Source organism: Odocoileus virginianus, chromosome X, assembly GCF_023699985.2.
Source record: "Odocoileus virginianus isolate 20LAN1187 ecotype Illinois chromosome X, Ovbor_1.2, whole genome shotgun sequence".
Taxonomy (NCBI): domain Eukaryota; kingdom Metazoa; phylum Chordata; class Mammalia; order Artiodactyla; family Cervidae; genus Odocoileus; species Odocoileus virginianus.
Genome location: NC_069708.1, coordinates 21985376 through 22107271, shown reverse-complemented (window position 1 = coordinate 22107271; position 121896 = coordinate 21985376). Strand labels below are relative to the sequence as shown.

General features: G+C 47.6%; 6 protein-coding genes, 1 long non-coding RNA gene, 1 other non-coding gene and 1 pseudogene across 26 annotated transcripts; 7 read left to right on the top strand and 2 right to left on the bottom strand.

The window, feature by feature from the left end:
- Positions 1-1356: 1356 nt before the first annotated feature.
- Positions 1357-3808, bottom strand: NDUFB11 (NADH:ubiquinone oxidoreductase subunit B11). The gene is made up of 3 exons (XM_020896626.2): positions 3330-3808; positions 1734-1864; positions 1357-1579 (listed from the first exon to the last, which is right to left on the bottom strand). The coding sequence occupies exons 1-3, from the start codon at positions 3534-3536 to the stop codon at positions 1453-1455; spliced, it is 465 nt and encodes a 154-aa protein (XP_020752285.1). The 5' UTR covers positions 3537-3808; the 3' UTR covers positions 1357-1452.
- A 156-nt stretch (positions 3809-3964) lies between these two features.
- On the top strand, positions 3965-29921 carry RBM10 (RNA binding motif protein 10). 9 transcript variants are annotated; one of them, XM_020896616.2, is made up of 24 exons: positions 3965-4379; positions 6231-6372; positions 14761-14944; positions 16426-16656; positions 18447-18516; positions 20376-20449; positions 21824-21910; positions 23986-24046; positions 24187-24366; positions 24729-24889; positions 25053-25150; positions 25237-25324; positions 26004-26118; positions 26219-26358; positions 26451-26568; positions 26659-26750; positions 26838-27002; positions 27924-28073; positions 28383-28448; positions 28526-28714; positions 28794-28868; positions 29177-29283; positions 29359-29488; positions 29575-29921. In XM_020896616.2, exons 1-24 carry the CDS (start codon positions 4310-4312, stop codon positions 29698-29700), a joined length of 2919 nt encoding a protein of 972 aa, XP_020752275.2. In that variant the 5' UTR covers positions 3965-4309; the 3' UTR covers positions 29701-29921. The 9 variants fall into 9 exon arrangements, with proteins under 9 accessions (XP_020752275.2, XP_020752271.2, XP_020752273.2 ...); XM_020896612.2 differs by having other exon boundaries at positions 3967-4379; positions 25932-26118; XM_020896614.2 differs by having other exon boundaries at positions 3968-4379; positions 24729-24886; positions 25932-26118.
- On the top strand, positions 6500-14405 carry LOC139033139 (uncharacterized). Its single transcript, XR_011485758.1, has 2 exons — positions 6500-12490; positions 13602-14405. It is a non-coding gene; the product is annotated as an uncharacterized lncRNA (long non-coding RNA).
- Positions 29922-31608: 1687 nt separating the features above from the next.
- On the top strand, positions 31609-32117 carry LOC110139055 (dynein light chain 1, cytoplasmic-like). The gene has a single exon (XM_020896608.2). The coding sequence runs from the start codon at positions 31674-31676 to the stop codon at positions 31929-31931; it is 258 nt and encodes an 85-aa protein (XP_020752267.1). The 5' UTR covers positions 31609-31673; the 3' UTR covers positions 31932-32117.
- A 179-nt stretch (positions 32118-32296) lies between these two features.
- On the top strand, positions 32297-32404 carry LOC139033237 (U6 spliceosomal RNA). Its single transcript, XR_011485859.1, has one exon. It is a non-coding gene; the product is annotated as a U6 spliceosomal RNA (small nuclear RNA).
- Positions 32405-45644: 13240 nt separating this feature from the next.
- UBA1 (ubiquitin like modifier activating enzyme 1) lies at positions 45645-59603 on the top strand. Its single transcript, XM_020896628.2, has 25 exons — positions 45645-45761; positions 45891-45949; positions 46050-46218; positions 46307-46441; positions 47393-47499; positions 47761-47851; positions 47959-48091; positions 48587-48684; positions 48789-48935; positions 49067-49243; positions 49371-49475; positions 49563-49643; positions 49996-50151; positions 51799-51964; positions 52138-52334; positions 54372-54436; positions 54681-54876; positions 55606-55680; positions 55800-55989; positions 57161-57249; positions 57541-57633; positions 57762-57953; positions 58853-58954; positions 59050-59150; positions 59271-59603. Exons 1-25 carry the CDS (start codon positions 45645-45647, stop codon positions 59404-59406), a joined length of 3177 nt encoding a protein of 1058 aa, XP_020752287.2. The 3' UTR covers positions 59407-59603.
- Positions 59604-62698: 3095 nt separating this feature from the next.
- On the top strand, positions 62699-74341 carry CDK16 (cyclin dependent kinase 16). 4 transcript variants are annotated; one of them, XM_020896642.2, is made up of 16 exons: positions 62699-63108; positions 68171-68378; positions 68984-69117; positions 69220-69345; positions 69432-69488; positions 69587-69701; positions 70383-70477; positions 70575-70637; positions 70891-71014; positions 71216-71336; positions 71446-71543; positions 71628-71733; positions 71815-71857; positions 72005-72095; positions 72885-72962; positions 73382-74341. In XM_020896642.2, the coding sequence occupies exons 2-16, from the start codon at positions 68177-68179 to the stop codon at positions 73420-73422; spliced, it is 1494 nt and encodes a 497-aa protein (XP_020752301.1). In that variant the 5' UTR covers positions 62699-63108; positions 68171-68176; the 3' UTR covers positions 73423-74341. The 4 variants fall into 4 exon arrangements, with proteins under 4 accessions (XP_020752301.1, XP_020752302.1, XP_020752306.1 ...); XM_020896643.2 differs by lacking the exon at positions 62699-63108 and adding an exon at positions 63160-63552; XM_020896647.2 differs by lacking the exons at positions 62699-63108; positions 73382-74341 and adding an exon at positions 73063-73322.
- Positions 74342-77272: 2931 nt separating this feature from the next.
- USP11 (ubiquitin specific peptidase 11) lies at positions 77273-92327 on the top strand. Of its 8 annotated transcripts, none has more exons than XM_070462098.1 (21): positions 77273-77467; positions 84006-84115; positions 84290-84420; positions 84759-84876; positions 85016-85167; positions 85286-85347; positions 85468-85567; positions 85927-86100; positions 86190-86348; positions 86741-86965; positions 87106-87189; positions 87308-87402; positions 88166-88372; positions 89030-89082; positions 89296-89556; positions 89632-89702; positions 90041-90153; positions 91101-91250; positions 91356-91527; positions 91644-91732; positions 91809-91897. In XM_070462098.1, exons 1-20 carry the CDS (start codon positions 77316-77318, stop codon positions 91713-91715), a joined length of 2661 nt encoding a protein of 886 aa, XP_070318199.1. In that variant the 5' UTR covers positions 77273-77315; the 3' UTR covers positions 91716-91732; positions 91809-91897. The 8 variants fall into 8 exon arrangements, with proteins under 8 accessions (XP_070318199.1, XP_070318194.1, XP_070318197.1 ...); XM_070462093.1 differs by having other exon boundaries at positions 77275-77467; positions 91356-91471; positions 91809-92327; XM_070462096.1 differs by having other exon boundaries at positions 77276-77467; positions 85016-85161; positions 89296-89541; positions 91356-91471; positions 91809-92327.
- A 3326-nt stretch (positions 92328-95653) lies between these two features.
- On the bottom strand, positions 95654-96185 carry LOC110139056 (glutathione peroxidase 7-like; annotated as a pseudogene).
- Between the last annotated feature and the right edge of the window lie 25711 nt (positions 96186-121896).

Genomic DNA, 121896 nt, shown 5'->3' with positions numbered 1-121896 from the left:
TGAACTGTGGTTTTCTCAGAGTATATGTCCAGTAGTGGGAGTGCTCCCTTTACACACTAGTACTGTCTGCTCTGGAGCTGTCCTCAAGTTGGGAGACTGGCCCCACAGGGGAGCACTCAGGGAATGACACTGCTCACTTCCAGGAAGGCTCAAATGGACATTGCTCTCACCTTAGCCACATACAAGTGAACTAAGACTCCTCTCGACTCAAAAGTTAGGGATACGCATCACCTGTAGTGGAGGGTTCATTAGGCCAGATGTTCTTCCAATAGCCAGTGACTAGGGGCTCTTGTACTTTCCGATGTCCCAGGCAGGGACACTCACAGAGATGGGAGCAATGAGTGTATGATATGGGAATCTGCAAGCTGGAGCTGTGGAAGGGGGCCATGGAGAAGAGGGCAGAGATGCCAGGAGCATGAAGTGGAGTCCAGATGCCGAGTTAACAGGGATCTTAGGAGATATTCCCCAGAAAGAAATAAAGAGAGCAAGTGTCCAACTCTATCCTCCAGATCCAGAGACAGAGAGAGTCTGAGAATGAGTTCCTGATGCAAGCAGATGGCCTACTCCCAGAAAAAAAGAATGTTTGGGGGAAAGGCGGTGGGGAGAGACTTCCTGCTCAAAAGAGAGACAGAGAAAGACAGAAACAGATAAGGGGGCAGGGAGAGAAATAGACACACATGCACAGACAAGAGAGATGTGCATCCTGAGTCAGAGAACACTCAGATTGGGACACAGGGGAAGAGAGAGGTATCCAGATTCACCAAGACACAAGGCAGAGGTAAAAACTCAAGCACTGAGAAAAACAGAGAAGAAGGTAGGGAGGGAGACAAACACTCATCCTCAGCAACAGAAAATCCCAGCTCTGAGCCACCACCCTCAATCCCTGGTCACCCTGGCCCTTCTTCCAACATATGCAGTCCCAGTGTGGTAGCTTTTTTTCTAAAGATGGCTGCTGTCCATTTCTTCTCATGTGCTACACCTTGATGCAGAGGAGGCCTGAGCCGCCATACAAAAAACCCAGGCTATTCTGCTGGAGAGAGAAGCCACATAGAAGACTCAAGTACCAAACATAGAAATAAAGAAGCCATCTTGGGTGTTCAACCCAGTTGAGCCTTCCTATGATTCCAGACCCAGCCACCATCTGACTGCAACCACCCAAGTCTTCAAGAAGGACCACCTCGTTGAGCCCAGTCAACCATAGGACCATGAAACATAATATTAAATTGTTTTAAGCCACTAAGTTTTAGGGTGTTTGTCACATGGCAACAGACAACCAGAATACCCAGAAAAGGCACCCCTACTCCGACGCCCCCACTCCCGCATCCCTCTCACAACAGAAGCCACACCAGCCAGTCATACTTTCAGTCCCTTTAATTAGGGGCTCTGAGGAGAAGGCAGAATGGCAGGCAGGGTAGAGAAGGTGGTGCTTCTTATGCCTCTTTTGGCAACCAGTTAGTCCTCATCCTCTGGCAGCTGGATCTTGCTGGGGTCAAAGCAGTTGGATTCCATGATGGGGAGGCCATGGGCCTCTCGGTATTTCACAAGCCTCTCAGCTTCCCGGCGGGCCCATTCCTGCATCCTGGAGGCAGCAGCATGGGGGAAGACATGAGGGAGCCTCAGTGGACATCAATCCCCATCTTAATTCCCCAGGGAATGGACTCCTGGTGGTCTCCTTCAGTCTCCACCCTTGCCTCTATCCCCACCCATCCCACTCTCTTGGACACCCCACGTACCTGTAGTCAGGCAGATAAGCCACAAAGGTGCTGCCAAGGACCAAGACGATGGAGAATCCGAAGAAGAAGACAACCCTCATGTTCCAGACGTCCACAGCAGGGTCCTTGTCATAACCGTGAGAGTCTGGGTTCTACGGCAGAGAGAAGTCAACGAGGGCTTCCTGCTGCTCCACAAAGCCTGATGCTGGTCCTGTATAACTTGGTCTCCAACTTTACCTTGGACCAATCTCTCCTCCCTCCCTTAATTCCTGTCTGTTCTTAGGACTTGTCAAGCTCCTTCCCACCACAGAGCCTTTGAACTTGCTGTTTCTTCTATCTGGATAGCCTTTCCCCCAGATTTAGTCGGGGCTGGATCTGTCTCCTTATTTGGCTCCCTTAGGAGGCACTCCCTAGTCACCTTATCTATTAAGTTGACCTATAGGAAATTGACATTTTTACAGGTCAAAAATGATTGATATTCGCTATTTCCTATGGCTCAACCTCATAACTCCCTACCCCCAAGTCACTCTGCATCCACTCATCTTATTTAACTTTCTTTCAAGCATTTATTAGTTTACCAAAGTAGCATATCCTTCAAATACTCTGATCACATTATATTATTGGTTGCATACCCTATCTTACTGTTTACTAGTATTTTACATGTTTATTTTCTGTATTCTCCACTACCATGTAAGCTCTATGAAAGCAAGGGCTTTACCTGATTTCTATACTGCTGAATTCATAACACCCTGAACTTAGCCTGGCATACAGCAGGCCCTCAATACATAGCTACAGAATGCATGAATGAGTATCCTATATACCCAAGCCCCTCAACAAGAGGTCAGTATGGATGAAGCATCTATTATATGCCAGGTTTTTTCACAAGCACAAGTTGCACAATATCCCAGTGAGGTGGAAAGTGGCAAAAAAAAGAGAACACCTTCTAATGGAGAGTATTTACTAAGTGCCAGCTGCTGTTTTGAGCATTTTGACTCATTTAAATACCGGAGGCACATGTAGTATTTTATTCTTTTAGAAAATGTCCTAATACTTTCCCCATCTTACAAAGAAACTGAAGCATCAAGGGCTTAAGCTACTTGCCCAAGGTCAATGCCTGTATTCCAACTAAGGCATTCTAATTTCAGTCCGCTATCAGATAGCACAGCAAACCTGTTTCTACCACACATTCAGTTATGTGAGCTTAGGCAAGTCACTTAACATCTTCACGCTTCAGTTTCCTCATCTGTAGAATGGGTACACCAAAACCACCTACCTCGAAATATGGTTATTATGAGAACTAAATGAGTTAATGTATGTAAAGTGTTTCAAACACCTGAGCAAGCACCACACCAGTGTTTAGTAACATTGTTGTTACTCTATATTGCTACAAACGTGCTTTGAACATTGCCCACTTCAGGTTTGATGTCTGTCTGCAAAATAAAGCCAATCTCTGACCCTGAACCCATACAAAGGAGGAAACAAGCTAAGCAGAATTTCCAAATCTTCGAAGATTTCGCCAGCTGCGCAATTCCCACCCGACTAAAACCGTCCTCTACGGCGCCCTATCCGCCGGTCCCCGATTGACCCTTCCGGCGTCCCGTTTCCCCTCCCTCTCACCTTCTCATAGAGGTTTTCGTCCTCGGGGTCTGGGTCCTCTTGCCAGCGTATAGTCGGTTCTAACGGCCGCTTTCCCGCCAGAGTGGACGGGGCGATTACAGCCCTGGAGGAGCCGGATTCCCAGCGAACACGGGCAGCCGGGAGCCCTCGCGTCGCCGCTACTGCCAAAAGGCGGCGGCCACACAAACCCAACATCCCAGCCGCCATAACAGATCGTTCTTCAAGTTCTCAGGGTCGGGGACGGAAGTGAGACTCTGCGCAGCTGCAGTTGGCCTGAGGGCGAGAGTTGTCGCTCCGCCCCCGCCACACTAAATAGGTCCTGAATCGGGACTTTGCTTTCGAATGGGCGAGAGGTCCTCTTAGCCTCACTCTGTCATGACCACAGTCAAGCAACCACCTTCTTATCCTCAGTCAGACTATGGAACTTCTGACCGCTAGGCTGTGGAATTTACTTGACGAAAAGAAAGCAATGACACTTGCGTGGATGTCCCTAACCAATCGCGCGGAGAGCTGCCTCGCCCTCCAGCGAAAGGGGCGGAGCTTCCATTTGTCTTTCATCTCCGAAGGAAGCCAAGCTTCTAAAACGCCAGCTTCGTCGGATTGGCCAATAGCTACCGCTTTTCTCGACTTGCAGCCTTTCGCAAGGGAGTGGGGAGGTGGCAATAAGCTTGCCAATCAGAGTAGGCCAGGGATGACCGAGGGCGGACAGCGACCAATAGACGCGGTTGGCCAGAGCGCGCTCCCTTAGTAGGTGGATGGTGGTCGAAGCGCCGGCTCCTTTCTCGTCGTCGCCATTTTGTGCTGGTGATCGCGGCCGGCTGGGAGTAGGTGGCAGTGGGTTTCCCGGGGAGGGCAGCGCGCCTGGCGCTTTTCCCCTCCCCCTCCCCCGCCCTTTCGCCTCCAGCCTCGGATTTGGTAGTTGCACGGACCGGCTCGGGTAGAGCTGGGAGAGTTGGAGGAGGTGGCGGCGGGCCGAGGTGATGTCCGGGAGCCCTCCCTTGACAGTCCGGGCGGAGAAGGTGAGCGTCGACGCTGGTCGTGGGGGCGGAGGTAAGGGGCCGGGGGTGGAGGGGGTTGCCTAGAGGAACCGCGAGGGCGAACTGTGGTCGACGGGTCTGTGCTTCGCGCAGAACCGACCGATGCTTGGCACAGTCTGAGCCTGGGAGAGGGTGTCTTTTTTTGTTGTTTTTTGTTTTTCTCCTTTTGAGAGCAGAGGCGCGTGCGCGATTGGGGCACTGGATGGGTGCACGCGGGTTGGGGGAAGGGAGGGACGGATGGGAGTGGGCTCCTATGGCTCACTGTGTCTGCGAGGCCGAACTTTTTCCGTGGGAGGCCGCTGTCTGCGACTTTTCTTTTTAGCTGAAAAAGTGTGCTCTCTGCTTTCGTGTGTGACTTTGGTACTAACCAACCCATGGGGAAGTGTTCTGTGGCTCTGGTCCTTATTCTTGGGTGGAGGAGAAGGGAGATCGTCGGTCTGACTCCGGTCTCTGTCCTCGGAACCTCTGTCTGTAACTCTGGTCTTTATCCATGGGGAGGGGGTCCTTACCCATAGAAAGTCTTATTAGGGCTGGCCATAATCCATTTACTGGGTGGGGGCGGGAAGTGCAAGAAAGGTGTGTAAGACTTGACTGCTCCTTTTTTGGGGGGGGAGGGGAGGTTCGTATCTGTTACTCTGATGCTTATTCTGTGAAAGGGGGCCTGTGTGATTATGGCCCGTATTTATTGTGGGTTCCTGTCCGTGGTTTTGGCCTGTAGTTCTTTGGGGCTCGAGCCTGTGACTTGGGTCCCTATCTGTTATGAATGCCTTTGCCAGATGTACTGAGGGTTTTGTCTCTGGCTCTCATCCACTGGGTTCCCTGGTTGTGATTCTAAGTCTTACCCATCTGGGAGCAGGTTACTCTCATTCCCTAAGACTTGAGGAAGAAGAGAAAATTGGTGGGAGTGTATACATGGAGGAAAGGTGTGGTGGCAACCTAGTGTTGGGCAGGTGCTGTTAACGCCTGACTTTTGCTTGATTGTTGTTCAGAGGGTGGGGCCTAAAGATTCAGGGATACTTTGTGGTGACCCCTGGCCCGGTCACATGGCTCTTGGCCCTCCTTAGTTCTCACCGCGGCCCTGAGGGTTGCCATGAAGTGACTGCTCTCCCATTCCAGCAGAATAACACGGTGCTTCAAAACAGGCTCCAAAAGGGCTGCTTTTAACCTCTGAATAACTTGGGCCCAGAGCCGTGGGTAGGGAGCTGTCTTGGGGAACCTGGCTGTGCATAAGAGACAGGCTTAGGCCCGAGCCAGTTGCCGAGTGAGGGCCAAAACTGTGTTGGCTCAGAGCCTAGGGAGGCGGCAGCTGTCTCATTGCCAAGTTCGCCCCTTTAACCCTGGAGCCTTTCATGGTCTCCTGCTGTCTCATAGTGGGCAGCAAGTATCTTCTTGGGAGGATGAAATGGCACCTGGCCGCTCATAGAAGGAGCCTGGTGGGTGCCTGGGACTCCTGTCATGAAAACTTGCCTCTGTGCCTACTGTGCCCAATCTCAGACAAGTCATCCAGCACCAAGAGCCCCCCCTGGGCAAGTAGCTCCAGGCTTGAGCTTGTCTACCAGTCTCAGATGGCAAAGCTGTGATCCCAGGATGGGTGGCACCACCAGGTCTCTCTGCCAGATGCTCCGTGCCTGCCGAGGGCCATGCTGTTTCCAGGGCGGCCGGCTCTAGCCTCACGTTTGTAGGGAAGGGAAGCAGCAGGCCAAATAAGGGTTGCCTTCCTGCTCCAATTCTCAGGAGCCCTAGGAATTGGGATACAGCGTTGCTGGGCTTGGGGACAGCAGAGAGCCTTGGCACCAAGCGTTTCTCAAGGAGACCCTCTCTGCCGCAACTGCCCTGACCTCTTTCTTCCTTCTGCTGTCCCAAGAGTCCCTGCAGGAGGCATCACCCAGGCTGGCAGATCATGGTGGCAACACTGGGGGTGGCTGGGAAGTGAAACGCAGCCAGCGGCTGAGGAGGGGCCCCAGCAGCCCTCGCAGGCCCTGTCAGGACATGGAGTATGAAAGACGGTGAGTTCCCCGCTAACCCCCACCCTCTCCCAAGCAGCTTAGGTTTATCCCTGTGTGAGAATCGACCCAGGAAGGTGCTTGGAGGGAGCATCTGGGCAGGAAAAAGCCAAACAGTTCCGCAGATGATTGGTTTCTTTTCAGCAAACATGTACTTGGCACTCAAGAGCCAGGATGTGTACTGGGTTCTGGGAGTGCATTGATAAACGAGACAATTAAGATTGCAGCCTTCTCCTCACTTAGGGTCTCACAAGGGAAACCACACAGTTTCCGGTTGATAGGTGCCACGTGTGGTTGCAGGGCGGGAAGGGATCAAGAGAAAGGGAGGCATGGAGACTGATGCCCAGGTTTGCACTTTGGATGACCCAGGTGGGTATGGATGGTATGGACAGCCATCGCAGGACAGACAAAGATGGGTGACAGGTGGGCAGTTGTTGGGTTGTAAGTGCCTGTGGATTCTCAGGGGAGAGGTGTGGGCTGTAGCTTTGGGTGTGAAGAATGGATCGTGGGTGGTTTGCCTTCAGAGTCAGAAATTTGCCCAGAAAATGTATGGGGCAAACCAGGTCAGATAGTGTTACTCAACCATGGCCTTTTTAAGATCTAGGATTCAGGGACAGGATGGGCTGAAGTTTGTGTGGACACTCTTATCCAGTTATTTTTAAACTCTGGGACTAACCAGAAACAGTTGGGACACTTGGTAAAATACAGAGATCCTAGACCATACCCTTACCATACTGGTGGATCACCTTACTTGATTCTAATGTAAATGATTCATTCCTGACATTTAAAGATTGTATAGAAAAGTAGACCTAACCGTCCCAGAAAGCCTCTATCAAAAGTCAATAGATTTATGAAAAAGTCAAGGAGGAAATAATTTTTTATTGCCTTGCAAAGGGTTTCTGCTACCACCCGCTTTTGAAAAATGTAGAATTATAATGTTTTGGTTTCTGAAAAGTGATGAGCCCGAATTTGAAATGTGGTTATCATCAGGTGTTATTCAGCCTTGACCTTTCAAAATGTCTTGTGAAAGGCATTCGATTTTGGATGGTATTCAGTAGAAGTGCTGTGTGGCAATTTCTGACTTTGAGTAGGTAGCTTACTTGCCTCAGGCTTCATTACGAGGTAAAGCCACTGGCTTTCTTTTGGCTTTTGAAGAACCTCAGGTACAAGGGTTTGAATTAATCATACTTTTCCAGTTCAAGGTACGTTTCTATCACTGGTTGGTACAAGACCGCCTCTTGCCATATTTATTTTTTCCTGTTTTATTTGCAATTCCCATAGCTGTAGGCAGCTGCTCTGTTGTCTTTGAAATGTATCCTTCTAAAATATGTGGTATTGTTTGGAGTGTTTTCAATTTACAGAAATGGCAGAATGCTACAGTCTTCATTCTGTTTCCTGAGCTTTATATTACTCAGCACTGCATTTTAAAGATCTGTCTGTATTGCTACGTGTATGTTAGTGCTTTGCTTCTAATTGGTCCCAAGGACACCATGGGGTGTGTCTGCTGCCTCTTATTTAATAATTCTCTCAAGGGTGGATACCTGTTCTTAATTTTGGTGTGCTGAAATTCATCACTTTTTTTGTCTTAAAATCTGTCCTTTGAAAAATCTTCCCTATTCTTATCTCTGGATCCCTAACTTTATTTACCTTTTGCATTCAGGTCTTTAAATCCATCTAGAGTCCACTTTTAAATATGTTATAATGTAGGTTCTGGTTTTATTTTCCTCCATATAGTGGGCAGTGTTCCTAGTATCACCCCCAAAATAGGTCATTCTTTCTTTATTGATTTGTGGTACCTCATCTCATCTCAAGTTCCCTCATGTACATGAATCTGTCTTGAGTGGTCTGATTTGTTGCATTGGTCTTTTTGCTATTCTTGTACAGAACCTGAGTGTTCTGTGGCCTTATAGAATGTCTTAATAGCGCCTACTCTGCTCTTATTTTTCAAAGTTGACTTAGTCATTTTGTAGCTTTATGTAAAAAGTTATCAAGTCTTTCAAAAAGTTCAAGAACTTTGAGATTGCATTAAATTTATATACTTCAGAAGAATTGTCATCTTTGTAAGTAGTCATCTCATCCTCTTAAACAGGTCATAACGACCTACAAGGTTTGTTTAAAGGACATAAAAATCTGAATAAACCAAAATACAGGTCTTGGGTATTCCTTTTTTCCCCCCCATTGATGTATGGTTGATACACATTATTTCAAGTGAACAGCATAGTGATATATTTTGAGAGGTTACATTCTATTTATAATTATTACAAAATACTGACTGTTGCCCCCTGCTGTCCAATGTATCTTTGTAGCTTATTTATTTTATACATAGTTGTTTGTACCTCTTAATGCTCTCCCCTATCTTGTCCCTCTCCCTTTCCTTTTCTCCACTAGTAAACCACTAGTTCTCTATATCTGTGAATTTATTTGTTTTGTTATATTCACTGGTTTTAATTTTTAGATTCACATATAAGTGATATCACACAGAATTTATCTTTCTCTGTCTTACTTATTTCACTCAGCATTAATACCCTCTAAGTCCATCCATGTTGTTGCAAATGGCAAAAGCCCATTCTTTTGTTTATGGCTGATTAGTATTCCTCTGTGTGTGTGTATAACACATCTTTATCCACTCATTTATTGGTGGACACTTAGGTTGCTTCCGTATCTTGGCAATTGTAAATAATGCTGCTGTGAACATTGGGTTGCATGTATCTTTTTGAATTAGTGTTTGATCTTTTTTTTTTCATATATATACCCAGGAGTGGACTGTTTTTAGTTTTTTGAGAAGCCTTCATACTGTTTTGCACAGTGGCTGCACCAGTTTACATTCCCACCAACAGTGTATGAAGGTCCTCTCTCCACATTCTCAACCAGCATTTGTTGTCTGTGTTCTTTTTGATGATAGTCAGTCTGACAGGTGTGAGGTGGTATCTCACTGTGGTTTTAATTTGCATTTCTCTGATGATTAACGATGTTGAGCATCTTTTCATGTGCCTCTTGGCCATCTGTATGTCATCTTTGGAAAAAAAAGTCTGTTCAGGTCTTCTCTGTCTTTAAATCAAGTTTGTTTTTGTTTGTTTTGATATTGAGTTTATGAGCTATTTATATATTTTGGATATTGATCCCTCATTGGTCGTACTGGTTGCAAATATTTTCTCCTATTCAGTCAGTTGTCTCTGTTTTGTTGATGGTTTTCTTTGCTGTGCAAAAGCTTTTAAATTTAATCTGGTTGTGTATTGTTTGTTAAAGTAATTCAGAGGTGCTTGGGTAGTTTTTATTGGCATCTTTTTTTTTCCCCAAGCTGGTATTTGCTGGGGTAAAGGAACACTGTTGATTTTGGTAAATTACCTTATCTCTGCTCTGTTGTCTTGTTATTTCTACTCAATCATTGTTGATTTTGATTGTCTTTCTAAATCAGTCCAGGCCTGATAGGCAACCTCCTTTGCTTTGGCATCAAGTGTGATGTGTACTGTAGGCTCTTAAGATGTAGTCTTTAATAAGTCAAGAAAATTCTCTAATTTTAGTTTGCTAAGACCGATCAGAAATGAGTATTGAACTTCATAATTACATGCTTTTTTCTCCTTTTGTCTAGCAACTTCATAATTGCATTAAATTGCATCCTTGATATTCTTAAGGTATACCCTCCTTGATCATGGTATGTATATGTATATTTATAACTTCTTATTTTGAAAAAACTTCATGTATTCCCCATCTTGATCCCCCCTCCCACCTCCCTCTCCCAGATTCCTCTGGGTCTTCCCAGTGAATACATGTAAATCCATGGCTGATTCATGTCAATGTATGACAAAAACCACTACAATATTGTAAAGTAATTAGCCTCCAACTAATAAAAATAAATAAAAAAAAAGAAAAATAAACACAGTGGAATATTAGTTAAAAAAAAAAGAAAAAACCTCAGATATAAAAAAAAATTGCAAGTACAATGAACTCCCTTAATCCTCTTCCCAGAAGCACTAACTGTAAATATTTTGTCACATTTGCTTTGCCTACCTACAAGCCTACTCCTTCTTCCCCCCTCCTTCCCCCTCTTTTTTCTCCTCTCCCTTCCCCCTCCCTCTCCCTTTCTATACATAACGCCTTTTTTTTTTAGAATCTTTTGAGTTAGTGGAAGACATGAGCAGTAAATACTATAGAAAATACTACAGTTCCTTCTACTTTCTCTTTCATAACCACAGGATACTTATCAAGAAATTTAACACTGATTCAGTACTTTTGTCTTTTAAGTCTGTTTTCAGATGTCATCAGTTGTTCCAAAAACGTCCTTTCAGGACATTTATAATGCGTTTTAATATTTGATGGGATTCCTCTCCCCATCATTAGTCTTTTTTTTAAACACAATTTTCCTGACTCTTCTAAGTTGTTTCTTGTCCTTTGCTATTATAAACAGTGTCACATTGAATACTATTTCTGTATATGTACTAGTGCTTCAGCACATTAAATTCCCAGAAGGAAAATTGGGGGTTAGAAAGCATATAGATTTTTAGTTTTGCCAGCTGTTGCTAAGTTCCCCTCCATAGGGATCATTTCATTTTCACTCATACCAACAATATGAGAATGCCTATTTCCCATACAGCCCTGCCAACAGTTTTTTTGTCAAACATTTGGACTTTTGAAGATTTGTTGAGTTAAAAACATTTGATCACAAGATCTTCCTTAGGGGAGAATTCCAAATAATATATGTAGATACTCCCCACTCTAGGAGGTAGAGGTTAATTTTTCCTTCTCTTGAGTGTGGGCTGATCTTAGTGACTTGCTTCTACAGAATAGAGTGTAAGGGAAAAAGAAACTTTACAGCAGACCCCACCATAACCAGATGATCGAGTTCAACGTCACCAGTAGTAAGTCATGTTGATAGCATGCACCTGAGATCTAGTGTGATCAGATGGGTGGCTCAGCTCTATTAACTTCGTCTAATAACCAGAACATATCAGATATACCCAAGTTGAGGTACATTCCACAAATTACCTGACCAGCATGCTTCAAAACTCTGTCAAGGTCATTGGAAAAAAAAAAAAAAAAGAGGCAAGACTGAGAAACTTTCACAGGCAAGAGGAAACCAGGGGCATAACTGAATGCAATGTGGTGTCTTGGATTCAATCCTGGAACAGAAAGAGGATAGTAGTGGAAAAATAGTGAAATGCTAATAAAATCTATAGATCAGTTAACTTTTTAGTTTTGACAAATGTACCATGGTTCTCTTAACAGGAGAAACTGTGTGAAGTGTATATGAGAATTCTATTATCTTTGAACTTTTCTATAAATCTAAAATTGTCATTTTTTTAAATAAATTTAACTTTATCATGATTAGAAACTTTGGGACTTCTCTGGTAGTCCAGTGGTTAAGACTCCACACTTCCAGTGCAGGGAACATGAGCTCAGTCCCTGGTCAGGAAACTTAAGATGCCACATGCCTCAGGGCAACTAACTCACACACCTCAACTAGAGACCCCACATGCCACAACTAGGGAAAAGCCTGAGTACTGCAACAACTAAGAGCAAGCACAGCCAAAAAATGAAATACTTTTAAAAAGATTAGAAACTTTTGTACATCATAGAACACTATTCAAAAGGATGAAAAGACATTCTAAAGAGTGGGAGGATGCGTTTGCAAATCATATATCTTATAAGGGATTAACACCCAGAATATATCAGGAACTCCTACAAGAGTAACAGAAAAACCCAATTCAAAAATGGGCAAAAGACTCAAATAGACATTTCTTCAAAGAAGAGGTATAAATGACCAATAAGCACATAAAAAAAGGCAAAGTAACAAGTGTTGATGACAATGTGGATAAATTGGCAACTGCGTCACTGGTAGGAATGTAAAATTGTACAGATGCTATGGAACACTAGCAATTCCTCAAAAAATTAGAGTTATCATGTCCTACTCTTTGCAGCCTCATGGACTGTAGCCTGCCAGGCTCCTCTGTCCATTGAGTTTTCCAGGCAAGAATACAGGAATGGGTTGCCATTTCCTACTTCAGGAAATCTTGCCAACCCAGGGATCGAACTGGTGTCACTTGTGTTTCCTGCATTGGGCTGGCGGATTCTTTATCACTGAGCCACCTGGGAAACCCATAGGATTCAGCAGTTCCACTCCTGGGTATGTACCCTAAAGAACTGAAAATAGACTCAGATACTTGTACACCAGTGTTCATAGTAGCATTATACATAGTATCCAAAATAACCAGTAGGTAAACAAATGTAGCCATAAAAAGAAATGAAATTATGATACATTCTGCACCATGAACCTTGATGGCATTCTGCTGAGATAACCTGCTACATACAAAGGCATAAATATTATATGGTTCCACTTATATGAGGTGCGTAGAATAGGCAAACTTACAGGGGAGAATAGAGGTTGCTAGGTGGGGTGGGAAATGATTATTTAATTAAAGTATGGAGTTTCTGTTTGGGGTGATGAAAAGATTCTGGAACAGGTAGTGGTGGTGATTATACAACATTGTGAGTGTACATTGTGCCACTCACTGAGTTGTACCCTTTAAAATGGTAACATTTTTGTTAATTATGTATATAATTTATCACAAAAAAAGATTTGGGAAAATACACAAAAATAAATTTTAAGTATTACAAAAATGAACTGTCCAGTATAGTTTTAATTTTCATCTTTTGTTGAGTGAGAGCATATTTTCAAATATAAAGCATCTGTACAGTTGACCCTTGAAAAACACAGGTTTGAACTGCACAGGTCTGTTGATATACAGATTCTTTTCAGTAGTAAATACTACAGTGCGCCACAATCCATGGTTGGTTGAATCTGAGCATGTAGAGGAACCACAAATGCAGAGGGTTGGCTATGAATTATACTCGGATTTTCAACAGAACAGAGGGTCAGTGCTTGTTCAGGGGTCAACTGTATTATTTTCTGTAAATCCAGTTCTCTTTTTTTTCCCCTATACCTTCTCCTTGTTTATTGTCTGTCTTGACTTGGCTCATGATGGTTTTTGTTTTTCATTTTTTTCCCAAATAGCTATGTTTTATTTTTATATGGTCAGATCTGATAGCCTTTTCTTGTATAGCTTTTTGATTTGGGTCACAGTTTTCCTCATTTCAAGATTATTAAAAAGCTATCTCGTGTTTTCTTCTTCTTTTCTTCTGTGGTTTCATTTCTTCCATTTAAATCTTTGACCGATTTCAGATGAATCCTGGCTCATATGTGTGACGTATAGTCATAAGATCTTCCATATGTCTAGGTATTTAATCTTTTTGATGCGATTATACTTGGAATCTTCCGATTTCTGAACAGTGGCTCTCTGAATACCAGCAAGGTATTTATTCCTCCATATTAATTTCTGAACACAGCATCTTTCCTGATTTATTTGTAATGATTTTTCCATTGATTCTCTTAGGCAGAGGCAGATACATCCTCATATCATCTACAAGTAATAGTAATTTTACCATCTCCTTTCCAGCTTTTAATCTCTTTTTTCCTTTGTTTACTAGCTAGTTTCTTAGAATAATACTCATGGTGTTGATAATGGACATTCTAGTGTCATTTCTAACCAGGATTACGATCCTGCTAGTAGTCTATATTGGTGTCCAGTTTTTCATGTTTAAGTAGATACAGATTGGTTACATTTAGAATACTGGGAGTTCCCTGCTGGTCCAGTGGTTAGGACAGTGCTCTTTAGAGTCATTATTTTATCAAAAGAGAATTGTTGGGCACCTGCTAAGTATTAGGCACTAAGCTAAGCTTTGGGGAATACAGCAGTGAACCAAACAGGTGTGGTCCCTTCCCCAAACTCATTCTAGTGATTTTTTAAATCACCAAAGAAACACATGTTAAATCAATCTTGAGCTAATTATTTTACAGTTATTTCGGTAGGAGAAATTTTAACAAAACAGCTGCCAGCACTAGCAAGGTGACCACGAAACAGAGAGGCAGAGTGGTGCAGTGCCCAGGGAGCTGGAGGGAAAGAGGTCGGCAGGGACCTCAGCCCACAGGAACCTGCAGGCCTTGTAGGATCTTAGTGAGCGTTTTGGTGTCTTGAGAATAAGAGGGAGCCATCGGAGAAGCACTGTGGTTGGGCTTGATTGGCTTTGCCTTGTGAAACACTCACTTGTGTTGAGGGTGGAGAGAACTGGAGGAGGCCTGGGTGGGGGTGAGGAGACCAGGCAGGGGGCCACACCTGAAGGCCCAATGAGGAAATGGAGAGGTGGGGAAGGGAAGGAGAGAAGTGGGCTGGATTTGAGGGAGAGGTGGTGGCAGCCTGGGGATTAGGGGTTGGCCTTAGGGATCCCTGTGGGGGTGGAGCTGAGGACCTGAAGGGGGGAGTGGGTGGGGTCCCCCTCCCCGCTTGCCTCTTTCAGAAAGAACTGTCCTCTCATCCCTTCCCATCCTTCTTTCCCCAGAGGGGGACGTGGAGATAGGACTGGCCGTTACGGAGCCACCGATCGGTCACAGGATGACGGTGGGGAAAACCGTAGCCGAGATCATGACTACAGAGACATGGACTACCGCTCATATCCCCGCGAGTACGGCAGCCAGGAGGGCAAGCATGACTATGATGATTCATCCGAGGAGCAGAGTGCAGAGGTGAGGGCTGGGGGGCCGGCTCCTGCAGGGCCTCGATCTGGCTGCAGCCCCGCGTGCAGTAGCTCTCCACTCCCATGCCTTCAGACTGTGCTCAAGGGCTTTGCCTCACCTGAAGGGTCTGTCCCCACTCCCTTCTCTGAGGGCTCCTCTCCCAGGTTGGGTCTCCCTAACCTCCATGTGCTTGGCTCTGTACTTCTAAGGGCCCCTGGCCACCACCTCTCTCCCTTCTTCCCTGTTCTTCAGGGTTCACTGCAAGCCCTCTACTGCTTGCTCCCAGCCAGTTTGGGGACCCAACATCTAGGGTCAGGAGGGCACCTGGATGTCACATGGGTATCAGCAAGCAGAGCGGCTCTGGGAGGTTGAGTGTGGGCATTCCCAGTGGTAGCAGAGCCCCTAGACAGAAAGGAAAGCCCCCTCAGGACTCTCCTCTGAGCTCCAGCTAGCCACTTCTATATTGGATAGCTAGCCCTGGCCTAAGGGGGGAGGCATGATGCCCACCATCAGGGAGCCCCCATCTGAGGGGATGAAGCAGCCTTGCCTTATGCGAATCCCAGGTTGTGAGGGTACTCAGGGTCCTGGTCCACATGGGCACAGAGGAGTGGGAAGGTTACCCTTGCAACCCCAGCCCTGGGAAGCAGAATATGGGTGGCCAGCCACCCTCTGGAGGTCCAGCACAAAGACCCCCGTGATGGGCAGTCAGGCTTCCTTGGTGGCAACTGTGAGCTGTGCCTGGATGTGTCCAGAGCACTGGGTGGACCAGGAAGAGTGGAGAGCTGAATTTTCTGGCCCCCGTGAGGGCAGGATGGGCATGGACCCAGGCCTGCCTTGCTTAGTGCTGAGCGAAGGGTTTGGGCAATGCCCAGGAATCCAGTGACCACACCCTGTTAGGAAGGAGCGTGGTGGTGACGGAAGACTGGCCAGGCAGAGGATCAGGGACCAAGGGGCAGCACTGTAGCCCTCACAATCTTTGCCAGCCCTTGTTGGCTGACTCTGGCTGAGGTCTTAAGCAATTCCTAAACCCACAACTTGGTGACAGGGCCCAGGCTGGGAGTCTTAAGGGGCGTGTGGCCTTCTGTGGCACAGGGAGCAATTGTGCTTGTACTAGCTGAGCTGGCGAGGGAGGAGGGGGGAGAAAGAGTGCAGGGTTTAGTGTGCCAACCTCCAGCAGTTTCTTCCCAGGGAGGTCTCAGTGGTGTCTGCTCACCTGTCTGTGGGAGTTCCTCCCCCACACCAACAGTGCCACCTGCTTCTCCCCCACTCCCCATCAAAGCAGCCCCCCAAAGCATCTGGGGGAGAATTTCCAATCCCAGGAGGATTGCAGTTCAGAGCCTGCCCACCTTGCCTGCCCCGAGCCTTTAGCCGGAGCCCGCCCACCCCTGGCTTTCAGAGCCTGCCTGCCTCGGAGAGCCAGCGGCCAGCCCCTAGGCCCACCCTCAGACTGACTGCCCGCCTGGTGTCTCTCGTCTCATTCTGTTGGCCAGGATTCCTACGAGGCCTCCCCGGGCTCCGAGACTCAGCGTAGGCGGCGGCGGCGGCACAGGCACAGCCCTACCGGCCCGCCAGGCTTCCCCCGAGACGGCGACTATCGGGACCAGGACTATCGGACCGAGCAAGGGGAGGAGGAGGAGGAGGAGGAGGAGGAGGAGGAGGAGGAGGAGGCCAGTAACATCGTCATGCTGAGGATGCTGCCACAGGCAGCCACTGAGGATGACGTACGTGCTCCCCATGTCCCCGGGCAGGCGGCAGAGCAGGAGGCCAGGCTGGGTCCCCTTCAGGGCCCTCAGCCCCTCCCTTACCCCCAACCTGCTCGGCACCTTTCAGCCCTTCTCCCCCCAGTCCTGTCCCCCAGCACTGCTCTGCCCCCGGGGCAGGCCCCGTCATCTCCTAATCTGGAAGGGAGGAGCGTGGCACAGGCTGGTTTGGCCAGAGGGCTGTGGCGGTGGGTGTGGGAGGGAACAGAGCATTCCTTCCATGCATTCTGTTGGTGATCCATCCCTTCTGCATATCCTGATCAAAGGCCAGATGCTCACCAGGCCCGCTGCCAGATATTGCTGGTGGCAGAGGCGATATGGAGACCCTGCAGGCCTGGGGAGGCTCTCCATGGGATTTTCTGAGGTTTTATTCTCATTCCCTGCCACCTGCTCTCTTTTGCCAGCAGCCCCAGATCTCCTCACTGGCACAACCACAGAGCCTTAGGTCCTCCTTCCTTCACTGCTGTTGCAGCCCTCCCACCCCATCTGCCTGTGTGACATTCCCTCCCTGTCCATACCAGCTTCCCTTCATGAGCAGGAAAACCCCATGGGGGCCACTAGAATAGCCTCCTCACTACCTTACCCAGTTCTCCTCCTCCTCCTCCTCACGGCCTGTGAAGGCTCCACTCAGCTCTCCCCTGAAACCTGCTGGGTGCCTGTGTTGTCGCAGAGAAAACCCCACCTGTGTGTCTGAGAGCTCTCAGGTCTGGCCCACCTGTCCTGTTCAGGGTCAAGCAGTAGCTGCATGCTCCCATTTGTAGAGGATCTGTCACATGGTGGGCCACATGCATAGCTGCCCTGCAGGGAAGGTCCTCTGTGTTTTTCATCTTACGGAGGAGGAGGCCAGGCCCCTGGCAGCTGGCCCCAGTTCCCACAGCCAGCAAGTGACAGAGCAGAGTTGGGGTCTGAACCTGGGCAGCTGAGCCCCAGAGCCCATGTTCCAGCCATTTCCTGAGCCCTCCCTGAGTATTGTGATCCTGATCTCCATGTATCTCTCTTCTCCATTCTCGTGTGTGCCTGTTATTGACCCTGGTGAGGGCACTGAGGCCCAGAGGCGTTACGGCCACTGGCCCAGAGTGCCCAGCACAGGCATCCAGTTGCTGGCGAGAGGCGCCACTGGCCTCAGGACCCTGCCTCACCTGGTCCAAACCCCAGGTTGCATATGCAGCTTCACCTGGCGTAGGTCATCCAGGAAGCTTTCCATACCCCCACAGCTGTGCCTTTTGGTCTCAACCCCAAGTCCCCACTCTGTTCGTGATCTAGTGCCCATGGCTGGGCTTTGCTCAGACACCAGTCCTTCCCAGTTTGGGGCTTGTGTCATGGGTCTCTCTCGATGCAAGCCAGAGGGCAGTCCGTTCATGAAGGGCCAGGTTTGCATCTCAGCTTTCCTCGCTTTGTGGCTGCAATAGCCCGTTGGCAGACCACTCATGCCCACCGTTCTTGAGCTGCTGGCTCGCTTGCTCTCTCGACATTCTCCGCCCCTGAAGGTCCTTACACTGCCATGCTTAACCTTGCAGCCCACCCCTTCCTTCCTTTGATTCCCTCTGCAAGTCTGGGGCTGAAAGCTGAGACTGGGTACTGGTAGGGGGCCGGGGCTGTGATCACTGGGGGAGAATCCCTGAGAGAGGGAATGGATACAGTGTGCACACAACCCCTGTGACTCCCTTGGGGTCCCAGAGACCTCCAGCCAGCACCTGGTACCCACAGCCCCATTGTGCTGAGCCTGCCCCAATCCATATCACCCCGTACAGATCCGTGGCCAGCTGCAGTCCCATGGCATCCAAGCACGGGAAGTCCGGCTGATGCGGAACAAATCCTCAGGTGAGCTTTCGTTCCAGTACCCTCCCCTTCTGCTGGCCAGCCTCAGCCTCCGAGTCTCCCTCCTGCCTCTGCCTTCTCCCCCACCTTCCCCACCCTGCCTTCCTGCCACAGCTGGGAATGGGCCACTTGGGGGTACCCTCTCTTCTCTCCCCCCTCCTCCTGCCCTCCTCACAGCTTTGGCCAGGAGCCTCTGATGCAGGGCTGTCAGGGAAGGGGTGCAGCTGTGAGCTGCGCTAAGTGCTCCCCGGGGACAGAGCCAGGGCCAGGCTCCAGGGATCGTCCTCTGTGGGACTCTGAGGATCTGAGACGGTAACCCCGTCCCTCTTGTAGACTCCCTTCCTTCCCTCTTCTTCTCCTTCCCCTGCTCCTTGCTCTCCCTGACACTGTTCTGGTAACAGCCTCTGACCAGAAAGTAGGTCCCACCTATGTGTCCCAGGAGGGGAGGCAGAGGATGGCTCTTGTCCAAGAGTGCATCCCAAGGAACAGCCCAGGTTGCTGGCCTCGCTCATTCCCTCCCTCCCTCTTTCAGGCTGCTTGGAGCTGGCCTGAGGTTAGTGGGTGGGGTGGGGTGTCTCTGCAGGATCTCTGGCCCAGGCTACCCAAGTCAGGCCCAGTGGGGCCTCGCTCTGCCTGGGCTTCTCTCTCCATCTTCAGTCTCCTCCCCACTCCTCCATCTCTCTCTCTCTCTCTCTCTCTCTCTCTCTCTCTCTCTCTCTCTCTCTCTCTCTCTGTATGTGTGTGTGTGTGTGTGTATGTGTGTGTGTGTGTGTGTGTGTCTGTCCCTACCTCTCACTCTCTCTGTAATTATACCATTTCATCCTCCTGTGCATCCTAACGGTTATTCTTTTGGAGATCAAGCATGCCCCACCGTGTCTACGCCCTCCCAGTGTGTGCACCTCCAAAGAAGGAGTTGCTTTCCGGCGGCCTCAAGCCCTGGATCCTTCTCCCAGCCCTGGCCAGGCCTGGAGTCTCTCTTGATAGCATGTTGGTCTTGCTCTGCTGCACCCTAGCCAGGCTGGCAGGATTCTGGTCTCCCTGGGGTGGTGTCCCAGGTGCAGCCCCCTCTGCGGCCCCAGGTGTTCCTACCAGGGCCCTACGGATTCTTGAAGGTCTCCTTGGACGACCTGGCCCCCATTCTCCTGCCATCTTGAAGGACCTGGACTGAGGTGGCTATAGTCTTCCCAGCTTGGTCCTGAGGTGGCTCCCTGGGGAGTCCCACCTTCCCTGCATGGTGGTGAGGCTGAGGGGGACATTGTATCTCTGACTCACCCTGATTCCTGATGGTCCTGGAGCCTCCCCAGCCTCACCAAGCAGCCTAGCCCCTCTTCTCTTTTGCTCCTTCCATTACACCCATTGCGGGACCCCTCCTGAGCTGCCCTGGCCTCGTACTGGGCCCCACCATTCCAGTGTTGATTCTGGCCTATGTGAAACCATCAGCCTCCCCCTCTGCCCTCCTTCCTTCTCTGGAGACAGACCTGTCCTTGTACCTTTTCCCTCCCAGCTCCTTCTCTCCGTCTCTGTCACCCCAGGCTGTCTGGGCAGGTGTGCCTGAGCCCCTATCTCTCTGTCTTTCTTCCCAGCTGCCGAGTGTGCATCCCCCGCCCCAAACTCCTCTCCGGCTGTGTTTTCCTGCCTCCCTTCTTCCCTCCTTCCTGCCCCTCCCGACCATCTCCCTGGCCTCCCACACCCTGGTCTTTCTCTCTTTGCTTTTCTCTCTCCCTTTCTTCCTTTTTCCTCTCTCCACTTCCCTCTCTGCCCCCCACCCCCAGTCCTCTCCCCTCGGGTCCCGCCCCCGGGAACGCCGTGTGTCCAAAGCTGTTGACTAACCCACTGCGTCTGTATCTGAATGCTGTCTCCAGGTCAGAGCCGGGGCTTCGCCTTCGTCGAGTTTAGTCACTTGCAGGACGCTACACGATGGATGGAAGCCAATCAGGTTGCTTTGCCGCACTTGAACCCCCCCCCAAACAAATACTACTTTGTAATCGAGCGCTCCCCATCGCCTGATTCTTACGGACACAGTTCCCTGCCCTGTGGTCCTGTGTCCCATCCCCCCCCAACCCCTCTCTGTACCCCTTCCTGACCCTCACTATCTCCTCTTCCTGTCTCTCGATACCCACTGGGCTTCCCATTAAGAGCTCACACTCGCCACTGGCCCCTTCCTGCCAGTCAGGCACTAGCTCTGCCTCTCCTCCTCTCCCAGCTGAGCTTTCAGAGGAAGGGCTGCCTTGGGGGTGGTAGGGGGGTTCTTCCACCCAGGTGCCCACTCCCCGGGGGACCACCCTGCCCTGGGGTGAGGCAGAGCCAGGACTTTGTTTCATGCAGGCACCACTGCAAGTCCAGCCGCTGGGGAAACTTAGTTGTTGGCATACTAACTAGCAAGTCCCATTTTGCCAGCTCTCTCCCTGTGAGCTTGGCCCTGTGATTTCCATAGGACAGGCCAGCAGGGTTCTATTGATCTAAAGTACCAGTCAGGGGTCATAGTTTTCATTCACCAGGACACTTTGGTGCCCCAGTCCTCCCACTGTACCTGGCCTGCCCAGGAGTCTCCACTGGGGACAGGCCTGCCCTCCCAGCAAGGAGTCTTGCTGTCCAGAAGGGAGGGGAGCTCGCTCCCCCAGCCTGGCATGGGCTCCTAACCCAGCAGCTTTGGGACCTTCAGAGACCCAAAGCTTCTGCTCACCCACCCAGAGCCCAGCTCACTGCTATGGGGCGGAGGGAAGGGGAATGGGGCGATGTGGTGCAAGGGGGCTCAGCAGGGGCGGCCCTGGGGCCATCTCTGCTGGTCCACAAGCTAGTGGGCCCAAGGACCCAGCTGGCCACGGGAAGACAGCTTCACTGCAGGACCGTCCATCTTTTAAATATGGCTCTTTCTTTCTCCCCTTCTCCAGCACTAGCGCGCGTGCGCTCTCTCTCTCTTTCTCTCCCCTCCTCTCCCTCCCCCACCCCGTCCCCCCTCATCCCAAGTGTACCCTGTGTAGTGCTGGCCCTGGGTGTGGCCTGGCAGTGTCAGGACTGAGTGGGGGTTTGCCGCACTGTCCGGCAAGCTTCGGGCAGCCGAGCACTGTGTGCCTGGTGGAGTGTGTTCACGTGTGCGTGCCCGGAAAGGCAGCAAACAGCTGCGCCCGAGGGCTGTGGCTCTTTCCCTCCCTCCTTCCCTTCCTTCTTCCCTTGTCAGTTCTCCGACCTCCCTCCGTTCCCTGTCCCTCATCCATCCAGCTGAAGGGCTCGCTCACTCTCTTCTCCTGTGCTGAAACGGTGCGTGGGGCACTGCTGCCCAGGCCTCACTGTGCTCTGCTTTTCCCTGCAGCACTCCCTCAACATCCTGGGCCAGAAGGTGTCCATGCACTACAGCGACCCCAAGCCCAAGATCAATGAAGACTGGCTGTGTAATAAGGTACAGGGGCGGTGGGCAGCAGGTACTGTGGATTGAGACAGCCACGGCAGGGGTGGCGACGTGTCTGTCTCCCTGGGGCCTCCGAGTGGTGTGGGCGTGGAGGAACTGGCTCAGCTCCAGCAGCACCGCTCCTTGCCTCCCCCTCAACCCCCTTCCCCGTCCACCCAGCCAGCTGCCAATTCATACTGAGCTTTCACTCAGTGCCAGGCTCTGCCCTCATGCAGCACGATCTTGCCTGGGCCCCAATAGACGTCACACAGACGTTTATGTGAGTGACTAGTGACGGTGAAGCATAACATGGTGTATGAAATGTGGGCATCAGGGCCAGATTGGCTGAAATTAGACTCCCTCAAAATCTCCCTTGATTTTGGTCAGAGTATTGAACCTCTCTGCCTCACTCTCCCCATCTTGAAAATGCAAATACTAAATACCCAGACGTGGTCAGAAGGATTGAAATGCAGTCATGAGAGGATGCACTCGGAACAGCACCTGTCAGCTGTTGTCTTGAATAACGTGTAGGGTGTTCTGAGAGCTTGTATCAGGTGACCCAACCCCTGACAAAGCCAGGTCCACAGAGACTGACTGTACAAGCTGTAGGTCTTTGCGGTCATGTTCCCTGGGAGGAGGCTGAGGCTCAGAGAGCTGGAACCTCGAACTGTGTTTTATTCTGATCATGGGCTGTGGGTGCCACCATGGGTTCAGATCTCCCCTCAGGCCAACCCCACCTCCTGCAGCCAGCTGGCAGCCCTGAGACCTAAAGGGAGTCCTGAGAGCTTGCAGGGGGCCCCGAGTCTCTCCTCAAGAAGAACTCTGCCCAGTAAAGTGGAGTGGGGCGCGGAGGTGGGGAGTTGGGTGGCACCTCTTTGTTTGAAAATGAAAAGAGTAATACTAGAAGGCAGGTGTCCAACATCTCTGGAGAGAGGGACCAGAGGACTCACTCCATCTCTCCTGTATTTTCAGATACTCCTTGAAACTAGGGCAGTCTGTTCTTTCCTCTCCTTTATCTACCACATCCTATTGCTCTCTGGTCTTGTCACATCCATCACACAAACGCCTTCCATTGCCATTCCCACTGTGCAGGCTGGTCCTCACCCCTCCTCCAGACAGTCGCCATGGTCCCCTCTCTGGTGTTCTGGCCTCTTGCCTGTCTCCCATTCCCTCATCTTTGGCGTTCCTCACACCCACTTCCGACCATGTCCCTCCTCTTCTGCCGAAAACCTGCACATATCTAAACATGAGTGTGATGCTCCTCTGGGATCTAGTGTCACCTTACTTCTCCAGCCTTGGCTTTTGCCTTTCTCCCCACCCTCCTACACCAACTACACAAAATGTCTTGTGTCCTCTGCTAGCAAGCGCTTCCCAGCAAAACCAAACCTCTGGACCTCCCAGGTGAAACAGCCATGTGGACTATACCCAGTTGAGTAAGCTGGGCCTCATGGCCCACTCCTCTCCTGGAGTCCCTGGTGGTGACCATTTCCAGACTGACCTGCTGCCCCTCTGTGCTACATCCGCTCCCTACTGTTAGGCCGCATCCTGCAGAGAGCCTGGCATGGGAACAGTGCTCAGGACTTGACCACGGATCAGAGACAGAAATGTGGTGAAAACTGGGGGTCTTCAGAGGCTGCAATGCCCAAGGCAGATTTATTTCTCAAGAGTGGCAGGATCCAACCTCAAGTTGAAGGGGTGAGGCCTGGAAGGAGAGGGGCTACTGACTTTTTAAGGATAGAAAAGTGATGAAGGTTTCTGAGAAGGAAAGTACGTTCTAGGAAGAGGAACATACTAAAAAGACTTCGGAGGCAGAAGAAGGAGGAGCAGTTGGTAACAGAGGTGGGGGGTGGGTTACCAACTCCTGAGTTGAGGGGCGGCCGCTGAGGAGAAATTTGAAACCATGTAAAGAGTCGTGTGTCTGAGAATGACAGCCATTCCCCAAAGCCCCTTGCTCCCCCCTCCCCCGACCCTGGGACCTTCCTGGGGCATGGTGGGATCCCTGGAAGATTTCTGGATCCACGTTTGGAGGGTGCAACGGAAAGCCCCCACGCCCTGCTGCCTCTGACAGCCTGGCCTGTGCCTCACAGTGTGGTGTCCAGAACTTCAAACGCCGCGAGAAGTGCTTCAAATGTGGGGTGCCCAAGTCAGGTACGGCCTTCCTACCTCTTTCTTCCTTGGGAGGTTGTGGGGAGAGGGGAGAAGGGTGACAGGTCAGAGCTCTGGAAGAAGGGTAACCAGCCTGAGAGCTCCTTCCCGTTTGTCACCGGCCTCTCTCCTGATGCCCCTAGCAGAGGCGGAGCAGAAGCTGCCCCTGGGCGCAAGGTTGGATCAGCAGACGCTGCCGCTGGGGGGTCGGGAGCTAAGCCAGGGCCTGCTGCCCCTGCCACAGCCCTACCAGGCCCAAGGAGTGCTGGCCTCCCAGGCCCTGTCACAGGGCTCGGAGCCAAGCTCAGAGAACGCCAACGACAGTGAGTCCATTGCTCCTTCCTCCCTGCCTTAGGGTGTCTAGGCTGGGCTCCCTGAGGCCAGAGAGACAGTGGTGACCAGGACTTAGTCTTCCTGGGGGTCCACCGGGTTGGGAGTCAGACACATAATGTAGGGAGAGTAGAAGAAGAGCGTTACCAAACTCTACTTGAAGGGTGTGTTGAGACGATTCTCAGCAGGCAGGTGACTGAGCTGGGACTTGGGCTGACAAGCAGAGAGGAAGAGGTGGGAAGAAGCAGCGGATACAAGAACATGGAAGCCAGGGAGAGGAAGCAGTGGAGAGCCAGCAGAGGGCAGGACTGGAGGGGGTTATCGGTGCTCCCTAATGCTGGGTCCCTTCCCACAGCCATCATTTTGCGCAACCTGAACCCGCATAGCACCATGGACTCCATCCTGGGGGCCCTGGCACCCTACGCAGTGCTGTCCTCCTCCAACGTCCGTGTCATCAAGGACAAGCAGACCCAACTGAACCGTGGCTTCGCCTTTATCCAGCTCTCCACCATCGTGGTGAGGGCGGCACAGGGGGGGGCCGGGCAGCCAGGGTCCCGGCCCCCAGGGCAGGGAGGAGGGACCCTGACCCTAGCTCCCCAACCGCGGCCCCAAACCTGGAAATGGGGCAATGGAGCCGGGGGCCTCCCCGGGCCTGACCCTTCTGCCCTGCCCCCCTCAGGAGGCAGCCCAGCTGCTACAGATCCTGCAGGCCTTACACCCACCACTCACCATCGACGGCAAGACCATCAACGTTGAGTTTGCCAAGGGTTCTAAGAGGTCAGGGCCCCACCTGTGTCCCTTCTCAGCCTGCCCCCCAGCTTGGGGCCTCCTGTCTCACTTCCAGTCTCTGACATCCTCCCCAGGGATATGGCCTCCAACGAAGGCAGTCGCATCAATGCTGCCTCTGTGGCCAGCACTGCCATTGCCGCGGCCCAGTGGGCCATCTCACAGGTACTCAGAGGTTCTCCTCCACCCCAGCTCCCCCATACCTGAGCCGCCTCCACCCTCCCACTCCCTCTCTGCAAACAGGAGGGCTGCCTTGCTGTGGCGGCTTCCCGTGGACCAGAAACCCTCTCCTGGTGGTTGCCAGTGTGGGCTGTAGGGGCCTCATGGCAGCTCCCTTCCCCAGCCCCTCCTCCCAGGCTTCCCTTTCCAGGGCCACACAGCTGCTTTTCTCTTCTGTTTGGTGGTCATGTGTCATTGTGAATTGTTTCAACTTTTTTTGATAAAAGGGAACTTAGAAGTGGCTGTAAGAAAATTGGGAGAGGAAAATAGAGGAGGGGAGGATGGTATCTTCCCTGGTCTGACCCCCAACCCATATAACACAAGCGCATCTAGCAGTGTCAGCTCTGGGAGTGTTTTGGCACGTGTCTTTGTTCCAGTCTTGTTTTTGTCACCACCCCGCTCTGCTGTGGCCCGGTGTTCCTTGTCTGAAGGCTGCATGCTTTCTGTCAGCAGACAGACACTAGCTTCACTTGTGGGCAGATGCCTCTTAGCCGGTTCCCCTCCCCTCTTCGCCACCTCCTCTGCTAATGAGCCCCTCCCACCTGCCCCTCAGGCCTCCCAGGGTGGGGAGGGTGCCTGGGCCACCCCCGAGGAGCCAACGGTCGACTACAGCTACTACCAACAGGATGAGGGCTATGGCGGCAGCCAGGGCACAGAGTCCTCTCTCTATGCCCATGGCTACCTCAAGGGCACAAAGGGCCCCGGCATCACCGGAACAAAAGGGGACCCGGCTGGAGCAGGTGAGCCCCAGCGTCTCCCCTAAACCCACAGTGGGGACTGGCACGCCTAGGGTCCTGGGCCCTGCCATTCACATTCTCTCTTCTCCGTTGCCCTTCCCAGGTCCTGAGACCTCCCTGGAGCCTGGGGTGGACTCTGTGTCCCTACAGGCTTTCTCCCGTGCCCAGCCTGGTGCCACTCCTGGTGTCTACCAGCAGTCAGCAGCTGAAGCAAGCGGGAGCCAGGGTGCTGCCAACAGCCAGGTGAGGAAAATCAAGGGGGAGGGTTCTTGGGGGTGACATGGGGTCACTGGCAGACACTGAGCCCTGTTCCCTGTTCTTGCCCCCATGACCAGTCATACACCATAATATCACCCGCTGTGCTCAAGTCAGAGCTCCAGAGTCCCACCCATCCCAGCTCTACCCTGCCACCGGCCACGAGTCCCTCTGCCCAGGAGTCCTACAGCCAGTACCGTGAGTAACCATAGCCTACAGCGAGGGGCGGGGGACCCCTTCACAAAACAGTGAGGTGTGTGACCCCCCCCCCAACTTCTCACTCCCTAGCTGTTCCTGACGTCTCCACCTACCAGTACGATGAGACATCTGGCTACTACTACGACCCCCAAACCGGCCTCTACTATGATCCCAACTCTCAGGTGATGGGGCAGCCTGGGGAGGGGGTGGAGTCTGCAGCCCCATCGTCTCAGTCCTCCCTCACACCCCTTCTCCCCCATCACCCCCAGTACTACTACAATGCCCAGAGCCAGCAGTACCTATACTGGGATGGGGAGAGGCGGACCTACGTTCCTGCCCTGGAGCAGTCAGCTGACGGGCATAAGGAGACAGGGGCACCCTCCAAGGAGGGCAAAGAGAAGAAGGAAAAGCACAAGACCAAGACAGCTCAACAGGTGAACACTGGGAGTCCAGCAGTCACTGTCTGTCCGTTAGGTGTCTTCTGGGCAGTATCTGTGCTTGAGAGAGACCCGGCTCCCAGTCTGGCTCTGCTCTGTGCTGTGTGACCTTGAGCTAGGGCTGTCTCCTTGGTACATGGCGGGGCTGCCCACCTTCCTGATGCGGCCACTGCCATCCAAGTGCAGCCTATCCACTTTCCTGTCTCCTGGTGGGAACCTTTGTGCTGTTGGTGACAGTGTGGGCTGGTCTGGGCACACCTGAAGCCAGGCTAACCCTGCCTAGGGAAACAGAGGCACAAGTCTGCTCCTGTGGGTCCAGAACCCCACCTGATGGTGTGTATTCATTTGTCTGTGTATACACATGCCAGAGAACTTCTTACAGGCTCATCAGGGGGTGGGCAGGAAAACAGCCATCGCAGTGTTCTGTGGTGGTGGGCAGTTGGAGGGAACCTCCATGTCTTGTCTGAGGAAGAGTGTGACGGTCTGGGTGCAACACTTAGAAGCAAGAATTTCGTGTTCCCTTGACAGCCCGGTAAATTCTAAAACTGATGGTGTGCCTGGGTGGGGATTGGGCATTAATACGTAGAATCATACCTGGCATAGAATCATACCTGTTAATTAAAATTGTATGCAGAGCAAGCCATTCTATGCATTTCAGAATGATGAAAACTCACAGTGACCCTAGTAGCATGGACGCCTGTGAGGAGAATAGGGACATAGCCAGGGAGGGGCTTGCTGAGGAGCACCAATGACAGGATGGCAGAGAAATGGGGATTTTAACCTCTGCCTCTCTTTCCTTCCGCTTGAGGCTGCAGGGCAGGAAGGGGTGGGCTGCTACAAGGGCAGTGGTTGGAGTTGGTGACCCCAGCAGTTGGAAGATTCCTAGGAGCCTCAACCCCCCACCACCCTCATCCCTAGATTGCCAAGGACATGGAACGCTGGGCCCGCAGCCTCAACAAACAAAAAGAAAACTTCAAAAACAGCTTCCAGCCCATCAGCAACTTGCGAGATGATGAAAGGCGGGAGTCAGCCACGGCAGATGCAGGCTACGCCATCCTCGAGAAGAAGGTGTGTTGTGGCCGTCCATCTGTGCTCTGTCCCCAGGATTGTCATCCCTTTGGTCCTTCTGTGGAGTCCCTGAATTTCCTTATTCCTCCACCCCTGGTGCTTCAGATGGTAAAGCATCTGCCTGCAACGCAGGAGGCACGGGTTCCATCCCTGGGTCGGGAAGATCCCCTAGAGGAGGGCATGGCAATCCACTCCAGTATTCTTGCCTGGAGAATCCCATGGACAGAGGAGCCTGGCAGGCTACAGTCCATGGCGTTACAAAGAGTCAGACATGACAGAGCAACTAACACTTCCACTTTTCCGCCCCAGGGAGCACTAGCCGAGAGACAGCACACCAGCATGGACCTCCCAAAACTGGCCAGCGATGACCGCCCAGTGAGTGCCTGGGGCAGAAAGAAGGGCGGGGGGCTGTGAACTAGTCAATCCTGACCTCTTGCCTTCCCCTTTTCCAGAGCCCACCTAGGGGGCTGGTGGCAGCCTACAGCGGGGAGAGTGACAGTGAGGAGGAGCAGGAACGCGGGGGCCCAGAGCGGGAGGAGAAGCTCACCGACTGGCAGAAGCTGGCCTGTCTGCTCTGCCGGCGCCAGTTCCCCAGCAAGGAAGCACTCATCCGGCACCAGCAGCTCTCTGGGCTCCACAAGGTGACTGAGGGAAGCCTGGCAGGGAACCCCAGCCTGGCCTGGCCCGACCACTTCACTCTCCTCCTGTCCTCCTTTGCAGCAAAACCTTGAGATTCACCGGCGAGCCCACCTGTCAGAAAATGAGCTGGAGGCACTTGAGAAGAATGACATGGAGGTGAGGTGTGACCCACTCCCCGGCTCCATCCGTTGGTCCCTTGCCAAGCACCCCATCTGTCATGCAGGCAACTGGTGTGGGCAAGTTCCTCAGCTAGTTACAGTCTGGCTGCCATCAGCCACCTCACATCTGTCCCCATGTGCCAGCTTCTTCCCAACTACCCCATGTTGGCGGGCGACTGGCAGCTACAGGACCTCAGACCTGTTGGCCAGATCTCATTCCCTGTGGGCCCCCCCACCCCAGCTGTGCCCATGTTTCCTGTAAAGAGCTGTCAGCCCCTTCATTCTCACACACATACACTGTTGCAGCAAATGAAGTACCGGGACCGCGCAGCTGAACGCAGAGAGAAGTATGGCATCCCTGAGCCACCAGAGCCCAAGAGGAGAAAGTACAGTGGCATGTCCGCGGCCTCCGTGTAAGTGCCCAGGGCCAGGTGGGGGGCATGGGTCCAGCAGATCTGCCGCTCACACTGTGCCCCTGTCCCCTACAGGGACTTTGAGCAGCCCACGCGGGATGGGCTGGGCAGTGACAACATTGGCAGTCGCATGCTCCAAGCCATGGGCTGGAAAGAGGGCAGTGGCCTGGGCCGCAAGAAGCAGGGCATTGTGACTCCCATTGAGGTGAGCCTGCTGGGATCCCATCCCCGTCCTCCAGTGCTCTCCACTGTAGCCTTGGCTGACTAACAGAGTCTGCTTTCCTCACACAGGCCCAGACACGGGTGCGGGGCTCTGGCTTGGGTGCCCGAGGCAGCTCCTATGGGGTCACATCAACTGAGTCCTACAAGGAGACGCTGCACAAGACAATGGTGACGCGCTTCAACGAGGCCCAGTGAGCAGCTGCAAGACCTACTTAAACTTGCCATCAGGTGTCCAGCGTGGGGTGGGGGAAAATGAAATGTTGAGTGGTCAAAGCTAAGCCTTGCACCTGTCTACCAGCCCTACTCCCCAGCCAGAGAAGCTGTGACCAAGTCAAACTTTGAGTTGCAGACTTTTATTGGAAAACTGGGCTGGAATCACTTCCTCGTTTTTGTAATAAAAGCTGAAAAGTCCGCAACTTGTGTCTCTTTCTCATGTCCCAGAGTGGTCTGTGGCCCATGCAGACATGGGACATAAACACAGATAGACAAGGCTTTGTCAGGCTGAGGTGGGTGGCAGTGGTGGCATTCACAATGTTTTTCATGGTAGCTCCCAGCTTGGTGAGGGTTGGGAGCAGGACATGGTGTTCTGGCCTGTGCCCCAACATGCAAGATCCTGGTCACAGCACCTCACCATTTCAGGTCCAGCAGGTTAGACTGTACCAGGAAGTCAAGCACCACCAGGGCACTGTTGGGCTTGTCGCTCGGGATCAGAGATACGACGAGGAACCCCCACCCCCTGGCCTCGCCACCACACAGCTACACTTGCTGTATAGTCATGAGGCTAAACTGTACTTGGCCCTCCCTAGGTCTGGGGACAGTGCTTGAGGGCATTTCTAAGTGAATGATGATGGGCACTCTGGCACCAGCGGGCCCTGTGCTCTCAACAGGCTGATGACCCCAGAGGCATGGAGATAGAGAAGTCAACCTGCCAAACCAGGCCCTAGGGATGCCCCACCATTTGGGCCCACCCTCGTCCCAGTCTTCTCCATGGCTTTTACCACAGTGCCTTACCGCTCCGGTCACGCTAACCAATCTACACCCTGTGATTCACAAATACATGTGTGTGCTCTCAGCACAGGTCTGAGTGCAGCAGAACACAAAGCTGGGCTTTAGGGGGCTGGGCTGTGCAACAGGGCCAGGAACCGCCCCTCCCTGAAACATACAAGCTTGTGAGACAGGAAGGGAGGTGGTGTAGGAAGAGCAATTGACTCAAAGCCCCTCTCCCAGTTAATAGTCTGCATTGAGACATCACCCTGCACCAGTGGCAGGGACAGGTGAGCAACATGGGGCCCCCTAGAAGTGGGATGGTGCTGATCGGGGGGGGGGGGGGGGGGAATGGTGTTGACCCAGTGGGAAAGGAAGAGGAAATAGGAACAGAAAGAGGCCACATGAAAGGGTGGCTTTCAATCTGGAGACACCCCCATGTTCCCTTCCCTGTTGCAGTTCCCCAGAGTGTAACTCCCAGGAATCCCATGTTGAGGAAGCCTCATACATGGCTGGCAATAGTCAGTGGTACAGCCACTCTGGAAATATGGCTGTTTCATACAAAGGTACACATAAGGTTACCCTGTGAACAAGAAATTCCATTCTTAGATGTTTATTCCAAATAAATGTAAACATGTCAACAGAAGGACTTGTTACATGTATTCACAGCAGCTGTGTTCAGAATAACCACAAAATGGGAACAACCCAAACATCCAGCAAGAGGAAAATGGATAAACTATGGTATATTCATAGAATACAACCTGGCAATAAAAAATAACAAAATCACTGATACAAAAATCAACACAAATGAACTACAAATGTTACAAAAATCAACACAAATGAACTACAAATGTTGAGTGAATAAAGACATTAAAGAAGTACATTGTTTACTATTCTGTTTGTATCAAGTTCTCAATCAGCACATTTGTGGTGATAGAGATTTTCTGGATTTACTGGAAAGGGTTGCAAAGCAGCTTTCTAGAAAAATGAAATGTTCTGTATTTTGACTGGGGTACTGGTCACATGGGTGTATAACTATGTATACATTCAATAAGCTGTATAATTAAAATCTGGGAGATGTGCCATGGCTTCAGTAGCGACCACTTCTCTACGCGGGTGTGAGCTTTGCCAGCCCCTCCTGCAGGAGACCGTTGCAGTCGGCCAGCCCCTGCTCCCTGGTAACCATGTGTGACCAAAAGGCTGTAATCAAGAATGCTGGTATGTCGGAGGAGATACAACAGGACTTGGTGGAGTGTGCATTGGAGAAGTATAATATAGAGAAGGACATTGTGGCCCATATCAAGAAGGAGTTTGACAAGTACAACCCCACCTGGCACTGCATCATGGGGAGGAACTTCGGTAGTTATGTGACGCATGAAACCAAACACTTCATCTACTTCTACCTGGGCCAAGTGGCCATTCTTGTGTTCAAATCTGGTTAAAAGCATGGACTGTGCCACACATCCAGTGGTCCATCCAAAAACAAGGACTGCAGCCTAAATTCCAAATACCAGAGATTGAAGTCTTCAGCCTTGCCTAAGGGAACACCTCCATCTTTGAACCTTTATTGTGTTTTGTACAGGGCATTCTCTGTACTAGTTTGTGGTTATAAAGCAATTAGTAAAACAGCTTACATTTGTATTTATTTTCTTAAATAATTAAAATCTGGGCATTTTGTCATATCAATTATACAAGAAGTTGGAAAAAGACCCCCAGAGCAAACCTCAGCAACAGGAAAGGAAATAATAGAAGAGCAGAAATAAATGAAGTAGGGAGGGAAACAACAGGTTAATAAAATCAAGAGTGGGTGCTCGCTTCGGCAGCACATATACTAAAATTGTGAACGATACAGAGAAGATTAGCATGGCCCCTGCACAAGGATGAAGCGTTCCATATTTAAAAAAAATAAAATCAAGAGTGGAATCTTTGAAACAAAAATTAAGAGGAAAAGCAGACCTCTCTCTGGCAAGACTGATCAATTAAGAAAGAAGCAAACAAAACAAACAAAAAAGAAGCAAAAAACCAAATACAAAATACAAACCAGAAGCAAACAAACCAAATACAAAATACAAACCAGAGTGGGGAATTCACTACAGATGCAACAGAGAAAGTGTATTTGAAAATACATTCATAGAGGGATACAAAATGCCAAAACTGTTCCGTGAAGAAACAGATTACTTGAATAGAGCAAAGTAGTAAAGAAGTTGAAATGGTAGTTGAAATCTTCCCTCCCCTCACCAAAAAAAGAACCCAGATGGTTTTTTATAGGTGCAATCTACTAAACTCCCAAGGAATAGTTAATCGCTATCTCATACAAAGTTGTTCTAGATATAAGAGAAAAGAACTAAAGCTGTCTATTTTATGAGACTGGTGTCATCTTGATCCCCAAAACAGATGAGATAATACAAGAAAACATTTCAACCCACTTATACCTGTAGATGTAAAAATCCTTAATAAAATCTTAGCTAAATGAATCCAATAGTATATTTAGCAAATATGTTTTAATCAAATACTCTATCTCAGGAATGCAAAATTGGGTCAACAATAGAAAATATATATATATATATACATATATATATATATCACTACATAAACAGACTAAAAGTAAACAACAACCACAGAAATAGCATTTGATACAGTTCAAGAATCCATAAATCCATACTTACAGAAATTAAAGATAAATACATGGAGAAGAGAAATATCTCCTTTACAGTAGAATGTCAACTAATAATTGGTACAGTAATGATGTTCAGCTAATGTGTTAGATCTCTGGGTGCTAAAGCCAGTGGTTATACTTTGACGTAAACAGGATATTTACATAGATCCAAAGTTTCAAGCCGGAAAATAGTATCTCTACAGTAGAGAAACTTGACAGATACCATCTTAATGAAGGGGAAAAAGTGAACATCCAGTTCAGTCACTCAGTGGTGTCCAACTCTGCAACTCCACGAACTGCAGCACACCAGGCTTCCTTGTCCACCACCAACTCCCGGAGCTTGCTCAAATTCATGTCCATCCAGTCGGTGATGCCATCCAACCATCTCATCCTCTGTCGGCCCCTTCTCCCGCCTTCAAAATTTCCCAGCATCAGGGGCTTTTCCAATGAGTCATTTCTTCACCTCAGGTGGCCAAAATATTGAAGTTTCAGCTTCAGCATCAGTCCTTCCAATGAATATTCAGGACTGATTTCCTTTAGGATTGACTGGTAGGATCTCCTTGCAATACAAGAGTCTTCTTCAACACCACAGTTTAAAAGCATCAGTTCCTCAGCGCTCAGCTTACTTTATGGTCCAACTCTCACATCCATACGTGACTACTGGAAAAACCATAGCTTTGACTATACGGACCTTTGTCCATAAAATAATGTCTCTGCTTTTTAATTTGCTGTCTAGGTTTCTCATAGTTTTTCTCCCAAGGAGCAAGTGTCTTTTAATTTCATGACTGCAGTCACCGTCTATAGTGATTTTGGCGCCCAAGAAAATAAAATTTGTCACTGTTTCTCCATCTGTTTGCCATGAGGTGATGGGACTGGATGCCATGATCTTTATTTTTTGAATGTTGAGTTTTAAGCCAGCTTTTTCACTTTCCTCTTTCACTTTCATCAAGAGGCTCTTTAGTTCTTCTTCATTTTCTGCCATGAGGGTGGTGTCATCTGCATATCTGAGGTTACTGATATTTCTCCTGGTGATCTTGATTCCAGCTTGTGCTTCACCCAGGCCGGCACTTCACATGATGTACCCTGCATATAAGTTAAATAAACAGGGTGACAATATACAGACCTGTCATACTACTTTCCCAATTTTAAGCCAGCCCATTGTCCCATGTCCAGTTCTAACTGTTGCTTCTTGACCTGCATACCGATTTCTCAGGAAGCAAGTAAGGTGGTCTGGTATTCCCGTTCTTTAAGAATATTCCACAGTTTGTTATGATCCACGCAGTCAAAGACTTTGGTGTAGTCAATAAAGCAGTATTAAAATCCTGAGCCGTCAAATGGGATGAAATGAGGAGACAGCTTTGCTTCTGTGATACTCCTAGACAATATGCAGAACCTGAATCTAACCACAAGGAAATGTCAGAGTAAGTCCAACTAAGGGACAGTCTACAAAACTCCTGGCTTATAATCTTCAATAGTGTCAGTGTCATGAAGGTCAAGGGAAGACCAAAGAACTGTTCCAGACTGAAGGAGATATCCCATTTGAATTTTCAAATGTCACTCCTGGCTACCCCATTTAAGGTTCCAAACTCTGTCCTGTCAATATTCCCTATGCCCTATTCCTTGTATTCTTTTTCTCCATAACATTTCTCAATTTCTAATATACTATATGTTTTTTTTCCCCTACATTATTTGTTTCCTTGACTAGAATGAAAGCTGTCATGAGGGAAGGGACTTTGGTGTGTCTTGCTCACCACTGTGCCTGAAATGCCTTGAACGGGGTTTAGCACATACTGGACCTTGGAAGCACGAATAAATATACACACCACAACTTTTCAAATCACTCTCATCCTCAAGACTCCATTTTTCAAGAGGCTAATATATAGTCCCTAAAAATCCATAAGAAATACAACAACCCCATAGAAAATGGATAAAGGATTCAAACAGAAAACTCCCAGAAGAAGGACAAATACCTTTAAGTCTATGAAAAGATGCCCAAGTTCATGCCTAGTAAGAGAAACTCATATTAGAATTACACCAGATTGGCAAACATCCAAAGGTTTGACAGTCTGCTCAGTGAGGCAGTAAAGCAGCTGCTCTCTCGTACGTGGCTGTGGCCGAGTGGATGGTCCTCCTCTCGCCCCCGCTTCTCTCTCTCTCCCTGCCTTCTTACTTTCTCAGGCTTTTGTCGAAGCTGTTCCCTCTGACTACAGTGCCCTTCCCTCTCACTTGGGAAAGTCCAAATCCTGTCTCAATTACTCCTACTGATCCACTTGAAGGCAGTCAATTCTTCAGAGAAGAAGATGGCCCCCAAACCCAACCCCTGCATCTCAGATCTAGTCCCCAAAGTTTTCACTCAACTGACATATACCAGACCTTGGATATCTAACAGGCATTGAAAATGTAACACATTTGAAAACCAACTCCTGATTTTGCCCCATGCCTGCTCCTAATGGAGTATTTCCCCTGACAGTTAAGGACAACACCATCCTTCCAGCAGCTAAGGCTAAAAACCCAGGGGTCAGCCAGGGCTCCTCTCTAGTTTTCATGCCCTGTATCTGATTTCTCAGCAAATCCTAGTGTCTTTACCTTCAAAATCAATTGAAAAATCGATTCCCCACACCCACACCCCCCTTGGCCTGACACTCTCTCATCTCTTCCTGGACTCTAGCAGTAGCTTTCCTGCTGGCTTTTCTGCTTTCTCTCTCTGCCCACACCCCCAACAGTTTTTTCTCCTTCCACACAGAGCAGCCAGACTGTTTATTCTAAAATATAATTTATATAATGTGACTTCCCTACATGGAATCCTTTTATGGCTTCCCACAGGTCTTAGAATAAAAACCTAACCAAACACACAGCCTGACTTACAAGGATTTGCTTGACATGGCCTTGGATCTCATCTCCCAGTGCTCTCCCTTCCTCACTCCTCACCAGCTACACACACTTCAAGAACTTCCAACCTCAATGCTTTGCACCTGACATTCCCTCTATCTTATGCTTCCCCCCATGTTAAATATACATGGTTTGCTTCCTCACTTTTCACAGGTCACCTCCTCAGAGAATTATTCCTTGACTACTCTACATGGGGTATCAGGGAAGATCTCTCAGAGAGAGGCAAATGATAAATCGGAAGGAAAAGATGTAATGGAAGAGTTCTCTTGACCATTGCAAGGGGAGTAGGAGATCAAACCAGTCAATCCTAAAGGAAATCAGTCCTGAATATTCATTGGAAGGACTGATGCTGAAGCTCCAATACTTTGACCACCTGATGCGAAGAACTGACTCATTGGAAAAGACCCTGATGCTGGGAAAGATTGAAGGCAGGAGAAGGGGATGACAGAGGACAAGATGGTTGGATGGTCCCACCAACTCAGTGAATATGAATTGAAAAGCCCTGGGAGATGGAGAAGGACAGAAAAGGCTGGCATGCTGTAGTCCATGGGGTCACAAAGAATCAGACATGACTGAGTGACTGAACTGAACTGAGTCTCTTTGCTGTGTTCCCGGAGCCCTGCACTTAGTATGCACTCAATAGATCTTTATCAGATGAGCAAATTTGAAGGATTTGAGGACAGGATATGTGATACATAATTTGGGATAAGGCGATAAAGGCATTTTGTGTTAAATACCTTGGCTGGAGCAACACCTTCTCAGGAGGGCCTTCCATAACCAGACTATCTAAAAATGCAGTCTTCCCCCACAGATTTCTCTTTGTGCGTGCTAAGTCACTTAAGCTGTGTCAGGCTCTTTGAGGACCCATGGACTGTAGCCCACCAGGCTTCTCTGCCCATGGAATTCTCCAGGCAAGAATACTGGAGTGGGTTGCCATTTCCTACTCCAGGGGATCTTCTAGACCCAGGGATCAAACCTGCGTCTCTTATGTCTACCTGCATTGGCAGGCGGGTTCTTAACCCCTGTCGACACCTGGGAAGCCCGATTTCCCCTTACCTTGTTCTATTTTTCTCTGTAGCAGTAATCACATATACACAACACATATTTACATATTTATTTAATTGTATATTCACATATGAATATAGACTATACACAATGTATCTGATATATTTATTATATATGTAGTTTGTTGTGTTTTTTTTTTTTTTTGGCAGCACTGCTCCCTTGGGGGATCCTAGTTGACCTACAGTGATTGCCCTGAGCCTTGAGCAGTGAGAGCACAGAGTCCTAGCTGCCAGGGAATTCCCTACAGATGTAAATTATTTACATATTGATACTAGTTATCATGTTATGTAAACCATGTAACATTTACAAATATTGACACATTTATTAGATATAATTGTTACATTTATGGGCTGTCTCTCTAACCTGTCAGTTCCCTGAGGGCAAGGAAGATCCCTAGCACATGGCTCACAACTTGAGCTCTATAAATGTCAAATGAATGAACTCCTTTGGTCACCTGAGCCTCAGTTTTTCCATCTGTAGGATGAATGTGCCTTTCCATCTGGAGTTACTCCCATGTTCTGATCCCTTTTCCTACCCACCCCACCCCGCAGAGTACAGCTCCCAGAATTCCACAGCCCAGGTTCACATTTTCCAGTACTCTGGGCGCTCCTGCCCACCACGTGCACCAGGCACCGGCCCAACTGGACTACGACCCCCAGCATGCCTCGCGCGTTCGGGAAGTACCACAACTCATAGGGGTGTCTGGGTCTGACACCGGCTCCAAGAGCGCAGGAGCGGGGGAGGGCTCCCCTCTAGCTTAGCATCTGTGGTACGTCCCAAACCGGGGGCCCTCAAAGGCCCCGCGCTTCCGAGCTCCGCGCAAACTCTGGCTCTTCTACGTCTGAGGTGATTTGCTCTTCCGTTGCCCCGTGGCTTCGGTTCATCTCCAGCAGGAAGGCGAGGCTTCCGCCCGGCACAGGGGGTGAGCTGGATCACGGTCCCCCCAGTCCCCTGAAGAACATTCGAAGGAGGGGGCTCAATTTCAGGGATCCTCAAAGGGGCATATTTGGGAGCTCTGAGCCCGGTGTGGCGTTTAGAGGTGGCCGTTTCTGAGGGGACGCAAGTGGCGTTAGGGACTCTGAGGTGGGACTTTGAAGTCTGTTTTCCGAGCGTCCCTCGGAGGCAGGGTTTATACCCCCTTAGAGACTGGGTTTATGGGGATGTTTGGGGCGACCCTTAGGATTCGTGTGTGAATACTCTTGTCCATGGGGTAGGAGTCGGTGTGATTCCCAAGGGGAGAGGCAAAGTTTGAGGTTCCTGAACTCAAGGTGGAATTTGGGGAGGGCTTGATTCAGGAAGGGTCCTGGTGACGGTGGGAACAGGCGGGACCGACGTGGCATGTGGAGGTATCTAATGGCCTTTGTGACCTCAGCTTCTATTATGATGTCTCACCGCGCTTGGGTATTAAAGGCTGAGAGACCGGACACATTGGGGCCCACATGTTGTTTTAGGAAGAAGAGCCCCCAGCGCAGGCTGTAGAAGGGGCTCTGGAGCCTAGCGTGCTAGGCTCTTTCCGAGGGGACAGAGTGTCACCGGCTTTCCTTTACCATGGCTTTATTCGCTATGCATGAGGAGATAGGCTGTTGAGGAAGACCATTTTGGCCCTTTTCGCACCTGGTTCGTTGAAAGTATCAGCTTGTGAATTATTCACAAGGGGGCGGTTCATTGTGCTTAAGGGGCGTGCTGAAAGGGGCGCCTTGCAGTCTGCCGGGCAAATTTAGATCACACCGATAAAGCGTGAAAAGGTGAGTAGCGACCCGAATTTTCTGTGGCTTGTCTAGGGGTATTGTGCATAATTCATGAGGGGCGTAGCTTTTAGGGCTTCATCGGCACGATCCGCTGTTAGTTTTTCCTTAGAGGTTTCAGGATTTAAGTTTTGCGTCTCCCGAAGGGATGAGGCCTCGCGCATTGTTCATTCTTTGCTGCCTGATAATCCCAGATTATCAACAAAGACTCTAGATTCAAGTCACATCGATCCTTGCCAGCTGTGTGATGTTTGGCAGATCTGTGAACTTGAAAAAATGAGTCTGAGCATAATGGTGATCAGGTTAGTTTGCACTCATTTAGCAGCTTGATTAGACCATTTAATCCCCGCAGCAACCCTGGGAGGTAGGTTATTATCGTCCCACTTTATAGATGAGGAAACTGGGATACCAGGAGGCTAAGTAATTTGCCTAAGGTTACTCACATTTAGTGAGTGGCTGAGCCAGGATTCAAATCCAGTTAGTCTAGTTCCAGAGTCTGTAGTCTTAAATACCATAATGTCTCTCTCCCACCCACCCAATTCACTGGTACTTCTACTACTGTTAGTCATATAACACCAGGTGGCCAGGCACTGTTTTGAGCCCTTTCTACATGGTTATTCATTTAAACTTCATCACAAGGTAGGTTACTATTGTTTTCATTTTATGGGTGGGGAAACAGTGGCCCAGAGAAGTGTCTGGTCTCTGGTCACAAAGCTAGTCATCGATGGGTGGAAGTGATTTTTGTGAGGATTTGAGAACTCAGGAGGTCTCCTTTGACCTGAGACCTGAAGGACAAGAAGTAACTGATTCCCTGTTCTGCATTCCTGACACAAGTGGCACAACACATGGAAAGGACTCACCAAAGGAACCACCACATAGCAGGCGATTGGTTAATGTGATCTATTATTATTATATAGAAATGTAGTGGGTGTTGATTGTGTGCCTGGGGCTTTGGTATACAGTTGTATCTCTGGTGACCTGGTAGTCTGTGCTACCTATTTAACGAACATTGGTGGTCTTAGTGCTCTGTTTTACAGTGTAAATCTGGAAGGGTGTTTCAAGGCATTATTTTTTAGATAATGCCCCAAGTTGGGGGTTTCTCTGGTGTCTGGGTATACCCTTACCCATAACTAATTTTATATCAATACAAAATATTATGTTTACATGTTACCTTTACACTAATATATAATACTTTAAAAATGTAACAGTGCTCTGTGCCAGCAGTGCTCTGAGCTCATTTCATAGTTTATACTCTCTGGTTTTCATAATGACACATTTTGCCTTTATGATATAGGTGGGTTCTACTACCTCCATTCTATGGTTGTAGAAACTGAGGCAACTGCCAAACGCAGGTAGTAAACCTGGATTTGGGTGGACCAAAGCAGCTCTGGTTCACGTGCAGTTAGTAACGGTGGGGAGGAGGCAGCTCCACTTCCCCCCTGGGTTTCCCCTGCGGCTCTGCAGCATCTTTCATTATTCATGAACAGGAAGCGGTGACCATGTTGCCTTGGCTGGAATACCATAATCCTTACTTGCTGGGCAGGGCTGTCTGGAGTATTTCTGTCCATCCAGCCTCATGCATAATTCATGATAACTGGGTGGGACCTTACTTGACCTCTCTGAGTTTCTAGGTTGGGCTGCTGCAGTACCACTATTCATTATTCATGAGCCAGGTGAGAGTGTTTTCTTGTGTTAGCCCTATTTCCCTGTTTACAAGGTATTTGATGCAGCAGTGGGCGGACCTGTCTCTTTTGTCCTTGCCCACCTTATGCATTATTCATGAGATGTGGCCTCAATCTCCTTGGCTTCCAGGCTGCAGCAAGATTATTCATTATTCATGAGCATTGGGGTGTGGCTTCCATGTTTTAACATTGGCTTTCTGGTTGCGGGGTGTTAGTCAACCAGCCACCCGGCCTCATGCATAATTCACGATCAGGAAGTGTGTCTTTGGTGGCCTTTCTGGGTTTCCATGGTAGCCTGGCCGTAACAGGGTATTCATTATTCACATTTCACGGGCGTGCCCTCTATGTCGTTTTACCTGTTTGCCTAGTTAGAGTAACCCCCAGATGGTGCTATTCCCCTTCGAATGAGTTACAAACGGGGACCATCATACATGATTCATTAATGGGCGCGGCCTGCCTACATCCGGGTTTCTGGGGGGTGGGGCCCAAGGTTTTGTTCCGGCCTTGGGCTCCGCGGTCGCCATCTTGTGTCGGCGGCAGCGGAGGTGAAGGAGGTGCAGGAACGAGCAGAACCACTGCGACCCGGGGAGGAGAAGTCGGCGGCGGCGATTCTAGGCGGCCCAGGCGGCGGGGAGGAGGAGGAGAAGGAGGAGGAGGGTGGCGGCTGGGCTTGGCTTCGGCTCCTAGAGGAGTTGGCGGCGGCGCGACCCGGGGAACCGGCATTGGTAACCAACCTTTCTCAGCGCCTTGGCCGGGGCAGGGGTTTCGGGATCGGATGGTGTTGGGCCAAGCTAATGTCGGGGCGGGTGGTGATGATCGGACGGAGGGATCGTTGAAGAGAAGTGGGGGGTACATTTTGGGCGGGGCTGATTTTCCCCATCTGGGATCAGCCCAGTCCCTCGGGCTCCAAAATCTGACCTTAGGCTCAGACCTCCAGAATCTGCTATTAGAGCATTCCTGGGGCTCGGGACCTGGCCCTGTCCTGCATCTCGCATGGCAGATCGGAACTTCCCTCAGTCAGCAATGGAGACTTAAACGGCATTGACATTCCTGGTCAAAGCCTCCTACCAATGTATGTCATTAAAGACCTACCCCCAGAATCTTCCTTCATTCACCCTTCGTTCCTCAGAATTTGTCCTCGCAGCTTCCATGAGGGCCCATACCTCAGGGAGGGTCCATTTGGTTTCATTTAACCTTCTCTAGCATCTTCCTTCAGAACCACCCTCCACACGCACATGCACACGCACAGTCTGCCCTTAGAGCTTTCAAGGAGTCTAGATCCTGTAAAAGGCTATTTGTGCTTGGCCTCCATGTCAGAGACCACTCCTCCACACCCCAGAGGTCTCCCAACCCACCTTGGCTCTAGCATTTTCCCTCCGAAACCTTTCTGGGCCAGCATTTCTATTCAGAGGTCCACTTCAGCATTCACCTTTAGAGACTGCTTTCATTCCTAGAATCTGTCCTTAAAGACTTCCTTTAAGAGAATGCTTCCTTTTTTCTTGTGGTCCCAGTATTCTCTTTAGAGACTATGCTTTGCAGGCCTCAACATCTCCCCCATCAGACACTCCTCAACCCCAGTATCTTCCCTCAGAGCTTCCCAGGGGACCAGACACCAGGGAGGAATTGCTTGGACACATAATCCTCCATTAGAGATCTCTCTGCCAGCCTCTGCCCTTGCAGACCCTAATGGCTCCTAGCCCCTTGCATCAGAGATTTGCCTCTCAAATCCCACCCTTCACTCAACCTCTGCCTTCAAAAGCCAACCAGGGTTCTAGCTTCTCTCACAGGTCACTTAATGTTGCATCAGGCCTAAGAATCTGCCATCAGAGCCTTCCAGGATCCCAGCATCTTCATTCAGGGTTTCAGCTTTGTAGGACCCCAACATCATGGTCAGTTGTCTCTTCCCACAACAGGTCCAGTTGTTCTCCATCAGAGTAGAAAACCTCTACTCAGCAGACTCTCAGAGCCTCCATGGGCTTCCACATGATTGATCAGAGAAACCCTGCTTACTGAAATCTTTAGGGCCAGAACTGTCTGGGCTCAACCTCCCCTTTCCACTCCTCAGAGCAGTTGCAGTGCCTAGCATGTACCAATCAGAGATCAACACGAGGCCTTTGTGCTCCATTAGAAATCCCTCCACAACCCCACCCTGGGCCTCAGCATCCACCCTCCTGGATCTCTGACATCAAGGTCAGAGACACCGTTTCCCCTGCAAGTCCCTGTTAGTTTTGGTCAAAGATTTTGCTCTGCCACCAGTGTAGACCCCCAGGGCCCCAGCATCCTCTTGATGGAGAGCACCCCTGCCCCCAGACCCCATCATCTTCCTGAAACCTACTTGGGCCCCAGAATCACCCATCCATTCCTTGTGTAGCCACTGGGGCCTCCAGTGCAATTTCCCCACCCTTTCCTGAAAGCTTTTCCAAAGACCCGTATTTGAGTCTTAACAACCTTGCCCAGTCACACCCTGGCTGTCCACCACACCACCACCTCCGCCCTGGATTTCTAACATCCTCTTTCCTGTCTCCCTCTGACCCTCCAGAGGCTCAGGCAACCACTTCCTGGTGCTTCTCTTTTATATTCCTAGGGATTTCTCAGTTAATCCCTCTTAGGAGGCTTGACAGGCCCCAGCATCCTGTGCCCTACCTTCTCCCCGTGCTGATGACTTGACCCGGTGGCTGCCTGCTCTCAAGCCTGCTCCAGGGCTCCTACCTCAAACCGTCTCTGGTTTGGGTGGTAGAGAATGCTCAGGCTTCAAAATCAGCAGTTTGGAGATCACAGACAAGTTCTGAAGCTCTCTGAGTCTTGGTTCAGGTTTGCTGAACATTTGGTAGTATATGTGTCCTAATTGGGGCCTGAGTATATGTTGAGAGAGAAAAGGTATTGATTTTATACTTGGGGTGGAGGATCTTTAGATCTGCTCTGGGGTTTCTGCCCCAGACCCCTTTCTGCTTGCCCTGAGACTGGCCTGTTCCCAATCTCTGCAGTTGAAGTCCTCTCTCAGACCATCTGCTGAAACCTGCTTAAACCCTCACTGCCAGCGCTAGGGATCCAGATGTCCAAGTCTAGATAGCAGAGATCTCTCTGGCCCTGGACCATTTCTAATTTCAGGTGCAGGGAGATGGTGTGTGCTCAACAACCAAATCAGTGGCAAGGCAAAGAGATAACTAAGTAATGGAGGCCTCTCTGGAGGTGTCTGGGGAGGAGCTTAAGTCGCTGAGTTCTGACCACAGACTTATGATTTTTTTTAACCTCCCTAGCAGCTCCTTGAGGGTATTTCCATTTGTCCCTGCTTTGCAGAAAAAAAAAAAAATGGGGCTCAAAGGAAATGAGCTCCCTACTCTGTCTTAGGAAGTCAGTCATGGAAAGTGGAATTTGCCTTGGTCTCCCAACAAACTCAACAAGCTTCTTCTACCTAGGTTGGTTTTTTGGCATTCCCAGCAGTTCAGCGGGGTGCCTTGGACTGTAGCCAGCCTCCTGCCTCCTGGGTACCCCTCCCTCACCTCTCATCTGTCAGCTCTGTGGGCTGTGCCCCAAGCTGGGTCCTGACTCTGTTCCCCCAGGAGGCATTTGGCAAACAGTCTAGCACCAGCTGCATGACGCTGGGTAAGTGACTGGAGTTTTCTGAGCCCTTGTTTTCTTATTTGTGGCATAGGTATAAGGTTATTTGGTTTGTGAACATTGTTAGAACTAGACAAAGCCCCTTACCCAGAGATTGATGGGCAGTAAGTTCCTAGTAGATGTTAGGGTGTTCGTGTCATCTTGCTTAGCACTAGCATGTGACAAGTGCTAAGGTGGCCTCTTAGGTACAGTGGGGATACTTGGTGTGATTGGGTGTCAGAAAAGGCTCAGGGTAGGAGAACAGAGGCTTAGCGGTGCACTAGGGGTGAGGGGAAATGATTCAGAGTCCTGTCATCTCCAGTCTCTGGGTCTAGTCACCCCCTCGCTCCAAGATCTCACTTTCGCAGGCTGCATTATTCTGTCTCTGGGACCTAGTCCTCATGAGCTCAGGTTTTTCCATTTGTCTGGCAAGGACACTCAGCCCTGCCTTGCAGGGTCAGGACCATTGAGTGGATGAAGCAACATAAGGTTGGGAGGCAGCCTAGGTTTCTAGGGTCAGCAGATCCTAGTATGATTCCAGCTTGGCCACTCTCTTTGTGGGAACCTCAGTCAAGTCTCCAGAGTCCCTGAGTGGATTTTTTTCTTCCAGTGTGTGTCGGGGGGCGGTCTTACTGCTAGTAGTCCAAACCCCACAGAGGTGCCCTGAGGACAAAGTGAGGCATAGCTCATAAAGTGCTTAGTTTGATATCTGGCACAGGGAGGACTCCTAATAAATATTCATTTATCGTTGTTGACATGTTTAAAGGGGGTGACTCCACACAGGGACAAGGCTTGGGAATTGTGTATTTCCTCTCTATCTCTGTATCTCCTCTCTCTCTCTGCAACTTCTTTTATTGGCTCTGGGTGTTTTCCCCTCCCGGAGCTGGAGGTGGTGGGGAGGGGGTTGGACTTCGTGAAACTCTTTTCTGTGAATCCCCTTGGATGTCCAAGTCATGTTTCCCTCCCTAACCCCTGTTGTTGGGATTAAGGGGGAGGAGAATGGCTCCTTGCTATTGCCTCCCTCCCTGCTCCATGTCAGGCTTTCTGGTCTGTGTTATATCTCATCACTTCAACAACTCCATGGGGTAGGTAAGTGGTATTCTCACCTGTGTTTTCCAGGCAAGGGAACCAAGGCCATAAGGGTTAAATGATATCTGTTGAGGAGTGGCAAGGTCTGACCTGAAGCTACATCCTTCCTCTGACTCCCCCACAAGTACATTCTTGTCACTCCTTTCCCCCCACAGGATTGGAGTCTCTCCCTCATTATGCTGGGCTGGGGAGCAAAGCGAATGGCCTGGTGGTCAGCAGCATGGATTGCAAGCCAGACCACCTGGGTTCAGATCTTAGCTCTGACAGCTATGTGACCCTGGGCAAGTCACCTCACCTCTCTGTACCTGTCTCCTCTTCTGTAAAATGGGGATATTAGCCCTTACATCTTCCCTTTTCCCCCCCAGTCATCACTATCCAGCAGGAACACCCCCATGCCCCAGGCTCACTTCTGATTTCTTTTATGCTCTCCAGATGTCCAGCTCGCCGCTGTCCAAGAAACGTCGCGTGTCCGGGCCTGATCCAAAGCCGGGTTCTAACTGTTCCTCTGCCCACTCCGTATTGTCTGAAGTGCCCTCGGTGCCAACTAACGTGAGTGTGTTCTTCCTAGAGACTGGCAGGTGGGGTGTTGGGTGGGAATGTCTTTTGTATCCCTATCCTGTCTGTCCTGTCCCTCCTCCTGCACATCTCCTTGAGCCTAGTCTTCCCCTCCATTTCTAGGGAATGGCGAAAAATGGCAGTGACGCAGACATAGATGAAGGCCTTTACTCCCGGCAGCTGTGAGTGGGGCCAAAGTTGGACTGTGAGGCGGGAGGGGGCTCTGAGTGGATAGGGTCAGGAGGGCGTGACACTGACCTGTGACACCCTCTAACCTGGCAGGTATGTGTTGGGCCATGAGGCAATGAAGCGGCTTCAGACCTCCAGTGTACTGGTATCAGGCCTTCGGGGCCTGGGCGTGGAGATTGCCAAGAACATCATCCTCGGTGGGGTCAAGGCTGTCACCCTGCATGACCAGGGCACTGCCCAGTGGGCCGACCTCTCCTCCCAGGTTCCTCTTCCTATCCCCCTTTTCTGCCAAGGCCCCAGCCCTCTGGACTACACAGCCAATTCACTTCTTCCTACATTGCCCTTTGCAGTTCTACCTGCAGGAAGAAGACATAGGAAAAAACCGAGCTGAGGTCTCCCAGCCCCGCCTCGCTGAGCTCAACAGCTACGTGCCTGTCAGCGCCTACACTGGGCCCCTTGTGGAGGACTTTCTCAGTGACTTCCAGGTACCATGGGCCATCACCCAGCCTCCTGCCCAGTTCTCTCAGAGCCCAGCTCTGGTTTATTCATTTGATAAACATTTAATGGACTAGCCTGTGTGCCAGGTTTCACGCTAAGGCTGCAGCAAGGGAATATGAGCAGGCTTTAGACCCTGGGCCTGCCTCTTTAGGAGGAATATGTGAGCCAGGAGACGGGAAGGCATAGTGGTTATGTGCACAGGCTGGAGCCAAACTGCCTTGGAACAAGTCTCTCACTGTACTTGCATAACCTCGGGCCGGTCATGGAGTCTCCTGTTCCTGCCTTTGTCTGCAGACATGGGAATGGTAGTAATGCTGACTTGATAAAGGTTTTGTGAGGGCTATGGATTAGCAGCTGGTTGTTGGTTAAATAAAAACTCTGGGCTACAAAGAGGAGTTGTGGGAGCTGAAATTCTGCTCCAGGGTGTCCCTGCGAGCCAGGACACTGCTGCTGAACCCTGCTGTAGCCATGGGAGCTCACCCTGATGGGAATGGGTAGGCGTTCAAGCAGAGAGTAGAGACCCAAGGATCATGGCTGAGCAGGTGTTTTAAGAATTGGGAGCAAGTGGGTGTGGTAGGAGTGAGCTCAGACTTTGGCTGAGGACAAAGTTTTACTTCTGTGCCTCCCAGGGCATGGCAGGGCTGTAAATAGGCAGCAGTGGGTGTTGGCAAATGAAGGAGTCAGCTGTTATCCAGACTCTGTCCTCCCAGTTGCCTCTTTACCTTGCTTGCCATAGTCTAGGGATTCACATTTCCTTTCATTGAGTTTTGCTTGGGCTGAATCTGATACATGGTAGATACTTTGTATTTGTGATAGAGAGCTGAATCAGCAAAGCCTTAAGGACCCCATGAGCCCTCCTACCAGCCTTCCTCCATGAACGCTCCCTTTACCCTTCACCCTGGTGCTGGGCCCTCGCCTGAGCTTCCACCTCTCCACAGGTGGTGGTCCTCACTAACAGCCCCCTGGAGGACCAGCTGCGGGTGGGTGAGTTCTGTCACAGCCATGGCATCAAGCTGGTGGTGGCAGACACCCGGGGCCTGTTCGGGTGAGTGCCCCTGCCCTTTTCCATCCTGACCCCTGCCTTGCCCAAGAAAAGACCCCCAAGGTCTGACTGCCCTCAGCCCCCCTTACGCCCTTGGGTTTTGGATGCTGTGTGTTTACCTTGCCCCATGTAGCATGAGCGCAGTCTGATTCCCAGCAGTGATGGGCTGAATTTGCTCAGCAAATACTCACTGCATCTTGAAGGACACGTGCAGTTTCAGTGCGCGTGGAACTCAGGCTTCAGCCCTATTGCCTCCCTCTACAGGCAGCTCTTCTGTGATTTTGGAGAGGAAATGATCCTCACTGATTCCAATGGGGAGCAGCCGCTCAGTGCTATGGTTTCTATGGTCACCAAGGTGAGGAGGCCAGCCTTGGGTCCTGGCAGGCTGATGGGTGGTCACAGGCCTTCCTGTCTGCTCCCAGTACCCTGGGCCTGCCTTTGAGGTACTCCTCCTTCAACCAGGACAACCCCGGTGTGGTTACCTGTCTGGATGAGGCCCGCCATGGATTTGAGAGTGGTGACTTCGTCTCCTTTTCGGAAGTACAGGGCATGATTGAACTCAATGGAAGTCAGCCCATGGAAATCAAAGTCCTGGGTGAGCTAGGGCCAGGGGGGAACCAGGGGAGATAGGAGGTGTTTCCCTGGGCTCTGCATGAGGGGAGACACATCCTGGGTGTCTGAGATGAACCACAGATAGAGTCTCCTAAGGTCTACCCAGCAGGGTGTGGGGGATAAGTGCTGTCTTGTGTTTGAGCTGTTCGTAGAATAGGCCCCTGATGTCTGCACTAAGGGGAGGCGAGGTCTCTGGTGTTTGAACAAAGATCAGAGGATCCACTTGTGTCTGAGCTGATTCAGACAGGGAGCAGAGAACATCTTCCATTGTAGACATGGGGTTAGAGATGTGGGGTCCCATGGGCGCTGGGTCTGAGGTAGAGGGGAGATGGTTTCTGAAGTTCGAGTGGAACCCAGGATGGAGAGGAGATTACTCCTGATGTCCGAGCTGGGTCAGGAATGGATTTTCCCTCATCTCGTAGGTGGTTGTAGTTTTTAGGGAGAGTGGGTGTCCTGACAGTTTCCCTGTCTACCCTAGGTCCTTACACCTTTAGCATCTGTGACACCTCCAACTTCTCTGACTACATCCGTGGAGGCATCGTCAGCCAGGTCAAAGTACCCAAGAAGATCAGCTTTGTGAGTGTGAGGGGCAGTGGGATGTGGGGGATGTGGGGGCTGGGGCTGGGCATCTCATGATTCTCAATTCTTCTCTTCTGATTCTGATGTCCCGCTTCCCACAGAAATCCTTGCCAGCCTCCCTAGCAGAGCCTGACTTTGTGATGACAGACTTCGCCAAGTATTCCCGCCCTGCCCAGCTACACATTGGCTTCCAGGCCCTGCACCAGTTCTGTGCTCAGCATGGCCGGTCCCCTCGGCCCCACAATGAGGTGGGTGTGGGTGAGCCAAGCCAAGGCAGATGACCTTGGCACTGCAGGCCCACTCTGCCCCTCTGCCTACACCTCTCGCCCCCCACACAGTGACGTAACAGGCATGCTCTTGGTTCCTTTGGCCCCACTAGGAGGATGCAGCAGAGCTGGTGACCATAGCCCAGGCTGTGAACACTCGATCCCTGCCTGCAGTGCAGCAGAACAGCCTGGATGAGGACCTCATCCGGAAGCTAGCATATGTGGCTGCTGGTGACCTGGCTCCCATAAACGCCTTCATTGGTGGCCTTGCTGCCCAGGAGGTCATGAAGGTCAGCATAGGTGGAAAAAGGCAGGGTTGGGGTAGGCCAGGCACCTCTCTGCCTCTTATCACTTGTCCCATCTGCATGAGGCCCCAGGTAAACACTGACTACTTCCCCTCTTCTGCCCATTCTCCAGGCTTGCTCTGGAAAGTTTATGCCCATCATGCAGTGGCTGTACTTTGATGCCCTTGAGTGTCTCCCTGAGGACAAAGAGGCCCTCACGGAGGACAAGTGCCTCCCGGTATGTGAGTAGAGCCCTGGGGCAGGTGACACAGGGGGCATTTCTGGTGAGGCTGCTCTCTGACCTTTGTCCCTTTGCATTCTTCAGCGCCAGAACCGTTATGATGGTCAGGTGGCTGTATTTGGCTCAGAGCTGCAGGAGAGGTTGGGCAAGCAGAAGTACTTCCTGGTGAGTGATCTGCTGGGACACCTGCTTCCTTCATATCCCCTGGCTTCTGGCTACCTGTTATGGGGTCTCTTGCTACCTAAGGGAGTGTCTTTTGTTTCTTGTATCTGTATCACATGACTTTTGCCATTTTTTTATCTTGGGAAAGCCTGGTATGTCCTTCTGTTTCCCCCATCTCTGCCTCCACTCTCAGATGACTAGGTTATTTTCACAGCCCTGGCATTTAAGGATGTGGCACTAGACACCCCTCTCTTTGCTGTCTTCTGGGGAGTGAGAGTACAGAGTGATAAGTGACTTCACACTGACCTGCATCGCCCTGACCCAGACACTCTGTCTCTTCTTGGTTGTCTTCTAGGTGGGTGCAGGGGCCATTGGCTGTGAACTGCTCAAGAACTTTGCCATGATTGGGCTGGGCTGTGCAGAAGATGGCAAAATTGTCGTCACAGACATGGACACCATTGAGAAATCAAATCTGAACAGACAGTTTCTCTTCCGGCCCTGGGATGTCACTGTGAGTGTGGTGGGGGGTGGAGGTGATACTTTGTCGTCTTGTTTTCCTCTTGTCTTTTGTTCCCATTCTTCCTGGAAAGGGGGCATTACTTACTGCCTTTTTCTTTCCTTCAGCTCTCCCTCAGTTTCTGTCACTCGTTCAATGAACACTGAGTACCCTTCCATTGAAGCCACCGTTTTTCATCTCCTGTTTTCTTTTTCCTTGACCTTGTATGAATGCTGGTTGGGACAGTGTTGGGGGTCCCAAGTTCAGTGATTCACTAAGGGGACTCACAGGACTCAGCATATAATCATACTCATGGCTATGATTTCTTCCAGTGAAAGAATGCTTAACAAAATCAGTAAAGAGAAGTTGGCTCATGGGGTGAAGTCTGGGGGAGACCAGGCACAAGTTTCCAAGACACTCTCCCAGTGGAGTTGCACGGGACACGTGTAATTCCCCTAGGTTCGAGTTGCCACAACACATGTGAAATGTTGCCAATCAGCGAAGCTTGTAAGAGACCCAGTAGCCAAGGGTTTTCCTGTGGGCTGGTCATGTAGGCACCCTCTTCTGGGAACATCCCCAAATTCCAGATTCCTAGAAGGAGAGCAGGAGTTTGGCCTAAACCATAGGGGAGCATAAGCAGCCTAGGCACAGTGAACAGCCTTTACCAGGTGGGGAATGGCAAGAACTCTTGAAATCCAGGTTTCCCGACTGCAGCCAAGGCCCAACCTAGCCAGGAGGCTTCTTTCCTAAGGAGAGCACTTGTGCTAGGTTCACTGTTCTCTGCACAGATAGAAGCTAGGCTATACGGGAATCTAGCTAGTCAGCCTTCTGTGGGGAATAGGGTCATTGCCTGGCCAGGATCGACTCCCCTTTTGTTCATTCATTTATTCACCAAGTAGTTATCCAGGGAGGTGCTGTTGTAGGTACTTGCAGTATACCAAGGAAACAAAGATTTGGTGGGGTGGGGACAGAGAGTAAAGAATAAACACAGTACAATAATGAAGTTTATACTCAGCGTTCTTGGTAAGTGCTGTGCAGAGGAAAGAGCAACAGCAAGATGAGGGAAGTGGGCAGACCGGGGAGATCAGTTTGCAGTTTTGATGTGTGGTTGAGGCTCATCTCTGCCAACTTGGAGGGTGTGAGGGAGTAGAGTTCCTCAACCACTCAGGCCAAGATCCTGAGGTGGGAGGGGAGTAGGAGATAAGCTGGCGGAAATGGGGACCAAGTCATCTTACCTTCAGTGGAGGTAGGAGCAAGGGAGGGTTTTCAGCAGAGGAAGGATATGGCCTGACTCGAACTTCTTGTCTGTATGCTAAGATTGTTTTGTTTAGGGGGAATGTTCCCTAGCCTAGGAGCCATTACCTGAAAGAACAATGGATGTTGGGTAGGCAGAAGGACAGATGGCTGGCCTGTTGTCTCCAATCTATGCCTGTCCACTGCTTCCCTTTCCACCGAACCCCTGGCATATCTGTGCCCACCCTAGCCCTGTGGTACTGTCATGAACTGTTTCCTGCCAAATGAGGGAGCTTCCTGAACTCAGGGCCTGGTTCTTTGCAGCATTGAATATGTCAACCTTCAGGAGGACAGCTCTTTAGAGGTTCTCTGGCTGCACACATGAATAACTGAGTTTTGTTCCCCCATTCCCACTCTCACCCCCTCTAGAAATTAAAGTCTGAAACAGCTGCTGCAGCTGTGCGCCAGATGAATCCTCATATCCGAGTGACAAGCCACCAGAACCGTGTAGGTCCTGACACTGAGCGCATCTATGACGATGATTTCTTCCAAAACCTGGATGGTGTAACCAATGCCCTGGATAATGTGGATGCCCGTGAGTTTGGAGGCGGGTGAGGAGGTCAGGGGCCAAGTTGCCAAGTTACGTGTATGTGTGTGCACGTGTGTGTGTGTGTGTGTGTGTGTGTGTGTGTATTTTGGAGGTGTTTGTCTTCCTGCCTCCTAATGTCCCATCTTGCCACTCAAGTTATGTTGTGACCCCACCCCCAGGCATGTACATGGACCGCCGCTGCGTGTACTACCGTAAGCCACTGCTGGAGTCGGGCACACTGGGCACCAAGGGCAACGTGCAGGTGGTGATCCCCTTCCTAACAGAATCTTACAACTCCAGCCAGGACCCGCCTGAAAAGTCCATCCCCATCTGCACACTGAAGAACTTCCCCAATGCCATCGAGCACACCCTGCAGGTGATCAGCATTGGTGGGAGAGAGCAGGGAGAAGGCACCCTGGCCTCATGGCTACCGGTCCCTCTGCTTTTTCTCTAAACCTTTCTCTCTTACTTCCGATCTTGTAGCCTAGATTGCTAGAATGATCCATTTCTTTCTCTCTCTTTTTTGGGAAAATATTCAACATTTAGGGCTTCCCTGATAGATAAAGATAAAGATAGACAGGTAAAGAATTCACCTGCAATGCAGGAGACCCTGGTTCGATTCCTGGGTCAAGAATATCCGCTGGAGAAGGGATAGGGTACCCACTCCAGTATTCTTGGGCTTCCCTTGTGGCTCAGCTGGCAAAGAATCCGCCTGCAATGTGGGAGACCTGGGCTCTATCCCTGGGTTGGGAAGATCCCCTAGAGAAGGGAAAGGCTACCCACTCCAGTATTCTGGCCTGGAGAATTCCATGGACTGTATATTTTGCAGCCTATATTGCTAGAATGATCCATTTATTTCTCTCTTTTGGGAAAAGTTTCAACATTTAGACAACATACAAAGAATAGTACGAGGAACACTCAAATACTCTTAGATTTAACATTTGTTAATGTTTTGCCACATTTTCTTAGATTCATTGTACTGTGGACATCACAGTGCTTCACTCCCTATACTTCTTCAAAGGGAGGCTATATTCCCACACAACAACAGGGTCTCAGCCTCAGCACTGGTGACAGTTGGGGCCCAATATTTCTTTGTCATGGGGGCATCCTAAGCACCATAGGATGTTTAGCACAATTCCTGGCTTCTTTCCACTAGATGCCAATGGCAGCCCCTTCTGTGTGTGACAACTAAAAATGTCTTCAGACATTGCTAGGTGTCCCCTGGGGACAGAATCACTCCCAGGTGAGAACTGCTGCATCTAGCCAAAATACCACCTTCATGTTGAACAATATCAGTGGTAATTCTTACTGTCTCTCCTGGTTACTTATTTGTCTCTAACACTCAGTCCATATTCATGTGTCCCCTGCTGTTGCTCCAAATGGGTTTAACAACTGGTTTTCCAGGATGATTTTGTTGATATGATGCATATACATGTATAATACACAGCAGTACACGTATTATCTGCCTGGAGGTTTTTACAAAATGAACAATATCTAGGTTATCCAGCACCTAGGCCTCAAATTAGAACCTGAGGATAATCATTGTGCTATCAGATGATTTTTACTGCAGTCTTTGAAAGCAGACCATTCAGAATGTTTACCTGAAGTATGGGGTATGGGAACAAAATAGGGAGAGAAAAAAAAAGTTTCCTCCATCACTTTCCCTTTCACCTCTCCAGTTCCAGGCTGGGTGTGTTTATATTTGTGCACCTGCCACAGGGTCACTAGGCCTTGAGTGACCTTGGACTTAGCTTCTCTGTCTCATGAAATGGAGTTGACAGTGGTGTATACCTCACAGGGTTGCTGTAATGCACTTAGCATTCACTATGTATCTGGTGCTATTTTAAATAAGCTGTAAATATATACATACTTGCAACCCCTGAGGTACAGTATCTATTTGGGAAAGACCAGCACAAGGTTACTGTGTATTCCTGAAGTCACAAAGTTAGATACTATGTAACAGCTGGATTTGAACCTAAATCTCACATCTATGTCCTCCAAACCCCCTCAGAGGGCAGAGCCTCTGTCTAGTTTGCTGCTGAATCTTCAGGGCCTGTATAGAAATTGGTTTTGGGTTTGGTCTGAATTTTCTTTTTTCTTTTATTTTTAAATTTTAAAATATACATAACTTTTTTTTTTTTTTTTTACTGAGGCATGACGTATTTCAAGTAAGGTATACAGATCTTAATTTTTTTTCACACATTCACAAGTGTAACCACTGTCCAGGTCAAGTTCATTGGTTTTTCAATTGAGGTATTAGGGGGTCGAGGAGTGGGTAAGTTAGGGGGGCTTACCTTCTCCCAGAGCAGCTGTATTCTTCCCATTGGATTTGTTCACTGATGGTGTTTCTAACACTTCCAGAAGTCCGTTTTGTCCACCATTGCCCCCTGTAATCTGTTTGCTCTGTCTGTAGTGGGCTAGAGATGAGTTTGAAGGCCTCTTCAAGCAGCCGGCTGAAAATGTCAACCAGTACCTCACGTAAGTAACCAAATGCCCCCTTAGCCCACCCCCTGCCCACCAGTCAAGGCATCCTGGCTGCTTTCCTCACTGCTGAGACACCCAGCACAGGCACACTTCTCAAATGAATCTGTGAATGAGGCTTGGGCCTCATTCCATTGAGAGTCAGGATTTTCTTTCTCTGGAGAAAGTGAGGTTGCCCTGGAGCCCACTCCTGAGGCCACTGTGTAATCCTGCCCCTTTGACCCCCCCAAATTCCTGATAGAGACCCCAAGTTTGTGGATCGGACCTTGCGACTGGCAGGGACCCAACCCCTGGAAGTGCTGGAGGCTGTGCAGCGCAGTCTCGTGCTGCAGCGGCCACAGACCTGGGCTGACTGTGTGACCTGGGCCTGCCACCACTGGCACACGCAGTATTCTAACAACATCCGGCAGCTGCTACACAACTTCCCTCCCGATCAGGTAATGCCCACTTGGCCAGGTCCACTTAGCAGAATGTGTTTTTTCCCTAACAGGAGCCTGCTGTGAGTTCTCTGACTCCTCCTGGGGATTAGTCCAGCTGTGGCACATGCCCCAGGGTGTGGGGAGTCTCAGAAAAATGATTAAACTTGACCTGTTTTTGCCATCCCCTTTCCTTCCAGCAAGACACTTTCATTTTTGTTTCCCTTACCTGTGGGGTGGGCTGACTCATCCACCTCCTAGGACTGTAGCGATCATAGAGGAGAAATCTTGGAGTTAAGAGCTCAGGAAATCAGTGGGGGTTCAACTCTCAGCACCATTTGCACTTGGGCAAGTCACGTAGCTTCTCTCTGCACTTCAGTTTCCTTGTCAGTAAAGTAGAGGTGGTAATAATTACCTCATGAGAGTTCTTGTGAGGATTTCTTGGTATTTGTTAATATCAACTCAGTACAGTACCTGGCAGTTCATAAGAGTTTGTTAAGTGGCTGTGTCTTGCACAGAGTGAGTGCCAGGAGTTCTTTGAGCAATGCCCCTAGTTCACCCTGGCATCAGAACTTCCATTCACAGGACCCTTATAGTCTGGGTTGTTCATGATTGACTCCATCCCCTGCCATGCATGCCCAGCCAGGGCTAGTGAATAGGGCACACCCAAGGCCCAGGTGAGAAGTTAGGATTGCTGGAGAGGCCTCCAGTTTTAGATCCTGCTCCTCAAAAATCTCTCCACTTCTTTAGCTTACAAGCTCAGGAGCTCCGTTCTGGTCTGGGCCCAAACGCTGTCCACACCCGCTCACCTTTGATGTTAGCAACGTAAGTCTCCTCCTTGGGGTCTCCTAGGGTCAGGTGGAGAGTGGGTGGGAGGGAAGGAGGCCTAGGCTCCCCAGGTGAGGGCAGACGTGCTCACCCTTCCGGGCCCTGCCTTCTCTTAGCCCCTGCATCTGGACTACGTGATAGCTGCTGCCAACCTGTTTGCCCAGACCTATGGGATGATGGGCTCTCAGGACCGAGCTGCTGTGGCCACGCTCCTACAGTCTGTGCAGGTCCCCGAATTCACCCCCAAGTCTGGAGTCAAGATCCATGTCTCTGACCAGGAGCTGCAGAGCGCCAATGCCTCTGTGGGTGAGGATGTTTGGCCCTTCTGCCAGGAGTTACTGCCCCACTGGTCCTCTGCCCAATGCAGCCTCCTCACCAGTTCTCTGCCCCTCGCACTGCTGTGCAACCCTGTCCTGAGACTTCCTTCTTGATCTGTTTATCTGGAGGGTGTGATTTCCACCAGTGGTCTTGCTCCTTTGGTATCTGTCCCCATCTTCTCACCCCCACGTTCCTCCATGTGTCTTCACCGTGATGTTACCCTCCACATAGTTTTCCTTATCCCCCTCTTCATATTTCCACCCCAGTTCCCTCCCCATCTCTCTCCCCCAGCTCATGCTCTCTATCGGGTGAAGGTCCAAACAGTTGACTCTCTTAGGCCATATAGTGTCTGCAGCTAATGATCTCTGCAGTTGAAGCCCAAAAGCAGCCATACACGATGAATGAATGTGGCTGTTTTTATTTTCTCCCATGTCTCCCATCTTCATCCCAAATATCTACCCCTCATGTTCCTCTCTGTATATTTTTTCTACTTCTGCATTTCACCCATATTTCCTTCATCTTTTTCCTCATATACATGCCCATGTATTTGTATATGTATAAAATATATATAAAACATACACAAGGTACATGTAAAATGTGTATAAACATTTTGTGTGTGTGTGTGTATACACGCAGACACAGTGTATGTAGAGTATATATAGGGTGTATACAGTCTTCTCACCTATCTCACCCTTTATATATTCCCCTATTCTCTACTTTTTTGTATCTTCTGTCCTCCCATCTTAGCACATCTGCATACTTCTCCCAACTTCCTCTCTGTATATCTTCCCCTGCCCTTTTCCCCTGTACCCTCCATGTCTCCCCACCTCTCTGCATCATTCTCCCTGAGATTACAGCTCTCCCATCCTTATCTGTCCATCCCCACTTTCTCCTAATTGTCTTTGTTTCAGTTCCTTAGTCTCTAGAGATACCTCTCTTACCTCTCTTGATATTCCACACTGCACCCCTCCCGACCCATTCTTCTTCAGGTTTGTACTCTGTTGTCCTGCACTGTTTCTTGCCATTGTCCCTCCTCTCTCTCAGGATGTCTTTCCTTTTCAAATCCTTTGTCTCTCTAAACACCTTTTGCCCCACTTGTTTCTATCTCAGACCCTGGCCTTGGATCTAAAGTGTTGACAGTGTCCCTCTCTCCCTGCAGATGACAGCCGTTTGGAAGAGCTCAAGGCTACGCTGCCCAGTCCCGAAAAGCTCCCTGGGTTCAAGATGTACCCTATTGACTTTGAGAAGGTGCTGTGTGGGGGACCCAACAGGCAGTGGGGATGGGCTAAGCATAGGTGGGCTGGACAGAACAGGCTTCTGGGGATCGGGAGGCAGCCCCAGGCCTTTGTGGGATTGGATCATGGGCCTGCTACGTGGCCTTGAAGGAATAGATGTTTCCAAGCCATGCCTTTGTGATCTGAGAGAGCCCAGCAGGTAATTGCAGTGGATACCTGTGGCCCCTGAGGCCAGGAATCCTCTTCCTCTGATTCTCTCCTATTGTCTCCCCGCCCTCCTCCCTTAACCTCTCACTTGTAAAAGGATGATGACACCAACTTCCATATGGATTTCATCGTGGCCGCATCCAACCTCCGGGCAGAGAACTATGACATTCCCCCTGCAGACCGGCATAAGGTGAGGCAGACCCAGACCCAACGTTCCACCCCCTCCCGGGTTGGACTTGCCCACATTTCATCCCTTCTTTAGATTCAGCCTCTTCTACTCTTAACTTCCACCGTCCTTGATCCTTTGCTGCCTCACAGAGCAAGCTGATTGCAGGAAAGATCATCCCAGCCATTGCCACAACCACAGCAGCCGTGGTTGGCCTTGTGTGTTTAGAGCTGTACAAGGTGGTACAGGGGCACCGACAGCTCAACTCCTACAAGAATGGTTTCCTTAACTTGGCCCTGCCCTTTTTTGGCTTCTCCGAGCCCCTCGCAGCACCTCGTCACCAGGTGAGGGTCTACATTAGGAAGTAGGTTTGTAGGATGTTTGTCTGTAGAGCTGACTCTAGTTTGCTTCATAGCCTGTTACCAGGAGAGGGTTTCTGTCAATGTATACCTCTTCATGTACACCCTTGTTCATTTATTCACTTACCATGTTTTTTTTTAAGTACCTTCTATGTGTTAAGTAGGTGTCTGATTCTGACTGTGGAAGCCCTCAGAAAAGATGTTTGAATATTAGATTATGATTAATAAGTGCACAGTAGTAGCACCCAACATTTATTGAGTGCTTACTATGCTCAGTGCTTTCACTTCATTGATGCACTCAAATATTTATTGAGCACCTACTGTGTGCTAGGTACTCTTACAGGTGCTAAGGTTATATTCCTGAAATAGAGTAATACAGTAAACGATTTTGGAACCTCCAAAAAAGAACAAGATAAGGAGAACTTGGGAATACCAGGGGGCAAGGGGATGGATTTAGGATTTTAAATGTGGGATAGTCAGGAATAGCCTTAAGGAGAAGATGACATGTGAGTCCAGACTTGGAGGAGGTGAGAAGACAGGCCAGACCTTGCCAGAAAGGCATTCCAGAGAGAGGGACCAGTGTGTGCAAGGGTACTGAGGTAGGAGTGTGCCTGGCCTGTTTGAGGAAGAAGTCATTCGAGCAGAATGTGGGAGAGGATGAGGTGATAGGAAATGAGCAGAAGATAATAGGATTCCATGATGTAAGGCCTTGTCTCCATTATAAAAGTTTTATTGCTTACTCAAGGCCAGACAAAAGCCACAAGAACATTTTGGACAAAAGAGGCTTGTAGTCTGACTTAGCATGTCTGCATGAGTGAGGGGGAAACTGATGGGGTTTGGTGCCCTGGTGGCCCCCATCCCATAGACTGCTACTTTCCCCACAGTACTATAACCAAGAGTGGACGTTGTGGGATCGCTTTGAGGTACAGGGTTTGCAGCCTAACGGTGAGGAGATGACCCTCAAACAGTTCCTCGACTACTTCAAGGTGAGAGCCCTTTCTGACCTTCACCCCACCTGGGGGGGGGGGAGTGTGCAGGTGACTGTCCTGTCTGTGACACTGCTGTCCTCCCCCTCTTCCAGACGGAACATAAGTTGGAGATCACTATGCTGTCCCAGGGCGTGTCTATGCTCTACTCTTTCTTCATGCCAGCTGCCAAGCTCAAGGAACGATTGGATCAGCCGTGAGTTGGGTGGTGGGGAGCCTCAACTTGCAGCTGTCCCACTGCTGCTCACTGCCCCCAGCTACCTGCCCCTCCTCACTTACCTTTTGCCTCCCTGACCCTCTGCTCCCTCGTCCCCAGGATGACCGAGATTGTAAGCCGTGTGTCGAAACGAAAGCTTGGCCGCCATGTGCGAGCACTGGTGCTTGAACTGTGCTGTAACGATGAGAGCGGCGAGGATGTTGAGGTCCCCTATGTACGATACACCATCCGCTGATCCGTGTCCTCTCCTCTAGACTGACCCCAGCACCCCCTCTCCAGATCCCTTCCATCCCAGGGCTCCCATTTGACCTCTGGCAGTGGCCCAGCTAGCCAGGCTTGGTGTTCCCCTCTTCATCCCCCTACCTGAACTCCTCTTGCCACTGCTTTCTACCTTGTTCGGAACCTGACTCCTAATAAAGAATTGTTAACCCAGATGTGGCATACCCTGCTGGTTCCAGGGAAAGAAGGGACTTCCTGGAGCTGTGTAATTCATGTGGGAACCCAAAGGGCTCAGCCTCACCCCAGCTGCCAGCATCCTAGGCAGAGAAAATGTGGGAATTGTCATGTCTTCCCCACTGTCCTTCCTGCTTAGGAAGAAGCGGCAGCATGGGTGAGGCCATAGAGAGCAGGTATCTAAGTCTGTAACTTCACTGGAGCTGGGTTCCAATTAGCCTTCTCTATCTCTAGCTCCTAACTCCCTGCCTTATTGATTTTGAGAGGTACTAAAGAGTAGTGTTTGAACAAGTCCTTTAACTTCTCTAAACTTGCTCCTCCTCTGTGAAGGAAAACATATGGCAACCAGTCAGCCAGGGCTTGGTCACTGTGGCTTATGTCCTTGGGGAAGATCCCTTCCTACCTGGATTGAAGCACTCAGACCCTGGACAAGCCTTCAGCATCACAGTTCCCAGTGCCAGGAATGCCTTTGGTGCCCTTTGTTCAACTTCCCTACTGAAGGGAGGGCTCAACAGCTCTTCTGGACTGAGGAATGCCAGTGTTTGTGCATACTTTGAAGTTTTGATGAAAATATTTGGCTGAGAACATCTGTGGAGGAAAAGCCTCTTTCCTGTCCCTCAGGTCTGGGCTCCTTGTCATGAGGCTTCTCACCTGTGAGAGCCAGCTGTGGGCTGTTGATTGGTTACAGCAGGCAGTAGGAGGCCCACTACAAACCCCACCAGGACTGCAGAACTTCCCACACTCTGTCTTAGGTCTTGGCTGAGCACATCAGACAGCTGAAAGCACCAGTCTGACTGGTCACGTGGTGCCAGAGGATGCCATTCATAACCACTGTCTTTCACCCAGCCAGACTTCCAGCTTTTTCCTTTTCCATTTAGAAAGTCCTTCACTCAAACCTGAGTATTGGGAATTGCACAACCTGGCCTGAACTTGACCTGACACCCATCACAGCCTGTCTGCACAACTCTTGCCTCCTGGGCCAGCTCCAGACCCCAAGCACAGCATATGCCCTTGCCTACCTCGCTCTGGTTACTTTTCTTGGCCTTTGCTGCTTGGGTGACCTCATCCTTCCATACTTCCCTTCATTCTCCACCAGGACATTAGGGATTGAAGTGCTTTACCTCTGGGATCCGTTTACTGGTCATGCTGGCTGGCTAGATCAAGTGGAGAGGTTTTCCCACTACAGGTACTTTGTCCATTATTGCTGCTCTAGAGTACCCCAAACACTCTGCACCTCTGTCCACTGTTTTTACTATTGCAGCATCTGAGGTTTGCACACGAACTTGATTTCTCTGCTTCTAGTATCCTGGTACCTTTGTGGGTACTCTAGGCCTTTTTCACTGTATCCCCCCTCAGCACAGCTCCTGGATACCCTTGCTACCTAATTCACACAAGGTATGAGAACAGCTTCTTCTTCAAGAGCCCATGATTTCTGGTTGCATCTTTGTTGCCCACACATGCCATTTTACTTCTCTGTCATTTTTGTCTACCATTATAACACCAGCAAGATGGGAGACCAGGGCTCAGTGGGCAAGGTTTCCAGTCACTGCACTGAGCCCTCTGCACCCAGCAGGCACAAAGGACAGGGTAGGGACAAGGTTGTCTCTTGTCGCTGCCTAATACTATTTACCATCAGTCACTCAACAAACATTTGTCAACTGCTTACTGTGAGCCAGGCAGTATTGTAGGCGTTGGAGACAGCAACAGATTAAAATAATCCCTGTCCTGAGGTGGGAGGTGTGTGTGCATGCACATACTGGTGAGACTCAGACAGTAAACACAGTAAGTAAATTGCATGTTAGAAGTTGATCAGTGCAATTCAAAAGGTCTGTAGAGCCAGGTGTGGAGGTCTGCAATGATGGGGTGCAGGCAGGCACTTTTAAATAGGGGAGTCAGAGAAGGCTTTATGAAGAAGGTGACATTAAAACAAGGACTTGAAGAGGATGAGGCATGTGAATATCTGAGGGAAGAGCATTCCAGGCAAAGGGAACAGCAAGTGCAAAGTCCCTGAGACTGGATTGTTCTTTATTCAGGAACAGCTAGGATAATAGTATGGCTGGAGTGGAGTGAGAAGGGCAAGAGATGAGGCCTGGGAAGTGGTAGATCTGAAAATCTGTCCTGAGGTGGACTTTTGTCAAGTATTTCCACTCACGACATGCTCTGGTAAATCCTTGTTTGTATGAACTGGTATGGCCAAAGGTATCATAAAGGGAAGCCCAGAAGAGGTGGGAATATGGCTTTAGACTGTAAAGATGTGCAATGGAGTCTACCTCCATTTGAACTGGGCTTGGCGATACTGTAGGAGTTTTCCAGGCAGAGAGGGGTAAGGGATTAGGTTGGCTTGGCAATGCTTGACACACAACAGGCACCCAATAAATAGAAACCTGGACAGCTCAGGAGGTGGTGCAGGGGGGAGTCATGGGTGGGGCTCTGGCGGACCAGAAGAGGTAGTTGAGAGGTGGCAGTTCAGTTCAGTCACTCAGTCATGTCTGACTATTTGCGACCCCATGGACGGCAGCACGTCAGGCTTCCCTGTCCATCACCAACTCCCGGAGCTTGCTCAAACTCCTGCCCATCGAGTCGGTGAAAGGTGGCAGTAAAACCCAATTTAGGGCATGTCCTCGGGTGAAGGGAAAGAGACGTCCCCTTCCAAGTCAAAGCCGGAACCATGCCAAGTAATGCTCTCGCCCCTTTAAAGGTCCGTTTTTCCCATCAGCTTAGGCTGCACCCTGTGAGCTTCGTTGATGGAGATGGGAGTGGTTAGAGGCGGAATGAAATTCGATTGAGCGATCTTTTGACCAATCACCTTGCGAGGTGTTCGACCTATGGTAAGAGGAGCTCAGAACAAAGAGACCCGCCCCCTCCAAGGCAAAACCAATGAAAACCTGGCGGAGGCGTGGTCAGGACAGCAAAATCACGCCTCTCCAGGCAGGCCACGCCCTTCATTCTTGCTCAGCCTCACCCAAGGGAGCAAATCCGATTGCCTGGGCGACACCTCGAAGGGCGGGGCTGCAAATGTTCACAGTTGGAAGGAGCTCGTGGTCTGGGAGGAAGGCGGGGGAGCTGCTGGGCGGGGCTAGACTCTCTCCTATCTAAGGTGGTAAATGCCAATGATTCTCCAGGCCGCCTCTCCGAGAAAAGTCATCTCGCGAACTTTTAAAATCCCTGCCTCCCGAGACACATCAGGGGACTAGGACTGACTGCTTCATCTGTCTTTTTCCTCCTTGCAAAAGTCCCGTTTTCTATTATGGGGATGTACCAAGTGAGACCGAGTAGGGTGAGCGAGTGGTGACTGGCACGCTGGTCACTGGATGCTGCCCACTTCGGCGTTAGCAAACTTCTAGCAAGATCGCAACTCAGTACCAAATAACCTCTACACTTCCCGCTGGCGCAGTTCCAGGGCCAGCGCCACATTTCCCAGTGGGCGCGCAATGGCCGCGCCCCCTCCCGCTGCGGACGGGTCTTTTGGTACCTGAAGTCCGAGGTGAGTCCCCTCCTTCCCACTTCACCCTTTCCAGCGCGTGCGTGCGCATGCGCGGAGCGCGGCGCGCGCAGCGGTTTGGCCGTTGGCTGTTCGGCCCTGGGATTCGCTGCGTCTCCGTGAGCAGTAGGCTCTGAACCGCGAGCCGCCGTGAGCTCTCGGATTCCAGCCGGCGCCAGCGAGCCCGGGGGCATCGCCCGCAGCGGCCAAGCTCATGGCCGGCTGAGCGGGACGCCGCCTCCGCCTCAGCCACCGCCGCCGCCGCCGCCGCCTCCTCCTCCTCAGCCGGCGGCGGCCCGGGCCCAGCAGCCATGGCCGAAGACTACTGGGACGGGCGCCTGCGGCGAACTGGAGGAGAAGGAGGTCGTGCGGCCTCAGTCCGGGCCGCCGCCCCAGGCGCCACCGCGCCGGCCCCGCGGCACTGAGGTTGCTCGCGCGCCCCCGCCGGTGAGCGCGTTCACGAGGCATGGGGTGGGGGCTGCTCTTCTTCCTACAGAACCAACCCAGACCCCGGGCGGTGCCCAGGGGTCTGGGGTGCACCGCTGGCCTGTGCCCCCTCCCCCAGCGAGTTTCCCAGAATGCACCGGGGCGGGGGGGGGGGGTCATTCAGGGCCTCACTGACCTTGGCCCCGCCCTGGGCCTGGTCTGGGAGCTAGGGATGAGAAGTACTATGGGTGCTAGTGGGGAGTAGGGTGATCGAAGGACCAGGGGGTGTGTAAATGGGTGGCAGAGTGGTGAAAGACTAGAGGTTTGCTAACTGGGGCCTCAGCTGTGAAGGGGTCAGAGCATGTGGTAGTAAACTAGTCTTACCGCTGTGTAAGGTTTTGAGGCTCAGTGTGTGCTAGCAGAGGGGCGGTGCTGGGCCCAAGGATGAATAACAAGGAAGAGGACGTCAGAGGAGTGCTGAGATATGCAAATGGGGTTATAGCTGTAGAAGGGCCCTGTGGGTGTTGCTGGTGGATAAGGTGGTAGAGGTGCCAGAAGGTTCGCTGGTGGGATTGGAGCTCTGAGGTCCTGTGTGTGGTAAGGGAGTCACGATGGTGTTAACACTGTGTATTTGTCCATGAGGGACTGCAGGGTTTGAGGATACAGTGTGCTCATAGAGGACAGGGTCCAGTGTTGAGAGGGTGCCAGTGGGGGTCGTAGCTCTCAAGGGTATGTGCATATGGTAATAAAGGTCTGGACAGTATAAGGCCCAGTATATTAATGAGGGCAAACCGGTGGAAGACCTGAGCCACGTACTAATGGGTATTAGAATTGTGGATATATGTCTGTGGGGAGTGGGGATTGGTGGTGAGGGAAGAATCTTAGCATTGTAAGAGGTTCATTGTATTAAGGATCAAAGTGGTGTGAGAAGAGTATGTATCCATGAGGTCAGAGGATGTAAGATTGTGTGTATGTGTTAGACACTCAGTCGTGGCCGACTCTTTGCGACCCCTTGGATTGTAGCTCGCCAGGCTCCTTTGTCCATGGGGATTCTCAAGGATTCTCAAGTATTATTCTGGGGTGGGTTGCCATGCCCTTTTCCAGGGGATCTTCCCAACCCAGGGATCGAACCTGGGTCTCCCACATAGAAGGCAGATTCTTAACCGTCTGAGCCACCAGGACGCCCTACAAAGAAGCAGGGTAATATATGAAGTTCTAGTGACTGCTCATGTGGGTTTAGTGACAGAGGTATGTAAATGTGTGTCAGTGTGGGGAGAATCAGTGCAGTATGAGTTCTGGAATATGCTAGTGAGTGTTGGAATATGCTAGTGAGTGTCAGAATATTGGAAAGATAGTGTGTACCTGAGTGCCTGAGATTTGTTGAGGTTCCAGGGAGTGCTAATGGAGGATAGAGCTATGGAGAAGATCTTGTGTGCAATAAAGAAGATGAGGGCTGTGAAGGGATCCAGTTGTCAACCAACGGGATTATAGCTGTGGAGGAGTTGAAGCAAAGAGAAATAAAAGAATATGTGATGGTCTAGGTGTGCTAAAGTGGATTAGAGCCATGGAGGGCTGAAGTGTGCTACTGGGGTTCTGGGCTGGATGAAGATCTGTGTGTGCTAATGAGGGTCAGGCCATTATAGAACAGCGTGTTTGTGTGTCCCTGGAGAATGGGGCTGAGTATGGGTTCAGGGTGTGCTAATGGGAAGGCACTGTGAGGTCCGGTGTGTGTTAATAGGGGTCAGGGTGAAGTGAAGGTCCAGCCTGTGCTGATGGGAAGTGGGGGGACAGGGTAGTGGGAGGACCAGAAGACAACATTAATAATGATCACAGCTGTAGAGAGGTCTGAGTGTGGGCAAAAACAGGTTCAGGGATCTGCAAGATTCACTTTGTGTTAATGGGATTCAGGGCAGTGTGAAGGTCCAGTGAGTGCTAATATAGGTTACTCTGTACAGCTGTAGAGGGTCCCAAGTGCATGTAAATAGGGATCATAATCTTGCTGGGGGAACAATGAGTGCTGTGGAGAAGCTTACAGGCAGCATGTGGTGCTAAGAGTTAACTTAGAGGAGCCGACTGGATGCTAACAGAGTTCAGTGTTCTGTTGAGGCTTTGTATGCTAATAGAGTCAAAGATAAATAGGGACATTGCAGTGCTGTTGGCAGTTAAAATGCAGAGAAGCCTTCCTGAGGGTCCAGTGTGTACTGAAGGAAGCAAGACACTGTGAGAGTCCAGTGTGTGCTTATGGGATGTGCCTGAACAGAATGAGGATGGTATGTTCCTATGGGAGTTACTAGAATGTGATAATTGTGTCCTCAGGGGCTGGTGTAATGTGAGGTGGTAAGTATCCTTGGGTATGAAAATATTTTGAGGATGGAAACATCTCCTTGGGGAGTCAAAAAGAACATGTGCCCTTTTTTGAGTGTGGTTGTGTATGTAGTTTCTTGCTTCCTCATTCACTATTCTAAAATCTAAAAATCTGAGAAAACTAAGATGATATTTGAAAGTTTTACTGCATGTTAATGTTCCAGTGTCTCTGCTCACAGGACCCTGTGAAGGGTCCCCCTGCTGGGGGCATTGTATGAAACAGGTTTTGTACCCCCATCTTCCTAAAATCTCCCCAAAACTAAGCCCTGGAACATGTCCAGCCCTTGGAGTTTCCACTTAGAGGTCATGGACCCATGGCTCCTTCTGACTCCTTCTCATCCTCCATCCAGCCCTACTTGCAATACACACCCCCCTAGATCCCCTATTCCCTTCCACAACAGGCAAAACAATTGGGTATCCATGCCGTATGGACAGACACAAGAGCATTTGGGGACTGGCCATTCTTCACCTTCCTCAGCCTCAGGTCTAGTGTTCACCAGGATTTTTTTTTCTCTTGTTATCCCAGGTTGGACTTCAGTCCTCTTTATTGAGGTCTTTTCTGCTAGGCTGGCCCCTCTACCCTTCTGGGGGTGATGAATTCAGGCAGGCAGAAGTGGGGTGTGGGGACCACTGGGGTGAGCACCTGATTTCACGGTAACAGATGATTCAGTTATCTCCTCAAATCCAGCCCCAGCCCCAGCCTCCTATCTAGCTCTGCTTCCCTTGGGCCCAGGGCCATCTTAGGCCCTGCTGTGAGTCCAGATGGTCCCTGGGCCAGGTCTTTCCCCCTCCTTGCTGGCCCAGAGCCCAGGAGGAAGCAGAAGAAGGCCGGCCTAAGCCTTTTGGTGGCCCCGTTCCTGCCAGCAGCCCCATCTAGGTCATCATCTTGCCAATGCCAGTGTCCCTGGGCCACCTTGTCTGGGGTTGTTAATGAGTAGCAGGGACTCACCCTGACAAATGTTGGTCCTAGGTCTTTAGCTCCTGATTCATTAATTTCTGCCATGAGCACTTTTTGAGCACCTACTCTGTATCAGTCACTGTTCCAGGTCCTCAGGATATAGCTGTGACCTAAACAGACATCCGTCTATCCTGGCAGAGCTGATCTTCTAGTTATGGTGGTGAGGAGACAGTAAAGAATAAAGAAACCAATAAGTAAATGGTGTCATTTCTGAGGAGATGATAAGTGCTGAGGGCACAATTGACAAGGTGAGGGAGCTCAGGATGGTTCAGATTTTAAATAGGGTTATTCTTGGTTATCTGTTAAAAAAAATGATATTTGAGCAGTGGCCTAGAGGGGGTGAGCTACTTTAAAATCTAGAGAAAGAGTATTCTAGTACCGGGAAGAACTGTTGCAAAGGCCCTGAGGAGGGACTTTTGGGTGTGGTTGCAGAACAGCAACGAGCAGTGAGGTGAGGCCAGAAGGGTAGTAGTGTGAGTGGGGTAAGACCTTGAGGGCCACAGGAAGGAGTGAGACGTTTATTTGGGGTGATAAGGGACACATGGTACATTCTCAGCTAGACAAGAAATGTGACCTGGCTTGTAAAAATCTCTGGGACCCTGTGGTCCAAACCTGATTGAACCTTTCCAGCAACTCTCAGGATAGCTGGTATACTTTGAGATTCCCACCCCCCACAACCCCACCCAGTGGTTGGGTCTGGGCAGGAAACCTCTCCCTCTCCCCGCACCCCTCATCGGGGTAGCCCAGTGGGGTAGTCCACTAGTCACCTTGACGATGGTTGCTGGGGGAGGCGAGAGGGACCTTGTGGCCACAGGGAGCATTCTGCCTTTGCAGTTGGGGGTGATGTGGGGCTGGTGCCAGCGGAACATGCCATTGTATGGACATCCCTGGGGCCGTGTCAGTGGTCTCAGGGTCCTGAGAGAGTCCCCCACCTCACCAGTGGCTGGGTCCATCAGTGCCGCTGCACCTGAGAATGCCTGCTGTAGAGCCCTCTGCTCCCACAGTGAGGCTGCCCCCAAAGAGGCCAACACTTCATCAGTTGTGCCCTTTCCCTCAGCCAGCCACCCAAGCCTTAGTACCCAGGTGGGCTCTTAGGAGCAGGGTCTCCTGGGGCTGGTTGGTGTAGGTGGCAGGCACTGACCAAGATCTCCATCCATGCCAGGTTTCCAGGAATCCTGTGTGATTCCAGGGTTCCACAGTGTTTGGGTGAGCACTGCCACAGGTTCCTGTCAGTGCACCTCACTGGGTTTTAGGGGGCCCATGGGGGTCAGGCAACTGCTAGGGTGGGACCCATTCCCATCCCTACCCCCTGCTCAGGTCGCCATGGATCGGATGAAGAAGATCAAACGGCAGCTGTCAATGACACTCCGAGGGGGCCGAGGTATAGATAAGACCAATGGTGCCCCTGAACAGATAGGCCTGGATGAGAGTGGCGGGGGCGGCGGCAGTGACCTTGGAGAGGCCCCCACACGTGCTGCCCCTGGGGAACCTCGCTCTGTGCGGGGCCCACTCAGCTCTGCACCAGGTGGGTCCAGACCATTCCCGCTCCTAGCCTGGTCCCCAGGGGTGCTGCCTGCCAACCAATTTTTTCTTAGACTTGTACTATTTTCACTTTCCTTTCTCCATTTTCTCCCCCACCTCTACCATCCTTGCTCAACACCCTCTCTCTGTTGTCCATCTGTGCCCCTTTCCTTGGCTTTGTGCCCAGGTCTCAGGGGGAGGAAGGGTACCCTGCCTGCTACAGCTGCCCCAAGCCTCCCTCTGCCCTTCTGCGCTCTGTGACAGCCCCTTCAGGCCTCCTGGCACCTGCCTGCCCCAGGCCTGCCTTCCCAGGGCATTCGGCTACTTCTGCCGCTGCCTGCCCACTGGCCCTGGGCAAGCCACAGTCTCAGCTCGCCGCTGACACGGGGTGCTCCACTAGGTGACTATTGCCCCCCCTGCCCAATTCAACCTGTTTTGACCTGTGTGAACCTCCCGGGGCCTTCCCACCCTCTTCCCTGAGGAACTCCAGGCTGCTCTGGAGTCCATGTGCGTACATGTGTGATGAGGGAATGTGTTATGAGGGTGGGGAGATTTGTCCTGGGGCTCCTGAGCCCACCTGGTGTGCCCTCCCCCTGTCCCCACTACCAGAGATTGTGCATGAGGACTTGAAGATGGGGTCTGACGGAGAAAGTGACCAGGCTTCAGCCACGTCCTCCGATGAGGTGCAGTCACCAGTGAGGGTGCGCATGCGCAACCATCCCCCACGCAAGATCTCCACTGAGGTGCTTAACTCCCTGTCTGGGCAGTGGCGGGGCTGGAAAAAGAGGGTTGGATCTGGATATTATAGCTGATGGTCCTGTTTTTTCCCCCATCTTGCCTGCTAGGACATCAACAAGCGCCTATCACTACCAGCCGACATCCGGCTGCCTGAGGGCTACCTTGAGAAGCTGACCCTCAACAGCCCCATCTTTGACAAGCCCCTCAGCCGCCGTCTCCGCCGCGTCAGCCTGGTGAGCATCTTCTGTTCCTGTCCTCCTTTTCCTCCTCCCAGTCCCTTCCGCTGAGCCTACTTCAGTCTGCATCCTTTACCTGACAGTCTGAGATCGGCTTTGGGAAACTGGAGACCTACATCAAGCTGGACAAGCTGGGAGAGGTGAGAGACAGCCAGGAGACCCATGGTAAGGCTGGGGTTCAGTGGGAACTCCCTGTAACCTCATAGCTTCTCTCCTGTCACTCTTCCTCACATTCCAGGGTACCTATGCCACTGTCTACAAAGGCAAAAGCAAGCTCACAGACAACCTTGTGGCACTCAAGGAGATCAGACTGGAACACGAAGAGGGGGCACCCTGCACCGCCATCCGGGAAGGTACAGGTCCCACCCCATCTGTTGCAGGCTTCCCAGGCTCTCCCCATGGTGTGTATGTGCACATACACTCCCATAGTGAGGACAGGATTGGGGGTTCTGGGACTTCTCTCGTGGTGCTCTGGGCTTCATGAAAAAGTGCTCATCACCCACATATCCAGATAATAAATTAGGGTAACCAGGAGTCTTCCTTTGTTGAGAAGAGGCAGATAATTGTTTACTTTGATTCTGGGAATATCCTTGAAGTGCTCATCAGTTTACTTGACACAATAGTTTCTAGTCAGAAAATCACATGGAATGAGTCTGAACTGTATAGAAATTGAATGTACAAACTCATTTTTACATGAAGCTGCGGGTCTGTATACTGAGGGTTGGAATAAGGGCCCTTTCCAAAACCAAAAACTGGTTGTGAAGATCTAGTGTCATGTAAGCCTAAGGCTGCGATCCAAGGTTCTGGCTCTGTACTCTTCTTTGAGCCTTAGTTTCCATGTCTGGAACTTGGGGACACACCTTCTTCCTGATAGCAGGTGGGTTGGAGCTGGGTTAGAGTGGACTGTGAGCCACCATCCCAAACCACACAGGGAAAGGAGGAAACCCTGGGCTTGACCCCATCTAGTCTTCCTCGCCTCTGTCCTGAGCATGGGCCTTGACTCTTCCCCTGTCCCAACTCCCTGCTTCCTGCAGTGTCCCTGCTCAAAGACCTCAAACACGCCAACATCGTCACACTACACGACATTATTCACACGGAGAAGTCCCTCACCCTTGTCTTTGAGTACCTGGTAAGATTGGGTGGCCATGGGTCCTGGGGGAGGTGGGGAGATGGCCAGGAGCCACAGGATGTGACCCTCTTTCCTCTACCTGCTCTTCTTTCCTCAGGACAAGGACCTGAAGCAGTACCTGGATGACTGTGGGAACATCATCAACATGCACAACGTGAAAGTGGGTGTGGGGCAGGAAGCAGGGGCACAAGGGGGCCCCCCACTCACCCACTCCACCCCCCAAATCTCCCAGAAACAGATGTTTCCCATTTGGCTTTTTTGCTGGGAGCCCTTGAAGGGCATTGGGACCCTATCCTCTATTTGTGAGACAAGGCTCTGGGCTCAGTGCTTGTGTTTGGGAGGGAGAGCAGTGCCTGCTTGGGGTCAGGCTGCTGCTACTCTTTGACCTCTGCCTGCCATTCCTGGGTCCCCAGCTGTTCCTGTTCCAGCTGCTCCGTGGCCTGGCCTACTGCCACCGGCAGAAGGTGCTACACCGAGACCTCAAGCCACAGAACCTACTCATCAATGAGCGAGGAGAGCTCAAGCTGGCCGACTTCGGTACCCCTGGCCTCCCCCTTCATCCCAGTGATCCCCCAACCTTACTCTCCCAGCCCCTCCTTCCCTCTGACCACCTCGTCTCAGTCCCTTCCCTTCAGCCTCTCTAGGCTTCACTTGGGAAGCCCTCAGTCCCAACCACATTCTCCCCCAGACGGCCCATGATCTCCTCAATTCCAGCTGCTCATTATCTCCACCTACCAGGCCTGGCCCGGGCCAAGTCAATTCCAACGAAGACCTACTCCAACGAAGTGGTAACACTGTGGTACCGGCCCCCTGACATCCTGCTCGGGTCCACGGACTACTCCACTCAGATTGACATGTGGTAAGGACAGGCTGAAGTGTGGCAGGGGCCACGCAGTAAAGGGGAGTGGCTTGGTCACAACAGCCAACCAGCTAACTACCTGCCTATTCACTGTGCTCTCCTTGCCCAGGGGTGTGGGCTGCATCTTCTATGAGATGGCCACGGGCCGGCCCCTCTTCCCAGGCTCCACAGTGGAGGAGCAGCTGCACTTCATCTTCCGCATCTTGGGTAAGGAGGCATGAGCCCTAGGAGCTGTGGGGACATGCAGGGAGGCCCTGTGAGATGCTTAGGATAACTCCGCTTCCCCGCCAGGAACCCCAAATGAAGATACATGGCCAGGCATCCTGTCCAATGAAGAGTTCAGGACATACAACTACCCCAAGTACCGAGCTGAGGCCCTTTTGAGCCATGCACCCCGGTGAGGCTGGTGGGTGGGTGGCTGTTAGGGGCCAGAGTACCCAAACTCAGTTTAAAACAGGTCCCCTTGTCCTTGAGGTAGAATTGACAGCGACGGGGCTGACCTCCTCACCAAGCTGCTGCAGGTGAGACCACCTTCCTGGGCCACCCTAGGGGCCTAGTGGATTCCAGGTGTGGGGGAAACAGAGCTACAGGGGCAGGGTCTGGGGTGGGGAGGAAGAGAAGCCTACTTGTTGAAGTGTCAATACTCCCCCACCCCAACACACACTCAGTTTGAAGGTCGCAATCGGATCTCCGCAGAGGATGCCATGAAACATCCATTCTTCCTCAGCCTGGGGGATCGGATCCACAAACTTCCTGACAGTGAGTGGGGCTGGGGAATGGACCAGCTGGTGGGGGGCTTTGTGGAACAGGATTGCTGCAGATAGCTGGGCAGTTGTGTTGAGCTCTAGCTGTGCCATCTCTGATGGGGTGAGGCATATGCCCTTGTTCACATATGTGATATGTTGTATTTTATAAAAAAGTTTTTTAGCTTTCAGTTTCTTTTACCTTTCATGGAAATTTTCAAACATAAAACCTGACAGAACATCCATCACTTTACCTTAAAATCCCATATATTTATATATTAAACCAAGTAATATGGTCTATTATATATTGAACTAAATAATAAGTCCCCAAGTACTCCAACAAGTGATCAATTCATGGCCAGAGTGGTTTTATCTATATTCACTCTGATTATTTTAAATCAAGTCTCAGATCCATCATTCATCTATATACAATTTTAGCATGTACCTCTGAAATATTTTCTTAAGCACAACAATAATACAATGATCACACTAAAAAAAAAAAACAAAAAACATTGGATTAATCTCAGTCACAACCCAAACATCATCCATCATCTAGATTTAACAGGTGGTAATTGCAATACCACTATTACACTTGACAAAACTACTAATTTCTCAGTGTCATGTAATAGTCTACATTCCATTTTCCCTAGTGGTAGCTGGTTTGTGTGTGGGATTATTTGGCTGATGAAAGTCAAGACTCAAAGAAAAGGCAGCTTTTTCTAATTGCCCTGATGGGGCCACACAGGAGGTGGTCCTGGATGGCCTCATGGGTCCTGCCCCACTTCTGTCTCTCCTCCACCCACAGCTACTTCCATATTTGCACTAAAGGAGATCCAGCTACAAAAGGAGGCCAGCATTCGATCTTCGTCAATGCCTGACTCAGGTAAGTGTAGGTGTGACCCTTGCCCTCTTCCCTGCCCCTTGGCCCCCGTCCACTTGCCTGCTTGCTCACCAACAGCCATCCGCTCTGCTTTCCCCTGCAGGCAGGCCAGCTTATCGAGTGGTGGACACCGAATTCTAAGCCACAGACCGAGGCCCCAGCAGGCAGCAGCTGGAGGGATGCCACACCCCTCACAGGGCAGCCCCCAACTGCATCCTCCCTGCTTGCTGCCTGCCTGCCTGCCTGACTCATGCTCCCATGCCCACATGTCCCCTGCTGCCTGTCTGAACACCCGACCATTGGCCTGTTGGCCCACCCATTGGCCTGTCTGCTGGGTGCTAACAAAGCTCTCATCGCTCCTTCTCCTGGTCTGTCTTGTCTTATCTGTCTATATGTGTCTCTTTCTCTCTCTGTCTTGGTAGTTGCCGGTGGACAGCGTGGCCGTGCCAGCCTCCCACACTGAGGCCAGGCCTAGACCCCTCCCCATCATACCCTCCCCCAGGACCACTACCCCATGGCCAACCAGGGGTCTGGAGCTAGCCCAGGCTGGGGATCTCGACTCAGACAAGTCATGGTGATGCCTTGGGTCTGAGGCTCCCCTTCCTGCTTTCCTGCCTCATGTTGTGTGGGCCTTGTTTGTTTGTTTCATTCATTGTTGTTTTTTTTAATTATTTTAAATGAGATTTTCATTTTTTAAATGCAATATCTCTGTATACAGACTGCTGGGCCCCACTCACTGTGTGTGGCCCTCCCACAGTATTTTGTGCAATGAAGCCCTGCTCCCAGCCTTTTCATGGCAGGGACATAGTCCCTATTCAAAACCCTGATCATCACCAGACCCTGGGGTCAGCTAAGGGAAAGCATGCCTTGGCAACTCGCCTTCCAACCCCCACCTGCCATCCCCAGCCGCAGGGGGACTTGGGGACTACTGGAGACTCTCTGGGAGATGGATGAGGTGGGGGGCCCCCACTCTTTCCCTCCTTTAGTCCCATAGCTGGGGCTTCCTTCTCAGGGTCTCCCTAGCCCAGCCCTCCTGCCCCCATCCTGCACGGTGCTGTTGAGTAGGGGCCCTGCCAGGAACTGACCAACTCAGCGGTGGAGCCATAGTGTGCATATGTGCACAAGCAGGGACAGAGGGGCGCATGGGAGGTTGTGCCCAGGCATTACCCCCTATCCTCTGGGGAAAGTGAGACAGGGCAGGGACAGTCTCTGGGGTCAATCCCCAGATGGGTGGTTACCTTCCCTTCCTCCACTCTAAACCCTGGGGCCCTCAAATGGGGTGGGAGGGCAAGGGCAGGGGCCCTCCTAGGGGAGTTGGGAGGGGTGGGTTCCTGAATGCACCATAATCGCTGTATGAAATATTAAAAGTCTAAAGTGAAAAACTTGATTGCAAATCCCTTTGGGGGTGGGCTCAACCCAGGGTGAGTACTGGGACCTTGGAGAATTCACACTTGGTGCCTGTTGTCTAGAAGAGCACTGCTAGTGGGCCAGGGATGTGTCAGGACTATGAAAAAGCATCTGAGGGGTTGCACATAACATGGTGGAACATTGAGTTGAAGCAGGTAGGGCAGGCTGTATAGAGGATGGGCTAAGGATTGAGCAGAGAGGAGTTAGATTTACCCCAGAATATGAGGAAACCAGATAGAAGATAGACTGTTAGGTATGGAGAGGCTGTTTCTTTGAAAGACACTTAGAAGGCCCAATAAAACCAGGATTTGGGGAGATAAGGCAGAGAAACCCAGTATGACTAAGACATGTTTAGCTGGGACCATGAGGCAGGCCAGTTGGAATGTGATATGGTAGATTTTAAACCACAGAGAAGATAGGGGAATCTTTTTAATACTTGGGTCAAATTTAGGACTAGGGCCATTGATGGAAGTTTAGGTTATTGGTATCTAGGAAGTAATGGAAACCATGGACATGTACGAGATGACTGTGGAAAGAATGCAATCGTTTGTGAGAAGTCTATAGGTAGCCTGGGACTCAAGTTGAGGCTCTGATTTCCTCTGTCCTGGGAGTTCTAACCCCTGTCCACCATGTTGAGCAAACCCCTGGATAGATTCCCAGGCAGAAGACGTGGGGTGGACAGGGCCTGGCAAATGCTATAGGCAATACAAGCCTAAGTGGCTGGTTGATGAAGTCCAGCGGCAGCAGTGGACCTCTGCTGTGTCCCTGTAAGCATTCTGGTGATAGTCTACAGCCTTATGGTTCCACGATGACTGTGAAGTCCCCAAAGATGGGAAAGCAAGCAAGGAAAACCATCTTCCCTGTTTCCTTATAATGGCTAAAACTGTTAAGCCCCTCAGCAGACTTTTTGTGCCATCCTTTGGCTAGAATCAGTTGACATGGCCACTTCTGATAGTAAGGAGGTGGGGAAAATGAAGACCTTGCCAAAGGGGACAAGATTGCCAGGCTGGACTTAGGACTAGAACTCACCCAACTGCTCTAGGAACTGGTAGGGTCATTGGTGTGGGCAGAGATTGGTTTCTGGAAAGTGGAGAAAACAAGCCTACAGAGGGAGGCCTCTTGTTGGATTGTAGGAAGGACAAGCTTCAAATTAAATGGGGAGGAGGTGTCTGCAGATGGGCAATGAGAGTCCGTTCAGAGAACCTGACAAGCTTCAGGTAGGCCTGAAGGGCATCTATCTACCATGTGCCAGACCCAACTCGAATGCCACTTTACAGATCCTGAGGTGAAATGGCTGCTCCCTTTCCTCCCTCAAAGATTACACAACTGAGTTGTGACCCCCTCATCTGTGCCAGGTCTGAGCTGGAGGCTGGCATCAGTAATTCACAATTCCTGCCCTAATGAAGTTAACTGAAGATAGAGGTAAATTGTGAGATCATGTGTATTGGTGGCAATGGGGTTTGAAATTGTGCAAAGAAAGGGTATTTTGGACACCTGTGTGTGCATGGGCCTAAATGTGTGAAAAAGCAAGGTATGCATTTGCCTGTGGGAATGGGTAGTGATAGTGAGGGAAATACACTGAAAGAGACCCAGAATCATGAGCCTGTCTTAGGGAGTTTGTGCAATGGTTAGGTGGGGATAGCCAATAGGCAGGTCGATATAAGGGAGCCAAAGAAGGAAATTTTAGTTACCACCAACATAAGGAGGGCTAGGAGCCCCAGCAGAGAAAATGTAGACATAGCCTAGAGCAGCAGTTCTCAGCAGATAATGTCCCCCACCCACAGAGGAAGTTTTGCAACTAGGAGATGCTCCTGGAATCTAGCAGGTAGTGGCCAGCAATGCAGCTAAACATCCTACAATGCTTCCTATAACAAATGTCAATAGTGCCTAAGCTGAAAAAACCCTGATGCAGTTGACTGGTTCTCAAACTTTTGGTCTCAGAATTCCTTCCTATTCTTAAGGCTATCCAAAGAGCTTTTGCTTACGTCATGCAGTCTCTGGAAAATTCCACGGCACACGCAATAGAAAATGACCATGAAAGAGTCTTGTCGTGAATAGTTTTGACTTTGTGAACCCTGAAAGGGTCTCCTGAACGGGTAGAAAGCCAAAAAGGACCCTAGTTTGAAAATCTCTGGCGTGGAATTTAAAGGTGGCACCTCTGGAACTGGAATTCCTGAGTTCAACCACAACTCCACTACTTACTAGTGGGGCGAGGTGAATTAACGTTTCTGGTCCTCAACATCCCCATTGTTTCCCATAGGCAAGCTGCTGCCTAAGACTATTTATGTGCAATAAAACACCGAAACAGTGCCAACTATTATTATCAGTGCTGTAACTCCAATAAATATACCTGGCCTGGGGCTGATTTGCCTTCCACACGTTTGTTAAGAGGATAAATCTAGTTCACGCAAGGAAGAGGCCTGCAGGCCGGGGTAGCGCCCTGGAAGTGATGCCTTCTTTTGCATTAGTTTCTGATAGAGAAGGGTAGTGCAATGAAGGAAGGGCATCCTGATCAGGCTTGCAAAAAGGCCGCTCCCAGGATACAGGCCCGCAGTCCTCAGCAAAGCATGGGACCGAAAGGTCCTGGAAGTTTCCCCTGAGCACGCCCCAGTATGTCCTTTTCCGCCTCGGGGACCACTACCTAGACGTTCCGCACAATCGTTTGTCCTGACTCAACATGGCGTTAGAATCCCACAAAACACCTTGGTCCTTAGTTCCCAACTGGAGGATTTACCCCGCCTATTGGTGGCGGAAATCACCGCCCGCGTGCCTATGCCTGCCCAGCCCTTCGACGAGTCCCATCGCTGGGGGTCCCTTTTCAAGATGGCAGTAGCCCCCTGGCTGTATGGGGGGCTCTGCTTCCGTTTCCGGGACCAAAATCCGGAAGTGGCCATTTAGGGGCCCTTCCTATTCCCAGCTGCGGTGGCCGCTAGGGGAGGGCAAGCGGCTATGGCAGAGGCCGCAGCGAGTCCCGCGGATACTGCTGCGATCGACGACCAAGAGCCACAGCGCGAAGCGGTGCCGGACCTGGAGAGCCAGCGGCGCCAGATCGAGAATGGCGAGAATGGGCGAGGGCGTCCGCTGCAGGTTGGCGAAAGCTGGTAAGGCAGAGCTGCAAGCGGAGCCTCGGCTTGGGGGGACGGTGGGGGACGAGACGGCGGAGGTCCACGTGAGAGCCGCCCTGGGGAGGAGGAATGGCCTCTGTGACTGGGAACGAGAGGGGCGGGGAAGTGCCTAGTCTGGGAAAGAGGTGGAGCCTGTGCGGTGCAGCCTGCTGCCTGATAGCGCGGCGCGATTTGGCGCGGAGGCAGGGGGCGGGTCACGAGAAGGGAAGGCCGGGGCGGCGGGGCCAGGCCAGCGAGGTGGGGAACTTGGGAAGGAGGGGATCTCAGCAACAGAGCTGGGGAGCGTGGTCTGCACGGCGTTCCGAAGCATCTGGGAGCGGGCCGTGACTGCTGCGCGGCACCTGAGAACTAAGTCAATGCCGGTAACGTCAGGCCGAAGAGCGGTTTGGGAGCTGAAGGCGGAGCGGGTGGGGGAAGAGGGAGGGAGTCAGACCCTTCGTGGTGGAGAGAGCTGGAGTCTGGGAACGAGGCTTGTGACGAGGCCGAGGGGTGTGTCCTGAGGCTGTGAAGAGACTGCAGAGGGGAGGTGGTGCCCGTGAAGCAGAAAATGGCGCCTGCGAGTGAGCAAAGCTTGTGAAGCGGCGAGGTTTTTGTTTCTGGCCAAGCTCATCTTCCCAGGACGGGAAAAAGTGCAGGTGATTGGCACGGGAGGGGCCTTCGATGTTACGTTTGTTTTCTGTTTTAGTAGTGGTTTGTTTTGTAATCAAGAAAAAACAGCTATTTTTAAAATATCAATGCGTATCTTGATAAATCGACTTGTTTAATTGATTTCTTTGCTAACCGTTGCTCGAAATGTACTGTTCCTGGGTTCATTTTATTTCTCGCCGAGTTGCATCTCGTTTTTTAAGTTGTGAAATACGTAAGACCTGCAAAGGTAATATGAAACGTTTACGTTGGCCAGGTTGATGGATATTTTATAAAAAATAAACGATCTGTACTCTTCAAAAATTTCAAGGTCGGGAAGAACTGTTCCACATTGAAGAAATTAACGGGACTTAACGAATGCATAACGAAATGCAATGTGTGATCCTAGATTGGATCCCGGAGCAGAAAAATTATTTAAAAATCTTTTCTTTTTCACCTCATAAAGTGAATTTTCTCTTTTACTGTAAAAGATATGAATGGGGAAAATGATAAAATGTTTACCAAAGTCTGTAGACTAGATGTTAGTACTGTTAATTTCTTGGTTTTGATCATTGTAATTGTGAAAGATAATATCTTTGTTTTTAGGAAATTCATTTAGGGTTAAAGAACCGAAATATTTAAGGTTAAAGATCTATTGTGTAAGCAAGCTTACTCTGAAATGGTTGAAAGAATAGCATATATAAAGACGTATTTAAAGAAATAATGACCGAGTGAGTAAAAATTTAAATTTGGAGAATCTTGAATGAAGGGCACGCAGAGATTCTTTGTATTATTTTTACGACTTTTCTGAGTCTATTTCTAAGTTTAAAATTTAAAGAATAATACAAAATTTGTGAATTAACCACCTAGGTTAAGATTCAAACTGTTACCTTAAATTCTGTGCCGCTTCCAGATGAAAATTCCCCTCCCTGCCACAGGAAATTATTACCCTGAATTTTTAATTTCGTTATCAGTTTCCCACCATTGTATGCATCCCTAAAGAGTATTTGTGGTCTAAGCTTTCTTTTTATGGGAGGATATGTGTGAAATCAGACTGGCTGCGTATCAAGTGCCCTGTGCATCACATCAGGTGGGTACTCAGTATCTATATGACGTCATTGGTGACGTTAGCCTTGATCACTTGGTGAATCTATTTGCTGGGTTTCTCCACTGTAATAGTGCTATTTTCCTGTTTCTATACACAGTGATTCTTTTAAAAAATAATTTTATATCCATCCTTTCCTCAGAATGTTCCAACAGTCTTTGCAGTGTAAATGCTAAAATTCTTACAGTGAATTGCAGGGCTTTACAGTTTCCAGGCTGGTGTCTGGCTCTGATCGTTTCTCCCATCTTTCTTCAGATTACCCTCCCCCCCTCATTTTCTCCATCCGGCTATATTGGACTCGGCAGTTCCTCCATCGCCGCAAGCAAGCACTCACCTGAAAGCCTTTAGGATAGGAGTGAGGTTTGCTCCTTTTAGAGGTCTTTAATCTCAGTACTAGCGAAATACATATTCCTGTTACTGGAGAGACAAGTTGAGATTCCCCCAATCGGAAATATGAAACCAGTTTATTTTACTATTGCACTATAGCTCTCCAGCAAGGTAAAGCCTCAGTCCATCTTGAGAGTAAACAACAATAACAGAAATATTGCTATAGCCCATTTGGAGGTGTTCAGAAGGGCTTGCAGGCTTTGGTTCCTGCCCCATCTTACCTTTACAGCCTTGTGACAATAGCCTTTAAAAGTATCCCACCCATACCAGGTTTCCCCTTGGTGTGTTGAAAATGTTTTGGAAGTAGATAGAGGTTGTGGTTGCACAACACTGAATGTATTAAATGCCACTAAATCGTTAATTTTTAAATGGTTAATTTTATGTTATATGAGTAATAAAATTATGTGTCAATAAAAAATTATCCCATCAATGTTGGTTAAGCATTGAAGCCAGTTTAATTTGCTGTCTGTTTTATAGGGGGTCACTGGAGTGATCAGGAATTTTGTGTTCATAAAGCATTTCAAAGTCTCGGACCTACCCCAAATCATATACCTAAATATACACGTTAATATTTGCACTTTCTAGCTTTTGTCAACTGGCAGATCTGGGTGAGGGCATTTATTTGGCTATCTAAACTGATTAATTTCTGGGAGAAGCTTAAATTTTAAAATTCAAATCAATGATATGTATTTTGGCAAATTTTCAAGGTGAACCATCTGAAGTTGTATCTGGGGGTAGCTGAAGGAGCCTCTGGTTGTTTGCAGGGTGTAGATAGTTTCCTAACAAGAGGTAAATAAGCATGAGCCTGTCTTTGTTCAGATCAAGGAAGGTGGGTACCTGGATGCAGTGTTGCAGAATCGATTGTGATGTGTGAAGGGAAAACAATTTCTCACTGGAAGTTAAGAGACTAGACAGTGGCCAAGGCATATTTATCCTGTGTGACAGCTATAGCAGCAATTGACAACCAAATGTGTGAAAATTTCAGTCAGTTTAGTTCTAGGGTCTTCATTAAAGGTTAGTGCTGTGCAGACTTCTCCTAAAGCTGTTACACAGGATAATTATGCCTTGGTCACTGGATCTAATGAAAGAGTGAAATAAATAATAGGCCTCTGACAATTCCCCTGTAATTGAGTCAGCACCCCTAGTATCTGCTCAGATTTTTTATGAACCAAAAAGGGAAAGGGGGTTGTGAGTCTAGAATTCTAGAGGGGGAGATCTTTTGGTAGAAAGTTATTGTACTAGTCTTTGTTGCTTGAACACGAGTATGCTGTTTAGCTTCAAAAGTATGCACTTATTGAAAGGTTTTTATATTAGTATATCTAATTATATATAATTAACCATAACTAAGCTAGGAAGATAAACTTTCTTTTTGGTTTGTCATTTTTAAAAATTTTGAAAAGTTTGAAAAAAATCAAAGAGCTTTTCTAAAATATTTAAGTTAATTAAAATTGGGGGAATTTTAGGTAAACCTAATGCATTCCTTTTGTAGGGTGAAGGAGTAGATCTTTGTGGTATCTCCCAGAGATAGTTTAGGCAGAAAAGAACATTTGAACAATGTTGCTATTTTTACTTTGGCCTGAATTTGAGAAAGACAAAGCAAGAATAGTTTATTGTTTTATATTTATTTCTGTATTTTTGGCTGCATCAGATCTTAGTTGCAGCGTGTGTACTCAGTAGCCTTGCGGCATGTGGGATCTTACAGGGATCGAACCCCCATCCCCTGCATGGTAAGGCAGGTCTCAACCACTGACCAGCAAGGGGATCCCAAGAATAGGTGTGTTTTTTTTAAAACAAGATATAAATCGAAGTGAAGACAGGAAATATTTATAGTCAACCTTGTAAAACATAGTGATAAATAGCAATATTTATTAGGAGCTTAACTTTTCTTAAAAGCAAGAATTCTTTTTAAAAAGTGAGCTAAGAGAGGTCAAAAGGCACCAAGAGTTAACAGTAATTTGGTGACAGAAAAGGAGCTTCCAGTCTGGGCATAAGTTAACGTACTTATTTTCTAGGAAAAAAACCCAATTCTAATTTTCCTCCTTTGGTACATTATTCATGTAACAATTTACAGAAAGGACTTATTTATATCCATTTTTATTTATGCATTTAGGCTTATACAGATAAATAAGTTAATTTAGAACAGTGTAATAGTACATTTATATCTGAATAAGCTAACAACCTTTTAATAAAATGAGTAGGAAATCATATCTTAGTTTATATCCATATTTCTGTTTCTCCATAATTATTATACCTGGTAATGTAATGATTAACCAAAATAACTGATATTTTCCCCAGACACAAGAAATATAGAGGACAGACAATATTTTTTAGTAATTTTTTTCCATAAGTGCAAGTTTCATATCACTTTAACAAATTGGAGGAAACAGAAACATAAGTGACTTTAACAAGATCCGTCTTATTTCTGTATATTAGCAATAAGAAATTAGAAAGTTAAAATTTTAGAGATACATTTATAGTAGCAACCAAAAAAAAAAAAACCATGAGCATGTAGGAGTAAATGTTATGATGTGTGTCCTTTTCCATTAGACAGTGACAACTCTATATGTCATGACTGTCACCTGAGCTGACAGATTATGAGCCATCCCAATTCAGAAATGTTAAAAAAAAATAAAGTGTCTTTGAATTGAAAAAAACATGGTAGTAATATTTTGTGAAAATTTATGTAAAGCTTCAGTCTTTTATGAAGGCTTCAGAAATTCATGTTGTAGCCAGGTGTGGAGGTTTTGTTTACCACTCTAAAAAGTTATTTTAATGTTAATTTTTCTTTAAAATCTGCTTTAAAAAGACCTGTTAAGCTGTGCCTTCTTTTGTGTCAAAGTTCCCATTAACAAGAAACTAGCTTTACTGAGTAAATTCACCTCATAGACCATCCATGGAGGCAGTTAAAACCTTGAAGGTGCAAGTGGTAAAGGGTAAGGTCCGTGACCTAGATGAGGGTCTGTGGCATGAACCACTGGGACAGGGAGGGTGTGTGTGTGTCCCTGGCCTGAGTGAAGTGCGGGATCTGTGGGGGTCACTGCAACCCCCCCCCCCCAAATAAATAAAACAGGCCACAGAAAAGTTTGCCTATTTTGGGTGACATTCCAGGTTAACAAAGAAAAGTGCCATTTTAAAGAATCCAATGTGGGTGGAGAGGGAGGTGGGAGGGGGGATCGGGATGGGGAATACATGTAAATCCATGGCTGATTCATGTCAATGTATGGCAAAAACCGCTACAATATTGTAAAGTAATTAGCCTCCAACTAAGAAAAATAAATGGAAAAAAAATAAAGAATCCAATGTATAGAGTTAAATAGCTAGAAAACTGTTACTATTTTTCATCCATTTTGTAACTTTTTAAAAAGTTTTTATTTGAGGCTGTTAAATACTTTGGATAGCCTTCTATGTATCAAAAATTGCATAGCAGGAACTTCCCTGGCAATCAGGTGGTTAAGACTGTCAGCTTCCACTGCAGGGGGTCATGATTTGATCCCTGGATGGGAACTAAGATCATGCTGTGGGGCATGCCCCCTGCCAAAAAAAATCGTTAGCAACGAGGTGGGGGGAGGGGTGGGAGCTGGAGGGTGGGGATGGGGCATGAGGATTATGTGTACCTGAACTTTTTTGTCTAAGCCCTAGGATTGGAATGATAACAGCTAATGTTTATTTAGCACTTTCTATATATCAGGTATTCTGCAGATTTGAGAATTTGTCATGGCATTCTACAAAGGCAGATTTCAGCAGTCCTAAATGTTTATCCTAGTAGGCATATAGAAGTGTCTCCTTTAAAAGAGGGCAAGTCAAACTGTACTTAAAGATGGTTCAGATGGTAAATTTTATGTTACATGTTTTTCACAGTTTTACACAGAGTAAGCTAGTCACCATACGCTTAGAAATTTATTATAATATCAAAATAAATCCTAAAGACAAAAAAATTATTTTAAAGGTCACAGTGTGCAGTTTTTGAAGGAGAACTTTGTGATTCTTTTAGCATTAAAAATTTTTTTTATTTCTGAGTGGATTTTCCATATTTAATAATCCATTTCTCAGCTGAAGAGTTTTGTATCCTGTACAAACATTGCACATTCAAAAAAATGGCTGAAGTCTTATAACATTAGCTACAAATAACAATTATTTTGAATCTAATTTGATTGTGTTACCCCACAGACTAATACAAGCAAATTATCATTTATTATATAATAAAACCTCATGTTTTCTGGCATCATGGGTATGAGTTTGGTTTTGGTTGTTTTATTTTTTAGCTCTGTGTTAGTTTCAGATGTTCATGAAACTTATCCTTTTGGTAACGTGTGGCTATGTTTAGTCCAATAACCATGGGATGTGGTACCACTCACCGCCAGATAACTGTGTAACACCCCTGTCACCTGTCTGGTCCAGGTTCCTCGTGGGGCAGCACTGGTACAAGCAGTGGGAGGTGTACGTGCAGGGAGGAGATCAGGACTCCAGCACCTTTCCTGGCTGCATCAACAATGCTGAACTTTTTGAAGGTACCAGGCTTCTGCCTCCCCATGTCAGCCGAGCCCTGGACTTCTTGTCATCTCTGTCCCAACAAATGATCATGAGCCCCTTCTCTGTGCTAGGTCATTGGTGAGATGGCCAGACTGACTCATCACTTTCCTTCCCTGATTGTTCCTCTGCCACCTCCCCCCGCCCTCCTGCAGACCAGGTAAACTGGCGCCTCAAGAAGGAATTGGTGGAAGGTGAGGACTATGTGCTGCTCCCAGCGGCTGCTTGGCATTACCTGGTCAACTGGTATGGTCTAGAGCATGGCCAGCCTCCCATTGAACGCAAGGTATAGTGGGTGGCGCGGGTGCTGTGGGGTGGGGTTTGGCTTCTGGTGGGGGGAAGCATAGGAAGAAGGCCTTAAAGGTCCAGGATGGGTCCAGACCTGTGTATTCATGTCCACTGTATCCATACACCTGGCTCTGCCCTTCTTAGGTCATTAGATGGTATCATGCTGTGCCCCCTGCGTTTGCTTGCCTGTGTGTGCTCACCTCACACAGCTTCATACATATGTCTGTGCCATGTGTGTCTGTGGATGCTCCATCCTCTGATTGCAGAGGTCGTCACCCTGTGTCGGTGTGTGCACACGGTGGGTATGCCATTGTGTGTACCCTTCCCTCCTTGCAGGTTGTGGAACTGCCCAGCATCCACAAGGTTGAAGTGTACCCAGTAGAACTGGTGCTCGTCCAGCACAGTGATATGGACACACCTCACACAGCTCAATTCAGCCAGACAGATTCTGTTGGTGAGCCTGAGGGTCATGGGATGGATTGGCATTCCCGGCAACAGTCACGGTTCAGTGACCTAAGGAGTCTGCAGTCAAGAAGCGGGGGATCCTTCAGGGTGCCAGGAAGACCTTGAACGTGCACCATCCCCCTCCACAGACCTAGTTTTGCAAACCGCTCGAGAGCAGTTTCTGGTGAGCCCGCAGGAAGAGACACGGCTGTGGATCAGGAACGCGGAGGGCTCTTTTGAGAGGTTGTGCAACACCCGCGTCACAGTGCTTGACGCCTCTCTCAAGACTGGACAGGTGAAGGTGGGGAGGACGTGTTTGCCCACAGGCCATGCTCAGATTCCAGAGAAGTGAGAGCTTGGTACCCGTGGGCCCTCCATGAATGCCTTCCCTGTTTTTCACTCCTCTTCTTCCAACCCAGCTGGTTGTCATGGAGACCCGAAACAAGGATGGCACTTGGCCCAGTGTGCAGCCACATGTCACGTGAGCCTTTGGGGTTTCCGGTCCAGAGTGGGGTCCCACAGTCAGCAGACTAAGCCCATGAGCACATTCTCCCTGGGCATGGTAGTTCCTCAGCTGATAAAAATTTCTCATCCATCTCAGGAGCAGCACATTGGAGGAGGAAGAGGATTTCCAGGGCCAGCCAGGCATCTGTGGTCTTACCAATCTGGGCAACACATGTTTCATGAACTCGGCCCTGCAGGTTGGACCATGAGGTCTAGGTTTGGTGCAGCATGGGGGTGGATTTGCAAATTGGAAATGGAGGACAGAGTCGGAGGCACTGCAGGGCAAGGGGTCAGTTTGGAAGCTAGGTCCCCACAGTCTGGCTTGATGTGCCCATGTTTCTTTCTGAAATATTTGTGCCTTTCCTCTCCACTTGCTCCCTGCTTTCCCTAGTCTCCTCTCCTTTGTCACCACATTCTTCTTTCTCCTGAAATGCTGATCTCTCCTCCTCTGCCCGTTCCTTTCTTTCCCATTCATCCTCCTCCCCCTTCCTTTCATCCATCCCCACTTTGGTTACCTCTTTTTCCCCTTCACTCACCTGGCTCCTGCCTCCTGCAGTGCCTCAGTAACGTGCCGCAGCTCACCGAGTACTTCCTCAAAAACCAATATGTGGAGGAGCTCAACTTCTGCAACCCACTGGGCATGAAGGGGGAGATTGCACAGGCCTATGCAGACCTGGTGAAACAGGCGTGGTCTGGCCACCACCGCTCCATCGTGCCCCAGATGTTCAAGGTATGGCTCATCCCTGGCTAGCCCCTCTCTGCCCCCCAACCCCCATGCATCGCCTCCCTCATGCCTAGATGTCCCGTCCATCTCCTCAGACCAAGGTCGGCCACTTTGCGTCCCAGTTTCTGGGCTACCAGCAGCATGACTCACAGGAACTGCTGTCGTTCCTCCTGGATGGGCTACACGAGGACCTCAATCGCGTCAAGAAGAAGGAATATGTGGAGCTGTGTGACGCTGCTGGGAGGCCAGATCAGGTGGGTGCTTCCGGAAGACCTGCATCATGAGAGCCTTGTTAAAGCCACTAGGACCTCTGCCACAGGGATTTTCTGTCCTCCCTGGGGTACCCTCACCACTCCCCATTTTTGGTTAAGCTCATCTTCCCTGACCTCAGTCCCATCCTTGTCTTCAGCACATCTCCACATCTGCTCCCACACCCAGTGAGAGTTAACTCCCACCCAGTCTCCTTCCCCAAGTAACCCCCAGCCCTGACAGTGAACAACACAGTCTCCAGGTGGCCCTCACTATAACTCTGTCTCTGGACTTTACCAGTGGCCTTAACCTTTACTCCCATGTGCATCCCGCCTGCAAACCATGGTTTTCCCCAGCCCCCAGCAAGCCTTACCACCCAGCACAACACTGTCAACAGGAGGTTGCTCAGGAAGCCTGGCAGAACCACAAACGGCGGAATGATTCTGTGATCGTGGACACTTTCCATGGCCTCTTCAAGTCCACATTGGTGTGCCCTAATTGTGGCAATGTGTCTGTGACCTTCGACCCCTTCTGCTACCTCAGTGTCCCACTGCCTGTGAGCCATAAGAGGGTCATGGAGGTCTTCTTTGTCTCCATGGACCCCCGCCGCAAGCCGGAGCAGGTATGAGGAGAATGAGGACGGGGGTGTAATGAGGGACCTGTACTCAGAATTGGTTTGATTACTCAGCCATACGTCAGGGTTTCTTGCACTAACTCACTACACATTCTTCTGCTGTTCTGTGGTTACCGTTTCTCCCTCAGCACCGGCTCGTGGTCCCCAAGAAAGGCAAGATCTCGGATCTGTGTGTGGCTCTGGCCAAACACACTGGCATCTCGCCAGAAAGGGTGAGGCTCTGCAGACGGAAGGAAGATGGGATACAGGGGCAAGGAGACCAAGGGAGGCAGAAAGGCCTGTGGGAGACCTTGCAGACTGATCGGTCCCCTCTCCGTAACCCATTCCCAGATGATGGTGGCTGATGTCTTCAGTCACCGCTTCTACAAGATCTACCAGCTGGAGGAGTCCCTGAGCAGCATCTTAGACCGAGATGATATCTTCATGTGAGTCAGAAGACCAGGGGACATGGGGGTTTCTTAGGAACCTCCTTTGTTAACCACCTTCCCTCTCCCTTCCTCAGCCTGATTAACAGGGCACCAGCCTTCTCAGGGCTTCGGCCATGTACCTTAGCAGGGCAGGCTGCTAGGGGCTGTCAGTGAGTGGGGTGAAATCCTTATGCAGGCTGTCCTTGGGTGTTTTCTTCCTTATTATGTAAGGAAGGCTCCTCCTTATTCACCTTGCAGGCCACAAAAACCAAATGATTTTAAGATAAGGAATGCTAAGCTGCTTTCTGAACATAAAAGCATTCAGAACAATTTTGGGACTTCCCTGGCAGTTAGGACTCTGTGCTTCCACTGCAGGGAGCATGGGTTCTATCCCTGATCAGGGAACTAAGGTCCCACATGCGATGTGGTTTGTGGCCAAAAAGAAAAAAGATGTTTGAAATGTTTGGGTAACTGAAATAGAAGGTGCTTTATGAGTAGAAAAGTTCTTTGTAACCAAGCAGTTTTCAAAAAAAAAAAATTTTTAGATTCTTGTGTCATGAAAATTTTGTTGTCAACTCCCTCAGTGCTCTAATAACACCAAAAGACTTTATCTGACATCACATAAACAAGGTGCTGTGTAAATGATCCAAAACCCTGGGTGACTCTTTGGACCCTTTTAAAAATACTTTCAGGCTGTGAGTGGCTGGAGCAACCAGGGCAGAGTCCTTGAATCCCTCTTGGGTATCTTTATCAGACGGGACCTGATGTTCATCTCCCACAGATATGAGGTGTCGGGCAGGACTGCTGTTGGTGAGAACTCCAGAGAGGATGTTGTGCTTCCTATCTACCTGCGGGAGCGCACCCCAGCACGGGACTATGACAGTTCCTATTACGGCTTGATGCTCTTTGGGCACCCGCTCCTGGTGTCGGTGCCCCGGGACCGGCTCTCGTGGGACTCCCTGTATCACATCCTGCTGTACCGCCTCTCGTGAGTCTGCACTTCTGGGTCAGGTGGGGAGGTGGGGTCAGAACTCAGAGCTGAGTGTCTAACCGCTTGGTTGCCACCTCCCATCCAGCTCCCGAAGACAGTTCAAACTTAACATGGCCAGAGAGTAACTTGTAGGTTTTTCTCTTCCTCTGAATTTCTCACTTCGCCACCACCTCGCCTAGGTGCTGGGGATATAGGAGTGAACACGGCAGATAACGTCATCTTGTACTTAATTGTCTTCCTAGGAGAGTCTTGGTTATTTGTGTTTCGATCGATTTTTATTGTGCTTAAAACCCAGAATCCCTCCAGGCAAACAGCAGTGCACTATCTGGCTTCACATCTCCCTCACGTGGCACTTATGCATGCTCCTCAGAGGCCTTCTCTGATGGCAATGTGCAGTTGATCATGTATCTGTATAACAGTGGCTTATCATACTTAAGATCCATACTCCTTAACTGTGGCCCACAAGATCCTCCATTGTCAGGCCATCTCTTCCCATGTTCCTGTGGCATCTCCTGAGACCTTCTGGTTCCTCCTCTACAACTGTGTGTGGGGGGGTTGACCCATGGCTTCCCATCATAAGCAAAGTAGACTTCTGGGCTGTGTCCTTCCCGCCCTTGGGCCCCTCCTTGAGAGTCTCCTCTGCTCTGTTGGCAGACGCTATGTGACCAGACCCAGCTCAGATGATGAGGATGATGGGGATGAGAAAGGTGAGGAAGAGGAAGGAAAGAGAATCTGCAAGGATGAGGGTCTGTACATGGATCCTCAAGGGTGAGGGTCTCCCATGGCCTGAGGGAGGGTCAGTGGGTCAGCGGTGGGTCTGGGGTGGGTCTGACACACACAGGATCCACATGGATATGCATTGCTGCTCAGACCACTAGGGTTCACACATTCCCACCTCTGACATCCTTCCTGCATCCTAGCAGACCTGGAGGATAAGGATAGCCTCCCTAAGCCTGGACATGTGACTGAGGGCAGCTCCCAAGACCCTGGGCTGGAGCAGGCTGGGCCCAGCTCCGGAGTCGTGAGCGGAAGTCGGGCCCCTGTGGACAACTCTCCTGGGCCATCTCACTGGCCCCAGAGGGCACGGCGCAAGCACCTCTTCACCCTGCAGACAGTGAATTCCAATGGGACCAGTGACCGCTCGACCTTCAACGAGGATACCTATGGTGTCTCCTTCAGCTGTGAGCCAGGATTGGGGAGGCGGGAGGGGGTTTTCCTTGGCAGCAGGACCCATGACCACCTCCCCTCACCCCTAGCCCAGCCATACATTGCCATCGACTGGGAACCAGAGATGAAGAAGCGTTACTATGACGAGGTGGAGGCTGAGGTAAAGGAGATCTCGGGGATGGCAGGGAGGGGGGTGCACTTTCAGTTGGCGCCACATACACCCTCTCCTACTTCAGCTGAGCCGTGATCACAGAGCTCCCAGGGCCTCAGATTCTTAACTTCAAAGTCCTTGCCCTTAACCGCTTGGCGTGCATCTTCCACCCCCACTCCTTTTTATCCCCCAAGGGAATGGCTGCTCACTCCAGTGTTCTTGCCTGAAGAATTCCAGGGACAGAGGAGCCTGGCAGGCTACAGTCCATGGGGTCACAAAGAATCCAACACAACTGAGTGACTTTCACTTGTCATCCTCATACCTGGCCATCCATTCCCCCAACCTAGGGCTATGTGAAGCATGACTGTGTCGGATACGTGCTGAAGAAGGCACCAGTGCGTCTGCAGGAATGCATTGAGCTCTTCACCACCGTTGAGACCCTGGAGAAGGAAAACCCCTGGTAAGGGACCAGAATGGGGCCTCTGGGGTGCTATCGGGTGGGACCACCTCCGCCCAGCCCCTGTTAGCACTAAATACACCTCCTTCCCCCACCCGCTCATTCAATCGCCTCCTGCCACTCTGGCCACCAACACCCCAAGCCTATTCCCACCTCAGAGCCTTTGCCCGAGCTGTTCCTTCTCCCAAAATTATCCTTCCTCCAGTTATCTACAGGACTTGACCTCCTTCATTCTGCTCAAGTCTCTCTTTAAATGTCACCTTATCAGAGAGGCCTTCTCTTACTCTTCTGTTAAAAACTGCTCCTCCTCCAGCCATCAGCTCCCTTCATTCCTTCCATGTGCTATTTTTGTCCTAGCCTAGAATTTCTTTCTTGCTCCCTTGATGTCACATCTTAGATTCTTCTTTTACATCGTTTTTTGTCTTTCCTGTTAGAGTGAGCCCCTTGAGAGTGAAAACATTTTAAGTTCACTGTGTGTCTCTTCTCATTGATTATAATGGTGTGGGCTCTGCAGTAGACACTCATTAGATTATTGGAGAATAAACGAAACAGAAAGAACTGAAAAGATAAAACCAATCTCAAAAATAAGAAGAGCATCTCCACGAAGCAGAAAGGAAACAAATATGAAGTAGTACCAAAAATATCGATGGTAGACTGTCAGCAAATACCTGGCGAGTGAGTGAGTAAAATAGAAGAGAGAAAACGAGAGGGACAGAGGCAGGCTCACAAAGATGACTAGGGTCTGCCAGACCAGAATCCAAACAAAAACACATGCCAGTACAAAAATGCATACGTTGGGCAATTGATAAGTATGTGGCAGGGTTTTAACAAGCATGCTAGAGTAACATAGGAGTAGAAGTAGTGTCTCTGGACCAGATGTGGCCCATCAAAGCTGCATGGCAACAAGAGCTCAGAAAGTGTCTGTGTCCTGACCTGGGCTCCATCACTAGGTACTGCCCCACTTGCAAGCAGCACCAGCTGGCCACCAAGAAGCTGGACCTGTGGATGCTGCCGGAGACACTCATCATCCACCTGAAGCGCTTTTCCTACACCAAGTTCTCCCGAGAAAAGCTGGACACCCTTGTGGAGTTTCCTATCCGGTCTGGGGCCTGGGGAGGCTGCCTGGGGACAAGGGTGGGGTAGGGAGGAAGGCAGGGACTGGGGGAAGGGGGCGCCACTGATATTAACCCTTGCCACACCCACAGGGACCTGGACTTCTCTGAGTTTGTAATCAAGCCTCAGAATGACTCAGCCCCAGAGCTGTACAAATATGATCTCATCGCGGTTTCCAACCATTATGGGGGCCTGCGGGATGGACACTGTATGTACCAGGGGCATACTCATGGCGGGGGCGATGGGGTTGGGATACCCCAGTGGGTAAGTAGATGTGTGAACCAGTAGTGAGGTCATTGGTGTCGGAGGAGTGAGAGAGCCAATGTGGACCCGTCTTAGGGGCAGGAGAGTGGGTGAGGACCGCTTGCCCTCTCTTACAGACACAACATTTGCCTGCAACAAGGACAGCGGCCAGTGGCACTACTTCGATGACAGCAGCGTCTCACCTGTGACGGAGAATCAGATTGAGGTGATACCCGTCCTCCTTCCTCCCCTTCTCCCGACACCTTCTTCCCCAACCCACACTGACTCCTGTCTTCTCACAGTCCAAGGCAGCCTATGTCCTCTTCTACCAACGCCAGGATGTGGTACGCCGTCTGCAAACCCAGGCCAGCTCGTCAAAACCCCCAGCATCCTCTGCCTGCGGTGCCCCACCCAAATCGGAGTTCATGGATGTAAACTGAGGGGCCCTGGCCCTGCCACCGGGAAGGAAGCTGTCCCGGCTCTCTTCCTTCCTCCCTGTTCTCTTAACCCAAGTTAGGTGCCCCACGCCAGGTGTCACAGGCTTAGTTGTGGCTACTGTTCTCCTTGCTGCTACGTTGCGCTCTCCCAGGGAAGACGAGGTCGTGTTTCCTTCCAGCAGTGTGTTCCGTGCCCGTGTTTGCCCTTTAGAGCATTAACTTTCCCTTCTATTCTCTATTTATGATTCTCCCCTTCCTCTTGTCCTCAATCTGGGGTGTTCTCAGGGGGTGGGGGTGGGGTACACCTGAACAGAGTGTATTTTCTTATTGAGACCCTGTACCTTGCTCTGTGTATATATAAAAGTGCCAGTGTGTTCCTTGGCATTGTGGGTTTTTTTTTCCACATCATTAACCAAGCACCAGTACTGTGCCTGTGTGCATAGTGAATGCCAGGTGTGTGATGGCTGCTGCTCTTGAGTGCTCATTGAGCACCATCTGTGTGCCAGGTCCTATTCTAAGTGCTTGTGTAGTGCCATCTGTGCGCCAGACAAAATTCTCAGAACCAACTGCATGCCCAGTGTTTTCCAAAGCATTTTGCAAATATTGACTCATCATAATCCTCACAAGAGTCTCATGCAGGAGTTGTCATTGCCAATTTCAGATGGGGAAACAGATGCAGAGGTCAAGTAATTGCTCGAGTTATGTCCAGAGGTCCAGGCACCTCATCACTTACACTGGAGGTAGTAGTCCCCAAAGGGGACATTTGACCTCTGTGGACCCAGGATGGAAATGGTAGTGGACAGGACCTGTGCTCAGCTGCTGTGGGAAAGGTGTGCCTGGAACAGACGGGCATGTGTGGGGGCAAATGGCTGGGTTCTGGATATAAAGGTACTAACCACACCACCTCACAGGCCACCAGTAGTGTCCTCTGAGGAGGGGGTGCATCTGGCCCAAGCCACCCACAGTGACAGGACAGATGGGCTGTGTCTGTGTTGTCCCTATGGTTAGCCTCCCACCATGACCACAGCTTTCCCACCAGGCAGGGTCCCTCTAGCCTCATCCCACAGAAGAGTGAGATGGAGCACCTCCTGCAGAATGGGTGCAGCATTGTGTGAGCATAAGATGCCACCTAAGCACTGCACAGCCCCCGCCTGAGCCCTCCTGTGGGTGCCAGCTCTCACCTCAGAGAAACTGAGCTCCAATGGGGACAACCGTGGGGCAGAATGGACTGGACTAGTGTGCAATAGTATCTAGACGTAGACAAGCACTCCAACCCTTCACACTGAGGAAGGGAATCCTGATCAGGGTGGCTAAGAGATCATTTCCCCCGCCAAGCCTGCTGCCTTTGCACTGGGCCTGTGAAGCCCCCTCTGAGGGGCACTCAGCCCAGCCTTATCACCCACAAACCTCCAGTCATGCTGTGGATACAGGCGAAATGGAGATAGTTGCTGTGAGGAACTCAGCTCAAACTGACTTAAGCAAAAAATAAAAGTGTTGGATCCAGGAACTCATAAGCTGTCATTTAGTCCTCACAACTGAAACTCCAATATTTTGGCCACCTGACTCACTTGAAAAGACCCTGATGCTGGGAAAGATTGAAGGCAGGAGGAGAAGGGGATGACAGAGGATGAGATGGTTGAATGGCATCACTGACTCAATGGACATGAGTTTGAGTAAACTCCGAGAGTTGGTGATGGACAGGGAGGCCTGGCATGCTGCAGTCCATGGGGTTGCAAAGAGTCGGACACGACTGAGTGACTGAACTGACTGAACTGAAGTTCTCAGGAAGACTATATGGTTTAAGCACTATTACCCCATTTTGCAGATGAAACAGGAGTGAAGAGCTGGTTCAAAATAAGTCCTCATTAGCTATGAATAATCAGTCCTAGACAAAAATCCACCTAGAAGGAATTAACTCAAAATAACTTCCCTGGTTTAGCCAAAGACACCTTGAAAAGACAACATGCTTAAGAGTCAGGAGAAATAAGAGACAATACAGTAACACAGAGACACAATAGAATCCTCAGACATCAGTGTAAAACATGCTTATTCTGGTCATGGAAATAGAGATGATTACATGTGAAAAAGAAATTAAAAACCTTTAAAAGTGAAAATGAAAACGAGTGAAAATAGGTTGAGAAAGAACCAAACAGAAGTGATAGATCTGATCTAGATAATAGCAAAACTTAAGAATTATCTTTTATTTTTTGTCTGGCTACTTACTGTGAAACTGATAAACATCTTTTACTATTGTGATTATGTAGCTGTTATTTGCTTAATACCATTGTATTATGGTTGGTCAACAGAAAATAATAGAATTCTATATTACTAAAACTAGCATTTAGTAGAAAAAGTCAATAGATGAGTTTAGCAACACATCAGACCTAGCTGAGGAAGGATTCTGTGAATTGAATACAGTTTAGGGCATACTAAGAAATGCATCTTCTAGAAGATCTAAGTTAGACTAATACTGCATTTTAATAAGGGTATAAAAATAAAAAATATAAAAGGTACACATTTCAAACAAGAAGGAGGGAAATAGATGAATAATCCAAAAGAAGGCCAGAAGAAAGGAATATGGAACATGGTGGATGGGTAGAAAGCACATAGGCAACCATTTGCAAATAGTCTGCTGTGTTTCCTCCAGTTCAAGGGAGGGGAGTAGGAACCAGGCAGCTGCTTTCAGACCACAACTACCACCATCCTAGGGAGAAGGTGGGATGAGGGTGAGTAAGAATGCAAAACTTTCGCATGATTTTGAAAATGACTTTTTCTTGATTGGACACTTGTTCTGTTGCTGTAAACCTGTGACTTTTCCAGAAGTGCTGATACATTGGCTCTGACAATTCAGCTTGCTTGCTTTTTTCTTTTCAAATTTAATTTTAGGTTTTTATTGGGGAACATAAGCTTGGAGCTTCCTAGTCTGCTATGTTGCTGATGTCACTCCCCTTGTGTATTATAAGTGTGTTTCTTAACACACTTAGGAAGCAATGCAGTTGGATCTTTTTCCATAATCTTACATTGTCTGAGTTTTAATTGAGGTGCTTAGATCACTTAGTTAATGTGATTATCGATAAGTTTTAGTATTTCATCTAGCTATCTGATTATTTTTTGAGGGAGATGCTTTCATTTTTTATTTTGTATCATGTATTATTTTACAATGAATTGCATTACTTTTGTAATTGAAAAAAAAATACATAGGAAAACAGTAACAACAGCAAATGTTTGACCTGGATTCTTAGGGCTAGAAATTCATGTTGGGTTCAAGTTTTTGTTGATCACAACTTATTTTTTGGTTTATATGCAAAAACCGTTTCTTGAATGCCTCCTGGTTAGCTGGCACTGCCATTGGCACTTCAATAGGCTTTTCATCCTCATCCTCACAATAGCCCTGTGAGGTAGGAATTGTTCCCGCTTTATACATAGGAGATTATTGCTTGAAATGCTTCTATTTGCCACATGTTTTCATTGGCTAGAGGTTCTTACTGGCTGGTAAGTCATTGGTCAAGAACTCTCACTGGTTCCTAGAGGTTGCTCTAAGATTCAAATACTCAAACTACTAGAATTTTCCCCTGACAGGAGTGGTGGGTTAGATATCAGGATAAGAGTGGAGGAGAGTCTGTGGTCTCTCCCTTTGTAGCACCATTTGAGTTTGCTCTTGTCACTCATGCATGGCAGGGGGACGGGATGGGGGAGAGGAGGGAAAGTGGTTATAAGTCTTCTTGCTTCTTCAGGATGAGCTTCATCACCAGTGCTGTAACCTGGGGCCTGATCTCCTCCACCGTCATGCTTGGGTCCCAAGCTCCTACCACCTTTCCATCTGGGGCCTCTAGGTACTTCTAGAAGTTCCAGCTGGGCTTCTTGCCAAAAGTCTCCGTCAGGTACTTGAAGGCAGGAGAGACACCAGTGCTGGCGACTGCAATCTTGCTAAACATGGGGAAAGAGACACTGTAGGCGGTGGGGCAAAGCTGTCAATCTTGTTGCTGTCGGGCTCCTGCTGGCCACACTGGTTGCAAGGGAAGGCAAGCACATTGAAGTGCTGGAGCCCCAGGTCCTGCTGTGCTGGTCTATGAAGCCACATTCACTAGCCAGATTCACCACCAGGGACACCTAGCCATTGTACTTCTTCAGCAACACCAACTTGCCTTGGATGTTGATGGCCTTGAGGCTATTGAAGTCCTGCTGCCACTGCGTGCCAGCCATGGATGCCAGGAGCAGCCAGGCCACCAGCGCCACCACCATGACTCGCTCCAGAGCAGGTGGCATGGTGAGGCAGCTATCTGATTCTGTTTGTCCTCTTCCCTCTTGTCATTTTCCCTCTTTTATTGCTTTATTTTGAGTTAGGTTTTTTAAAATGATTTCACTTCATCTCTTTTTTTTTGGCTTATTAGCTCTAACTCTTAGTTTTATTCACTGATTACTTTATGGTTTATAGTGTACATTCTTTTTTTGGCTGTGCCAGATCTTGCTTCATGCAGGCTTTCCCTCCTTGTGGGTGAGTGGGGGCTACTCTAGTTGCATTGCACGGAGGGTGAGTCTTGTCCATGTGGCTTCGTCTTGGCTGGAAGCACAACTGCTGTCCTTCAACTTTATAAAATTTACTGTTTTGGTGATCTTTTTCTCACTTCTTGAGATGAAGACTTAGTTCATTAATTATTATAACGTTTTTGTCTTGATATGTTTATAGAAAAGAAAGTGAAGTCGCTCAGTCGTGTCCAACTCTTTGCGACCCCATGGACTGTAGCCTGCCAGACTCCTACATCCATGGGATTTTCCAGGCAAGAATACTGGAGTGGGTTGCCATTTCCTTCTCTAAGGGGTCTTCCTGACCCAGGGTCAAACCTGGGTCTCCCGCATTGTGGACAGACTCTTTACTGTCTGAGTCACCAGGGAAGCCCTGTTATGTTTATAATCCCAGATAATAAAAGACAGAGAAACATGGATTGTGAAAACACCATGTAAATAGATTATTTTGACACTATTGAATTCTTTAAATAAAAAGTAACACATTTGTGAAATGCTTACAGTTTTTTGGTGCCATCATAGACTCAATCTTGAAAAAAGTTTCCTTAACAACTGGACAAAATGTGTATAAATATGGGTATCTCTGTATTTTAAAAACTTATCATACCTTTAAAAATTGTACACTCTTTATGCGTGGAAAGGAGATAGAAGAGAGAGCAATTTGGAAGTTACAAAAGAAATATGGATGGCAGAAGAAAGCAAGGAGAAGAGGGAACAGAAAATCAGAAAAAAGTAGTACATGGATGAGGTTTATAGAAATGGCATATAACCCTTATGGTTTCTAGATCTTCAGTTGTAGTTTCCATAGATTGCAATGCATGACTGGTCATGGTCCACGTACATTCACCAGCCACCCCATTGAGCTGACCACTGCCTGTGTTAGCTACTCTATAAAATGGTAAAATAAAATAAAATAAAAAACACCAGTATGTAAATACACTATAGAAGAAAACTTAATTGAGAATATAGCTTTCTGTATTTTTAAGAATGAACAATGTCTGAAATCAGGGTTCCAAGGGATCTTCCTTTCTTTTCTTCTATTTCTGTGTAAGATTCCTGTCCTATTCTCTGAGCAACTCTAAAATCTTTTTCTTTCCATATTATAACCTGGCAAATTCTTAGGTTTGGTGTGTGCTGGCAGTTGCAGTCACTAAAGTGCTTTTCTCTTTCTCCTTCCCTCAGTTAATAGGTTTCCTGTGCCCAGTTGGAAATGGGGCAGGTTGGGGAGGACCTTTCCTCTTTCCAAAAGGACACTGTACTGAAAGCAGCAGACTTTGTATCTATTTGGTAACACTACTGCCTTTTCCCAAGCTCTTGTCCCTGTCTCTAGCTTTCAGCTGACCCTTTCTTTTTGTCATGTATGAATAGGGGTATGAGTTTCAGTGAAGGTAAAATATGTGTTTTCACATAAAATATGTTTTTTAATCTATCCTGGAGGCAAAAATACTTCAATAATTATTATAAACTGTGTACTCTTCTAATGTCATAAAAACAATGTATATGAGACTTCAGGAATTACCAAAAAGTTTCTAGATACATTCTCACTTGCTCTCTGCCTGACACTGTGGAATATGGTGTTATAATTGTGATGGAGCTGCCACTGAGGCAGGTATGCATTTTGCCCTTGCGCAAGGTCATATAGCAAAAAAGTGGTATCTTTTAGCCAGGTCTTGTTTTTACAGCCCCACCCTTTCTACTACTGTATTCCTTCTAACGTGTGCTGAAAAGCAATTTTGTTTGTTTGAAGAAAAAGATAGTACTTTCAGTCCTCCTAATGACTTTAATCATGTGTAAGCTTTTTAAAAAATGGAAATGTATTGGGAATTCCCCAGTGGTCCAGTGGTTAGGACTGTGAGCTTCCACTGCAGGGGGCATGGGTTCAGTCCCTGGTTGGGGAGCTAAGATCCCACGTGCTGCATGGCAGGGCCAAAAAAAAAAAGGAAATGTATTCCTATAATTGGAAAGAATGAGCCATGTTAGTAGGGCCAACTCTTTAGAGAGCTGTTAATTATTTTAGACCATCCCTTTCTCTAGCTTTATCTCTTTGCACCCTGCCATGGTGGGGTTAATGCCTCCTGGTTACTAAAGGAGGTTCCGTCATCATAGAGTGGGCAAGGGGGAAATGTTTCAAGTTCAGGGGATTTCCTACTTTCTTGGTGGTTCTGGCATGAGGTTTGATAGCACTTTAACAAAGCTGACTTCCTGTAGGAATCCCCCCACCACCAAATTTCAGCTATTGGTGGTAGCTCTTTGTTTTAACCTAGGATCAAAAAAAGAAGAGATTGGTTGTTTTGTTGCCCAAGCAGAGCCTGAACATTGCCTGCTTTGACTGCTACAGTAATTCATCCATATCTCCATCTCTATCTTTGGCATGTTTTGAGGACTCCCATCATGGAACCACACAGGGCTGCTTCTCCGTTGTCACAGGATACAGAAATACTAGAAGCTTCTGATTGTGCTGTTGTAGTCAGTGGAGTAATTTAATTATAAGAAAACAAGTTAATTTTGTGCTTTTGGAGAATGAAGAGAGTTTATAATAACCATAGTCCAAAGCTTGGGCTTCCCCAGTGGCTCAGTGGTAAAGAAGTCACCTGCCAATGCAGGAGATGTAGGTTTGATCCCTGAGTTGGGACGATCCCCTGGAGAAACAAATGACAACCCACTCTAATATTCTTTTTTTTTTCCACTCCAGTATTCTTGCCTGGGAAATCCCATGGACAGAGGCGCCTGGCGGGCTACAGTCCATGGGATTGAAAAATAGTTGGACATGACTTAGGAACTAAACAACAGCAATAGTCCAAAGCTTTCATCTTTTCTGATGTTAAAACTCAGCAGAAGACTCCAAATGAAATTGTTTTATAGGAGATAGAACAGGGAACCGCCCAAGAGAGTTAGACATATGAAGCAGGCTACTTTTACTAAATATATTGAAATAAATGACAAGGAAATGTATTAAGTGTATATATATTACCTGACTACATTTAAGCCCTAAATCTCTTAGCAAAGAGATCTGAGCAAAGAAATCCCCTAAGGGAAAGTGAGTGCTGAATACAAGTTGGCATGTGTGTAGTGGTATGTGTTCTGAGATCTTTTTTTAAAAGTTTTTTTTTTTTTGCTTTTCCCGGTTTTATTAGGGTATAATTGACATAGAACATTGTATTAGTTTTAGATGTACAATGTGATGATTTGACAAATGTATATATTGTGATATATATTGGGCTTCTCAGGTGGCACTTGTGGTAAAGAATCTCCTTGCCAATGCAGGAGATGTAAGAGATGCAGGTTCAATCACTGGGTTGGAAAGATGCTCTGGAGAAGGAAATGGCAACCCACTCCAGTGTCCTTGCCTGGAGAATCCCATGGACAGAGAAGCCTAGTGGGCTACAGTCCATGGGGTCGCAAAGAGTCAGACATGATGGAAGTGACTTAGCATGTGTATATGCACATGCCCTGAACAGTAGAACAGAACAGTAGAATATATTGTGAAATGATCACCACGGTAAGTCTAGTTACCATCCATGACCAGACAAATCTACTACAATATTGTTGACTATATTCCCTATGTGTACATTATATACATGGGAGTTATTTATCTTATAGCTGGAAGTTTGTGCCTCTTAATCCTCTTCACTTATTTCATCAGCACCCCCAACCCTTTCTCTCTGGCAGCTGCCAGTTTGTTCTGAGATCTTTTTGAAAGAAGGATGTTTGTGCTGTCGTGTCCAACTCTTTGTGACCCCATGGACTGTAGCCCACCAGGCTCCTCTATCTGTGGGATTTCCCAGGCAAGAATACTGGAATGGGTTGCCATTTCCTTCTCCAGGGGATCTTCCCCATCCAAGGATCAAACCTGCATCTCCTGCATTGGCAGGCAGATTTCTTTACCACTGAGCCACCTAGGAAGCCCCTGAAGGAAGGACTGTACATCCAAAATAGACACATAACTCCTGATTTGGGGGGAATGCAATCACTTAAGGGGCTGGCTTATCAAATTCCAACTTAAAAACAAAATAGGTTTTCCACAAATTCTACTTTAAGAAAGTGTTACAGGAAAAGTGGGGGAGGGGGTGAGGATTCCTCTTTAATTTTTTTTGAATGCTGTGATATTTCTTACTTTCCCCATGGTATCCTTCTAACACCCCTCCTCACCCTCTCCCCCACTTTTCCTCCAACACTTTCCTAAAGTAGAATTTGGGAGACTGGGTTTGATCCCTGGGTCGGGAAACCCACTCCAGTATTCTTGCCTGGAGAATTCCATGAACAGAGGAGCCTTGTGGGCCATCGTCCATGCGGTCATAAAGAGTCGGACACAACTGAGCAGCTAACACCTGTTTTTAAGTTGGAATTTTATAATCCAGCCCCTTAGGTGACAGCATTCCTCCCAAATCACAAGTTATATGTCTATTTTGGAAGTACAGTGTTTAAAACTGCAGTGATCACTTCTTAATTTCCCTGAAGGCATAGCATCAAAAAATGATATTTGTACTTTCAAAGCATTATTAGATGATAAAATTAAAGGAATAATTCACACTCCAGAGCTCAGTAATGCCCTCACAATAGTGCTTTCTGTATGATAGATGTCATCACTCTCCAATGTCAAAGGGGTCCTCTTTCATGGGAAGTTAGCATTTTCTGGGAGTATCTTTCATGCCATCTTAATCTTGGGACAAGGAGCACACTCAGAATCTAGTCAGAAGCCTGCTCCTAACTCCCATCTCAGGCTTTGACCTAATTTTCTACAGCTGCAACCGTAGTATGTTGGATAAGACTCTGGGCACAGAGCCTCTTGTTGCTCTGAGTTTTCATGGTTCCAAGAGCACAGATGAAATAACAGCGTAACCTAAATTTTGTGGGAATATGTTGCTTGACTGTGTTTAGCCTGCGTGTGTGTGTGTGCATATGAACATGTGTATCTGAGTATTCTAGGAAGAATATAATTATAGTGGATGCATTCTGAGCAATGAAGAGCAGTAACTGGGAACAGTACGGCTGGCTGTCTCTATGGTAACCTCTGTTAACTGAGTGTATGCATATATTTCCTCACTTTGGTAATTTGTATTTTAAAGTAGAAATAATTTTATGTGCATGATCATGCATTTGTGACCATCAGTTACTTGTGACTGCAGTGATTATTGGCTATTATTTCCTCTCTGGGATCATAAGAGTGGTGGAGGAGGTGGGTAGAGGAGACACAGGGAGAGAGATGACTCATTTTAAGTTTTTTCTGGAAAAAACAGATGATTACATCAGAAAAAGATGATTTTTGTATTTACTGCCCCTCCCCCTCACCCCAAACACCTTTCTCAGTGATGTATAAATGCCTTTCTGCATTGACCTTGTTTTTTGTTAATAATTTTATTTGTTGGTTTATTTATTGGCTGTGCTAGGTCTTTATTGCTGCTCAAGGGCCTCTAGTTGTGGCGAGCAGGGGCTACTCTCTAGTTGTGGTGCTTGGGCTTCTCACTGTGGTGGCTTCTCTTTCTGCAGAGCATGGACTCTAGGGCACAGCTCAGTAGTTGTGGCACTGCGGTAAGTTGTTCCTCAGCATGTGGGATCTTCCTGGACCAGGGATCGAACCCATGTCTCATGCATTGACAGGTGGATTCTTTACCATTGAGCCAGGGAAGCACCCCCAAAATGATACATGTAAATTTATTTACAAAACAGAAACAGACTCACAGACATAGAAAAACAACTTATGGTTACCAAAGGGGAAGGGAGAGAGAGGAGGGATAGATTAAGATGGAGGAGCCTGGTAGGCTACAGTCCATGGGGTCACAAAGAGTCAGACATGACTGAGTGACTTCACTAGTAGGGAACTACAAGGCTTCCCAGGTGGCGCTAGTAGTAAAGAACCTGCCTGTGAATGCAGGAGACATAAGAGACTCAGGTTCAATCCCTGGGTCTGGAAGATCCCCTGGCAGAGGAAATGGCAACCTACTCCAGTGTTCTTGCTGGAGAATCCCATGGACAAAGGAGCCTGGCGGGTTACAGTCCATAGGGTTGCAAAGAGTCGGAAACAACTGAAGTGACTTAGCACGCACATGCACAGGGAACTACTGTCAATATCTTGTAATAGGCTGTAATGGAAAATAACCTGAAAAAATACATAACTGAATCACTTTGCTGTGCATGTGAGACTAACTCAATATTGCAAACCATCAATACTTCGATTTTTAAAAATGCTGTTTTGGGTTTGAATGCCCCATCATAGATTTGTTTTAATCAAGAAACCTTAGGCTTTTCCAGTTTAAACCTCCCATATTTCCCAATTCAAGACAACCAGTCTTCATTAGTCTTAAAAGTTAGCAGAGCTTTCCTCACAGAAAGTTATGGGCACTGGGTGTTCAAAAGCAATGATAACATATTTGAAACTCTCTTCCTTATGTCTTCAGTGTGTCTCTGCCATCTGTCTACTTGCTTTTTCTGTCATTCCTGAAATTCTGACACCATGCTCATGGTCAAAGCCACTCTCCTGGCTATTCAAATTTGCTTCCTGCTTTTCTCATTCCTTTTCTGTTCCTTATGCTGGTACCAAACTCACCTAGTTATTCACAGTAATTCTCTTGGTGAGAATAAATAAGAGGTTTTGATTCTCAAGGCATGTGACCTGATTTTTCTGCTTGTTCTGACATATTTCTCCTTGTCCTTGGCACTCTGTACTTAGACCCAGAGAAGTAACATTTTCTTCTACATTTGTAAAAGTCTCTACTTTTCCCCTCAGATATTTCATCACAGTTGGCTATTTTAACTGATAACATGTAGCATGCAAGACAATGCATTTGTTTTCTTTAGTCCTTGAAAATAATTTTCAGCTTTTGTTATTGTTATATTGTTATTCCCAGATACTTTTTCAGAAATACAGTGTAGAAACTTGCTACTCTTTTAAGTTCATAGTAATTTAAAAAATTAAAAACTTTCTTTTTACCACCTAGAAAATTCTAATGAATCCAACAAAGAGTGTGAAATGGCCAGGGAATAGTTTGTGATTCCCTGAATCACAAGGGTGATTCAGAAAGGGTATCTGTTTCTTAGCAATGTAATAGAACATAAAAACCTGCAACTGAACAGACTTGTGAGATACTTTCTTAATTGTGAGATGACATTTAAATTATATTGATTGTTACTTTTTGCATTCAAATTCTCTGAAAAATTAATAATTCAAGTGTGATATGAAAAGTGGTTGTTGTTGTTTAGTTGCTAAGTCATGTCTGACTCTTTGCGACCCCATGGACTGTAGCCCACCAGTCTCCTCTATCCATGGTGCATCAGCCCTGAGCACCCTGTCTCATATATCAAACCTGGACTGGTGATCTATTTCACATATGATAATATTCATGATTCAATGCTATCCTCTCAAATCATCCCACCCTCGCCTTCTCCCACAGAGTCCAAAAGACTGTTCTATACATCTGTGTCTCTTTTGCTGTCTTGCATATAGGGTCATTGTTACCATCTTTCCAAATTCCATATATATGTGTTAATATACTGTATTGGTGTTTTTCTTTCTGACTTACTTCACTCTGTATAACAGGCTCTGGTTTCATCCACCTCATTAGAACTGATTCAAATGCATTATTTTTAATAGCTGAGTAATATTCCATTGTGTATATGTACCACAGCTTTCTTGTGATCTTTTTAATATGTTGTTGGATTCTGTTGCTAGAATTTTGTTAAGGATTTTTGCATCTATGTTCATCAGTGATATTGTTCTGTAGTTTTCTTTTTTTGTGGCATCTTTGTCTGGTTTTGGTATTAGGGTGATTGTGGCCTCATAAATGAGTTTGGAAGTTTACCTTCCTCTGCAATTTTCTGGAAGATTTTGAGTAGGATAGGTGTTAGCTCTTCTCTAAATTTTTGGTAGAATTCAGCTGTGAAGCCATGTGGTCCTGGGCTTTTGTTTGCTGGAAGATTTCTGATTACAGTTTTGATTTCTGTGCTTGTGATAGGTCTGTTAAGATTTTCTATTTCTTCCTGGTTCAGTTTTGGAAAGTTATACTTTTCTAAGAATTTTTCCATTTCTTCCAAGTTGTCCATTTTATTGGCATATAGTTGCTGATAGTAGTCTCTTATGATCCTTTGTATTTCTGTGTTGTCTGTTGTGATTTCTCCATTTTTGTTTCTAATTTTGTTGATTTGATTCTTCTCCCTTTTTTTTTCTTGACGAGTCTGGCAAATGGTTTGTCTATTTTATTTATCTTCTCAACAAACCAGCTTTTACCTTTGTTGATTTTTGCTATGGTCTCCTTTGTTTCTTTTTAATTTATTTCTGCCCTAATTTTTATGATTTCTTTCCTTCTACTAACCCTGGGGTTCTTCATTTCTTCTTTTTGTAGTTGCTTTAGGTGTAGGTTATTTATACGATTTTTCTCTTGTTTCTTGAGGTAAGCCTGTATTGCTATGAACCTTCCCCTTAGCACTGATTTTACTGAATCCCATAGGTTTGGGGTTGTTGTGTTTTCATTTTCATTCATTTTTATGCATATTTTGATTTCTTTTTTAATTTCTTCTGTGATTTGTTGGTTATTCAGCAGTGTGTTGTTTAGCTTCCATATGTTTGTATTTTTAATAGTTTTTTTCCTGTAGTTGACATCTAATCTTACCACATTGTGATCAGAAAAGATGCTTGGAATGATTTCAATTTTTTGAATTTGCCAAGGCTAGATTTATGGCCGAGGATGTGATCTATCCTGGAGAAGTTTCTATGTGCACTTGAGAAAACAGTGAAATTCATTGTTTAGGGGTGAAATGTCCTATAGGTATCAATTAGGTCTAACTGGTCCATTGTATCATTTAAAGTTTGTGTTTCCTTGCTAATTTTCTGTTTAGCTGACCTATCCATAGGTGTGAGTGGGGTATTAAAGTCTCCCAGTCTTATTGTGTTACTGTTAATTTCCCCTTTCATACTTGTTAGCATTCGTCTTACATATTGCGGTGCTCCTATGTTGGGTGCATATATACTTATAATTATTATATCTTCTTCTTGGATTGATCCTTTGATCATTATGTAGTGTCATCCTTTGTCTCTTTTCCTGGCCTTTATTTCAAAATCTATTTTATCTGATATGAGTATTGCTACTCCTGCTTTCTTTTGGTCTCCATTTGTGTGAAATATCTTTTTCCAGCCCTTCACTTTCAGTCTGTATGTGTCCCTTGTTTTGAGGTGGGTCTCTTGTAGACAGCATATACAGGGGTCTTGTTTTTGTATCCATTCAGCCAGTCTTTGTCTTTTGGTTGGGGCATTCAATCCATTTACATTTAGGGTAATTATTGATAAATATGATCCCATTGTCATTTATTTTATTGTTTTGGGTTAGAGTTTATAAACCTTTTCTGTGTTTCCTGTCTAGAGAAGATCCTTTAGCATTTGTTGGAGAGCTGGTTTGGTGGGGCTGAATTCTCTCAACTTTTGCTTGTCTGTAAAGCTTTTGAATTCTTCATATTTGAATGAGATCCTTGCTGGGTAAAGTAATCTGGGTTGTAGGTTTTTCTCTTTCATCACTTTAAGTATGTCCTGCCATTCCCTTCTGGCCTGAAGAGTTGCTATTGAAAGATCAGCTGTTATCCTTATGGGAATCCCCTTGTGTATTATTTGTTGTTTTTCCCTTGCTGCTTTTAATATTTGTTCTTTGTGTTTGATCTTTGTTAATTTGTTTAATATGTGTCTTGGGGTGTTTTGCCTTGGGTTTATCCTGTTTGGGACTCTCTGGGTTTCTTGGACTTAGGTGGCTATTTCCTTCCCCAATTTTAGGGAAGTTTTCAACTATTATCTCCTCAAGTATTTTCTCATGGCCTTTCTTTTTCTCTTCTTCTTCTGGGACTACTATGATTAAAATGTTGGGGCATTTGACATTGTCCCAGAGGTCTCTGAGGTTGTCCTCATTTCTTTTAATTCTTTTTTCTTTTTCCTCTCTGCTTCGTTTATTTGCACCATTCTATCTTCTGCCTGACTTACCCTATCTTCTGCCTCAGAGTGTTTTTGATCTCATTTATTGCATGATTCATTATTGATTGACTCTTTTTTATTTTTTTAGGTCCTTATTAAACATTTCTTGCATCTTCTCAATCCTTGCCTCTAGGCTATTTGTCTGTAACTCCATTTTGTTTTCAAGATTTTGGTTCATTTTTACTATCATTATTCTGATTTTTTTTCAGGTAGACTCCCTATCCCCTCCTCTTTTGTTTGGTTTGGTGGGCATTTACCATGTTCCTTTACTTGCTGGCTATTTCTCTGCCTTTTCATCTTGTTTAAATTGCTGTGTTTGGGGTGGCCTTTCTATATGCTGGTAGTTTGTGATTCCTCTTTATTGTGGAGGTTCCTTGCTGTGGGTGGGGTTGGACGAGTGGCTTGTCAAGGTTTCCTGGTTAGGGAAGCTTGCATCGGTGTTCTGGTGGGTGGAACTGGATTTCTTCTCTCTGGAGTGCAATGAAGTGTCCAGTAGGGAGTTTTGAGCTGTCTATGGGTTTGGTGTGACTTTTGGCCACCTGCATTTTAATGCTCAGGGTTATGTTCCTGTGTTGTTGGAGAATTAGCTTGGTATGTCTTGGTCGGAAACTTGTTGGCTCTTGGGTGGAGCTTGGTTTCAGTGTAGGTATGGAGGCTTTTGGATGAGCTCTTGTCAATTAATGTTCCCTGGAGTCAGGAGTTTTCTGGTATTCTCAAGTTTTGGATTTAAGCCTCTTGCCTCTGGCTTTCAATCTTATTCTTACAATAGTCTCAAGACTTCTCCATCCATACAGTACCAATGATAAAACATCTAGGTTAATGGTGAAAAGATTCTCCACAGTGAGGGACACCCAGAGAGGTTCACAGAGTTACATGGAGAAGAGAAGAGGGAGGAGGGAGATAGAGGTGGCCAGGAGGAGAAGAGGGGGATTCAAAAGGGGAAAGAGCAATCTAGCCAGTAATCAATTCGCTATGTGCTCTCCACAGTCTGGAACACTCAGAGAGGTTCATGGAGTTACAAGAAGAGAAGAGGGAGGAAGAAGATAGAGGTGACCAGGAGCAGAAGAGGGGAGTCAAAAGGAGAGAGACAGATTTAGCCAGTAATCAGTTCCCTAAGTGTTCTCCACAGCCCAGAACACCCAAAAAGATTCACAGAGTTGGGTAGAGAAGAGATGGGGGAGGGAGGAAATAGAGGTGACCTGCAGGAGAAAAAGGAGAGTCAAAAGGGGGAGAGAGCAATCAAGCCAGTAATCACACTCCTAAGTAAAAATGGGTACTGAAGATTGGATTCTTAAAGGTACAAAATTGATAACAAAAACCAAAAAGCAAAGATTAAAAATCTAGAGTAAAGGTTAAACTCTCAGAAATACAATATTAAAAAAAAATCACAAAAATTAAAAAAATATATATATATGAAATTTACTTTAAAAATAGGGTCTTTTTTTTGCAAGGTTATAAAAATGAAAATTAAAGGAGTAATAAAGAACTTAAATTTTTTTAATTTAATTTAAAAATGATAATAGTAAAATAGGAATTTCTCTGGAGCTGTTGAGGGCAGCATGGGGTCAGCTCAGTTTCAGATAGTTTCTTGTTCCAGCTTATACTTATTCTTACGGTCTATAGGCTCCTTCCAATGTAGTCAGTGCTAACTACAGGGTTTTAATCTGTTGCACCTGTCACTTTCAGAGCAGTTCCCTCTTTGTTTATTTTGGCTTCCTCTATTTGCAAGTCTCTTCAGTGTCTAATTTCCGCCCTGACACAAGGGGTCGAACGTGGTCACTTATTTAGGCTAACTTGTTCAGTGGTGCTGTGGGGAGGGAGGAACACTGCAAGCAAGTATCACTGGCGTGTGTGGGGAGTGCTCACAGTGTCTGGGCCACACTGGGTTTGCTCCCGCTCATAGTGTGTGTGCTTTCCCGGTCTACACTGCTCAGGCTCCAGGTTGCTCTGCAGGGGCACTGTCTAAAATGGGCCCTGGGTTGCATGTACTTCCCAGGTCTAAGCCGCTCAGGTTCAGGTTCTTGGGTACTCCGCAAAGGCACAGACGGTTGAGCCTGCGTCTTGTGCTCTTCCTGGGTCCAAGCAGCTCAGGCGACCAGGTGCTTGGTGAGTGCACTCTCCCAGCTGGGCAGTGCGTCTTATCACCTCCCCGGTCCCAGCCCCTTGGTTTCCTGGTTGCGCCATGAGAGTGCCATTTCAGGTGTGCTGTGTGTCTTCTCTGGGGAGCTGATCTCTGATTGTGACCCTCCTGGCAGATGTCAACCGTCCAGGGTCCCAGATAGACTTGGTTAGTAACTGGAAGCCTGCTCACAATTTGGTGGAGGATGCCATCTCTGGAGTCAAGATTGCCTCTCGCCTTCTAGCTCTGGCTGCTGCCCGCCTGCCTCTCTGCCTCTGATTGGGGGAGGGGCCAGTCCGCAGCCGGCTAGCTCTCCTCTGCTGTTCGCTCAATCCTTTGTTCTGTGAGCTGGCCAGGCTGTTGCGAAAGTTCTCAGTCTCTTTTTTTTCTCTCTAGCTATCCCACAGTTTGGGTTGCTATCTCATGTTAGCTCCCTCAGATTGTATTCAGGCCTGGTCCTCACCCTAAGCATGCATCCCGCGCCTCCCTGTTCAGCCCCTGCTCACTGCTGGTGGACTCGAACGTCTGGGATACCTCTCTGCTGGGAGTCGTGGCTAGGCATGTAATCTGTGGGTTCTTTTTTTTTTTTTCCCTCCCAGTTATGTTGCCCTCCGAGATTCCAAAACTCCCCACAGACCTGCCGGTGAGAGGGTTTCCTGGTGTTTGAAAACTTCTCTTTCATGACTCCCTCCCTGGGATGGGTCTCTGTCCCTAACTCTTTTGTCTCACTTTCTCTTTTGTATTTTGTCCTACGTCCTTTTGAAGAGAATGGGCTGTCTTTCTGGGTGCCTGGTGTCCTCCGCCAGCATTCAGAAGTTGTTTTGTGGAATTTGCTCAGCGTTCAAATGATCTTTTGATGAATTTGTGGGGGAGAAAGTGGTCTCCCCATCCTATTCCTCTGCTATCTTAGGACCGCCCCCTGTTACCTAATATTTTTTTAAGTTTTATTGAAGTATAGTTGATTTACAATGTTGTGTTAGTTTCTGGTGTACAGCAAAGTGATTTAGCTTCATATATATATATATATTCTTTTCATAGTATTTTCCATTATGGTTTATCACAGGACATTGAATATATTTCCCTGTGCTATACAGTAGGACCTTGCTTATCTATTTTTTATATAGTAGTGTGAATATGTTAATCCCAAACTCCTAATTTATCGCTCCCCACCCGATTTCCCCTTAAGTGACCAAAAGTTTGTTTTCTATATCTGTGAGTCTGTTTTGTTAATAAGTTCTTTTGTGTCATATTTTAGATTCCATATATAAGCAATATCATATAATAATTCTTTGTCTTACTTCAGTTAGTATGATAAATCTAAGTCCATACATTCTTTTCTGTTGCTGAGTAATATTCCATTATCTATCTATCTATCTATCTACCACATCTTCTTTATGCATTCATCTGGCAATGGACATTTAGGTCACTTCTGTTACTTGGCTATTTTAAATAGTGCTGTTGTGAACATTGGGGTGCATGTATCTTGAATTATATGCTACAGCTCCCAGTAGAATGATCACACCCACCTGGAAGCCAGATCGCAGCCAGGATCTTGATCCAGAGCCAAGTCAGCGAAATATGTCATTTAATGGAGATGCAACAAGAGGTGTTGGCAACTGCACACACCTTATCTTGGTGGCCAGCAGGAGGTCCAGGGTGATGCAATTGTCCATCCCGAGTCATGCTTCACCGCTTAGACTGGTTCATGTGTGGCAGGCAAGTATAGGCTTGATGTCCATGTCAGAAGTGGAACCCTACTGGGGCATAAACTGTTGCAGAAGTGTATCATTTCTTATGACAGGAATAAACCAATTTTCTGTCCCTTATGGTAAACAAACTCAGCTGAATTAACAGCTCCTGTGAAAAGTGAAAGTGAAGTTGATCAGTCATGTCCGACTCTTTGCAATCCTGTGGACTGTAGCCTGCAAGGCTCCTTTATCCATGGGATTTTCCAGGCAAGAATACTGGAGTGGGTTGCCATTTCCTTCTCCAGGGGATCTTCCCAACCCAAGGATTGAACTCAGTTCTCCCACATTGCAGGCAGACTCTTTACTGTCTGAGCCACCAGGGAATCTTAAATTTTTCTGTAAAAGCAAGCAGAAGTGTTTCTGAAGAGAATGATTAGGCTACCCCAGTCAACTCAGCCCCCTGCCATAGCCTGATTTGGTGTAACTGCTGCTTAGTTGCTTCAGTCATTTCTGACTCTCTGCGATCCTATGGACTGCCGCTTGCCAGGCTCCTCTGTCCATTGGGATTCTCTAGGCAAGAGTACTAGAGTGGGTTGCCATGCCCTCCTCCAGGGGATCTTCCTGACCCAAGGATCGAACCTGAGTCACCTGCATTGCAGGTAGATTCTTTACCCCTGAGCCACCTGGGAAGCACCATCTGGGGTAACCAGATTCTGCTGATATGTTTATTGCAACCTCAGCAACAGCATTTTGTTGCCTTGGGACACGGTTACCACAGCTTTCTGAGATGACAGGACAGGTCAGGGGTCCTGCAGGCAAGAGCCAAGAGAGCCTAATGTTCCCCCATCCATGCCAATCCCTGAGTCTAAGGTGTTTTTTCCCTACCAGCCTAGATTTTCACTCTCATTTTGTGGTCATGTGATGGGTACACCCAGTCTCCAAAGCACTCCCATCTTCTAAGCTCCCCATGTGTTCCCCATACCTTGTGTCTATGCTCATCCTAAGATGGCTCAGTGGTTTCTTCTCTGTATACTTTGTGCCCTTCTAGACTATCTCCCACTCCCAGATGTGTGCACCCCTCCAGGACCAACTTAGAAGTCATCACTTCATACCTATGATTATCATTAACCTGGAGGAAAGAGAAACACCAAGTTAGTGATGCCAGCCTCCCATCTCTTCTCACCTAGTTGCCAAGTCCTGGCTTTGTGCAGGTCAGAGTAGAAGGGAAGAGGCAGAGTGAAAAAGACTACTTGGGTGATTTGGGTCTCTTACAGTCAGTTTGGGCCTCTTCCCTTACCCCTCAACTTCATAATTAAAACATTTTCTCCAAATGGGAAATTCTTCCATGAAGAAGCCTTCGTGTACTGCAATCACCAGGCTTTATTCTGGGGCCCAGTCCTGAACTGTAGCAGTAGGAGCCCACGGTCCTTACCTGGGTAGCATGGTGCTTACCATCTTGTTGATTTATTGATGCAAATCCCAAAAGGATCCTATTCCTTAGGCATCCACTGCATGGGTCAGAAACAGAGCTGTGAGTCTCAAACGATCTGCTGCCATACTGTTTGTCCCCATGGAGGCTGATGATCCAGTCACCTTGATGCCAGGCTACATGTGTCCAGGGCAAGCTCCACACTCTGCAGCTCTGTCTATTGAGTGCGAGTCCCTTCTCCATGCAGTTTTTCTTCTAACCTTTAATTTTGAAATAATAATAAATTCACATAAGCTTGCAAAAACAAGGTACAAAGGGGTTCCTGCAAAGAAAAATGTACAAAGGGGCTTTCCCATAACTATAGTACAATATCAAAATGAGGAAATCGGGATTTCCCTGGTGGTCCAGTGGTTGAGATTCCATCTTCCAATGAAAGGGGCACAGGTTTGATCTCTGGTCAGGGAACAAAGATCCCACATACTGTGGGGCAACTAAGCCTTATCACAACTTGATATCTTGGCTAATTCCAGTTTCAGGTATTATGAATAAAACTGTTAATACTGTTTTGTATACAGGTTTTTGGGTGAACATAAGTTTTCATTTCTTTGGGTAAATACTGAGGAATGCAATGATGGGTCATATACTAATTGCTTGTTTAAGAAACTGCCAAACTCAAATTATTTTCCAAACTAGCTGTCCCATTTAACACACTCTCTAGCAATGTGTAGGTGATCTCTGCATCCTCTCCAGTATTTAGTGTTGTTACAGTTTTTCATTTTAGCCATTTTGATAGTTTCATAAGGATATCTCACTATAGTTTTCATTTATTTCCCTGATGTTTAATGATGCCTAACATCACTATTTGCCATCTGTATATCCTCTCTGGTAAAATGTCTCTTCATGACCTCTGCCCATTTTCTAATTGGATTTTTTGGTTTTCACTGTTGAATTTTGAGAGTTCTTTACATATTTTAGACAAGTCTTTTGTCAGGTATACATTTTGCAATTATTTTCTCCCAGTCTGTAGCTTGTCTTTTCATTCTCTTAATGGAGTCCCTCCCAGGGCAAAAACTTTTAATTTTGCTGAAGCCTGGTTAGTCACATTTCCCTTTTATGGATTGTGTTTTTGGCATCATGTATAAGAATTCTTTGTCTAGCCTGATGTCTGAAGATTTTCTCTTTTGTTTTCTTTTCAAAGTTTTTGAAGTTGTACGTTTTATATTTAAGTCTGTGATCCATTTCAAGTTAATTTTGTGTAAGGTGTGAGATTCCAGATTCCAGGTTTTTTTCCCATTGATGTCCATTTGCTCTAGCATCATTTGTTGAATAGCCTATCCTTCTCTCATTGACTTGCTTTCACTCCCTTGACAAAAATTAGTTGGGTGTATTTGTGTGGGTCTATGTCAGACTCTCCATTCTTTTCCCTTGATCATATGCCTCTGCAAACACCACACTCTCTTAAATCCTATAACTCTATAGTAAACCTTAATATCAGTTGGAGTGGTTCCTCCTGCTTTTTCTCCCAAGATTGTTTAAGCTATTTTAGCATTTGCTTTTCCATATAAATCTTAGAAAAACTTTGTATATATCTATGACATCTTCATAGTAATTGCATTAACTTATAGATCTGTTTGGTAAGAACTGACATTTCTTACCACATTGAATCTTCCAATCCATAACACAAGAAATCTCTTCAGTTATTTAGAGCTCCTCTGGTTTCCATCATCAGTATTTTTTAATTTTTAGAATACAGACTCTGTACATGTTTTGTTAACTATATACCTAAGTATTTCATTTTCTTTGGAGCAATTATAAATGGCATTGTGTTTTTACCTATATTAATATAAATAGTATACAGAAATGCCATTTGTGTGTGCATGTGTGTATTTTTCAATAAAACTTATTTACCAAAAGAGACAGTGGCCTGTATTTGATCATGGGCCATAGGCTTCCCTGGTGGCTCAGGGGTTAACAATCCACCTACAATGCAGGAGACCCAGGTTCGATCCCTGGTTCGGGAAGATCCCCTGGAGAAGGAAATATTAACCCACTCCAGTATTCTTGCCTAGAAAATTCCATGGACAGAGGAGCCTGATGGGCTACAATCCACTGGGTCACAAAGAGTCAGACACAACCTAATGACTAACACTCTTAAGATATATTCAAGTTTCTTCTCAAAGGCAGATTTCCATTATTACTAAAACAAACAAACAAACAAGAACACAATCAGTTGTCTTTTGCACTTAAAAAGCTTTCTAACATTTAATTCTCACTAGTAATATTACAGTTATTTTTAGGCCACAGGCACATATCTCCATGGCTAAGTCACATACATTTTGAATTTCTTCTTTTGAATCCCTTTTATATAATTAATATCTCCTAATCAAGTGAGAAAATCTCTTTGATTTATTTTCCTTGGATGAAATATTTAGACAGATTATGCATGCCCAGAAATGTAAGTAGCTTCTCTGTCTTTGTTACTGTAATATTGTGATTTATAATAAAAAATATATATTTGGTCTTTACCCCCTCTTTCTGTCACAGAGCTACCAAAACTCCTGTAATTTCTTAAATGATGAGAGCACAGGAGAATCTTTTCTTCTAATATTTGGTCTTTCACCCTGTTTCCTGATACTGAGCTCCTAAATCCTTTGGAATTTCTAATGAGGTGACTCTACATAGGCTCCTGGATGGGGGCTGGTCACCAATAAGACTAAGCAGTGATTGAAACTTGGAATTTTCAGCCCTACTTCCCCACCCTCCAGAAAGGGGAGAGGGCTGGAAGTGGAGTTAATAATTGATTGTGCCTACATGAGGAAGCATCCATAAAATCCTAATAGCATGGAGTTCCAGGAGCTTCCGGGTGGGTGAACCATCCACATGCCAGGAGGTGATATACCCCAGCTCCATGGGGATGAAATGCCTGTGCTCAGGACTCTCTCAGATCTTACCCTGTGTGTCTCTTCAGCTGACTGTTTATCTGTATCTTTTATCATATCCTTCATTAAACTGATAAATGTGGATGTTTCCCTGAGTTCTGTGAGCTTTTTTTAGTGAATCCAAGGGAGAAGAGGTCATGGGAATCTCCAATGTGTAGCTGAGTCAGACAGAAGTGGTGGGTAACCTGGGGACCTACTACTTTCGATTGGCATCCAAAGTTGTGGGAGTAGTCTTGTGGGACTGAGCCCTTAACCTGACAGATCCGATGCAATCTCCAGGTAGCTAAGTGTGTCAGAACTGTGTAGTAAGACATGCAACTGGTGTCACAGGGAACTGTTTGGCGGTGGAAAAACCTCCACACATTTAGTGATCAGAATTATCAGAAGTGGGAATTCCCTGACAGTCCACTAGTTAGGACTCTGTGCTTTCACTGCTGAGGGCCCAGTTTCAATCCCTGGTCTGGGAATTAAAATCCTGCAAGCCGTGTGGCACAGTTAAAAAAAAAAAATCAGAAGTGGTGTTCTGTGTGAAAGTAAAGGAGAAAGGTAGGACAATTGAGATTTTTCTTAATGCAGTTGAACACAGCAAGTTTGTTTCCAAGCCTTTTCCATGTATAATCTTCATGTCCCAACATTCACCTTGTTTCTCTTACAGGCTGCTGGTTGCCTGTTCCTTTGGCTAGGGAGAAAAGGTTTTCTTGGATCTTTTCTTGTCTGCACTATTCAGTGTTTTGAAGTTGCTGGTTTTTCCAGTGCCTCGTCTTGGATCTATTACCCAGAAAGAAAACCCAGGGAACTAAGTGCCATGTCATTTCCTCCTTGAGTCCCTAGCCAGTCTGCTGTCTTTTCTCCACCTTTCAGAGTCTTCTAGAGTCTTGTTTATATATGATATCCAGGTTTTTAAGTGTACTTAGAGGTAGAAATAGGGAAAAGTGTGTCTACTCCATCATCTCCAGAAACCAGAAATCTGGCTGTTAGAGTTTGTCAAATGGGGTTTTGGTGGGGTTTTTTTCATCAAGTGATATGATCATCTGATTTTTCTTGGTATAGTGGCTGACATTGGCTGATTTTTGTATATTGAGCCAGCCTTTCATACCTAGAATATATTTCACTTATTTGTGGTATATAATTTGTATGTTGAACCAGTCTTTCATACCTGGAATACATTTCACTTGGTTGTGGTGTATAACTCTTTATAAACCTTGGTAATGTTTTGATTTGTTTTTGTTTTGATTTGATTTTGTTTTAATGTTTTTGATTTGCTAACATTTTGTTGAATTTCTGAGGATAAGTTCAAGAGAGATAGCAATCTGTAGTTTTCTCCTTTTTTTCTGGTTTTGATAGCAAAGTAAAATTGGCCTTATAAAATGAGTTGGGAAGTGTTCTCTTACCTGGAAGAGATTCTGTAAAATTGGTGCTAATTTCTCTTTAAATGTCTGGTAGAATTCTTCAGTGAAAACATCTAGGCCTAGAGAGTTCCTTTTGGGGGGCTAAATATCAATAAAAAATTCAATCTCTTTGATGGCTATAGGACTATTTAGATGAGTTTGGAAGTTTGTGGTTTTGCAGTATTCAGTCTATTTCTTCCAAGTTGTTGAATTTATGAGCCTAAAGTCATTCATAGTTTTATTCTACCTTATAATCCTTTTAACTGTTGCAGTATCTGTAGAGCTATCCTATTTTTTATTCCTGATATTGGTGATGTGTATCTTCTCTTTTTGTTTATCTTTCTCAGTCTTTCTAGAGGTTTTTCAATTTTATTGATCTTTTCAAAGATCTAACTTTCTGTTTCACTGGCTTTTACAGTTTATTTCTGTTTTCAATTTTCTTGATTTTTAAAAATATTTATTTATTTATTTTCTTGGCTGCATTGGGTTTTAGTTGTGCCACACAGGCTCTCTAGTTGTGTCACACGGGCATGGGTTCAGTTACCCTGCAGCATGTGGGATCTTGGTTCCGTGACCAGGGTTTAAACCTGCATCCCCTGCATTATAATGTGAATTCTTAACCACCAGACCATCAGGGAAGTCCCAGATTTTTGCTCTTATTTTCATTATTTCCTACCTGCTGCTTGCTTTGGATCTATTTTGCTCTTCTTTTTCTAGTTTCTTGGGGTAGGAAGTTTGATTATTGATTTGAGAACTTTCCTCCTTTTTAATGCAAGCGTCTAGTGCTGTGGATATCCCTCTCAGCACTGCTTTAGTGCATTGCACAAATGTTGATATGTTTTGTTTTCTCTTTTCTTTCAGTTCTATGTATTTATAAAAGTTTCCTTTTGACTTCCATTTTGACCCATAGATGATTAAGAAGCTTTTTTTAAAAAAATGTTTATTTGACTGCACTTGGTCTTAGTTGTGGCACACAGTAGTTTCGATCTTCTTTGTAGCACATGAGTTCATTAGTTGTGGCATGCAGGAACATTTTTTTGTTGTTGTCGTGGCATGTGGGATCTAGTTCCCTGACTAGGGATCAAACCTGGGCTCCTTGAGTTGGGAGCATGGAGTCTTAGCTACTGGACCACCAAGGAAGTCCCAAGAAGCATGCTTTTAAATAAGAGTTTTAGATGTTTTCCTGTTGTCTCTGTTATTGAGTTCTAGTTTGATTCCACCTTTTTTTTTTTTTTTTTTTTTTGGCTGCGGAACTTGTGGGATCTTACTTTCCTGACCAAGTATTGAACCCCTGGCCCTTTTTAAAATTTGTTGAGATTTGTTTTATGGCTCAGGTAATGGTCCATCTTGGTGAATCTGTTCCATGGGTACTTGAAAAGAATGTGTTTTCTGTTACTATAAATATAAATTAGATCCTGTTAATCAGTGGTGGTGTTCAGTTCTTCTTTATCACTGCTGGAATTTCTCTCCACTAGTTCTATTAATTGCTAATGTCCTCAATTATAACTGTGGATGTATCTATTTCTCCTTTCAGCCCCATCAGCTTTTGCTGTTCATATATCCTGAAGCTATTTTGTTTAGTGCATACACATTCAGGATTGCTATGTCTTTTTGGTGAATTGATTCTTTTATCATTATACAATGTTCCTTTGTCCCTATAAATTTATTTGCTCTCAAGTCTACTTAAAAAAAAGATTGATTTATTAATTTTTAACTCTGCTGAGTCTTCGTTGTTGCACACAGGCTTTCTCTAGTTGTGGTGCCCAGATTTCTCATTGTGGTGGCTTCTCCTGCTGCATAGGGCTCTAGGTGCATGGGCTTCAGTAGTTGTGGTGCATGGGCCCAACTGGTCTGCAGCATGTGAGATCCTCTTGGACCAGGAATCAAACGTGTGTCCCCTGCACTGGCGGGCGGACTTAAACCACTAGACCACCAGAGTAGCCCTCAAGTCTACTTTTTAAAAATGTATGTTTGCATTGCTTATCTTTTTCCTTTTTTCTTGGCTATTCCACAAAGCATGTGGAACGTTAGTTCCCCAACATGCCTCCTGCAGTGTAAACAGAGTCTTAACCACTGAACCACCAGGGAAGTCCCTGAAGTGAGTTTCTCATAGACAGTATATATTTGGGTTGTATTTTCTATCCACTCTGCCAATCTCTGTTTTTAGTTGGTATAGTTGGACCATTTAAACTTAAAGTAATTAGTGAGATATATCTGGGCTTATTTCTACCATTTTATTATTTGTTTTCTATTTGTTCCCTCTGATTCTTATTCTTCTGCTTCTCTCCTCTTGCCTTGCTTTGGGTGCATGAGCATATTATAGAATTTTTTTCTTACATCTGTTGAATTTTTAAAAAAACACATCCATCTCTATTAGGTTTTTGTTTTAATACCATGATCAGTTCCCCTTTCCCCATCTTGTATTGTTTCAGTGATACCATATGGCTGTGGAAGCCAGGTGGGCTCCTGATTGTGTCTTATTCTACAGCTACTGTTTTAGTTGTGGCATTTCACCACTGGAAACATTCCATACAATCAAGAGAACTATTATGTATAGTTAAAACATCTATTATTCCAGTACTTTTAGCAGCATCCATTAGAACCATTTGGGTGTATGTCCATCAAGTAAAACATAACACAATTTGAACAAATATCAACTGTGATGAGGCACCACTGATAACCAGAACAGGTCTGATGTTAATCTATTAGGAGCAGGTGGGCCAATGCCCAGTGTAATGGGGGCTCTTTAATCACCGGACTTTGCCAGAAGTTACAAGTCTGACAAGCATTCCCTGTTTTGTAAAAGATAGTAGGTTTCTAAACTTGGCTTCGAGAGGGAATGAGTGTTGTAAATCCATTTCATGCTCCCAATGCAGGGGGCCCAGGTCAATCCCTGTCAGGGAACAAGATCCCCTGTGCCACAACTAAGAATTCGCATGCCACAGCTAAGACCTAGTGCAGCCAGTAAAGTAAATAAATATTTAAAAAAGAAAAGAAAATGAATGTTTTATTATTTATGTGCCATTCATTATTATGACTTTGGAATTCCCCTAATAAAAACATAGAGGCAAATAGGTAAAATAAGAATTAAAAGCTAGGACTTCCCTGGTGGTGCAGTGGATAAGAATCGGCCTGCCAATGCAGGGAACACAGGTGTTCTCCCTGGTCTGGGAAGAGTCCACATGCCGTGGAGCAACTAAGCTCTTGAGCCACAACTACTGAGCCCATACTCGAGATCTATTGAACTGCAAATGCTGAGCCTGTGTGCTGCAACTACTGAAGCCCATGTGCCTAGAGCCTGTGCTCTGCAACAAGAGAAGCCACCACAATGAGAAGCTTGCACACTACACCAAAAGTAACCCCTGCTCATCGCACTAGAGAAAGCCCTTGTGCAGCAAGGAAGACCCTGGGCAACCGAAAACAGAAGAATTAAAAGCTAAGGACTTTAGTATTATGATAAAAGGATAAGTGTAAGGTAAAGTCTTTATGCCTATGGGTAGAATTATCTTATACATTTAAATGTAAGCAAGGTGAAAAGACAGCCTTCAGAATGGGAGAAAATAATAGCCAACGAAGCAACTGACAAAGAATTAATCTCAAATATATACAAGCAGCTCCTGCAGCTCAATTCCAGAAAACTAAACAACCCAATCAAAAAATGGGCCAAAGAACTAAACAGACATTTCTCCAAAGAAGGCATACAGATGGCTAACAAACACATGAAAAGATGCTCAACATCACTCATTATTAGAGGAATGCAAATCAAAACCACAGTGAGGTACCATCTCACACTGGCCAGAATGGCTGCTATCCAAAAGTCTACAAACAATAAATGCTGGAGAAGGTGTGGAGAAAAGGGAACCCTCTTACACTGTTGGTGGGAATGCAAACTAGTATAGCCACTGTGAACAGTGTTCCTTAAAAAACTGGAAATAGAACTGCCATATCACCCAGCAATCCCACTGCTGGGAATACACACCAAGGAAACCAGAATTGAAAGAGACACGTGTACCCCAGTGTTCATTGCAGCACTGTTTATAATAGCCAGGACATGGAAGCAACCTAGATGCCCATCAGCATAAGGTGTCCAGCAGGATAAGAAAGCTGTGGTACATATACACAATGGAATATTACTCAGCCATTAAAAAGAATACATTTGAGTCAGTTCTAATGAGGTGGATGAAACTGGAGCCTATTATACAGAGTGAAGTAAGTCAGAAAGAAAAACACCAATACAGTATACTAATGCATGTATGTGGAATATAGAAAGATGATAATGATGACCCTATATGTGAGACAGCAAAAGATACACAGATGTATAGAACAGTCTTTTGAACTCTGTGGGAGAAGGCGAGGGTGGGATGTTCTGAGAGAACAGCATTGAAACAAGTAAACTATCAAGGATGAAACAGACCACCAGCCCAGGTTCGATGCATGAGACAGGGTGCTCAGGGCTGATGCACTGGGATGACCCTGAGGGATGGGATGTGGAGGGAGGTGGGAGGGGAGTTCAGGATGGCGAACACATGTGCACCCATGGCTTATTCATGTCAATGTATGGCAAAAAACCACTACAATATTGTAAAGTAATTAGCCTCCAATTAAAATAAATAAATTTAAAAAAAAACAAACAAAGGAAAAAAAATAAAGGTAAGACCACCAAGGCTTTTCGAGGTAAACTGAGTAGCCCAGTATCACAGAGATTTGTACATGAGAAATAAGGCCTTCAAAGCACACTCCAGATTCCATAGTGCATGGTGTTCCTATCTCTACCTGAATTACAGGAACCAGGTCATAGAGGAATGCTATGATCTTGTAACTCCTGTTTGGTTTGCATGTTTGGATTATAAAGTTGATGGTTCTGCTTTTGGTTGATTACTTTTTTCTTTCTGGGTTTCATCATCTGGAGGCTTTCTGACAGATAAAACTTGAGATGACAATAAAGTAAAGATCATTGTTTTGCAAAAAATAAAAATAAATAAATAAATGTAAAGGTCCTTTGTACTCTGACATTTATCTTTTGTACAGTTGCTGCATATTCATAGTCACTTTTTGTAAACCCTTGAGTGGTGTAAATAAAACAGCCTTCTGTTTCCAGAGACATATTTAAATCAATATTACTATCAAACATCTACATTTCTTCTAATACGTGATTACCTGTTTATTTCTCATATTCTTCTATGTTGGGTAAATTCTCTGTCCCCTCAGGCTTTAGATTAAACTGAATTAAAAAAAAAACCTTTGTGCTGCTGGTAATATTTTCATAAAGTAAAATTTTCTTATAAGTATACACTGAAAAGTAGAGGAAAGATAAAAGGTAAGGGAGTAACTGGAAGTATAAAAGAAGAAAAAAGGTAAAAGGAAAAAAAGAAGAAAAATGTTTAATTTTTTTATATAGTAGGGAGGAATATGCCAATTTTTTAGGCTTTACTATTTTTAAAAATTGTTAGAATAACTAATCTCTAAAAATCTTAACCTTTGCAACTGCCAGTAATTGAAATCACCTTAAAAAATTACAAGATTCAGGAAGGAAAATTATACTTCTTTATTGAAAGTTTCATTCCCAGCTAATAGAGTTTCTTATTAAAAAATCTTATTAAACACTGGAGACCTTTCAAGAGATAATATGCTTGATGTGCATTCACTATAGACATTTTTCTTTTGGCTCTTTGATGCTATTAATATAGCATTCCAAAACATTTTTTAAAATGACACCTTGTGCATGCAATGGAGTTATTAAAATTATATAAAGAAACAATAATGTAGATGCAAACTATTATATACAGAATGAATAAACAGCAAGGTCCTATTGTATAGCCCAGGGAACTATATTTAATATCCTGTGATTAAACCATAATGGAAAGGAATGTATACATATATTTAACTGAATCACTTTGCAGTATAAGCAGAAATTAACACA

Excerpts from the sequence above, each read along its gene's own strand:
- USP11 (XM_070462093.1), top strand. The coding sequence starts at position 77,316 with ATGGCAGAGGCCGCAGCGAGTCCCGCGGATACTGCTGCGATCGACGAC. Across the intron at positions 86,101-86,189 it reads TCGTGCCCCAGATGTTCAAG|ACCAAGGTCGGCCACTTTGC; the intron begins GTATGGCTCATC and ends CCATCTCCTCAG. Across the intron at positions 88,373-89,029 it reads ATCCTGCTGTACCGCCTCTC|ACGCTATGTGACCAGACCCA; the intron begins GTGAGTCTGCAC and ends CTCTGTTGGCAG.
- NDUFB11 (XM_020896626.2), bottom strand. The coding sequence starts at position 3,536 with ATGGCGGCTGGGATGTTGGGTTTGTGTGGCCGCCGCCTTTTGGCAGTA. Across the intron at positions 1,865-3,329 it reads ACGAAAACCTCTATGAGAAG|AACCCAGACTCTCACGGTTA; the intron begins GTGAGAGGGAGG and ends TCTCTGCCGTAG. Across the intron at positions 1,580-1,733 it reads GCTTATCTGCCTGACTACAG|GATGCAGGAATGGGCCCGCC; the intron begins GTACGTGGGGTG and ends TGCTGCCTCCAG.
- LOC110139055 (XM_020896608.2), top strand. The coding sequence starts at position 31,674 with ATGTGTGACCAAAAGGCTGTAATCAAGAATGCTGGTATGTCGGAGGAG.
- RBM10 (XM_020896612.2), top strand. The coding sequence starts at position 4,310 with ATGTCCGGGAGCCCTCCCTTGACAGTCCGGGCGGAGAAGGTGAGCGTC. Across the intron at positions 24,890-25,052 it reads TCCAGCTCTCCACCATCGTG|GAGGCAGCCCAGCTGCTACA; the intron begins GTGAGGGCGGCA and ends TGCCCCCCTCAG. Across the intron at positions 27,003-27,923 it reads AGACCAAGACAGCTCAACAG|ATTGCCAAGGACATGGAACG; the intron begins GTGAACACTGGG and ends CCTCATCCCTAG.
- UBA1 (XM_020896628.2), top strand. The coding sequence starts at position 45,645 with ATGTCCAGCTCGCCGCTGTCCAAGAAACGTCGCGTGTCCGGGCCTGAT. Across the intron at positions 46,219-46,306 it reads GGGCCGACCTCTCCTCCCAG|TTCTACCTGCAGGAAGAAGA; the intron begins GTTCCTCTTCCT and ends TGCCCTTTGCAG. Across the intron at positions 59,151-59,270 it reads AAGGAACGATTGGATCAGCC|GATGACCGAGATTGTAAGCC; the intron begins GTGAGTTGGGTG and ends CCTCGTCCCCAG.
- CDK16 (XM_020896642.2), top strand. The coding sequence starts at position 68,177 with ATGGATCGGATGAAGAAGATCAAACGGCAGCTGTCAATGACACTCCGA. Across the intron at positions 68,379-68,983 it reads CCCACTCAGCTCTGCACCAG|AGATTGTGCATGAGGACTTG; the intron begins GTGGGTCCAGAC and ends CCCCACTACCAG. Across the intron at positions 71,015-71,215 it reads GCTCAAGCTGGCCGACTTCG|GCCTGGCCCGGGCCAAGTCA; the intron begins GTACCCCTGGCC and ends TCCACCTACCAG.